Raw genomic sequence first — 121,896 nt, 5'->3', positions numbered from 1 at the left:
TAGGAAATGAGATGGGCTGAAGGGATTCTTGGCCGGCACGGGCCAGTTGGGCCGAAGGGCCTGTTTCCTTGTGGTACGACTCTGATAATGCGTCTCGGCTGCCCAGCATACCGGGTTGATCAATGCCCTCGCACACTTTACCGTAATTCATTCCCGTGTTTTGAGCGGCTTCAATGCCGTCTCCTTTAACAACCTGTACCGCACCAGTGATTGGTTGTCAGCCTGTCAATCACGTTTGTTTGGATTCCGCCTCTTGAGGCCTGCGCCACGTAAAGCCTGGTGCTTGCGTAGCAGGGAGCCGGTCTGTGTGCTCAGCGCCGAGGGTGGGAGCGGTTGCCCGGGGCTGACGCCGACCTGGTCATGTCTGCCGGACTCAGCGAGCAGCAGAAGCAGCGGATTGAGGAGAACCGGCAGAAGGCGCTGGCCCGCCGGGCCGAGAGACTGGCCCTGGCTGCGGCTCCCGGTCCCAGCCCCAGCCCCCCTCGGCCCGTTGCCCCTGCGCAGCGAGATGTGTGCGCGTCCCGGGGGGAGGCCACCGTCAGGCCCGAGCCCCAGCATCACGCCGCAGCAGTCGCGGCCACCGTCACCCCGGGCAGCGGGCGGGAGCGACTGTCCGTGGCCCCGGGTGTCCTCAGCGGCAGGTGTGTGAGGCACGACCCGCGGCGCTTCCGAGTGGAGGTTGGCTTCAATCCCGCGCTGCTGGCCGTCTTCAAGAGCATCCCGAGCAGACATTACGGTGAGAAGAGTGGATGAGATGGGAGGGGTGGGGATGGAAGGGAAGAGGTGAGGTGGGGAGGGGATGAGGAGTGAGGTGTGGATGGGAGGGGTGGGGAGGGGATGGGTAGGGATGGGTAGGGATGGGAGGGTGCGAGGTGGGATGGATATGGAGGGTATGGGAGGGGTGAGGGGGAACGGATGGCAGGGGAGGGTTAGGGATGGAAGGGTATGAGGTGGGGATGTTATGGGAGGGGAGGGGATTGGAGGGGTGGGGTTGGATTGGAATGGGAGGGGAGATGCCAGCCCAGCCCAGCGTATTAGGGGTGGTGATGATGAAGGGCCCAGGGTCCAGTGGTGGCGGGGGTTGATGGGGGACCCAGGATTTGTAACTGCCATTATCACAACCTTAGCCTTTCCACGCTGTACCTGCTACTCTCTGTGTAAACAAACCTTACCTCTGTCATTGCCCCCCACACCCCAAACTTTTCTCCAGTCACCTTAAAGTTCTGCCCACTTGTATTAGCCATTTCTACCCTGGGGAAAAGTCATCTCTGGCTATTTTCTCAATCATATTGTATACCTCTGTCAAGTTATCCCTCATCCTCCTTGGCTCTAAAGAGAAAAGCTCTAGCTCACTTAACATTTCCTAATAAGAGATGTTCTCTAATTCAGGCAGCGTCCTCGTAAATCTGCTCTGCGCCCTCTCTAAAGCTCCCACATCCTTCTTGTAGTGAGGCTACCAGAACAATATTGTGTGTGGCCTAACCAGAGTTTTATAGAGCTGCAACATTACCTCACGGCTCTTGAACTCAGTCCATTGACTAATGAAGGCCAACACATCATACACCTTCTCAACCATTGTATCAACTTGCTTGGAGCTTTGAAGAATCTGTTCCTGTGTTTGTTCACACTGCTGAGAATCTTGCCATTAATCTTGTACTGTGCCTTCAGGTGTTGATGGAGGATTGTGGGGGATGATGATAGAGGGAGGGAAAGGTTCATGGTATTGTGTGGGGTGACAGAGGAGGGGGGTGGGGTTAGGATTAGTATTGTGAGCGATTGGAGGGAGATTCAACAACGGGTCCACACTTACAATTTAAAAAAAACTGCAGTTACTGGAAATATTCAGTGGTTCTGGCAGCACTTGTAGGAAAAGGCACCCAAATTGAATGACACATAGTAGTCTAACAGATAGATTTGAGGAGAGGATTTTATTACGGTGCTATGAAACTAGAAGAGCATACTTGTTGTGAAAGGAAGGATCACATGACTAAAATTGGGAAGGCAGGCTGGTGTATTAGTTGGATTCTGTTGTGATTAAGTGCCCCAACATATGGGAAGGGTAAAGTATCTCACCTTATGACTGATTGGGAATGTGATGCAACCATTTCTTGGACTCAAGGGCCAATGGTCACTGATCATTATCCATCGACAATCTCCAGCAGTTTTGGTTTTGCCTTCTATTTCTAGTATTACCTTCAAGCCTGGGTTTCGGGTGCAGGTATTGCTATGCTTCACAAGGCAATGGAAGGTTGATAGTATCCACAATAACATCAGTTTTTGCTTTGATTTCAGATGTAGCCAGCAAGATGTGGAACTTCAGCATGGATGATTATGACAACTTGAGTGAGTAATGGGACTTACTGGGATTGTATAGTGTTGGGGAAGGGGGGGGAGATATTCAACACATTGCTGACTCTGACAGTGATACTTGTTCCCAGAGCGGGGTTATTTGTGGCCAAGTTTGTCACCCTCACAGAAAGTATCAGCTCCCTCAGCAAAGTCATTGATTATTGCAGTGCTATTTCTTAAACATCCTGTTTGTTTCCAAAGATTTCCCTTCAGTCTGCGTGCCTGCTCTTGCTCACCCTATCCAGTGTAGTGTAGTTTCTGAGGACATTCACCCATGCAGAGGGACATTGAGCTACAGATGTCTGTATCTGGAAGGGAAAACTGAACAAACATCTGGAAGAACTTGGCAGGTCAAGCTCCTGATTCAGACTAGTTTGTTGTTTGCACCAGTATCCCCGATCATTTAGCCTCCAAATTGCTGTCAGTTCAATCATAAAGCATTAAAACATTATACCACAGAAAAATGCCCTTCGGCCCATCTAGAACCATTAATCTGCGTAGTCCCATTGCCCTGCACCCATGTCTTAGCCCTCAATACCCTCTTATCCATGTACCTATCCACATTTCTCTTAAATTAAATCAAACCCGCATCCACCACTTGCGCTGGCTGTTCGTTCCACACTCTCACCACCCTCTGAGTGAAGAAGTTTCCCAAATGTTTGAGATTTGGATTATGAGAACACTCAGTCCTCTTTTATTGTCATTTAGAAATGCATACATACATTAAGAAATGATACAATGTTTCTCCGGAGTGATATCACAGAAAACAAGACAGACCAAAGACTAACACTGACAAAACCACATAATTATAACATATAGTTACAGCAGTGCAAAGCAATACCATAATTTGATAAAGAACAGACCATAGGCACAGTTTAAAAAAAAAGTCTCAAAGTCCCGAGTCAATCGACTCCCGAGTCCCCGATAGCAGGCGGCAAAAGGGAGAAACTCCCTGCCATAAACCTTCAGGCACCATCAACTTGCCGATACCTTGGGAGCAGCCGACCCTGGTCCATCCATCCGAAAACTCCGAGCTTCTGACTAGCCCCTCCGATACAGCCTCCCGAGCGCCATCCTCTGCCGAGCGCCTTCGACCTCTCCCCGGCCGCTGAAACATGCAAAGCCGAGGATTTCGGGGCCTTCTGCTCCAGAGATTCCGGTTACCACACAGAAGCAGCGGTAGCAAAGCAGTCATTTCAGAAGTTTTCCAGATGTTCTGCTGTGCTCTCATGTCTGTCTCCATCAAATCAGGATTGTGCACGGTCCCCTACTTGACAAATAACAGATATTCATCACCGAAGTGGCCGCGTGCGCTGTCGTTTCTTCCTCTGAAATTGGAAGTTTCTAATGATAGGGACTCTTCGGGTGATAATTTCGGAAAACTCAATTTACTTAAAAAGTCATGCATAAAATTAGAATCATGAGGAAAATCAGAGTGGTATAAAGAGGTATAGAATTCTTGAAAGACTTGATTTATCCCAGCATGATCCACTGTGAAAGTATCATCCTGTTTACGAATCTTAATAATTTGACGTTTAACCGAATCAAATTTCAAATGGTTAGCCAGTAATTTACCCGATTTATCACTATGAATATAAAAATCACTCCTAGTTCTCATTAATTGATTTTCGATCGAGGATGTTAATAATAAGCTATGTTCCAATTGGAGTTCAACTCTATGTTTGTACAGCTCCTTACTGGGAGAAATAGCATATTTTTTATCGACTTCTTTAATTTTATCAACCAACAAAAGTATTTCATTGTTAACACGTTTTTTCAAACCAGCCGAATAGGAAATGATCTGACCACGGATGTAAACTTTAAAGGCATCCCAAACAGTTCCACTGGAAACTTCGTCCGTAGTATTAGTTGAAAAAAAGAAATCGATCTGCTCCTTTATAAATTTGACAAAATCTTGATCTTGAAGCAAAATAGGGTTAAATCGCCATTGTCGGCTAGTACAGGAGATGTCCATTAACTTGATGGAAAGTTTCAGTGGAGCATGATCTGAAATAACAATACTGTCATAATTACAATCAAGTACATCTGGAATCAAACGGGAGTCAATCAAAAAATAATCAATTCGGGAAAAAGAACGGTGAACATGTGAAAAAAAGGAGAATTCCTTGTCATTTGGATGTAGAAATCTCCAAATTTCTAAAATCCCAGAATCCAACATGAAAGAATTAATAATAGTAGCCGACTTGTTCAGTAAAGCCGGACTAGCTATGGATCTGTCCAACATGGGATTCAGACATAAATTAAAATCACCACCCATTATCAACATATACTCGTTTAAGTTAGGAAAGGAAGTGAATAATTGTTTAAAATTTCAGGGTAATCCACATTTGGAGCATAAACATTCACCATAGCGACCTTTTTATTAAAAAGTACCCCAGTAATTAACAAAAATCTGCCATTAGGATCCGAAATAATGTCTTGATGAATAAATATAATTGAAGGATCAATAAAAATTGAAACTCCTTTAATTTTGGCTTGAGGATTTGAGTGGTATTGTTCATCTTTCCAAAACTTAAAGAAGCGTTGATTATCCTCTTTCCTTACATGAGTCTCTTGTGCAAAAATAATATGAGCATTCAGTCTTTGGAACACTTTGAAAACCTTTTTCCGTTTTATAGGATGGTTTAAACCATTTGTGCTCCAAGAAACAAAATTAATAGTATGAGCCATAATTAAGAGTTAACCCTTTGGTAAGAAGAGGGTTAACCACAATGTGAACTCATAAAACCGGAAAAGGAATACATGATTAGAGAGGAACCAGAAATCTCGACACTGCGGACATCTTGGTAGTTCTGAAACAGCCCAATAGAAAAAATTTTAAAAAAAGACTGACCCACCCCCCCATCCCCAAGAAACCCCGAACTAAGCCAGAAATGGCTGAAGGAAGCTCTAACTAAAACTAATTCTAACCCCATTTCTGCAGGGGGCAACTCCAAAAATATATGTTAGATAAAAGATCTCCCAGAAACTAATGCATGTAAAAAATAACCAATATAATAATTAATCTACATAATAAAAATTAGTAAAATATATAAATTAAAAAAGCAGTCAGTACATATAATTAGTTATAAACGAATAAATAAAAAATCACTTCTAAAATGAAAGAAGGATTATGGGAAGAAGAAGCATACAAACATGGCGTCCCAAAAAAGAAACAAAGGAGGTTAAGCAAAAAGAAAGACAAGTCGCCATTTTGATTATGCAAAAACCAAAAGTAGGAAACATATAACTAAAAATGATCGTCGAATCATATCATAAATAATAACGAAAAAGGAAAAGTTAAAACAAAAGGTTAACTAAAAAAAACTGATGTTAATTTACAGAAGATAAATAATCTATACAAGTTATAGAGTAACAACTATAGTAGTAAATAAAGAACAAAAATCTTAGACTTAAAATAAACCCTCATCGCGCGATAATAAGAGGTTCATTTTATAAAGAAAACACCAGAAGAAAAAAGAATTGGTGCTGGAAGCACCCGACACAGATTAAGAGAAGGTATCTGTATCAGAAGGGAACTTATCATCCAAAAAGCTTCGGGCAGCAGTCGTAGAATGGAAAACACGACGATTTCCATCGGGAAGAGAGATTCTGAGACGTGCAGGATACAATAGTGCCGGTTTGAGATTTTTTTGATAGCATTCCGACATTAGAGGTTTAAAAGTCAGTCGTTCCTTCATCACTTCAGGAATATTCTTGAACTATCCTGAAGGAATGCTGGCGATACTTGATCATCCCTTGTCGATGAGCAACCTGGAGAAGTTGTTCTTTAACATTGACATAATGGAAATGAAGAATAACTGGTCTAGGTTTAGAAGCAATTGCTGCCGACTTTGTCCACGGTATACGATGGGCGCGGTCGAGTAATGGAGGATCATTGGGAAAAACTGAACCGAACGAATCCTTTAAAAGTTGAGCAAAGAATATTGCAGGATCTCCAGCCTCAACATCCTCGGGTAAACCGATTAAACATGAGTTTTGTCTTCTCGATCGATTCTCGAGATCAATAACTTTGGATTTAAGTTGTTGAAGTTGTTTAGTAGTCGAAGCTAGATTCTTCTCTAAGATCTCGACTTTTGTGTCCGTCTTCTGAGATTTAGTATTCAGTTCAGAAATTTTGGCATCATGTTTCTGAACATCAGAATCCAGGGATTTCAAAGAGTCCGTGATTGATTTTAAATCTTCATTGAGGCTTTGGCGATGTTGTTCAAATTGAGCCGATAAGCTATCAGATAACTTTATCCGCTGCTGCTCAAACATTTCCTCCATAACTTCGTAAGTTAATTCCGTTTGTTTAGAATCACCTTTCTTCTTTGCTCCATTCCCATCAGCGTCTTTCCCATTTTTGGTTCTAGATCTCGTACTCATTTCTCTAAACTCGAGATTTGCAGTTGACGAAAGGAAATCAATTAATCAGTAAATCAAGAAGATAAAATAAATCTTCTGGTGTACTTAAAGTTGATTAGATCAAGGAGATCAAAGGTTGAAAAGAATAACGGGGATGGAGCGAAGCCAAAGAAGCGACCTCACTCCATGAGCGCTCCCTGCAGACTCTACTTCTATTTGACATCTCAAAATACATCGTCTTACACTTGTCAGAACTAAATTCCATCGGCCAACATTCCATCATTTTCCATCTGATCTATAACATGTTGTAGCCTTCGACAACATTCGTTGCTATCCATAATACTACAATCTTCATGTCATCTGCAAACGTATGAATCACGTCTCCTAAACTCACAAACAACTAACGTCCCAGCTTGGATCTCTATGTTAATATATAATTTACCCCATACAAAGCTATACTGACTATCCCGAATCAGTCCCTGCCTATCCAAATGTACATCAAATCTGATCCCTTAGGAGTTTCTCCAGTAATTTATCTCCCACGATGTAAGGCTCGCAGGTCTGTTATCTGGATGTTGAAGGTTCAGTTGATGTTAGGAGGGCTGTGGAGAATATTTTGAGGCTTGGGAAGTTTTGAGGAGTTGGTTAGGCTCCAGATATGAGTCTTAGTGAAAGATCTTGGCCTAAACCATTGACTATTTATTCCTGTCCAAAGGTGCCTGACCTGTTGAGTTCCTCCAGCATTTTGTGTATGTTACTCCAGATATGGGAACACTTTTTCTTCTTCTGCTTCTTCTGGACTTCAGGAGAACTGTGTCGCCTCTCTACCGATTAATACTCAACAACTCTGAAACTGAAGAAAAGTTTCTCAGTACCTATATCCCCATAATTTGAATATCACTCTTATTGGCTCCATGAAAAACAAACCTAGTCTGCCTTGGGTTTTGACCCTCGTTTCTCATTCCATAGATACTGCCAAACCTATTAACTGTTTCCCACATTTTCTGTTTTGATTCCAGCCTTTCTTGTCCCCCCTCCTACTTCAGTCTGTCTGACATTAATGTATTCCAGCCTTTCCTGTCCCTCCTCTTACTTCACTCAGTCTGACATTAATGTATTTTTCTCTTACCATAACACAACTATTTCTGCAGGAGGTTCAAGTGGTAGGGAAGCCATCAGAGAGGATTCTTAGGGGTGGTGTTTATGAGCATACAGACAAACTTGGCCTAATTTGGGACAGATAGCATGGCTTTGTGCAGTACAGACCAGGCCATGTCTTACCAACTTGACTGAGGTTTTCGAGAAGATTACAAAGGGGATCAATTAAGGTAGAGCTGTGGATGTTGTCTAAGTGAATTTTAGTAAGACTTTTGACAGGTAGGCTTATCCAGAAGGTTAAGATGCATAAGACCCACAGTGATAGGCCAAACAGTTCAGGATTGACTACAGGTGGAAATTGGAGGTCCATGAGACAGACCTCATTAGGGGATCAAAGGTGGAGAGAGTCAGCAACTTTAAAGTTTAAGTTCTTGAAAGATAAATAAATCCTTTCAAGAGTTTTATACTTCACTATACCAATCAGAATTTCCCGATGATCTTACTATAATGCACAAATTTTTAAGGAAATTGAATTTTCCAAAATTATCATTTGATGAACATTTCATATTAGAAACTCCCATTACTGAAGATGAAATTAAAAATGCTATCTTTTTGATGAATTCAGGTAAAGCACCTGGTCCGGACGGTTTCACAGTAGAATTTTTCAATTCCTTTTCTAATATTCTCTCACCTTGGCTATATAGAATTTTTAAGGATGCATTATCTATAGGTAAATTACCACAGTCCTTTTATGGTGCTTCTTAAGAAAAATAAAGATCCCACTGAATGTGCATCATATAGGCCTATATCTTTGTTGAATGTAGATTCCAAGGTTTTTTCTAAAATATTAGCGACCAGATTGGAAAAAGTATTGCCTCAAATTATTTCTGTTGATCAGATGGGATTTATTAAAAATCATTATTTTTTTAATACTGTATTAGGAGATTAATGAATATTGTTTATACTCCTTCATCTAGAACTCCAGAATGTGCCATTTCACTAGATGCTGAGAAAGTGTTTGACAGGGTTGAATGGACATATTTAGTGGGCTTGAAAAATTTAATTTTAGTCCGACATTTATATCTTGGATTAAATTAGTATACCTTACCTCTTCGGCATCGGTATTTACCAATAATCAAAGATCTCCCTTTTTTCAGTTGTTTTGCTACACCAGGCAAGGTTGTCCTCTTAGTCCATTGCTATTTGATATTGTTTTAGAACCTTTGGCCATTGCTATTCGTGAATCAACTAATATATTTGGTGTTACCCGTGGGAATGAAACACATAAATTATCACTATATGCTGATGATTTATTGCTATATATTTCTAACCCCGAAAAATCTATTCCAGCACTACTATCCTTGCTTGATAAGTTCAGTAAATTTTTGGGCTATAAATTGAAATTTAATAAGAGTGAACTCTTCCCTTTAAATATGCAGGTTCCAATTTATAGATGTTCACCATTCAGACTGGTTAATGATTATTTTACTTGTCTGGGTATTTAAAATTACTAAGAAACGTAAGGATTTATTCAAGCATAATTTTTTTTACCTTTAATTGATAAAATTAATCAAATTTTTATTAAATGGTCCCCATTGTTTCTATCAATGCTTGGTCGAATTAACGCTATTAAGATGATTCTCCTACCAAAATTTTTATACTTATTTCAAGCATTACCAATTTTTATTTCTAATTCCTTTTTTGATACTTCAGATTCTAAAATCTCTTCATATATATGGCAGAACAAAAATCCTAGATTAAGTTAAAAAAAATACTTGCATAAGTCTAAAAAGGGTGGTGGTTTGATTATACCAAATCTTAGATTTTATTATTGGGCAATTAATATCCGATATTTAATATTTTGGACGCAAGATTTGGATATAACTTTATGTCCACAATGGGTAAACCTGGAATGTAAATCTATACAAGGATTTTCTTTGACTTCTTTACCATTTGTTATTTCTAAATTAAATAGACAAATGGTTAATCTAATAATTAAATATACACTACAAATATAGTTTCAATTTCGTAAATTTTTTGGCTTGACCCAATTTGTTTTATTAAGCCCTATTACGTCTAATTTTTTCTTTCAACCTTCTATTATAGATCAAGCTTTTTCAGTATGGAAAATGAAGGGTATATTAAGCTTTTGTGATTTATTTTTGGATAACTGTTTCATGTCTTTTGAACAGTTATCTAATAAATATAATTTGCCTAGATCTCACTTTTTCAGATATTTACAAATTAGAAACTTTTTAAATATTAATTTACCCACATTTCCAACTTCACATCCAGTTGATATAACGGAAAAAATTCCAAGTTTAAATCCTTTTCAGAAGGGTTTAATAGCATTCATTTATGATTTGATTATGAAAATAAATTCAGGTATATCTGATAAAATCAAGGTTGAATGGGAAAGAGAACTCCACATGTCCTCTTTATGTGCTAAACATACATTGATACAATTTAAGATGATGCATAGGGCACATATGTCTAAAGACAAATTAGCTCATTTCTATTCACATATAAGCCCAATTTGTGATAGATGCCATTCTGAAGTTGCTTCCTTGACTCGTATGTTTTGGTCTTGCCCTTTCTTGCATAAATATTGGAAAGATATCTTTGATATTATTTCAAAAACAACAGGAATTCTGCAGATGCTGGAAATTCAAGCAACACACATCAAAGTTGCTGGTGAACGCAGCAGGCCAGGCAGCATCTATAGGAAGAAGCGCAGTCGACGTTTCAGGCCGAGACCCTTCGTCAGGACTAACGTTAGTCCTGACGAAGGGTCTCGGCCTGAAATGTCGACTGCGCTTCTTCCTATAGATGCTGCCTGGCCTGCTGCATTCACCAGCAACTTTGATTTGATATTATTTCTATTGTTTTGCATATTAATTTACAACCACACCCTGTTACTGCGATTTTTGGGTTACCGATGATAGAAGATAGTTACCTACCCCCTTCAGCCTGTCGGATGATTGCTTTTTTAACAATAATGGCTAGAAAATGTATCTTATTGAACTGGAAAGAAGTCAATCCCCCTACTACATTTCAATGGTTTTCTCAAACTATATCTTGTTTGAATTTAGAGAAAATTAGAAGTGGCACCTCCAACCCTTCGATTAAATTTGAAGAAACTTGGAGACCATTTATACAACATTTCCAGATGATGTAGTTTGACCTTTTCGAATCCTTTTTTTTAAAACTCAAATACACGGATACAGGAGTGGAGTTAACGACATTAATGATTCTATCCAATGTAATATGTTAGCCTGTCTTTTTTTTTAGTTTTATTTAGTTTAGGTTAATTTTTCTTTTCTAATTTGGGGTTTTTGGATTTTTTCTCATTTATCCCTCTATCATGTTCAAAATTATATTTAGAGTTTGGGAAACTTTATACATCTATTATTACCAGTAATGTCAATTATTAATAATGTAATCCCAATCTCTGTTCATTAATATTGCTATGTTTATAATTTTGAAAATTAATAAAAAGATTGGAAAAGGAACAAAGTTCAAAGTACCTATAATATATCACCATATACAATGCTGAGATTCAGTTACTTGCAGGCATACACAGTAAATCGAAGAAACACAATGGAATCAGTGAAAGACTGCATCCAACAGGATGGACAAATAACCAATGTGCAAAAGACAACACTGAAAATACCAAAAAAAAACACCAATAAATGTCAAGAAGATGAGATGAAGAGTCCTTGAAAGTGAGTCCATAGGTTGTGGGAACAGTTCAGGATGTGGCAAATGGTTCAAGATCCTAATGGTTGAGGGGTAATAACTGTTCCTGAACCTGGTGGTGTCAGTCCTTAGGCTCCAGTACCACCTTCCAGTTGGCATCAGGGAGAAGAAAGCATGCCTAGGGTAGTGCAGGGTCCCTGATGATGGATGCTGCTTTCCTGTGATAGCGCATGCCATGAGATGTGCTCAGTAGTGGGGAGAGTTTTACCCGTGATGGACTGGGCTGTATTCACTACTTTTTGCAGGATCTTCCATTCAAGGCCATGATGCAACCAGTAAATGTACTTTCCACCGCACTTCTATAGAAGTTTGTCAAAGTTTTAGCTGTCATAATTAATTTTTGCAAAATTCTATGAAGGTAAAGGTGCTGCCCTGGTTTCTTCATAATTGCACTTGTGTGCTGGGCCCAAGACACATTCACTGACATGATAACCAGAAATTTAAAGTTGCTGACTCTCTCCACCTCTGATCCCCTGATGAGGACTGGCTCGTGGGCCTCTGGTTTCCTCCTCCTGAAGTCAATAATCAGCTCCTTGGTCCTGCTGACATTGAGTGAGGGGTTGTTGTTGTGGTACTACTCAGCCAGATTTTCAACCTCCCTCCTATATGCTGAGTCCTCGGTGTTATTGCTTCAGAGGATCTGTCGTGTGTGTGTGTGTTATATAGAGCAGCACCTCTACTTTCTTGGAAGTTTGCAAGATTCAGCATGTTTTCTCAAATTTTGCGTGGCTCTGGAGGTGGGTGGATTCGTGGTCGGTGCTGCTGCCTGATGTGTCGTGGGAGTACACGGAAGAGCAGCGAACCGGCTGCTGGCTGTGTGCCCAGAGACTCGAGTTCTCTGGGCACAGAGTTTGGAAAAGGCGACGCAATAGACTTTTAACACCATAAATCAGCAAGTTGCTGATTTATGTCTCCCCTCTCGCTGTGAAATGGGGACACCTCTTTCTCGCTTATAGGGACGCAGAGAGCCTGTGGTACGTTGAATTATTGGGTGAACGAGTAGTCTTTGGGATACTGCAAGTCTGTGTCTTTATTGATGCATTGCTGCACGCTTGAGTGCTCAGTGGAGGGTGCAGATGTTTTTTTTGGTGGTGGAGGGGAGTCATCGCTTTGCTGTTGCTTGTGCGTGGGAGGGGGAGTGGGGGGAGGCTTTGGGGTTCTAACATTTAACTGTCATTCATTCTTTGGGGCACTCTGTTTTTGTGGATGTTTGCAAAGAAAACGAATTTCAGGATGTATATTGCATACATTTCTCTGACATTAAATGTACCTGTTGAATCATATGGAAGATGTTCAGTGGAGAATAGTTTGACTGGTTGCATCACAGCCTGTATGGAAACACAAATGCCCTTGAACAGAGGATACTGCAAAAAGTAGTGAGTACAGCCCAGTCCATCACAGATCATTTAGCTTCCATCATTTAGCACGTCTATACAGAGTGTTGCTGCAGGAAAGCAGCATCTATCATCAAGGACTTGCACTGTTCAGACCATGTTCTCTTCTCTATGTTGCCATCAGGGGCCTCAGGACCCACACCACCAGGAACAGTTAATACCCCTCAACCATCAGCTTCTGAACCAGAGGGGATAACTTCACTCAACTTCACTTCGCACATCTATGGACTCACTTTCAGGGTTATTCATCTTACGTTCTCAATATTTATCATTATTCTTTTTGTATTTGCACAATTTCTTGCCTTTTGCACATTGGTTGTTTGTCCATCTTGTGTGTGGTTTCTCATTGATTCTATGGTGCTTCTTTGTATTTTCTGTGAATGCCCACAGGAAAATGAATCTCAGGGTTCTATATGGTGATGTAAATGTGCTTTACTTTCAACTTTGAAATTTGGATTTGGCTTGCCCATAGAGAACAGAGGGCAGTGGTCGATGGGATATCCTGGCTGGAGATCCATTAGCAGTGGTGTTCTGCAGGCACTCTTGCTGTCTGCAATAGATAGAAATGAGCTGCATGAAAATGTGAGTGGGTTAGTAGTTGCAGATGATACAATGATTAGTGGCATTGTGAACAGTGTGAAAGTTATCAATAGATACATAGATCAGTTGCAGGCATGGACACAACTGATTAGAGGGCGTTTGCTATAACAAGCAAATGGTCAAACTTGGGTTGTTTTCTATGGAGTAGTATAGGTGAGGGGAGACCTGATATAAGTTAATAAAATTATGAGAAGCTCAGATAGGATAGCCAGCCAGCATCTTTCTCTTGGGTTTGAAATGTCAAATACTCGAGGGCATGAATTTAAGGTGAAGGGGGACAGTTCAAATCAGGTGTTCAGGGCAAATTTTGTTTTACACAGAGGTGTGTGCCTGTAGTGCGCTGCCTGGGCTGGTGGAGGCAGATCTGATTAAGAAACACATGATTAGACAGAGAATGGAGCGGTGTGGGCCATGTGCCGGCAGATGGGATTAGGTGTTGTTAGCTTAATTAGTTCAGCACAGCATTGTGGGCAGAATGGCCTGTTCCTTTGCTGGTTTATGTTCTGTGAAAAGAGTCTAGTAAAGTGAAAACTGAAGAAAAGTTTGAAGTGCATGTTGCTTTCGAATAGGGGAACTGTGTTGTCCCCTCTCTTGTCAGAGTACAGAACTTGGCCAGTTTCAGTAGGGAGGTCGTGAAGAGATGATGAGCTGGGGAGACCTGTGATGGTGGAACATGTTGTGACCTTTATAATGACCATCAATTCTTGTGTCTTTGTTGCAGTGGGCCTGGTAAAGCACATTCCAACGGTTGTGTTGAAACCATTAGATGGAGTGCTAGAAACGGATGGTGTCACCAGTGATACACCGAAAGCCAGGAGGCGGCGCAGTGTGTCACTTACCGTAAGCAAACTGGTGACAGCAGGAAAGAACTGGAAAAAGCCTGCTGCGGGGATACAGGGGCGATTCATCCTCATCTCCAGGTCCCGCTGTGAGGTCGAGGTTGCTTATCATGCAGAGGTGCTGAATGTCTTCAAACAGATGAATTCCAGGAATTATGGTGAGTAATGCCATCTTTTAGTTTCTCCCCTCGCCAATGACACCCATTCTTACTCCCCAGGCCGTGCCACGCGATTACTTCTCTAATTCCCTTCCCCTTTTTCCCCACAACTATCTCAGCCGTCTTAGGGGCAGTTTTGGTGAGCACCAAACTCCAGTAAAGAGCATTGGGTAAGGCTTTAATTCCTTTCGCTAGATGGGACTGATGATAAAGGGGATAGGAGTCAGTCAGAGTTCCTGTGGGATGTGGGAGATCAGGGGCATTTCCCGTCATTTTCGCTGGGCTGGTGTGCAGGAAATGCGTTCAGTTATAGCTCTTGGTGACCATACAGAGCAGTTGGAGCTTGGGTTGGATTTGCTACGGAGCACCTGCAATGCAGAAAATGTCGGTGCTTTCAGTGAGTTAGTCGCACCACAGACACAGGAAGGAAGAGCAGTAAGTATGGGCAGGCAATTCATGAGTCCCCTGTGGCCCCCTCTCAAACGGGTATAGCATGTTGGATACTGTCAGGGGAACAGTCTCACAGTCAAAATGGCAGTGGCTGGTAAGGTTGTAGTACCACGGCTGGCTTTGATGCACAGCGGAGGATGGAGGAGCATAGACAAGCATTAGTGGTGGGAGATTTGTCAGTAAAGGGAAGAGACAGGTACTTCTGCAGACTCTGGAATGATTCAGAATCAGATTTAATGTCTCTGGCATGTGTCATAAAATTTGTTGTTTTGCAGCAGCAGTGTATAGGAATGCATAATAGGATAGAAAATAAATGACGGCAAGAAATTAAAAGAAATAGTGAGGTAGTGTTCATTTGTCCATTCACAAATCTGACGGCGGAGGGGAAGAAGCTGTTCCTGAAACATTGTGTGTGTGTGTTTTCAAGCTCCTGTACCCCCTTGATTGTAGTAATAAGGAGAGAGCATGTCTAGTGTCACACACAAAGTGCTGGGGGAACTCAATGGGCCAGGCAACATTTATGGAAAAAAGTACAGTCGATGTCCTGCCGAAGGGTCTCAGCCTGAAACATCGACTGTACTGTTTTCCATTGATGCTGCCTGGCCTGCTGAGTTACCCTAGCATTTTGTGTGTGTTGCCTAGATTTCCAGCGTCTGCAGAATTTCTCTTGTTTGTGATATCCAGTGTCATGTGGATCCTTAATGAATGATGCCACCTTTTTGAGGCATCACCTTTTGAAGGTGTCCTGAATGCAGGAGAGGCTAGTGCCCATGATGGAGCTGGCTGAGTTTACAACTTTCTGAAGTCTTTTTCCCATTCTGTGCAGTGGCCTAGTGGTGATTCAGCCAGTTCGAGTGTTCTCCACGGTACATCTGTAGAAATTTGCAAGCGTCTTTGGTGGCATACTAAGTCTCCTCAAGCTCCTAATGAAATACAGCTACTGTCATGCCTTCTTTGTAATTGCATCAATATGTTAAGCCCAAAATAGACCTTCAGATATGTTGACACCCAGGAACTTGAAACGACTCGCCCTTTCCACTGCTGATCCCTTGAGAACTGATGTGTGTGTTCCTTCATCTTTCCCCTCCTGAAGTCCACAATCAATTCCTTGGTCTTACTGACCTTGAATGCAAGATTGTTGTTGCAACAGCACTCAACCAGCTGATCCATCTGACTCCTTTATACCTTCTCGTCAGCATCTGAAATTCTGCCACCAGTAGTTCTCATCTCTAGTGCCAGTGTCAGGAATGTCTCCGTCAGGGTACTGAACTTTCAGGAAGGTGGAGAGGTGATCAACGGGAGTTGTAGTACAGATTGATACAAGGAGGGATGAGGTCCTGGAGTAGGGGAGGTTGAGGTGCTGACATCGAAGTATACAGTGGAATGTGTTTGCATCAAATTAAATCTGTGAAGGTTGTGCGGGGTAGTCCGTAAATGTCACTGTGCTTCTGCTGCCAACGTAAAATACACACACCAGAGTCCTGGTGGAGGGTTTCGGCCCAAAACATCGACTCTTTCTTCATTTCCATAGGTGCTGTCTGATCTGCTAAGTTCCTCCAGTTTCCACAGAATCTCTTCTGTTTATGATAAGGACACAACTGTTCATTTTAGATTAGTTTATTTTTAATCTTCCTTTCTCTCTGCATTGTCGTGGTCCTGAAGGTTATTCTTAAGCTCATTCTGAATTGGGCTGATATCAATCAATTTTATTGGATTGTAGATATGAAAACGAGAAGGTGGAGTTTCCTCCTGGAGGATTACAGAGTGCTGGGTGAGTACCACATGTAGACCTGTATTCCACTTTACCCATCCTTGCATCTCTAATACCTCCTCCCTTCCCTAGGGTCCCCTCCCTTCCCCTCCTTGATGTCCATTGTATTCTTCTCAGCTAATCCCCTGTACCTTGTAGATAGTGAAGAGGACAATGGATGAGGTGCTTGTCAGAACATGGAGTATCTGAGTTGTGGATGTGAATGCCCAGCCGGGGTGCTGATAGTTCTTCAGCAAGTTCACACAGTTGTAAAGCATAGAAATAAGCTCTTCCACCCACCAAATCTTTCCATTTGCAATGCCTATCCCATTTGTCTGCATTAATTCCATATCCCTCTATGCTTTGCTGATGCAAGTACCTGTCCAGCTGCTACTTAAATGTTGTTACTGTTCCAGATTCCATGGCTGCCTCTGGCAGCTCATTCCAGATAAAAGCTAGTTTTAAACCTCTTCCCTCTTACTTTAAACCAATGCCCTCTGGCCTTGGGCATCCCTACCATGGGAAATGGACTCTGGCTGTATCTCTTTCTATGTCTCTCAGAATTTTTATTTGCCTTGAGCACATCGTCTGGATTTCAACATTCTAGAGAAATTTGGACGTGTACATGGATGGGAGGAGGTTGGAGGGCTGTGGTCCAGATGCAGGTCAATGGGACTAAGCAGATGAATAGTTCAGCACGGATTAGATGGGTGAAAGAGCCTGTTTCTGTGTATGGCTCTATGACTCTCGCCCTCCTTCGCTATAGAGCACATTCCCAACCTGGAGTCCACAGACCCCCTGCTTAATGGTGTTGATCTATGGCATAAATAAGGTTGAGGACCAGTCCTATCCAATCCAGTTAACGTCCTTCTGAATCTCGTCTCATTTGCTTCAGTTCAATCGTATCCTTCCTGTAATGTGGTGACCAGAACTGCACACAGTTCTGCAAGCCTAACCAACACTCTGCACAACTGTCACATGAAGTCCCAACTCTTACACTCATTGCTTTGGCTAACGAAGGCAAGCATGCCTTACAGTCTCCTCACCACCCTAACTAATATTTTCAGGGAAAATATTAGACAGGCGAAGTTCAAGTACTTGTACTTTGCTCTGTTCACAATACTCTCCAGGGTCCAGTCATCCGCTGTGTACTGGCGTGTGACATGTATCCGCTCAGTGACCACTTGATCAGGTACCGGAGTGGAATCTGTTGAGGTCTTCTGCTGCTGTAGCCCATCCACTTCAAGGTTTGATGTCGAGTGTGTTCAGACATGCTCTTCTGCACACCACTGTTGTAACGTGTGGTTATTAGACTTGCTGTCACCTTCCTGTCAGCTTGAACCAATCTCCTCTGACCTTATTAACAAGGCATTTTTGCCCACAGAACTGCTGCTTATTGAATGTTTTTATTTTTTGCACCATCCTCTGTAAACTCTAGAGACTGCTGAGCGTGAAAATCCCAGGAGATCAGCAGTTTCTGAGACACTCAAACTACCCTGTTTGACACCAACAATCACTTCACAGTCAAAGTCTCTTGGATAACTCTCTAATTTCTGGCATTTGGTCTGAACAATATCTGATCCTGTTGACCGTGTCTGCATGCTTTTATGCATTGAGTTGCTGCCGGATGACTGGCTGCTTAGATATTTATATTAACAAGCAGGTGTACCTAATAAAGAGGCCACTGAGGGTGTGAGTGAAAATGTAGGGGGGTGGATGAGCGAGCCTGCGGATGACACCGAGACTGGTGGAGTTGCAGATAGTGGAAAGGACTATCAAAGAATACAGTGGGTTATAAAATAGCTTCGAATGTGGGCAGAGAATGGAAGATAGAGCTTAATCTGGGCAAGTGTGAGGAGTTGTACTTTTGGGAGGTCAAATGAAAGGGGAAAGTATACAGTTAAAGGCAGACCTATTAATATCATGAGGTCCAGTCCATAGTTCACTGAAAGAGACTACCCAAGTGGATAAAGTGGGAAAGGTTACGTATGGCTTGCTTGCCTTCATTGAGGTTGAGTACAGGAGTAAGGAAGTCCTGCTGCAGCTATAGAAAGCTTTAGTAAGACTGCACTCGGAGTATTGCATGTGGTTCTGTTCATCCCGTAGTAGGAAGGATGTGTAGATTGAAAAGGGTGCAGAAGAGGTTTGCCTGGATTAGAGAATATGAGTTATAAGGAAAGGATGGACAAACTTGGGTTTCTTTCCCTAGAATGACAGCAGCAGAGGGGAGACATGATAGAGGTGTTTTTTTTTAACATTTTGAGAGGCAATAGTTAGGGTAGACAGTCAGAATCTTTTCCCCAGGGTAGAAATGTCAAACACCAGAGAATATGCTTTTAAGGTTAGTGTGGAGAGGTGGGGGGGGGGCAGTGTTTAAAGGTGCTGTGAGGGGCACACTATTTATACACAGAGTGGTAGGTGCTCTGGAATAGGTTACCCTGAGTAATGGTGGAATCAGGAGTCTGATGGAGTTTAAGAGGCTTTCAGGTAGATTTATGACTGAAGGGAATGGAGGGATATGGACCAATCACAGGATGAGGACATAACCTCCTAAATTTTATACTCCATGGCCTAATGATAGAGGCCAGTAAACCAAAATGTGCCTTCACCTTTCTGTCACCTGAAACATCACTTCCAGGGAACCACGTCTACCATCTCTCAAAACAAAACTCATAAAAGCCTCTTGGTCAGCTCCAAGGATAGGAAACCTCAGAGGGACATGGGCTGAACGTAGGCAAATTGAAATGGCTTAGATGGGAATCTTTGGTGCGGTCTGTTTGGCTGAAAGTCCTGTATCCATGTTGTATAACTCTTGGAACTCTGCACAACAGGAAATGTTATCGATATTGTGCATAAAATAGCTCGTTTTACTAACTAACTAAATGTAATTAAAGTACAAGTAGTTAATGTAATTTAATGTAGTTTATGTATGTTGGTTTAATTAAATGTTAATGTAATAACTACATAACTAGTATGTAGTTTTTCTAGCAATTACAGCAGTGGCTACACTTCATCTTGTCTTTTGTATGTGAAGTAACAAACAATCTGCTAGAGGAGCTCAGTGGGGCTTGAGCATCATCTGTGTGTGGGGGAGAGGAATTGTTGATGTTTCAGGTTGAAACCATGCATCATTTCTTCCCCCCTCAGATGTTCCTCGACCCAAGTGAGTTCTACCAGCAGATTGTTGCTCCAGATTCTGTGCCGCAGTTTACCATGTGAAGTGCTTTGAAATGTCCAGAGGTTCTGAAACGTTCTGCTTTATTAATTCAGCACAACTAGATGGACCAAAGGGCCTATTTCTGTGTTGTAGTGCACTGTGATTCTTTGACTGTGTGCATCTGAATGTTTTCTTGACAGTTTGCTTTGCTTTCCAGTTGAGGAACTGTCGAAGATCTCCACTGTGCAGGTGGAGCCTCTGCCCCGTGGCATTCTGGAGGTATTCTTGACCCAGTTTGAAAAGACCTGCCCAGAGCCTTCGTCCATCCCAGAGGCTGATCTCTCTCATGTCGATTCCAAATTGGTTCAGAGCCTAATGCCTTTCCAGAGGGATGGAGTGAAGTAGGTCTTAATCTTCAGTTGATGTGGATTCAGTCAAAGGGAAGCAATAGACAGGATCTGAGTGGGATGGGTGGGATGAGTGATTGAGTAAAAATTAATCTTCAGTAGACCCTTGAAAAAGGATGAAGGAGGGGAAAGGGGAGGTAAAGTGTTCCTGGGAGAATAACCTACTGGGTGACAGTGCAGCTGTGGGAAGAAAAGCCATTGCTAGTGATTCTTTAACTGACCCTGACCCCAGATGGTGGTTGGAATGTGGAATACACTGAATCTCCAATACACAGGATGCTGTGGAATTGCTGTAAATATGGGTACTTATTTATTTCTTTACAGTGCTGTGCAAAAGTCTTGGGCACGGATATATAGCTAGCGTTTCCTAAGACTTTTGCACAGTACTGATCAACTAAATGTTAAGCAAAAACTTAAGACTCACAGGTATTGATGTTTCAAGGGCAGGCAGTATCTATGACAAAAAGTACATTTTACATTTTAAGCTGACACTTAAAGGGTTTTGGCCCAAATTTACAATGACAAATTTACTAACTTGGAATCTGGGAGAAAACTGGAGCACCTGGAGGAAACCCACATGGTTATGGGGAGAACGTACAAACTCCTTACAGAATTGAACTCTGAACTCTGGCACCCCGAGCTGTAATTGTGTCACACTAACTGCTACGCTACTGTTGTACGTTAGTGTAGATAGGGTCTGTTTCTACGCCTTGTGATGACTCTGACCCTAGAAGATGGTTAGAATGTGGAATTCACTGCTTGAGATACTTTAATCTCCAACACAGTGAGTGCAGTGGACCTTGTTGGAGTCGATTGGGTCTGTTTCTACACTCTGACTCTGACCCCAGAGGGTGTTTGGATTGTGGAATTCACTGCTTGAGTTACCTTAATCACCACCACGCAGAATGCTGCAGGTTATGATGGTGTGATGGGGCCTTTTTCTGTACCGTGTGACTCTGAGTCTTTGTCCATTTGAGTCCTGACTCAGGGAGAGTGTCAGAAGCCGGGGTGGCTGTTGCCAGTCAGAAAGCCAAACGGGTTCATCCATAGTCTTACGGTCTTGTATGTGGTTATCTTCTCATAATTCCACGGGCTTTCCTGGCATTTTGTGTTTGGTCCTTTATGTCTTGACAGTTTTGCGATTTCTCGAGAGGGTCGTTTGCTGCTCGCTGATGACATGGGGCTTGGAAAAACCCTGCAGGCGATCTGCATTGCTGCAGTTTATCGTAAAGAGTGGCCAGTGCTTGTGGTGGCTCCATCTTCAGTACGATTCACCTGGGCACAGGTACGTGCCATTCTTCAGGCATTTCACCACTCCACATGTCACTTTTCCTTAAAATTAGTCCAAGGCTCACAATATGATGTCTCAGAGAGTGAGAAGGGAAAAGAATCAACAAAAATCTAGTCTGTGCTGAACTGTTACTCCGGGTAGTCCCATCAATCCACAGCTGCTTCATATCCCTCCATACCTCTCCCAACTATGTTCTTATCCAATTTTCTCTAAATGTTGAATTCAAACATGCATCCACCACTTCTGCTTATTCTACACTCTCACCATCCTCTGAGTGATGAAGTTCCCCATGTTCCCCTTAAACGTTTCAGCTTTCATCTTTAACCTGTGACCTCTAGACCTTAAGACATAGGAGCAGAATTAAGCCATTTGGCCCATCGAGTCTGCTCTGCCATTTCATCATGGCTGATTTATTATCCCTCTCAACCCCATTCTTCTGCCTTCTCCCTATAACTTTTAAAGCACTGACTAATCAAGAACCTATCACCTCCGCTTTAAATATACCCAGTGACCTGGCCTCCACAGCCGTCTGTGGCAATGAATTCCACAGATTCACCACCAATTGGCTAAATAAATTCCTGCTCAATTATGTTCTTAATGGACACCCCTCTACTCTGAGGCCATGCCCTCTAGTCCTAGACTCACCCACTATAGGAGGCATCCTCTCCGCATCCTTTCTATCTATGCCTTTCAAAGTTTGATGGGTTTCAGTGAGATTCCCCCTCATTCTTCTAAACTCCAGCGAGTACAAGCCCAGAGCCATCAAACACTCTTCATATGTTAATCCTTTTTTCCCCAGAATCATTCTTGTGAACCTCCTCCTGGACCCTCTCCAATGCCAGCATGTATTTTCTTAGATAAAGGGCCCTAAACTCCTCACAGTATCTGTGTGGTCTGACCAATGTCTTATACATAAAGCCTCAGCATTGCATCCTTGCTTTTATATTCTAGTCCTCTCAAAATAAATGCTAACATTGCATTTGCCTTCCTTACCACCAATTCAACCTGCAAGTTAACCTTTAGGGAATCCTACATGAAAGCTCCCAAGTCCCTTTACACCTCTGATATTTGTATTTTCTCCCCATTCAGAAAATAATCTGTCTTTATTCCTTCTACCAAAATGCATGACCATACACTTCCCTACTCTGTATTCTATCTGCCACTTCTTTGCCCATGCCCCCAATCTGTTTAAGTCCTTCTGCAGATTCCCTGCTTCACCAACATTACCTTCCCCTCCACCTATCTTTGTATCAGATCCTTTCTCCCTGTGGCTATAAGACTCTACAATTCCTCCTCCTCAAGTATATAAGTATATGGTTTCATTGCACATCTGTATTTTGCACTATTACTTTTTAATGCACATTTTGTATTTTTTGTACCTCAATGTTTTGTATCATTTTGTATCTTAAGGTATATATTTCTGACTGAGCAACCTTGCAATAATGATTTCCTTCGGGATAAATGAAGTTTTCTTATCATCCATAAACTTGGCCACAAATCCATCAATTCTGTCATCCAAATCATTGATATATAACATAAAAACAAGCAATCCCAACACTGACCCCTGTGAAACACCACTCATCACTGGCAGCCAACCAGAAAAAACCTCCTTTATTCCCAGTCTTTTGCCCCCTGCCAGTGAGCCATGCTAGTATTTTTCCTGTAATCCCACGGGCTCTTTTCATAAGTAGCCACATATGCTACAGGGCACCCAGCTGGTGTTGGGTCAGGCGCAGCACCTGGCATTTGGTCAAAGGCCTTCTGAAAATCCAAGTAAACAATGTTCACTGACTCTGCTTTGACTATCTTGTCTCTTCTTTCCTCGGGGAATTTCAGCAGGTTTGCATTGCAAGATTGAAGGAAACCATGTTGGCTTTGGTCTGTTTAATCATGTGCCTTCAAGTACCCCGAAACCTCATCCTTAATAATTGGCTCTAACATCTTCCAAACCACTGTAGTCAGGCTAACTGCCCTATAATTTCCTTTCTTCTTTCTATCTATCTATCTATCTACCTCCCTCCCTCAAACTCAATGAAAAAACAGCCCGCTTGCACTTACCTATTTGTACCCCTCACATCTATACCGCCTTTATCGAATCTGCCCTCATACTCTTACGCTGCAGGGAATAAAGTCATAACCCATTCAATCTTTTCCCTTAACTCATGTACTCAATCCCCTGCAATATCCTCGTAAATTTTCTCTGTAGTCTTCCAATCTTGTTGATATCCTTGCTGTAGGTGGGTGACCGCACACAATGCTCTAAATTTGGCCCCACCATTGCCTTGTACAACATCCCAACTCCTGCATTCAATACTGATTTATGAAGGCCAATGTGACAAAAGCTTTCTTTAAGACCCCATCTGCTTGTGATGCCACGTTCAAGGAATTATGGATCAGTATTCCCAGATACCTCTTCTACTGCGCTCCTCAGTGACCTATGCTGGTTTGTCCTTCCAAAGTGCAGCACATCACACTTGTCTGCATTAAATTCCATCTGCCATTTTCAACCCATTTTTCTACGTGGTCCAGATCCTGCTTTGAGCTGTGATAGTCCTCCTCGCTGTCCACTACATCCCCAATCTTGTCTTGTGATTTGCAGGGGATTCCTGGGTATGTCATCTTGTAGCAGTGGATCCCTGAGGTCAGGGCTCTGGGCTTGTTGGTGTGTGAATGCCTTGCTGCGGACTGAATTTTGGGTTAATATCGTGTTCATGTTGAAGGCTGCAAGTATCTGATCCAAGTGCAGTATGTGGACTGGGTGATGAGCATTATTATCATTTGGTAGGCTTTCAGCCATTGGCTGCCCTCCGTGGATGCTGACACCATCAACGTGGTGATGACAGGCAAAGATGGCCTCTCCTCTTCCAACATCAACATCATCAGCCATGACCTGCTCGCCAAATTCAGCAAGCAGCTGAAGGAGAGACAGTTTCAGGTCATCATTGTGGTAGGTGCATTTAGTTGTTCTCCACTATTTACTCTGGTATCGGGTCAGGCACGGCACCTGGCATGTGTTCTGTGCAAACTGGAGACTCGTCCTGACCCTGAATCTCGCAACATCTACTGTGAGAATTGTGGAGTACACAATCTCGCCAATGTTGGCATAGTGTGATCCTACACAGTAAATTCCCTACAGTGTGATTCATGTAGGAGGAGGTCACTCAGCACATCTTGTTTTCACTGGTGCTGGTATCTCTTGAGTATGTCTCAATGCATTAGCTAAAGTAAGAGCTCTCCAATTAGTCTCTGTCATAAGAGCTTAAATATACCAGAAGCAAGAGTGGATCATTTGGATATTCCAATCTGCTCCACTATTCAGCTGTCTTCTACTTTAGCACCACTTTCCTGCACAAATCTATGCCCTGATTCCTTTAGTGTGTATGTTGCAACAACTGGATAGTGGTTGAAAAGTCAATGAGGTTCTAACAATAATGAAGAAATAGCTAGATGGATGTTTGAATTGTCAGACCATAGAAGACTACAGGATTTGATGGCCCACTGTGTCTGTGGTAACCAAAGGTCCTGTTTCTGTGCTGTGTGATTCTGATTCTAAGTCTTTCTCTTTTCTCAGATTTCCAATATGCAGGTTTTGATTTTCATTTCATATGCAGACCACGTTAAATTTACTGAGGCTGTGTCCCAACTTGCTGCTTCTGAAGAAGGAGCAATATTCCTTATTGAAATAACCCAACTTTACAAAATTTGAGGGTTAGCCCTTTTCTTTCCTACTATCTGTCTTGCGCGAAGAATCTGCAGTTTGAATTTGACTGATTTTCTGTCTGAGCACCACACACAATACTGGAGGAACTCAGCAGATCGGACAGCATCTATGGAAACAAATAAAGAGTTAACATTTCAGGCCAGGACCCTTCTTCAGGTCATGATTTTCTATTTTGTCTTTTAGGATGAGTCTCATTTTCTGAAGAACATGAAGACTGCACGATGCAAAGCTGCCCTTCCTCTTCTCCAGGTATTTTCCCAACCTTCCCATCCACTGGGAACTGATTCCCTTCTCCAAAGATCCCTGGCTTTCCCATTTGATCTTGTCGAGCCTTCCACCACTACTACTACTACGTCCCCTCCCTATGTCTTGTCCATACTGCATCAACTGCTGCCTCTGGGCTATAAATGTGCAGGAGCAATGTGTGATTAAGTGCCTTGCTCAAGGACACAACATGCTGCCTCAGCTGAGGCTCGAACTCACAACCTTCAGATCACTAGTCCAACGCCTTAACCACTTGGCCATGTAGTTGTGATCATTAATGGGGTTTGTTTAAATTTGTTTTATATTTAAAATTACAAATAAATGATGCACTGTTGATGTTGCGGTGGGCTTTTGCATTGAGGATAGCTGCTTCTGTATGAGCCTTGGACTTCATGAGACACAGGTGGTGAGAAGTTGAAACAAACCTCCGAGGTTTCAGCTTCCCAATATAACCTCCATCTCCCGAGGTTGTAAGGGGAAAGGGAATCTATTGTTAATAAAATCAGATGAGATTTATCAGTATTGGGTTTTAACCTCACTTTGCAACTTAAAAGTCTAATGTGTATCAACATGCAGCTCCAGACCAGACAGTACTCACTAAGCTTTGTTTGTATATCAGCCAGGTGTTCAGTGGAGACCTTTTTCTTTTCTATGTAGTGGTGCCATTTACTACTTCAAGGTGCAGAGTGTGTGTTTTAAATAATAACACTCTCCAGGCCTCTTTGTGCTCATACACATTCACTGAGGGCAGGGGAAACGAGGCTTTGTTCAGTTCATCTGACTGAACACGAGACCCAAGTCCTTGATCTGTTTTAGAGCTATGCAGGATGGAAATGGGCTCTCTGACGCAGTGGATACGCTCTGACCACCAAGCTCCATTTTATTCCCTCAGTGAGAATGTTGGAAGAATAAAGATTGGGATTAAAGTAGGAGTAGTATAAATAAAGCTGGTTAACAGAGGGCATGGAGACAGGGAGCCTGTCTCCATGCTGTACCATCTGAGTCACGTTCCCATCAGATTAACCTAAATGTGCTATGCATGAGGCTGTTTACAGCATCCAGTTAACTTGTGTTTGGGATGTGGAAAGAAACCAGAGCACTCCGCACTGTATGAGCAGAGTGCGCTGTCAAAGGGAGAATGTGCAAAGTCTTCACAGCCAGTATTGGGATCAGGGTCAAACCCAGATCTCAGGAGGTGTGAGGCAGGAGATCTGTGAGCTGCACCACTGTGCCGCCCCTCGTTCCCTTTAACTTCCCTCGCGTCCTTCGCACAGGAGCGTTGCTTCCTGTACATTCCCATTGATATCTTTACTTCTCTTTCACAGGCTGCAAGGAGGCTGGTGCTGTTGTCTGGGACACCAGCACTGTCGAGACCCGCGGAGCTGTACAGCCAAGTCACTGCCATCCGTCCCTCCCTCTTCCCCAGCTTCCACCAATACGGAATGCGTTACTGTGCCGCCAAGCAGGTGAGGGAGAGGTTGGATCAGTTTGTGATAATAAAAGAAACAAGATGTCTGTGTGGCTGCCCTAGACTTCCATTCAGTAAGATGATGGCTGATCTTCCCTGTACTGAAACCATAATCCTGTAATTCCCTTAAAATCAGCCATCTTCTGACTCAGTCATTTCTTCTCAGTGAAAGGTCACTGCTTATTGGGAGACTGTAGATTCCAGATGCTACAGCCAGGGGCAACATTACCCCTGTATCAATTATCTTTCAGTTTCTTATTTAGAGATACAGCAGGGTAACAGGCCCTTTTGGCTGCGTCACCTAATTGCATCTATGTCTTTGGAAAATGGAATCTCCTTAACATTACATGACTAAAATGTAGCTTCTCCACCTAGTGATCTAGAAAATCATCTCTCATACACTTTGTGAATTTATCCGCCATACCATACCTGCTCATTCCCTTTGCCCAGTCTACGTTCAGATTAAAGCCTCCCATGGTTAACATATTGCATTTGCTGTGTGCTTTCTAATTTACACAATACTCTGCATCTGCAGTGATCAGATACCTTCATATAACTCCCACTATGTTTTTCATATGCTATTTCTTAACCCCACCCAAACTGGTTCTGTTACCTGATTTTTGAACTGAGACTTTTTGATGTTTATCCTCCTGTTTCACATCAAAGTGTCCTGCTTCTTCCATTTTGCATCTTATGAATCCTGAAATACTTAATTTCACCTGCAAATCTGTTGGGGTAGTCTACTGTATCTGGCGCTCCAGATGCGGCCTGTTCTACACTGGTGAGACCCAATGTAAATTGGGGGACCGCTTTTTCAAGCATCTCTGCTCCATCCGCAAAAAGCGGAATTTCTGAGTGACCAACTATTTTAATTCCAGTCCCCATTCCCTATCAGATTCCTTCTTCTCAAGCTCTTTACTTTTTCCCTTCACCTATCACCTTCTAATTTGTTCTCCTCCTCCTCCCCCACCCCCACCTTTTATTCTGGCATATTCCCCCTTCCTTTCCAGTCCTGATAAAGGGTCTCAGCCCAAAATGTCACCTGTGTGTCTTTTTTACCTGTATAGATATTGCCTGACTTGCGGAGTTCCTCCAGCATTCTGTGTGTGTGCGCTCTGGATTTCCAGGACCTGCAGAATCTCTTGTGTTTAATTCCCTATGTTGGTCAGTTTGCAGCCAAGTCTCTGCAGTGGCTATTAAATCAGATGCATTTACTTTGATTTGTGTGACCAATTCACCATTTTGCAGATGCAGGTAACCTTAAATTTGCCCTTTGACTTTTTTCCTCTGCACATCCACTCTTTGGAGTTGTACTCGCCTCCCCCTCATTCAACCACAAACCATATCTTCGTCTGTCCCTGCATTTCCCATATTTTCACTTAACATCCCTCCCTTCTCATCAGCACCCTATCATCACCCAGCTACAGCCCTCCCCTCCCCTACCCAATGAGACTCTGCCTCATTCTCTTTCTCCTTTGATTGACAGTTACCATGGGGATGGGACTACTCTGGATCATCTAATCTGCTCGAACTACGACTCCTCCTGCTGGAATCAATGATGGTGAGACGGCTGAAGTCTGATGTTCTGACACAGTTGCCTGCCAAGCGACGAAAGGTGGTACTTGTGGAGCCTGAGGGTTTGAGTGCCAGAGCCAGGGCGGCACTGGAGGCAGCTGCAAACGAGGTGGCCAGAGGCCACAAGACGGTAGGTCTTGTTTGGTTCGATAGCAGTACGCAGTTCCTGATGGCCATAAAAGGTCAGCTTCTTGCAACTGTCATAGAGCACTGAAACAGGCCCTTCTGCCAACTCGTCTGTGCTGACCAAGATTCCCACCTAAGCTAGTCCCATTTATCCAAGTGTGGCCCATATTTCTCGAAACCCTTCCTATCAATGTACTGCTCCAAGTGTCCGTCATATATTGTTATTACACTTGCCTCAGCCACTTCCTCTGGAACAAACTGCCATACACATGTGGAATAAGTTGCCCCTTGGGTCTCTTTTTCTCTTTTCTCTTATCACCTTAAACCTATGCCTTCTAATTCTTGATATACCCCAAGACCGACACAGCTGGTAACAATGTAGTGTATTCAGAAACCTAGCAATCATTTTGTGAACGGTGTGATCTTATTGACAACTGAACAATGGTTAATTAGTTTTGGTTGACCCTGAACTCCTGACCTTCAGCCGAGTGTAGTCAGCAGATGATGTTGTGCTGGACCTTTTGAACTTGGGGTCTGCAGCTCCTTCAAGGGGATTTGGAAAGCATCATGAAAGTCTCCCTGTCTGTGTATTCCACTGCCTGAGCTAATGAGTTTGTAATGGATAGTAGGCACATGTTCTGTCCCTTGCCTGGGGTTACAGGGCCAGACTTTCTGCCTGGGGGAGAAAAAGCTTCACTGTAGATTGTGGCAAGTGAGACTCGCACATCTCCCCCCCCCCCCCCATTCTAACCAGTTTTTCCAGGAGTACCATTGAGAGGACCTGACCAGCTGCATCACCGTCTGGTAGAGGAATTGTAAGGCATTTGACCATAAGGTCCCACAAAGGATTGCAAGGACAGCTGAGAGGATCACCTGGATCTCTATTGCACCCTTCCAAGATATTTATCAGGAGCGCTGCGTATGCAGGGTCCTTAGCATTGTCAGTGATCCATCCCATCCATTTAACAAACACTTTGAACCCACCCCCCACCCCGCACCGTCAGGCAGGAAATACCAGAGAATTAGGTCAAGGACTGTTAAAACAGGAAACAGCTTCTTCCCCCAGGCTATGAGACTACTGAACTCCCTGCCTTCACCCAGGTCTTTTTACTTTATAATTTAAATGCATTTTGTTAATTTATTTCTGGTAATATTACTTTAAATGCTATGTGTATGTGTTGTATGTACTGTGTTTTGCACCCTCTTGCGGAGTAACAATGTTTTGTTTGGTGGTATGCGGTTAAATGGCAATTTAAACTCAAATGTGGAATTAGCTCAGATTACAGTGCAATGTTAGTGGACACACATGGAAAAGAATTTGGTGTTTATTCCTCTTTTTTTATTTTAAAACAGAAACGTGAGCAAAAGGAAGCGATGCTGCTTTTCTATAATCGCACAGGAGAAGCTAAAGTTCGATCCATTGTGTGAGTAAGCGAGTATCCATTTATTAACCTCCTCCCTTGCCTGTGACCTAACTCTATATACCATTGTTTTTTCCTGATCACTGTTAAAGGTGGTTTGTGATGTGGAGACATTGCTTATGGTAATACCCTTTTGCATCTGCTGGCCTTGGCATATTCACCACAAGAGCATGAATAGAACTAGGAATAACCCAAGTGACCCTTCTGCTGCCTCAGCATCCGCAGCTTTTGAGTGGAGGGTGTTTAAAATTCACTGCCCTGAGACACATTCCTGCTGTTGTATGCTGGGGCAGCAGGCTGAGGGTAGCAGACACCAACAGAATCAACAAACTCATTCGTAAGGCCAGTGATGTTGTGGGGATGGAACTGGACTCTCTGACGGTGGTGTCTGAAAAGAGGATGCTGTCTAAGTTGCATGCCATCTTGGACAATGTCTCCCATCCACTACATAATGTACTGGGTGGGCACAGGAGTACATTCAGCCAGAGACTCATTCCACCGAGATGCAACACAGAGCGTCATAGGAAGTCATTCCTGCCTGTGGCCATCAAACTTTACAACTCCTCCCTTGGAGGGTCAGACACCCTGAGCCAATAGGCTGGTCCTGGACTTATTTCCTGGCATAATTTACATATTACTATTTAATTATTTATGGTTTTATTACTATTTAATTATTTATGGTGCAACTGTAACCAAAACCAATTTCCCTCGGGATCAATAAAGTATGACTACGACTATGACTATCCCAGTTTGAAGTGGCCAACAGTTTATTCTGTGTCTCTGCCCTTGGGTTCTAAAGTTCCACAACCAACCTCCACGTTTGAAAGTTCCTTCTCTGAATTATGAAGGTGTCCTTGTTATCTTCCTCAGAATACTGTCTGTCTCGAGGAGAGGCACGGTGGCATGGCTAAAGCTCAGAAACTGGGATTTGATCCTGATGATCTGTGACTGTATGGGTTGCTTCCCATCACTCCACCCAACCCCCTATGCTTCCTTTCTCTTCCCAGAGACATGCAGGTTGAAAGATTAATTGGCCATTGTAAATTGCTGCCATTATACTGGTGAGTGGTAAAATCAGAGGGAGGTGACTGGGGGAAGTTGATGGAATGTTCGAGTGGTGACCACTGGTGTTCCATAGAAATTTGTTCTGGGACACCTACTTTGTCATTTTTATAAATAATTTGGAGGAGGAAGTGGAAGGATGGGTCAGTAAGTTTGCCGATTACATGAAGGCTAATGTTTTTGTGAGTAATGTTGAAGGTTGCAACAGGACATTGACAGGATACAGAACTGGACTGAGAAGTGGCAGATGGAGTTCAATTTGGAAAATTGTCAAGTGATTTACTTTAGAAGGTGAAACTTGTAAGTAGAATACAGGGTTAATGACAGGATTCTTGGCAGTGTGGAGGAACAGCAAGATCTTAGGATCTTCAAAAGTGCCGCGCAATTTGATAAGGTGGTTAAGAAGGTATGTGTGTTGGAGATTGAATTCAAGAGCTGTGAGGTAATGTTGCAGCTCTATAAAACTTTGGTTAGACAACACTTAGAGTATTATGTTCAGTTCTGGTCACCTCATTATAGGGACGATACGAAGGCTTTAGAGAGGGTGCAGATGGGATTTACCAGGATGCTGTCTGGATTAGAGAGCATGTCTTATAAGGACAAGTTGAGCAAGCTGGGGCTTTTCTCTCTGGAGCGAAGGAGGATGAGAGCTGACTTGGAAGCATATAGATAGAGTGGATTGCTAGAGACATTTTCCCAGGGCAGCAATGGCTAAAACTAGGGAACATCCATTTAATGTGATTGGAGGAAAGTGCAGAGGTGATGTCAGAGATAGCTTCTTTACACAGAGTTTTGTGGGTGCCTGAAGTGTACTGCTGGGTTTGGTGGTCAATGTTCATACATTAGAGATGTTTTAGAGACACAGAGATAGGCACATGGATGAAGGAAAGGTAAAAGGTTCTGGGCTGTGTAGGAGGGAAGGGTTTGATTGACTGTGGAGTAGGTTAAAAGATTAACACAATGTTGTGGGCCAAAGGGCCTGTACTGTTCTGTGTCCTCATAGGTTACAGGGAAAACTAATGGGAAATGGGATTGCTCTGTGAGCCAGCACATGATGGATAGGCTGAATGGTGTCTTATCCCACAAGGAAATGTGAAATATATGAAATCATTCATCATCAGAAGGTGGTGGCTGAAGACATTGTAGCGACATTAGTGGTGATCCTCTGGGACTCACAGATATAACGTGTCTTTTTAAAAAGGGAAGGAGACAAAAGATGGGAAATGGTGGACTGGCTCACCTCACCTCAGTGGTTAGAATCCATTATCAAAGATGAAATTCTGGAGAACCTGAAAGTACATGATAAAATTGGATGAAGTCAGCCTGGTTTCATAAGGGGAAATCTTGCCTAACAAACCTATTAGAATTATTTGAGGAGGAAACAAGCAGACAAGACGAGGAGAATGTTGGATATGTACTTGGATTTTCAGAAGGCTTTTGATAAGTTGCTGTACATGAGGCTGCTAAATAAGACGGGCTCATGGTGGTACAGGAGCAATACTAGCATGGGTAGAAGACTGGCTGACTGGCAGAGGGTAGAGAGAAGTCAGCTAAAGGTATACTTTTGAGAATGGCTGCCTGTGACTAGTGGTGCTCAGTCTGTAACTTGTCAATTTATATATGAATGATTTTAGATGAAAGAACTGATGGTATTGTGGCCAGGTTTGCAGATGGGACCAAGATAGGTGGAGGGGCAGGTAGCGCTGTAGAGGCATGGAGTCTATGGAAAGGCCTAGAAAGTCTACAGAAAGTTTTCCAAACTTTTAGTTTGGAAGAATGGACAAAGAACTGGTAGATGAAATACAGTGCAGCAAAGTGTATGGTTGTGCACTTTGGCAGGAAGAATAAGGGTTTAGGATATTTTCTAAATGGGAAGATAATTCAAAAATCAGAGGTTGCCTTTATTAGTTGAGTCACTAAATCCAAGAGTTAGGTAGGTATGTTACAGCTTTATAAAAAGCTCGTTAGACTGCATCTGGAGTATTGCATATGGTTCTGATTGTCCTATTGTGGGAAGGATGTAGAGTCTTTGGAGTTTCCAGCACCCCTTGTTTATAAGACAAGAGTGTTCTTGTTCATTGCAAGGGGACTTGAATACCAAAGTAGGGAGATTACACTTTATTGACAGAGGTGTTGGTGAAACAATGTCTGGAGAACAAGTTTGCCTTTATTTAAGGAGTGGTGTTAAGTGTTGGAAGTAATGGAAAGAAAATATCTAGAAGTGGCAAGTTGTCTTGTGAACAAAGATTTGACAGTGTCAGCATGAATTGGACCGTAGACCATAAGACGTAGAAGCAGAATTAGGCCATTCGGCCCACCGAGTCTTCTCCATCAATCTATCATGGCTGATTCATTATCATTCTCAATCCCATTCTCCCACGAACATCGAATCTGCTGTAGTTTTAGAAGAGTGAGAGTGGAATTGATTGAAACTTGATCCTGAAGGGTCTTCACAAGCTGGATGCAGTGAGGATGGTTCCTCTTGTGGGATGATCTAGTACAGGGGTCACCCATTTTCCCCCAGGGAAATGCCACTTAGACCAGGTCTCTGGCACTAAGCGTGGGTGCTTGATGCAGAAAGGAAAGGGGGAGAATAGGGAAGCGATAGTGATAGGGGAGCCAGTAGTCAGATATGAATGGGACACCCAGATGGTATGTTGCCTCCCAGGTGCCAGGGTCAGGGATGTCTGGGATCATTTCCACTTTATGATGTTTTGACTGTCATTGAATTGTGGCTGAAGGATGGTTGTATTTGGGAGCTGAATGTCCAAGGTTATGTATTGTATCGGAGGGATAGGAAGGTATGCAGAGGGGGTGGTGTGCCTCTGCTGGTAAAAAATGACATCAAATCGTTACAAAGATGTGACATAGGATCGGAAGATGATGAATCCTTGTGGATTGAGTTAAGAAACTGCAAGGGTAAAAGGACCCTGATGGCAGTTATATACAGACTTCCAAACAGTAGCTGGGATGTGGACTACAGATTACAATGGGGAAATAGAAAAGTTGTGTCAAGCGGGCAATATTATGATAGTCATGGGAGATTTTAACATGCAGGTAGATTGGGAAAATCAGGTTGGTAATGGATTACAAGGGAGTGAATTTGTTGAATGCCTACGAGATAGATACTTGTACCTATTAGGGGATCAGCTATACTGGTCTGGGTGTTATGTAAAGAACCAGAGGCAATTGGGGAGCTTAAGGTAAGACAGTGATCACAATATGATTGAGTTCAACTTGAAATTTGATAGAGAGAAAGTAAAATCTGATATAGCAGTATTTTAGTGGAGTAAAGGAAATTAAAGTGGTATGAGAGAGGAGTTAGGCAAAGTAAATTGGAAGGAGTTGCTGGCAGGGGTATTAGTACAGCATCAATGGCTTGAGTTTCTGGGAAAAGTGAGGATGGTGCAGGATAGATGTAATCCAAAAAAAAAGATATACTCAAAGGTCTGACAAGGGAAGTCGAAGCTAATGTAAAAGCAAAAGAAAGGGCATACAACAAAGCAAAAATTAGTGCCAAGGTGGAGGATTGGGAAGTTTTTAAAAACCTACGGAAAGCAACTACAAGAACCCTTAGTAAGGAAAAGATAAAATATGAAAACAAGCTAGCAAATAGTTTCAAGGTGGATAGAAAAGGCTGGGTTTTTAAAAAAAGTAAGATGAGAGTGGATATAGGACCGCTAAAAAATGAGGTCAGAGAAATAATAACAGGAAACATGGAGATGCCAGTTGGACTAAGTGAGTATTTCAAAGGTAACTAATGTCAGAGAAATGTATACAATATACAATCTGAAATTCTCTTCCATCAGTCTTCATTGTGGAAGACACTAGCAATGTGCCAGGTGTTGAAGGGTGTGAGGGAAGAGAAGTGAGTGCAGTTACTATAACAAGGGAGAAGGGGCTCAAAAAGCTGAAAGACCTAAAGGTGCACAAGTCACCAAGACCAGATGAACTGCACCCTAGGGTTCTGAAAGAGGTAGCGGTAGAGATTGTAAGGCATTAGTAATGATCTTCCAAGAATCATTGGACTCTGGCATGGTTCCAGAGGACTGGAAAATTGCAAATCTCACTTCACTCTTTAAGAAAGGAGAGGGGCAACAGAAAGAAAATTGCAACCCCAAGTTCATAGTTCCACCTACCTTGAGTAGCCTTTCATCCTTTAGCTTATCAAATATTGGTTTACCTCTGCCGAAGACACAACCTTCTCAGAACAATTTTGATCTAACCCCCTTAAGGTAACCTTTTAACTTGAATAGTAAGCTGAGTGTAAAACGAACTCTCATTAAGTGAAGTTACCTGATTCCTTACACTGGCCAGTGTTGCTGCTCTCCTAATATGATTTCAGTCTGACCTAAAACCTCTATTCCCAATCAGTATGTCTGCCTGATAAACTTTTCAATCTGGTGAGGAGTTGTAATAAATCCACTCCTGAAAAGAAACTGAAATTACTTGGAAACACACAAAATGCTGGAGGAACTCAGCAGGTCAGGCAGCATCTATGGAGGGAAATGAACAGTTGATATCCGGGTGACTGGTTTCAGCCAGATATGTAGACTGTTCATTTCCTTCGTAGGTGCTGCCTGATCTGCTGAGCTGCTCTAACATTTTGTGTATGTGTTAATGATGATTTCCAACATCTACAGAATATCTTGTCTATGAAATTACTGGATGACTCTTTTACAGAGATTATGTGTGTGATTTACTCGAGAGTGGTCGGGAGAAGTTCTTGGTGTTCGGACATCATCGTCTGGTTCTGGATGCATTGTGTACAGCTCTGGAAGTAAAGGTAAAGTCATAGAGTCAATTGATCACATGGGTGTAATTGGGCGGTGCAGGTTTGTTGGGCCAGAAGGACCTGTTGTACTATATCTCTAAATAATTATTTTTTAAGAGGTGTTCTAAACCATGAGTTTTGAATGAGAAAACAATATCTGGTAGTAAGAGGTTTTCTAACAAAATCTGGATTAGCATAAAAGGCGAGAGGTTTAGACTTTTATTTTAAGTTGCAAACTGTTGTTAGGAATGCAGTGCCTGAAGTCTGGAGAAGAATTGACGGGTCAAATGGCATAATTCTGCTCCTATGCCTTGTGGTCGAAGTGCAGTGGAAGGAGATGCGGTCGTTGTTGTGAAAAGTGAATTGGAATTTGAGCAAGGGGGGCCTGAATACAAACTGGGAGTATGATAATTGAATTTCCAGCATCTGCAGAATTCCTGTTGTTTGAGTATGATAATTGGATGGATTTCTTATAGAAACAATGCCGACATAAGGATGAAGTGCTATTTACAGAGCTATGGAGTTACAGAAGGTGGCCATTCTGCCCCTAAAGTCAATGCTTGGTCCTGCCAAAGAATCTGATCATTTGCATTCTCTCTTAAATACTAGGTAGACCTTTCCCTCACGAAAGCTTTGACTAATTGTTCCCATCAACCTTGCTGTTGGTAAGTTCACATCATAACACATTGATTTAAAGACCATAAGACATAGGAGCAGAATTAGGAAATTCTGCACGTCAAGTCCGCTGTGCCATTTCATCGTGGCTGATTTTATTCTTCCTCAACCCCATTCCCGTGCCTCTTCCCTGTTTCCCTTAATCCCCTTACCGATCAAGAAACTATCAATCGCTGCCTTACGTACACCCAATGACCTTTCCTCCGCAGCCTTTGGGAACGTCGAGGCCTTCCCTGGCAATGAATTCCACAGATTCAACACTTGCCTGAAGAATTTTCCCCTTATCTCAGTTCTAAAGAAACGTCCCTTTAGTCTGAGGCTGTGCCCATGGATCCTAGTCTTTCTATTAATGGAAACATCACTTCATACCTACTCTATACAGGGCTTTCAGTATTCAGTAGGCTTCAATGAGATTCCATTTTCCACTCTTTCCCCCCTCCCTGCCCCCGTTCTTCTGAACTCCAACATATACAGGGCCAGAGATATCAAACTTTTCCTTATAAAAAGAAATTATCATATCTTAGACTGAATCCTTTCCATTATTTGAATCTGTGAAGTGGCCTTTCACCCACTTTGGTAGCAACATACATTAACTTTTGCCTTTCAAAAATGTTAAAAGACTTGCTTCTATAACCAGCTAATAAAGAACATCTTTGTTTTGGGAACAACTGGGACCCCAGCACCAATTCCTACATCATGAGACACAGCCTCCCAACCAAAAATTAACTTACTTGTTTTGGCTATTTTATCTTCAGAAATCGGTCGTCTGTCCACCCAGTACCTTCCACCATATACCACATTCAGTAACTGCTTTATTAGCTATATCTGTATACCTGCTTGATAATGCAAATATCTAATCAGACAATCATGTAGCAGCAGTTCAATGCATAAAAACATGCAGATATCGTCAAGAGGTTCAGTTATTGTTCAGACCAAACAACAGGATGAAGAAAAAATGTGTTCTAAGTGACTCTGACCATGGAATGATTGTTGGTGCCAAACGGGGTTGTTTGAGTGTCTCAAAAACTGCTGATCTCTGGGAATTTTCACACACAACAGCCACTAGCGTTTACAGAGAATGGTTAAGAAAAACATCCAGTGGGCAGTAGTTATGTGGTGAAAGCACTTTGTTAATGAGAGAGGTGAGAGGAGAATGGCCAGGCTGGCTCAAACTGACTGGAAGGTGACAGTAACTCAAATAACCAGGAGTTACAACAGCGGTTTGCTGAACAGCATCTCTGAACACACACATCGAACCTTGAAGTGGATAGGCTACAGCAGCAGAAGATCATGAACATACTCAGTGGCCACTTTATTAGATACAGGAGGTACCTAATAAAGTGGCCACTGATGTATGTTCTTTGTTCAGTAAGGTGCCAATCTATTTTATCCAAGCTCTACAAGGTTTTATAAACCTTTAGAAAGTCAGCCTCAGACCCAGCCTATGCAATTTCTCCTTGTCAAATGTCGTCTTTAATATCCAAATACAAAACAAAACCTAGTTAATTCTTTATCTATCAGGATAGTTCTTTATCTATCCTGCTGGTTACAATGTCAAAACAAAAAAAAACTTAACAGATCTGTTAAACATGATTTCCTTTCCATAGATCCACGTTGATCTTCCCAATCCTACTGTTATTTTGAAGACTATACCTTGATAATAGTCCTGCATTTACCCACTCTTTCTGCTTAAACAGTAACACAAGATTGGCAAAACAAAAATAATTAAATGTTTGCAATTTATCTTGGATTCTTTCATAGCACAGAAACAGGCCTTTTGGCTCAGTGTCCATGCCCACCAAGTTGCCCATGTTCAGCCCGTACCTCCCTAAATCTTTCCTGTCTGTACATCTGCCCAAGTGCATTTCAAACAGTATAACTGTACTCTACCACTTCCTCTGACAGCTTGTTCCACATACCCACCACCCTCTGAATATTATTCCCTCCCCAGTCCCCCATATATCTTTCCCTTTTCATCCTAATTCTGTGCACTGTAGTTTTAGACCCCGCTGCCATAGGAAAAAGACTATGAAATTAATCTTATCTATGTCCTACATCATTTTATAAACCACAATAAGTTCACCCCTCAGTCTTGTAAAATCTAGGGAAAAAGGCCCCAGTCTACCCAGCTTCTCCTTATAACTTGGGTCCTCAGACCACGTAACATCCTTTTGAATATGACCTGCACCCTTGTAGCTAGAGCTACACACAATACACCAAGTGTAGTCTCACTAATCTACAGTTGCAACATGACGTTACAACTCCGTATCTTAAGCGATGAAGCCAAGATGCCAAATGCCTTCTTCACCAAGCTGTCTGCCTGTGTTGCCAATTTCCAGTATCACTGTATTTGTACCCCTAGTTTTCTTTGTTCTACAAAGCTTTCCAGGGCCCTCTCATTTACTGTGCAAGTCCTGCTATGGTTTTTTTTTTTAAAAATGCATCTTTCCATTTGCCCAAGTTAAATTACATCTGTCAACTTCGACCCACTTTCCCAATTGATCTAGATCAGGAGTTCCCAACCTGGGGTCCACGGACCTCCTGGTTAATGGCCCCATGGCATGAAAAGAAAGATTGGGAACGTCTAATCTCGATCCTTTTGTAATCTTAGATAACATTCTTCGTTATCCCCTATAGTAGCAGTTCTGCTGTCATCGGCATACTTACTAATCCTGGCAACTACAATCTCGTCCACTTTGTTGACATAAATGATGAGCAACAGGGGACCCAGCACCAATCCTGTGCCACACCACTGGACATAGTCTATAAAAGTTGTAATCTGAAAAACAACTGTCCATTAGCACCCTCAGACTCGTTACGCCAGGAGTCAGATTTGTATCTATTTAGATCCCACATGATCTCACTGTCAAGCAGTCTGTCATATGAGGCCTTAAAGGCCTTGCTGAAGTCTACCACCCTGCAGCCCTGATTTCCCATGCACAAAGCCATGCAAACTATTGGTGATCCACCCTTGCCTTTGCAGATGCATATAGATCCTGTCCCTCAGAATCTCCTGTTATAATTTTCCCACTACTGATGTTAGGCTTGCTAGCTATAGTTCTCTTTAAAATAAAGGCACTGAATGGAGCCGCCCTCCACTTTCCAGTACCTCACCAGTGCCGCACAATGATACAAGTATCTCTACCAGGGTTGAGCATCTTTCCCCGGCTTCCCTTTTTTCTGGGTTCCACCTCAGTGGAGCCTTGTTGGACGATCCCTCTGAAATATTGTCTTTGTGCTTGAGTCTTACTCTCGTCGGTTCCCTGGAATTCTGCTGCCAATTCTTCCCTCTGCTGATTGTACACGTGGTCTCTTTAAGCTTTGCTGTGGTCCCTATTCCAGCACAGCTCTCACTGTTCTGAACGTGCACCTTGTCCTGTCCGCTGGGTTCTTGGTCAAGCTGCTGCTCCACTCTGTTTTTCAGCTGCTCACAGGGCTGACTTTTACACTCTCACTCCACCCTTGCTCTGTCCTGAACAGTATAAATCCAAGCTTTAACAACAAACTTTGGTTTATCCATAGGGGATTGCGTTTATCCGCATTGATGGCTCCACCTCTTCATCTGATCGCCAGTCCCTGTGCGACCACTTCCAGTCTTCTCAGACACGCTGTATCGCCGTGCTGTCCATCACAGCCGCCAACATGGGCCTGACTCTCTCATCTGCTGACCTGGTTGTCATCACAGAGCTTTTCTGGAACCCTGGTGTAAGTGAAAGTGTAGGCTCAGTGTAAGGCCAGTGTAGCCCCAGTAGCAGATGTTCCTCAAGTCATTGTATTTTCCCACATCCAGCTGAGGATAATATGCAAGTCCTATTGGTTATCAAATGAATTATATTTTGGTGGAAGAATGTGAAGCCGTTTGACATGTTGGCATTCTAGCCAGGTATTACAGGCCCATGTCTCTGAAAGGATCTGGCAAGTGTGGATTGGGACAGGCTGGTTTCTAGCAAAGGTGCCGTTCGTAAGTGCGAGGCCTTCAAAAGTGAAATTTTGACAGTAAAGAACTTGTATGTGCCTGTCAGAATAAAAGGTAAAGATAACAAGTTTGGGAAACCTTGGTTTTCAAGAGATACTGAGGCCCCATTTAAGAAAAAAGGCGGTTAATAGCAGGAATAGACAAGTAGAAACAAATGAGGTACTTATGGAGTATAAGAAATGCAAGAGATTATTCAGGATTAAAAGAAGGTATGAGGTTACCCTAGCAGACAAGATGAAGGAGAATCCTAAGGGGTTTTACAGGATTGCAAGGGACAAGATTGGTCCTCTGGAAGATCAGAATGGTAATCTATGCATGGATCTTAAACGGATTTTTTGCGTCGGTATTTACTCAGTAGTCAGACACAGAATCTATAGAAATGAGGCAAAGCAGCAGTGAGGTCATGAATCCTATACGGATCACAGGAGGAGGAGGTGTTTGCTGCTTGAGGCAAATTAGTGTGGATAAGGTGTTCCCCTGGAACCTTTGGGAGGCAAGTGCAGAAATTGCAGGGGCCCTTCCAGAGATACTTAAACCATCCTTGGCAGCAGGTGAGGTACTGGAGGTTTGTAGGATAGCTGATGTTGTTCTGTTCTTTCAGAAAGGTTCTACGAATAAGCCAGGAAATTATTGGCTAGTGAGCCTGACATCAGTAGAGGGAAAGTTATTGGAAGGTATTCTAAGGGTCAGAATATGTGTATTTGCATAGACATGGACTGATTAGCAATAGTCAGCATGGCTTTGTACGTGGTAGGTTGTGTCGGACCAATCTTGTACAGATTTTTAAGGATGTTACCAAGAAAGTTTATGAAGGCAAGGCAGTGGATGTTGTGTACACGGACTTGCACAAGGCCTTTGACAAGGTACAGCATTGGGGGGGAGGAGGTTTGTCAGGCAGGTTCAGTCACTTGGCATTCAAGATGAGGTAGTAAATTGAGTTAGGCATTGGCTTTGTGGGAGAAGCCAGAGAGTGGTAGTGGATGATTTCCTCTTGGACTGGAGGCCTGTGACTAGTGGAGTTCCACATGGATCGGTGCTGGGTCCATTCTGGTTTGTCATCCGTATCAATATCTGGATGATAATGTGGTTAACTGGATCAGCAAATTTGCGGGTGACACCAAGATTGGGGGCGTAGTGGACAGCGAGGAAGACTATCAGAGCTTGCAGTGGGATCTTGACCAGCTAGAAAAATGGGCTAAAAAATGTCAGATGGAATTTAATGCAGACAAGTGTGAGGTGTTGCACTTTGGTAGATGAACAAGGTTAGGTCTTGCCCAGTGAATGGTGGGGCACTGAGGAATGCGGTTTAAAAAAAAGCGATCCAGGAATACAAGTCCATAATTCATTGAAAGTGGTGGCACATGTAGTAATAATAATAAATACTTTATTGATCCCGAGTGGGAAATCCTTTCGTCACAGCAGCAATATTTAAAAACACACTTGGCAATGTGCAGACTTAAATAATAATAATGGATAAGGTTGTAAAGAAAGCTTTTGGCACACTGGCCTTCATAAATCAAAGTATTGAGTACAGGAGATGGGATGTTATGTTGAAGTTGTACAAGGTGTTGGTGAGGCCTAATTTGGACTACTGTGTGCACTTCTGGTCACCTACCTACAAGAAAGATGTCAATAAGGTTGAAAGAGTATAGAGAAATTTTATAGGTATGTTGCCAGGACTGAAGGACCTGAGGTACAGTATAAGGAAAGATTGAGTAGGTTAGGACTTTATTCCTTGTAATGTAGAGGACTGAGGGGAGCTAGACAAAATTATGACGGTAAAGGTAGGATAAATGAAAGCAAATGCTTTCCATTGAGGTTGGGTGGGACTATAACAGAGGTCGTGGTTTAAAGAAGGTGAAATGCTTAAGGGGAACATGACAGGGACCTTCTTCACTCAGAGGGTCATGAGAGTGTGGAATGAGCTGCCAGTGCAAGTGGTGCTTGCAAGCTCGATTTCAACGTTTGAAAGAAGTTTGGATAGGTATGTAAATAGATGGGAGGGGTATGGAGGGTTATGGTCCAGGTGCAGGGCAATGACACTAAGCAGTTTAAATGGTTTGGCACAGATTAGAAGGGCCTACTTCTGTAACGTACTTCTCTATGACTCTTAAGTGGGTTTTGATCCCCTGATGAGCAGAGATGATGAGCACTGTCTGAATGTGCTGAGACTTGAATATACCTGCTGTTAACCTGGGTTGAGCTTGTGCTGATGAGCAGGGCAGTCTCTGCCTTCAGGCACAGGAGTTTGGGACTAACTTCATTCTCTTTTCCTGGCTTCAGACCCTCTTTCAGGCAGAAGACAGAGTGCACCGCATCGGGCAAACAAGGTGTGTGGATATTCACTACCTGGTGGCCAGAGGCACTGCAGACGATTACCTCTGGTGAGTGCTTTGGTCAGCTGTACCTAAGTATAGCCCATACTGAGAAACGGTGATCTCTCCCCAGCATTAATTCCATGCTTGTTTTCAGCTCAATCTGGCTTTCTCCATTTCCCAGATTCTTCCTGAGGTTCAGGGCTCCGGGTAGGTTTCTCTCCTAAACTCACATCAACTTAGCCCCACCTTGGGCTGGGGAACAGAGGGGAGCTCATCGGGTTTTCAGAGGGGAATGTGAGTAAGAGGCAGGCTCGCATAGCTGGAATTTGAAAGCATGAGAGGGAATTATTAAAACCCATAAGATCCAGACGGGTTTTGACAGAATAGAACATTTGCTTTATTCTTCCAAATTCTAGTGGGTTATCAAAATTACATGGGGACATTCAAGTTCATTTAGGTGACATTCACGTATAAGACAGCTAAATAAGACAGTGTTCCTCCAGGGCCGGGGTGCAAAACTCAGTGTGTACTCACAACACGGACTGTATTCTGCAGTTATTCTGTCACAAATTAAAAATCATCTCGATCAGCTGGGTAGATAGGCAGAGGTTTGACAAGTGGCCAACTGACTTTGGGTAGTGTTGTAGAACAGAGGGGCCTGCAAGTACAGGACATGTACACTTTGCTAAAAGCAGTGTCATGGGTAGACAGGGTGATTTTTTTTTAAAAAAAAGGCATTTGACATACTGGCTGCCTTTAGTCAGGGCTTTGAGCTTTGGAGTTGGTACGTAATGACCACATTAGAGTGCTTTGTATTGGTTTGATTGCCCTGTTATAGAGAAGATATCACTAAACTGGAAAGAGTGCAGAGAAAATTTACAAGGTCCCTATTGTTGAATTGCCAGTCCTGTGTGAGCAACAACATTACATTCCCAGGTGCTGATCAACACTAAAATCTTCTGCTGTAATTTAGTCAGATTCTTCGTTTTAACTTATCATCTTTCTTCCTCTAGAACAGGGTTCCCAACCTGGAGCCCATGGACCCCTTGCTTAATATTATTGGTCCATAACATGAAGAAGGTTGGGAACCCCTGTTCTTGAAGATTGAGCTATCTAGGTCTTTGCACTAATTTTCTCACACTCTGGTCTTGTGTCTTGAGCTTCAGTGCTAAGTATTTAAGCCCTTCCTTTTTTTTCCTTAATTGGTGTTCTGCCCCTAATTTACTAGTCTTGAGCACCAGTGCATTGCTGGTAGTTTTCATTAATATTCTATGTACAGTTGTCTGTTTGTTTCAGATATATCACACCTTCAGCAAATTATCGCAGTCAGCATCAGCTTTGACATAACTGACCATCAACCCTTAAAACTTGAAATCACTATATTATTAGAGTGAACATGTTGTAGTTCCTTTAACCATCTTTAAAACACTTCCATAACCTTAGTGATATTAGAATACTAACAATATTAGAATATTAATGATACCAGCAATATTAGAATACTAATGATATGATAATATTAATGACATTAGTGATATTAGAATACTAAGTTTTCAAAGAAACATAGCACTGTCTTGAAGTGCGTTGTTTGGTTGGGGTGGGCCCAGGGTGTCATTATAGAGATCGTTTCAGTGTTTGTTTTAATTACTGTCGGATCATTTTGTTACCAGTGTAATTCTCACCTTTCCAATATCTGCACAGGCCCATGATTCAGGAGAAGCTAAAGGTCCTTGGAGAAGCTGGACTATCAGGAAACAATTTTTCGGAGTTTGAAACCACTGATTATTTTCACCAGGTAAATGACATCAGGGTTACCGGAGATGTTCTGCATGCCAGAGGATCAGTGCTAGGATGAACTTCTGACACTTTTTATATTAATGATCTTGATGACAAAAATAGGTACGTGTGCAGAAGACCTGTGGAAGTCGCCACAGAATACAGATAGATTATGCTGCAGCTGCTCCCACTGCATATGCAAAACAAACAGTTTACTTTTCCAGAAAGTAACCTGCTTAGAAATTTAAAAAATGAAGAAAATTGAAGTATTCTTTCCACATTTGCAATGAACTGAAGTCTCTGACGCTAGGTTCATCTGGACAATTTCATATCCTACATTATTCTTTCTCCACTTGCAGGATCTTTGCCCATTCTGTGATCAATAACATCCAGGTCATTAACATAAAGTGTAAAAATTTGATCCCAGCACTAATCCCCTGGGAATCAATTTGTTACGTTATAGAGTCATAGAATACTACAGTGCAGAAACAGTCACTTCTGCACATCTAGTCTGGGTTAAACAATTCTGCCTAGTTCCATCGACCTGCATCTGGACCATATCCCTTCCTTCTATCAAACGTACATCCACCATGTCATGCTGACGGTTTCCTGTTAACCAAGTCGGCTTTCTATTCATGCCAGTAAGCAATTCCTAAACCAAGGAGTCATAGAATAACATCACATAGAAACAGGCCCTTTGCCCAGCTGGTCCATGCTGATGATAGCATCCTCACTGTTAGTCCCAGTTGCTTGCAATCAGTCCATAACCCTCCAAGCCCCTCCCTTCCATATACCAATCCAAATGGCTCTTAAACTCTTTTGATTCTTGATTGGTCAGGGCATGAGGGGATACGGGGAGAAGGCAGGAGATTGGGGCTGAGAGGAAAATTGGATCAGCCATGATGAAATGGCAGAGCAGACTCAATGGGCCAAATGGCCTAATTCTGCTCCGATATCTTATGGTCTTAAATGTTCTAATTGTACCCACCTCGACCACTTCCACTGGAAGCTCATTCCAAGTAATTGTGCTGCATTCACTACACTCTGGATAAAGAATTTGCCTCTCAAGTCTCTTAAATCTCATCCCTGTTATGTGGTGGGAGATTTCAGAGATAGTGACCACAACTCTCTTACCTTGGAGAGGGATGGGAGCTCGCAGTATGGGAAAGTATATAATTGAAGGAGAGGGGATTATGCTATTGGGCAGGAACTTGGGAGTATAAGTTGGAAATTGATGTACACATGGAGTTGCACGACAGTAATGTGGAAATTGTTTAGGGAGCACTTGCTGGGGGTTCCGGATGAGATTGTTCCATTGACACAGGGAAAGGATGGTAGGGTGAAGGAATCATGGTTGATAAGAGATGGTGGAACATCTTATCAAAAAAAAAAGAAAGCTGTTACTTAAGGTTTAGGAAGCAAGGATCGAATGAGACTCTAGAGAGTTAGAAGGTATCCTCATTCTTCTAAACTCCAGCGAATACAGTCCCAGAGGAAACACTCCTCCTATGTGAATCCTTTCATCCCTGGAATCATTCTTGAGAACTCCTCTGGATCCTCTCCAGCACATCTTTTTGTAGATAAGGGGCCCAAAACTGTTTGTAATACTCCCAAGTGCAATCTGACCAATGTCCTATAAAGCCTCAGCATTACATCCTTCCTTTTATCTTTTATCTTGCTTTTGTTAACTCAAAGTTAACGTTGACATTGTATTTGCCTTCCTCACCACCAAATTAACCTGCAAGTTAACCTTTAGGGAATCCTGCGTGAGGACTCCCAAATCCCTTTACACCTCCTGATTTTTGAATTCTCTCCCCTTTTAGAAAATAGTCTACACCTTTATACGTTTTACCGAAGTCCATGACCATAAACTTGTCTACATTTGTTCCCTCTACCACTTCTTTGCCCATTCTTCCAATCTGTCTAAGTACTTATGCAGGCTCCCTGCTTCCTACTACCTGCCTCCCCACTTATCTTTGTATCATACTCAAACTTGGCCACAAAGCCATCAATTCTGTCATCCAAATCAGTGACACTTAACATGAAGAAAAGCAGTCTCAACACCAACCCCTGTGGAACACCAGTAGTCACCAGCAGCCAACTAGGAAAGGCTACCTTTATTCCCACTCTTTGCTAATCTTCTGTCAGAAGCTGAAGAATGAACTTGGGAGAGCTAGAGGGGGCATGAGAAGTCCTTAGTGAGTAGGAATAAGAATACCCCCAACAATTAGAGTGAGGATAGGACAAATCTGATAGTAGATGAAATATGCCTGGAGTCGGAGGAGTTGGAGGACCTAGTCATAGTCATACTTTATTGATCCCGGGGGAAATTGGTTTTTGTCACAGTTGCACGTTAAATAATAAATAGTAATAAAACCATAAATAGTTAAATAGTAATACGTAAAGTATTTATGCAGGAAATAAGTCCAGGACCAGCCTATTGGCTCAGGGTGTCTGACCCTCCCAAGGGAGGAGTTGTAAAATTTGATGGCCACAGGCAGGAATGACTTCCTGTGACGCTCTGTGTTGCATCTCGGTGAAATGAGTCTCTGGCTGAATGTACTCCTGTGCCCAACCAGTACATTATGTAGTGGATGGGAGACATTGTCCAAGATGGCATGCAACTTAGACAGCATCCTCTTTTCAGACACCACCGTCAGAGAGTCCAGTTCCATCTCCACAACATCACTGGCCGTACGAATGAGTTTGTTGATTCTGTTGGTGTCTGCTACCCTCAGCCTGCTGCCCCAGCACACAACAGCAAACATGATCGCACTGGCCACCACAGACTCGTAGAACATCCTCAGCATCGTCCGGCAGATGTTAAAGGACCTCAGTCTCCTCAGGAAATAGAAGCGGCTCTGACCCTTCTTGTAGACAGCCTCAGTATTCTTTGACCAGTCCAGTTTATTGAATATTTGGCTTCAGTATTCACCAGTGAAAGGGAACTTGAGTTTGTGATAAAACAGGTGAAGGAGAATGTACTGGAACTTTAGAAAAAACATTCAGATAGATAAGCTTCTGGGGCCAGTCAAAATGTACCCCAGCAACACACAGAATGCTGGAGGAACTCAGCAGGCCAGGCAGCACCTATTGCGGGGAGGGGGGAAGCAAGCAGTCAACATTTTGAGCTAAGACCCTTTATCAGCACTGGGGGGGAAAAGATGAGAAGCAGGAAGGTGGGGAGAGGCGAGGAAGAAGTACAAGTTAGTAGGTGATAGGTGAAGCTGGGAGAGGGGGAGGGGTGAAGTAGAGAGCTGGGAAGTTGATAGGTGAGAGAGAGAAAGGGCTGGAGAAGGGGGAATCTGATAGTAGAGGACAGAAGGCCATGGAAGAAAGGGAAGAGAGGAGTACCAGAGGGAGGTGATGGACAGATAAGAGGGTGAGGTGAGAGAGGGAAATGGGAATGGTGAAGGGAGGGTCAATTTCCTGAAGTTGGAGAAATCGATGTTCATGCCATCACTTCAGAGGCTACCCGGATAGAACATAAGGTGAGTGTGGCCTCATCGTGGCAGTAGAAGAGGCCATGGACTGACAAGTTGGAATGGGAATTAAAATTAAAATGGGTGGCCGCTGGAAGATCCCACTTTTTCTGGCGGACGGAGTGTAGGTGCTCAGCGAAGCGGTCTCCCTTAGATGTCGGGTCTCACCGATTATATAGGCGGCACCAGATAAGGGAGCTGTCCCTGTGGACAGCAGAAATTGTTGGGGGGGGGGGAGGGAAAAGATGTGTTTAGTGCTAGGATCCCATTGGAGATGGTGGAAGTTACGGAGAATTATTTGCTGGACACAGAGGCTACTGGAGTGGTAGGTGAGGACAAGATGAACCCTGTCCCTGGTGGGATGGCAGGAGGATGGGGTGAGAGCAGACGTGTGCAAGATGGAAGAGATGCGGTTGAGGGCTTGTTGATGGTGGAGAAAGGGAAGCCCCTTTCTTTGAAGAAGGAGGACATCACTTTAGTTCTGGGATGAAAAGCTTCATCCTGAGAACAGATGCGGCAGAGATGGAGGAATTGAGAGAAAGGAGTGACATTTTTACAAGTGACAGTGGGAAGAGGTATAGTCCAGGTAGCTGTAAGAATCAGTGAGCTTATGAAAAATATCAGTAGATAAACTGCCTCCAGAGATATACCCCAGGTTACTATGGGAATCGAGGAAAGAGAATGCTGCACCTTTGGTGATAATCTTTGCATCCTCACTGGGCACAGGAGTAATACCAGATGATTGGAGGTTGTCAAACGTTATTACTTTGTTCAAGAAAGGGAGTAGGGATAATCCTGGGAATTATAAACCAGTGAGCCAGTGAGTCTTTCTTCAGTGGTGGGCAAATTATTGGAGAGGATTCTTAGACACAGGATTTCTGAGCATTTGGAGAAGCACACTCTGGTTAAGGATTATCAGTGTGGCTTTATGACGGGCAGGTTCTACCTCATGAGCCTGATTGAATTCTTTGAGAATGTGACAAAGCACCTTGATGAAGGTCGAGCAGTGGATGTGTGTATGTATTTTAGTAAAGCGTTTTATAACGTTCCCCTGGTAGGCTCATTCAGATGTAGTTCAACCCTGAAAAGAGTGAAGTGATTCATTTTGGAAGGTCAAATTTACAGGCAAAACATAGGGTTAATGGCAGGATTCTTGGCAGTGTGGAGGAGCAAAGGGAGCTTGGTCTATGTAATAGATCCCTCAAAGTTGTTGCACAAGTTGTTAGGGTGTTTAAGAAGGCAGATGGTGTGTTAGCCTTCGTTAGTCAGGGGGTTGAGTTTAAGACGCATGAGGTAATGCTGCAGCTCTACAAAACTCATTGGATTTCACTTCAGATATTATGTTCAGATCTGGTTGCCTTGTCGTAGGAAGGATGGAGAAGCTTTAGAGAAGGTGAAGAGGAGATTTACCAGGATGCTTTTCTCTTTGGAGCAAAGGAGGATGAGAGGTGACTTGATAAAGATGTACAAAATGACAAGAGACATGATCGAGTGGATAGCCAGAGATATTTTCCCAGGGTGGAAATGGATAATACAAGGGAGCATAATTTTAAACTGATTGGAGGAAAGTATAGGGGGGATGTCAGAGGTGATTTCTTTAAAAAGAGTGGTGGGTGTGTGGAAATCCCTGCTAGGGGTGGTGGTTGAAGCAAATTCACTAACAGCATTTAAGAAACTCCTAGGTAGGCACATGGAGATTAAAAAATGGAGGGCTATGTTGGAGGGAAGGGTTAGATTGATCTTAAATTAGGGCATTAAGTATTTTAACTTTTAACCTACTGAGTTTAGATTTTTGGTCTTGGATCCTTTCTTCTCTTCCTCAAACTGAATATAATAATCAGTAAACACAAGGAAATCTGCAGATGCTGGAAATCCAAGAAACACACATAAAAATTGCTGGTGAACACAGCAGGCCAGGCAGCATCTCTAGGAAGAGGTACAGTCGACATTTCGTGCCAAGACCCTTCATCAGGACTAACTGAAAGAAAAGATAGTAAGAGATTTGAAAGTGGGAGATAATCAGTCATATTTTTGTCAAAGCTTAGGGATGTCCTTATAAAGAAGTCATGAACTTGACCTGGAACTCTGCAGTGAGATAGAATTGGGACAGTTCCGGATGGTGCTGCTTTTTTTTTATTGAAACAATTATCTCTGCCCTTCTCATCTGGGCTAGCTTTGCCATCCACATGTAGATTAATATCCTTCCAATTGTTGCTGAAAGTGGATTGGATCAGTTTTTCTCTATTTTTAACCAGGATTATATATTTGTGCAGGGTCAGAAACAAACAAAGCTGATGGACTTCTTCCAGCTGAATTTGGTTGATTCTGAAGAGGCCAGTGACGAAGCTCTTCTCCTTGAAGCTGCCGACCTGTGTATCGACACTGTCGAGCAAACTGATCAAGCAGAGACTCCTGTTAAGAAGAAAAAAATTGATGAATATTTTGGGAAGTAGTGGAAAAAGCTTGTATTAAGTGATTGGTCTTTAATTCAGCTTGCATTGTGTGTAAGCGCTGTTCTGCTCTGCGCCCATGCACTCCCTCTACTGATTGCACAACTTGTAAATAAATGACTGAACTGGAGCAATGGGTTGTTGGAGTGAAATTGGTCTTGAGCAGGGTCATCGAACTGAAATTTGCAGCAGGCCTCTGAGTTGCATCTCTTCGGTCTTTTAAAAAAAACAATAATGCTGAGACCTAGAATATGTTTCATTGTCTTAATGATCAGTGGAATGTTTAATGCAGAATGAGGTTTCAATTATAATAAAACTATTTTTAATAAAGTCTGGAAGTTTTTTGTTTTGAGTGAAATTTAAGGGGTTTTAGGAGTTTTTGTTTTAATAATTGCTCTGTTAATGAGTACATAATCATTATTTGATCCCTTGTGGTATTTTGCTCAGTAGAGAGCAAAATACCACATAAGAGAGGGACTGGAAGACTGGATGCTTTTGTTGTTATTCAGCAGGGGTGTTGGTGCATGGCCAAGTGGTTAAGGCGTCAGTCTAGTGATCTGAAGGTCGCTAGTTCGAGCCTCAGCTGAGGCAGTGTGTTGTGTCCTTGAGCAAGGCACTTAACCACACATTGCTCTGCGACGACACCGGTGCCAAGCTGTATCGGCCCTAGTGCCCTTCCCTTGGATAACATTGGTGGCATGGAGAGGGGAGACTTGCAGCATAGGTAACTGCCCGTCTTCCATACAACCTTGCCCAGGCCTGCGCCCTGGAAGCCTTCCAAGGTGCAAATCCATAGTCTCACGAGACTAACGGATACCTATATATTCAACAGGGCTACATGGACAAGCCAGGGCCCTATAGGCTGGTGAGCCTAATGTTTGAGGGGTAGTGACTGTTCCTGAACCTGGTGGTGTGAGTCCTGAGGCTCCTGTACCTTCTTGATGACAGCAGCAAGAAGAGAGTATGTCCTGGATGGTGGGGGTACCTGATGATGGATGCTGCCTTCCCGTGACTGTGTTTAATATAGATATGCTCAGTGGTTAGGAGGGCTGGACTGGGCCAAATCCACTACTTTTTGTAGGACTTTCTGTTCAAGGGCTGTGATGCAGCCAGTCAATTTGATTTCCACTATACATCTATATAGGTTTGTCAAACATTTTTGATGTCATACCAATTCTCTGCAAACTCCTAGGGAAGTAGAGGTGCTGCTGTGCTTTCTTTGTAAATGCACGTGTGGGCTGGGCCCAGGCCAGGTCTCCCAAAATAATAACACCTAGAAATTTAAAGTTGCTGACCCTTTCCACCTCTGATCTTCTTGAGTATTGACTCATGGACATTTGGTTTCTTTCTCCTGAAGTCTGTAATAATCTCATTGGTCTTACTGACGTTGAGTAAGAGGTTGTTCTTATGTCTCCCTCCTATATGCCAATTCATCAATACTTTGATATGCCCTATGACAGTGATGTCATCAACAAACTTGAATATGGCATTGGAGCTGTGCTTAGCCACACAGTTGTAAGTGTAGAGCAGGGGGATAAGCACACAGTCTTGTGGAGTACCTGTGCTGATGGAGATTGTGGAGGAGATGTTGTTGCCAATCCAAACTGACTGGGGTCTGCAAGTGAGGAAATCCAGGATCCAATTCCACAAAGAGGTATTGAGGCCAAGATTTTGGAGCTTACTGAATAGTTTTGAGGGGATGGTGGTATTGAATGCTGAGATGTAGTTGATGAGGAACATCCTGATGTATAGATATCCTGCTGTCCAGATATTGCAGAGACGAGTGCAGAGCCAGTGCAATGGCATCTGCTGTAGACCTGTGGCTCCAGGAGGCAAATTAGAGTGGATTCAAGTCACTACTCAGTCAGGCGTTGATATGTTTCATCACCAACCTCTCAAAGCACTTCACCTCTATGGATGTAAGTGCTATGGGCAACATCATTGAGGCAGGTCACCATGCTCTTCTTGGGCACCAGAATAATTGAAGCCTGCTTGAAGCAGGTGGGTACCACACACTGCTAAAGTGAGAGATTAAATACCTCAGTGACCACTCCAGACAGGATCAGCACAGGCCTTCAGTAGTTGGCCAGGTACCCTATCCGGGCCGGAAGCTTTTCATGGTTTCACCCTCCTAAAGGCAGCTCACACCTCGGCTTCAGAGACTGAGATCATAGGATCATTGGGGGCTGTGAGAGGTTGTGATGGTTCCTCCATGTTTTGCTGGTCAAAGAGAGCATGGAAGGCATTGAGTTCTTCTGGAAGTGAAGCCTAGTTGTCTCCTATATCACGATTTAACTTTTTAAGAGGTGATAGTATTCAAGCCCTGCCACAGCTGCTGAGCATCCCTCGTTGATTCAGTTTTGCTGTGGAATTGCCACTTTGTCCATGACATGGCTTTCCAGAGATCGTACCTGGACCTCTTGGTCATTAGAATTGAATGCCTCTGATCTGGCTCTCAGCAGATTTTGGATCTCATGGTTCATTTGGGGCTTCTGATAGGAGAAGACTCTGAATGATTTAGTGGAGACACAATCAAAGGATATACCTTGTATCAAAAGGACAGGCAGGAAGGCACAGACGGTGGTGTGACTCTGTTGGTAAGAGATGGAATTACATCTTTAGAAAGAGGTGACATAGGGTCAGAGAATGTTGAATCTTTGTGGAGTTAAGAAACGACAAAGGTGGAAAGAAAACATTTTTGGAATCATATGTAGGCCTACAAATGGTAGCCAAGATGTGGGGTTGAGATTGCAAAGGGAGCTGGAAAAGACATGTAATAAGGATAATGTCACAATTGCAATGGGGAACCAATATGCAAAGGGATTGGGAAAATCAGGTTGGTGTCGAATCACAAGAGAGGGAATTTGTTGAATACCTACAAGATAGCTTTTTAGAACAGTTTGTGCTTGAGCCTACTCAGGGAAAGGCTATCTTAGATTGGGTGTTGTGTAATAACCGAGATCTTATTAGGGAGCTTAATGTAAAGGAACCCTTAAGAGGCAGTGATTTTAATATGATTGAATTCATATTGCAATTCGAGAGGAAGAAGCATAAGTCACATATATAAGTATCACATACTGAAGGGAATTACAGAGGCATGAGAGAGAGGAGCTTGCCCAGGTGGATTGGAGGAGGATACTGATGAGGATGACGGCAGAGCAGAGATGGCTGAAGTTTCTGGGAATAGTTCATAACGCACAGGATAGATATGTCCCACAGAAGAAGTTGTTCTCAAATGGCAGGTGTAGGCAACAAGGGAAATTAAGGACTACATAATAGCCAAGGTAAGGGCATATAAGGTAGCAAAAGTGAGTGGGAAGTTGGATGATTGGGAAGCTTTTAAAATCCAACAAAAAGTAATTCAAAAAAAGCTATAAGAAGGAAATGATGAAATATGAGGGCAAACTAGCCAATAATATAAAGCAGGGTACCAGAAGTTTTTCAGTTATATAAAAAGTAAAAGGGAGGTGAGGGTTGTTATTGGCCCACTGAAAAATGATGCTGGTGAGGTAGTAATGGGGGATAAAAAATGGCAGATAAACTTAATGGGTACTTTGCATCAGTCTTCACTGTGGAAGACACGAGCAGTGTGCCAGAGGTCCGTGAGTGTCAGGGAGCAGGAGTGAGTGCCATTGCTATTACAAAGGAAAAGGTACTAGGCAAATTCAAAGGTCTTACGGTGGATGAGTAACCTGGACCAGATGGACTACATCCCAGAGTCCTGAGAGAAGTTGCTGAAGAGATGAAGATTGCATTGGTCATGATCTTTCAAGAATCACTTGATTCTGGCGTGGTCCCGGAGGACTGGGAGGTTGCAAATGTCACTCCACTCTTTAAGAAGGGAAGAAGGCAAAAGAAAGGAAATATAGACCAAACACAAGGAAATCTGCAGATGCTGGAAGTCCAAACCACACACACAAAAAATGCTGGTGAATGCAGCAGGTCAGGCAGCATCTATAGGAAGAGGTACTGTCGACATTTCGGGCTGAGACCTTTCATCAGGACTAACTGAAAGAAGAGATAGTAAGAGATCTGAAATGATAGGAGAAGACAGGAGGGGGAGGGATGGAGCTAAGAGCTGGCAAGTTGGTTGGCAAAAGGGATACTAGGCTGGAGAAGGGAGAGGATCATGGGATGGGAGGCCTAGGGAGAAAGAAAGGGGGAAGGGAGCCCAGAGAATGGGCAGGGAGTTATAGTGAGAGAGACAGAGGGAGAAAAAAGAGAGAGAGAGAAAGGGGAGGGTGGGGGGGGGGGAGATAAATAAATAAATAAGGAATGGGGTCCAAAGGGGAGGTGGGGCATTAACGGAAGTTAGAGAAGTCAATGTTCATGCCATCAGGTTGGAGGCTACCCAGACGGAATATAAGGTGTTGTTCCTCCAACCCGAGTGTGGCTTCACCTTGACAATAGAGGAGGTCGCGGATAGACATATCAGAATGGGAATGGGATGTGGAATTAAACCGTGTGGCCACTGGGGATCCTGCTTTCTCTGTCCATCATTCTTCAGCATAGAAGTGGAAGGGTGAACAAAATGATTGTTACTCCGGATCCGATGCAGCATTAAAAAACACAATGGATATAAAAACACATTAAATATGAATATAAAAGCAACTGTATAAAACACAATGTACAAGTAACTGCATGTGGCCCTATACATACGGATAAGATTAGCTTATATACTGTACATAGACTGATAGTATGTGCATTAAGTAGCACTAAAAATGTCTCTGACAGGAAATGATAGTGACAAAGGGACTTGGCAAGAGGAACTCTTCTGGAGAGTAAAGGGCACGTGAAAACCGTAGGGCAGTGATTGTAGGTACGAGGTGTGGAGTGCAGTATAAAGTGGCAGGGCATGGAGGCATTTTTTTCCTTTCATTATTGCTGATTCGGTCTTGTTGCCCATTGTAGAGTGCAGGCAGGATGGCAGATATGGCAGAGGAATGCTCCTCCCGTAGGATGGGGGAATTCATGGGACCTGATAGTCTTCCTGATGACTACATCAGTGGGAAATGCAGCCAGCTCCAGCTCACGAAAGATAGCATTAAGGAGCTGGAGCTGGAGTTGAATGAACTTAAGATTATCCGGGAGGCAGAGCAATTGATAGATACAACTTTTGATAAGTGGTTATACCCAGAGTGCAGAACTTGGGTAGTATATGGGTGAACACCGAGAGAGGGAAGTCAGGGCAGGGTTCCCCTGTGGTCATTTCCCTCAGCAACAGGTACTGTATACCCCTTTGGATACTTCTGAGGAGGATGACCTATCTGGGAAAAGCAGCAGCAGCCAGACCAATAGCACTGTGGTCAGCTCTGAGCCTCAGAAGAGAAGGGTGAAGTCAGGCAGAGCAATGGTCATGGGATTCGATAGCTAGGGGGATAGATAGGAGATTCTGCAGCAGCAAAAGAGATGCTAGGATAGTGTGTTGCCTGTTGGGTGCTAGGGTCCAGAATATTCTTGAAGGGGAGGGTGAGTAACCGGAGGATGTGGTACATGTTAGTACCAATGACATAGGCAGGAGAGGGGTAGAGGTCCTGCGCAGTAAGTTTTGGGAGTTAGGAAGGAAACTGCAGGACCTCCAAGGTGGTAACCTCTGGGTTACTCCAAGTGCCATGAGCTAAGGAAGGTCAGAACAGGAAGATAGTGCAGATGAATGAGTGGCTGAGGAGATGGTTCAGGGGACAGCGTTTCAAGTTCGTGGATCATTGGACCCTTTTCTGAGGAAGGGGTGACCTCTACAGGTGGGACAGGTTACACCTGAACTAGAGGGGAACCAATATCCTGGGAGGGAGGTTTGCTAATCCTGTTGGAGGTAGTTTAAACTAGATATGCTGTGGGGTGGGAACCGAAGTGAAGAGGCAGAGGATGGGGGTTTAACGCATAAGTAGAGACAGCTTGGAGGGAGTTTATGAGGAAGGATAAGCAGATGATAGAGCAAAGATGCACTCAGCCAGATGGTTTGAGGTGTTTCTATTTTAATGTCTATTTTAATCATAAGCAAAGCGGATGAACTTGGAGTGTGGATCAATATGTGGAACAATGATGTTGTGGCTGTTGCAGAGATTTAGATGTCTCAGGGGTAGGAATGGGTGCTGAGTGTGCCGGGCTTTAGATGTTTTAAGAAGGACAGGGAGGGAGGCAACAGAGGTGGGGGTGTGACATTGCTAATCAGGGATCGTATCATGGCTGCAGAAAAGGAGGAAGTCATGGAGGGATTGTCTACTGAGTCATTGTGGGTGAAAGTCAGAACAGGAAGGGGCAATAACTCTACTGGGTGTTTTTTGTAGATCCACCCAATAGCAATAGAGGAGCAGATAGGGAGGCAGATTCTGGAATGGTGCAATAATAACAGGATTGTTGTGGTGGGTGATTTTAACTTTCCTAATATTGACTGGCATCTCCTTAGAACAAGAGGTTTAGATGGAGTGGAGTTTGTTAGGTGTGTTCAGGAAGGTTTCCTGACGCAATATATAGAAAAGCCAACTAAAGAAGAGGCTGTACTTGATCTGGTATTGGGAAATGAACCTGGTCAGGTGTCAGATATCTCGGTGGAAGAGCAATTTGGAGGTAATGATCACAACTCTACCTCCTTTACCATAGCTGGAGAGGGATAGGAGCAGACAATTTGGGAAAACATTTAATTGGGGTAGGGGAAAACATGCTGCTAATAGGCAGGAACTTGGGAACATAAATTGGAAGCAGCAGGGAACATTTGCATGGCATTCTGCATAGGTATGTTCCATTGCGACAAGGAAAGGATGGTAGGGTAAATGAACAATGGTGTAGAACTGATGTAGAAAATCTGGTTGAGAAGAAAAGCTTACAAAAGGTTCAAGAAACTAAGTACTGTTAGAGCTCCAGAAAAGTACAAGGGTGCCAGGAAGGAGCTCAAGAATGAAAATAGCAGAGCTAGAAGGGGACATTTTAAGGCCTTGGCGAGCAGATTCAGGAAAACCCCAAGGCATTCTCCATGAAGAGCAAGAGGATGAGCCGTGTGAGAATAGGATCAATCTGGTGCAATAGTGCATGGAGCCGAAGGAGGTAGCGGAGGTACTTAATGAATACTCTGCTTCAGTATTCACCAGTGAGAAGGACCTTGGCAATTGTGGGGATGATTGAAATGCTTGAGCATATAGAGATTAAGAAAAAGGTTGTGCTGCAGTTTATGAAATGTATTTAGTTAGATAAGTCACCAGGTCCAGACGAGATATACCTCAGGCTACTGTAGGAAGTAAGTGAGTAGTTTGCTGAGCCTCTGGCAATGATCTTTGCATCATCAATAGGGAAGGGTGAAGTACCGGAGGTTTGGAGGGTTGCAAACATTGTTCCCCTGTTCAGGAAAGGAAGTAAGGATAACCCAGGAAATTATAGACCAGTGAGTCTGACTTCAATGGTGGCAAGTTGTTGTAGGAGATCCTGAGAGGCAGGATTTATGAGCATTTGGAGAAACATAATCTGATTAGGGATAGTCAGCATGGCTTTATCGAGGGCAGATCATGCCTTACAATCCTGATTGAATTCTTTGAGGATGTACAAAACACATTGATGAAGGTAGAGCAGTGGATGTAGTGTATATGGATTTCAGTAAGGCATTTGATAAGGTTTCCCATGCAAGGCTTATTCAGAAAGTAAGGAGGCATGGGATCCAAAGAGACCTTGCTTTGTGGGTCCAGAATTGGCTTGCCCACAGAAGGCAAAGGGTGGTTGTAGATGATTCATATTCTGCATGCAGGACGGTGACCAGTGGTGTGCCTCGGGGAATCTGTTCTGCAAATCTGCCTCTTTATAAGTTTTATAAATGACCTGGATGAGGAAGTAGAAGGGTGGGTTAGTAAGTTTGCTGATGACACAAAAGTTGGGGGTGTTGTGGATAGTCTGCAGGGTGGTCAGAGGTTATAGCATGACATTAATAGGATGCAAAACTGGGCAGTGGTGTGAAGTGGTTAATTTCAATAGGTCAAATTCGAAGACAAATTACAATATTAATGGTAAGACTCCTGGCAGTGTGGAGGATCAACAAGATCTTAAGGTCCATGTCGATAGGACAGTCAAAGCTGCTGCGTAGGTTGACAGTATTGTTAAGGTGTATAGGCCTTTCCATCAACAGTAGGATTGAGTTCAAGACCCGTGAGCTATGTAAGTCCTTAGTTAGACCCCACTTGGAGTACTGTGTTCAGTTCTGGTCACCTCACTACAGGAAGGATGTGGATACTATAGAGAGAGTGCAGAGGATATTTAGAAAGGTGTTGCCTTGATTGGAGAGCATGCCTTATGAGATATAGGCTGAGTGAATCTGGCCTTTTCTCCTTGGACCAACAGAGGATGAGAGGTGACCTGATAGAGGTGTATAAAATGTTGAGAGGCATTGGTCATATGGATAGCCAGGGCTGAAATGCTAACATGAGGGGGTATAGCTTTAAGGTGCTTGGAAGTAGATACAGAGGTCAGGGGTAGGTTTTTCACAGAGAATGGTGGGTGCGTGGAATGCACTGCCAGCGAAGGTGGTGGAGGTGGATACAATTGGGTCTTTTAAGACACTCTTATATAGATACGTGGAGCATAGAGGGCTACGCTGTAGTAAAATTCCAAGTTGTTTCTAGAGTCGGCACAACATTGTGGGCCGAAGGGTCTGTAATACGCTGTAGATTTCTGTGTTTCTATGGGGGAATGAAGGGTGCTGAGGGGCTGCGGAGAGGAGCGGTTGATTTGGAGGTCGTGGTGGGTTAATGGACTGACTCTTTATGCTCTGGCTGGGTCAAACCTAACTTCTCTCCTTTCCCAAACACGAGAAAATCTGCAGATGCTGGAAATCCAGAGCAACACAGACAAAATGCTGGAGGTACTCAGCAGGCCAGGCTGCATCTATAGACAAGAGTATAGTGGACGTTTCGGGCCGAGACCCTTCATCAGGACTGAGTTCGTGCGTGTTGCTTCTCCCCTCTCCCCCCTCAGTCTGTACCAGGTACCACTGCGAACTTACGGGAGCGGGCAATGAAGGGAACAAACAGGCGAGAAGGTCACGGTCTTTGCCCCAGCTCCCCCTCTCCCGGACTGGTTGCCAAGCTTCTAGACCCCCAGACCGTCCGCCAGCCCCGGGCCCAATCCCCCCGGGTGCTTGCCGGTCCGGATCACCACGGACCCACGGCTGCTCCTTGCAAACCGGACCGCGAACACCCCCACCCTCGGACTGACCACCCGGTCATTTTCGCTTCCCAGTTGCCCCCGGACCCTCGGCGGTCGGAATCTCTCGTTGTTGCGCCCGAGAGGTGACGCCACATCCGCCGGCTGACTGTCATATTGCGCGTGCGCGAAGGGGCTGGCCCTCTGCTGGATCTGGGACGATGGTGAGCGGCCGCGGCCGGGACCGAGGGGGGAGGGAAGCGGGAATCCGCCGCCATCCGCCCCGTTCAGGCCCGCACCGGGTCTGGGGGGAGCGCCCATCTGCCGCCATCGGCACCGGGGTCTGGATACGTGAGCGGGAAGCCGCGAAACCTCTCCGGGACTCCGGGGTCCTGCTCCTCCTCGTCTGTGGTGGCACCGGGTTCGGCGCAGATCCGTGCGGTGGCCGAGTGTTGTGAGCGGAGAGAGGCCGGGGTGGGGGTACTGAGGGGTGAGGTCTGGGTGGGAGGGGGAACTGAGGGGAGACACCGGGGAGCCGGTTCGAGAACCGTGGGCAGAGAGGGAGACCAAGGCCGGTGGAGAACCGGGAAGTGGGCCGGCATTGCTGGGGTAGATCGGGGCTTGAACCAGGGGTGAGCTCGGGTAGAGAGGGTGCTGTATGGGGAGACTATGGCGGTTGTAATTAGGGTCACGACCGTGCAAACTGGGGTACCAGGCCCCGGTAGGTTGGGGAGTGGGTGGCCTAAGGGGAGGGGTGCGGAGTGGGGAAAGGGGATGGAGGGTGGGTTAGAACTCGAGGTCCTGGATGGGACAGGGGGTACAGGGTAGTGATATCTGGGAGAACAGGCCGCACTCTGGGGCAGTGGCAAATGGTGAGAGGAGGTTGGGGAGCGTGCTTGAGGATCTGGTTCTGAAGCTGGGGTCTGCAGGTTTCAGCAATGGTGCCTCCGCCTGTGGAGTTGATACTGTATCTGGGGATCCAGTGGGAATCCGAAATGTGGTGCTGTGTGGTCTGGTGGAAGCGGGCAGAGATGGGGCATCTGGGTGGAAGGAGGGAGCATGGAGCCGGACTGACCACTTACTCTTTTCCAGGCGAAACGCACAAAGAAGGTTGGGATCGTGGGCAAGTATGGCACCCGGTACGGAGCATCTCTCCGCAAAATGGTGAAAAAGATCGAGATCAGCCAACACGCCAAGTACACCTGCTCCTTCTGTGGGAAGGTGAGTCGTAGCACGATCGAGGGGGCTGGCATTGAAGAGGACCCCTTGCTATCTTACCTGCTTCCTTACAGTACATTCAGCTGGCTAAGTCCACAGGGCCTGACTGAGGATGTCCTCAGGCTTAGCTGGAGTGGTGGCAGACCTCTGTGGAGATGGGTGCTTTATTGTTGGGCATTGGTGAAGTTTCTGAATTAGAAGGTAGTTAATATTTAAAAAGGCTAATCAATGAGTGATGGGACAGTTACTGGAGGGATAGGACCTATCAGCCTTTGCATAGACGGTCTGGTTTAACCTAGACGAGCCTTTTAAATGTCCTAATGTGTCTACTTCTATCACATTCCTTGGTAGCATGTTCCAGGCACCCAGCATTCTGTTTAAAGAGAACTATCTTTGACATCTTCACCAAACTTTACTCCACTCACTTAATGGCCATCTTCTGCTACTCATCATTGCCACGCTGGAAAAGGGTACGGGCTATCTATGCCTCTCACGTTATTTAACATCTTGGGGTTGAGGTTGCGGCTCCTTTTTGTGGGGGGGGGTCATGGGTATGGTTTTGGGGACAGGGATTGGAGTTAGGGGTCAGGTGTGGAGAAAATTAGAGGACAGGACAGAGTCTTGAGTCTCTGCTCTGCGTTGAAGGCCAGCAGCGTGGGCCTGGAACATCCGCGAGCTGGGGAATTGGGCCGGCAGGCCCGCATGGGTGAAGGCTCATAGCACCCCTTACTCCACCCAGTGTCGGGAGTTGTTGACGGGTCCCATGCGGTCGGGAGGAACGAGATCTGATGAGCAAGTGGAGTTCGCGGCCTGGTGTTCCATGATCAGCAGGTCCTGGAGTCAATATTGAGGATCAAATCAGGAGTTCTAAGTCTAGGCCTGTTGGCTGGAGTCCCAGGTCTGTGAATTTCTGCAAGTCCACTGGGGACATTGAAGGCCCAAAGTCTGCAAGTCTGAATCCAGGTCCTTGGGAGGCAGAAGATGGCCTGTGGTAGCGTTCGAGGACTGTTGGTTTGCGTGGGTGGGACGAATGGGGCTTGTTTTGCCGCTGGTGTTTTGTTGTGTTCTGTTTTGGTGCCGGAAGGTGTGGCACCACTTGTGGGATGCCCCCAGCTCCTCCTCGGCTGTGTTGGTCATTAATGAAAGTGATGCATTTCACTGTGTTTCGATGTACACGTGATAATTCCTGAAGCTGCCTCTCATCCTCCTTCACTGCAACTAGAAAAGCCCCAGCTCACACATTGGGTAATTAAGTAATTGGCAGTAGCTAATGAAAAGTTAGTGAAGTGAGTGGCCATTGTGGGAGCAGTCATTGTTGCAGTGGGCTGGTGTTGGACTGGGGAGCTGAGGCTTTGGCTCAAAGCTTCAGTGAGAAGGGGTGGGGGCTACTGTTACTTTATTGCACAGGTAAGAGCAGTGGGTATTTTACAGGTATAGTACAGAACAGGTCCTTCTGGCCCCAGCAACCCACCTAACCATAGGACAATTTACAGTGACCAATTAACCCTCTAAATGATCCATCTTTGGGCTCTGGGAGGAAACCCATACACACACAAGGAAGAATGTAGAAACTTGCTTACAGAGGATGCCAGATTTGAACTCCGAAGTTCAACGCCCCCAGCTTTAATGGTGTCACCCCGAATGCTCTGCTACCAGAATTGACAGCTGGGGCGGTGGCGTGCTCCTCTTCCAGGCTGCGGTAAGTCAGGGAGAGCTCCATTGTTCCTGATTACACCGGTGAGAAGTGCGTCTGGCTGCAGTCCCTTGCAGATTGTTAGAGAGCTGGATGAGGGGTTGATTGACGGGTGATACAGGGGGACATTCACCCCAAAGTGGAGGATGGGTGACTGTCAGGAGAGACCAAGGGAATAATTAATCAGTGCAGAGTATCCCTGTGGCCATCCCCCTGCATAACAAGTACATTGTTTTGGATAGTGTTATGGGGGGAGGGGGTAGGAACGGTGTATCAGGGGAAAGCCCTGGCAGTAATGTCTCAGCCACTAAGTCTGGATCTGTGGAAGGTGAGCAGGGGTGATTGGGGATTACCTGGTTAGGGCAACAGACGAAGTTCTGTGGACGCGAATGAGATTCCTGAATGGCATGTTGCCACCCAGGTGCCAGGGTTAGGGAATCTTGGATTGAGTTCACCGCATTCTTAAGGGGAAGAGTGAGCAGTCGGAGGTTATGCGGGTATGCATCGCTTAACGTCCATGATACGTTCTGTGAAATCAGACATTGTGCGAACACCATATTGTATACTTAGCAAACCTATATGGAGTACTGTAGTGTACCTGTATTGACTAAATCCATGTCATTAGCAATTTCTCCATATCCGATATAGGTCTGTCTTGCATTTTCATGAGCCTTGTAGTTTTCAGTGAAGCCGATCCTTTAACAGCTTCGAGAACTTTTTCTTTGATTTTCAGGATGGTCATGATTGTTGAGTGCGACATGCCTAAATCCTGAGCAATAGCATTCACTGGTTTTCCACTTTCATATTGTTTAATAACCTTTTGTTTCACTTCCAAATCAATACTTTTCCTTTGCTTCTTGCTGCTGCTATTACTAGGAGCGGTTTTGCTGTTGCACTTTATGGTAATATTTTCGAAAGAGAATTAAACAGAGAGATAACGTTACTACACTCAAGAGACGCGCAATACACGAGGTTGGTTATGTCCGCTGCATCACGTTCTCCGATCGGGACTACGTACGTATATGCGATCGGACGTTGTGTGAATGGACGTTAAGCAGCGCACACCTGTAGTCTACTTTGGTAAACATGATATAGGCAGGAAGGATGATGAGGTCCTACAAAGTGAGTTCAGGGGTTTGGGTGCTCCACTTCTACCACCCTCCCTATCACTTTTGAAACATTTAGGCACTAGAACATCAACCTGCTGGTGCAACAGTCAAGTCTCTCAGTCATAATTCCATGTACTGATTCAAGCTCTATGTTCATCACCATTCATCTGCTCATGTTCATCTGCTGTCTTTTTAAAGTCAAAAATGTTTTGACCCTTCCAACTGACTGTTTATGCCCTCTCTATTCATCTTCACAGTCTCACTGCACATTACATCTTAGGAGGAGTCAGCATAACTTTGTCCATGGGAAATCGTTTTGATGAATCTGGGCGTTCTTTGAAGAGGTAGCCAAAAGGGTAGATGATAGGATGACTCTGGAGAGTGTTGGTAGCCTTTGACAAGAGATCCCACTAGGCAGGAAGGCTGGTCTGGAAGGTTAGGTTCTCTACAAGGGAGCTAGGGAGTATACGTGCATTGTTGTTGAAGTCACGGGTAGACTGGGTGGCACACTGACCTTCAGGACATCAAAGATGGGAGTTGGGACATATTGTAGTTAATTAGGTTGTTGGTGAGGCTGCCCTTAACACTGTGCAGTTGCAGAAACAGCTAGAATGCAGAAGAGATTTACAAGGATGTTAACCAGGATTGGGTTATAGGGAGAGGTTGGCTAGCATTGGTCTTTATTCCTTGGAACATAGAAGAACGAGTGGCAGTGTTGAGAGAAATGTTATGATTGGTGGATAATTGTAAGGTCTTCACCAGGGTGGGGGAGTTCAATACCAGAGGACATAGATTGAGGGTGAGGGGAAAGATTTAAAAGGGACAGAGATAATGAGCGCCAGAGGAAGTGGTTGAGGTAGGTACAATACTGTCATTGAATAGGTAAGTGGAAGGCAGAGTTTGAAGGGATGTGGGCCAGAGAGCCTGTTTCCTTGCTGTATTTGTCTGTTGCTTGCTCTGAACAAGTTGTTCAGCCCAAAGTACTGTCAGTCCATTTCCCCCACAGTCAATCCACGGCTTAGGGATTGTCCAAAGTCTACCATGGGTCTGCTCTTGGTATCCGTGGAAATTTCTGGAGCTGCTGATCCTAGTTGTACCGTACAAGGATTGTGTGAGTTTCACTGGTAGTAACTCCTGAATCTCTCCTTCCCACAGACCAAGATGAAGAGGAGAGCTGTTGGAATCTGGCATTGTGGGTCCTGCATGAAGACAGTAGCTGGAGGAGCCTGGGCCTACAAGTAAGTACTGAGCTGATGGGTGAAAGATACCTGTATCTGTAGATGACCTGGGAGCATCGTACATGTTCACATTAATCTAGAATGAATTGCACACACTTTTATCTCCTAATCTGCAGTTTGGAAAATTTGTAAGATCTGATTTATTGCATGTTCTGATAGTGAACCCCCTCTCAACTGCAGCCTACCATTGAGTCCACAGGGAACATTGTGACAGTGTGGAAATTTGAGGCATAAGGCTATTCAAATGCCTGGGCATATATACATTAGGAAATCTGTCCCATAATAATGCAGTGAGCCTGTTGATAGATGAGTGAGAGGAGTCGTTACTTTGGAGAGTGTGGGTAAAACGTGACATACATTGCTGTGAGGTCATTCACATTGACAAGAGTAAAGAAATGGTCTAACTCGGAAAACATTTGTGTACTGAGGGACGTGTTGTTTCATGGGATTTAGAAAGTAAATATTCGGCTCTGTAAAGCACTCATAGGGCAGCGGTAATTGCAAGTTGGTTCCAGTGAGGAACTCTTGCTGAAGTTGTGCAGAGTTTTGGTGAGATCTTGTTGGTCTTCAGAACTGGAATTGCTACTGTTCATGAGGCTGCTTCCACCACTGTGGCAGTTGGTAAATTCCAAATCATGAACACAGTAAAACAACAAATCTTTGCATAAACCTGCACCTTCTGAGTTGTGTTCCTTAACTAAAATTAAAGTTAACAATCTAAAGCTGAAGGTGAGAGGAAGGCGTTTAAAGGCGATCTGAGGGATAAATGCTTCACATACAGGGTAGTTGGTATCTGGGATGAAATGCTAAAAGAGATTTTGGAGGAATCTGGGCAGATACTGGAATGTGCAAGACTGGTTAATACTGGCAAGTGGGGTGGGTACTGATAAATGTGTAGCAATGGGCTGGAGCTGTAGTAACCCTTTCACTACCTGATTATGTTCCTTCTGTTAACACAAACCAGTCATTATCTACTGCATCTTTCTCAACTGTACTGCCTCTTGTGCTTCAGGGTTATCTCCAGATTCTCCAGTCCAATCCTATAGCTGAAACTATTCGCAGGCCCTTTCTGGGAGGGAAGCTTCATGCTCAGTCTTCAGTTAATGAGGATTGGATGCCATGTACCAGTTGTGTCTGAACATTGCTTTTGTACTGTTTCTCTGTGCCAAGATAGACAGCCATGTGTACTCTGCCACTTTTCAGTTCTTGGCACATTTCGATCATATTGTCTCTTGTTGTTCCAACCTTAATCTGCTGGTTATCCGTCCATTTTGTCAGCTGCTTGATGCAATTGATTACTACCTCATTTACAAATGTGGGATATTCTGCTGATTTTGAACTTTTACCCTTGAAGGATGCAGTGGAACAGAGGGATCTAGGAATAATGGTGCATAGTTCCCTGAAGGTGGAATCTCATGTGGATAGGATGGTGAAGAAAGCTTTTGGTATGCTGGCCTTTATAAATCAGAGCATTGAGTATAGGAGTTGGGATGTAATGTTGAAATTGTACAAGGCATTGGTGAGGCCAAATTTGGAGTATTGTGTACAGTTTTGGTCACCGAATTATAGGAAAGATGTCAACAAAGTTGAGAGAGTACAGAGAAGATTTACTAGAATGTTACCTGGGTTTCATCTCCTAAGTTACAGAGAAAGGTTGAACAAGTTGGGTCTTCATTCTTTGGAGCGTAGAAGGTCGAGGGAGGACTTGATAGGGGTATTTAAAATTATGAGGGGGATAGATAGAGTTGACGTGGATAGGCTTTTTCCATTGAGAGTGGGGGAGATTCAAACAAGAGGACATGAGTTGAGAGTTAAAGGGCAAAAGTTTAGGGGTAACATGAGGGGGAACTTCTTTACTCAGACAGTGGTAGCTGTGTGGAACGAGCTTCCAGCAGAAGTGGTTGAGGCAGGTTCGACGTTGTTGTTTAAAGTTAAATTGGATGGATATATGGACAGGAAGGAATGGAGGGTTATGGGGTGAATGCAGGTCGGGGGGACTAGGTGAGAGTAAGAGTTCGGCACGGACTAGAAGGGCCGAGATGGCCTGTTTCCGTGCTGTAATTGTTATATGGTTATATACCATTTATGTATTAGATTCCTAGAGGTATTCGACACTGAAATAGACCCCTTAGCCTAGCAAGGTGCCTCCCTGAGTAGTCCCTTTTGGCCCATATCCCTCGCAACCCGAGTTCAAAGTATATTTATTACCAAAGAATGCACACAGCCTTCTTGCGGGCAGCCACAAATCAAAGAAACACAGTAGAACCCATTTTTAAAAAAACACACACAACAAAGACTGCCAATCACCAACATGTGTCAGAAAAGAACAAATTGTGCAAACAATGAAAAGTAAATAAATAACACAACAGACCATTAACTGAGTCCCTGAATGCAAGTGCTGATGCTTGCAGGCCACAGCTTAAATCATTTCAGTTCAACCTGGCCTGTTGAAATGTATTTCAAAGATTCGAATTGTACCGATCCTACTGCTTTCTCTGGCAGCTTGTTCCATTTACCCTATGTGGGAAAACTTTGCCTCTCTGAGCCTTAGTAAAATGCTTTAACTATACACCTTATCTAAGCCTCTCATGACTTTGTAAAGTTATCCCTCAGTTCTATACCATCATTCCTGAGGGAAGATATCCAGTCTGTGCATGTAGCTCAAGCCTTCCAGTCCCAGTAACATCCCTGGGAATCTTTTCTGGCTTAATGACATCCTTTCCTACTGAATGATCATCAGAACTGCTTGTGGTTTAATCTTTTATAGTGTATTTTCACTGACATGTGAAGTGAAATTTGTTGATTTGTGGCAGAGACATAAACCCAGCTGATACTGAACCACTGAGTCTCCTGCACCTGTACTGGCTGCCAGACTTGCACACAAGTGGTCCAACTGTGGTCTAAATAGTGTTGTACAAAGCTGAAGAAAGGCCTCCTTTTTCTTGTATTCTATGTAAGACAAATATCCTAAGGCCTTCATCACCCTACCTGCCTGATAGGATCTCTCTATTCTGTATTTCTGCTCACTGGAGCTGATTGTTTACCTCCCCCAGTTGCCAAAATAAATTTGGTACGAAGCCTTGCCTATACCTGTCCAGCATGCATCAGCTGGGTCGTAGTTCATCTGTCCCAGTCACACGGAACTGAATTTTGTTCCTTCCAGACCAATCTTTGAGCCACACATTCACTTCTTTGGTCTTAATTATCCTGTGAAAATATGCACACTGCAGATAATAAACCAGAGATTTGCAGTTTGATTTTGTGTCATGTTCTGTTTTTAATCTGGATCCCAGGTGCACATGCTCCTGACACAACTTTACTCATCTTTCCAATGTCTTTGCTGCCACATAGAACTTTGCCCTCCCACTCCAGTCTTAAGGAGATGGCATTCACCCTGGCACTGCTTTGGGGGCTCATGGCTGCAGAGTGAACATCCCTGACGTGTGCTTGTATTTTCACGATTCCTCTTCACTCCCACTGTGTGAATGGTTCTACTTGGAACAGTCTGTGTACTCCTCCCTTTGCGCACTGCCAGCGCTTCACCTTTTGAACCAGCAGAGATCGCATAACCCATCTTGCTTTCGAATCAGTTCAACGTGGATTTACTGGATTTATTCTTGCAGAGTAGACTAGGTGGTCTTATGATGTTGTAAGCAGATTCGACTTGGAGGTGCTGTAGTTTCTCTGTAGCTGTTCCACTTTATTCTGCATTGTTATTGCTTGAGCTGGTATTCTACCCCAGTGCACTGTGTAATGATCAGGTCTGTATGAGCAATACGCAAGACAAGCTTTTCACTGTACCTCAGTACATGTAACCATAATGCACCCGTTCCAGTTCCTTCCTGGTCACAGGAATGAGTAATTTAGTTGGTTGATTGACTGCTGCGAGTTGTCCCTGCTGTGTAGAATCTGTAGGATGTGTGTCGGGGGCAGGGGGGGGAGGTGTATACAGATTGGGGTTGATATGGATTTAGCGTAACTGGGTGGTAACAACTCAAGTCGTGCAGCAGTCCTTTGTAGGATACAGCAGCACAAAGACCATGTGGCCACTGCACTCGAGCAGGAATGTGGTTGCACTGGAAAGGGTGCAGAAATAGATTGTCTAAGATGTTGCCTGGGATGCTGTGTTTTAGTAACAATTAGAATGGATAGGCTAGGTTTCCGTGTAGAGAAGGCTGAAGGAATCATGGTAGAAGTATATAAAACTGAGTGGCGTAAGCACAGTATAAAATGGGCTTTGGTTATCCCAAGTAATACACAAAATGTTAGAGGAACTCAGCAGGCCAAGCAGCATCTATGGAAAAGAGTAGAGTCGATGTTTTGGTAGTCCTGCTGAGTTCCTCCAGTATTTTGTGTGTGTTACTTGAATTTGTAGCAACTGCAGATTCTCTCTTGTTTGTCTGTGGCTAACCTTTTATCCCATTTATTTGCCTGCATTCGTGTCTTGTCCATTTGAATGCTTCTAACCATAATGGTTCATGTGATTCAACCAGTTTGTCTGATGTGTTTCAGTTCTTAACCATTCTCTCTTCAAAAAACTTTCTTTAACACCTTTAAATAACCTTCCACCCTCTCTTATTTCATGTCACCACTCAGTCTCCTTCACTGCAGGGAAAACAAGCCTGAGCCCAACCAATCCAGTCTCTCCAGAACTAAAGGCAACATCCTGGTGAGCTGCCTCTGCACTCACTGGTAGCACCTCATCCTTCTGATAGTGTAGTGGCCAGCATTGGATTCTTAGTGGCCTATCCTGTGGTGGATGTGGGTAGGGTTACCAGGACATTGGGTATACTTAAAGCCGGGGTTGATTGGTTCTTGATGAGTAAAGATGTCAACTGGGTGAAGACAGGAGAATGGGGTGTAAAGGTATAATTAATCAGCCATGATGGAATAGCAGAAGAGACATGATGGGCTGAATGGTGTAATTCTGCTCCTATAGCATATGGGTTATGGGTTTTTAATTGCGACATATTATTTGACTTTTACATTTTATGCCCTGAAGACAAGTAAGTCACATATATTCATCTCACATCTACCCAGGAACTATGGACTTGAACCTGTAGCTTTCTCTGTTCATCTGCATTTCTTAATATTTATTGTATATGTCCTACCTGGATTTAACTTCCCAAAATGTATCAACTACATTGTAGGGATAACATTGTTGGAAATGGACATATGGATATATGGAATGCTCTGCCCCAGAAGGCTGTGGAGGCAAAGTCTCTGGATGCTTTCAAGAAAGAGAGGGATAGAGCTCTTAAAGATAGTGGAATCAAAGGTTATGGGGATAAGGCAGGAACTGGGTACTGATTGTGGATGATCAGCCATGATCACAGTGAATGGCAGTGCTGGCTCGAAGGGCCGAATGGCCTACTCTTGCACCTGTTGTCTATTTTTGACTATTACAGGAATCCAAGAATATGGGGATGATGCCTGAAACTGAGACTGGTGGTGCAGAGTTGGGGGGTGGGGACAGCAAATTCTCTTATTACAACTTTTATTCACCTTGAATGTCAATTATTGGGATAGCGGAATTGATGGCTTTGTGGCCAAATTTGCAGACAATACAAAGATAAGGTGGAGGGTAAAAAGTGGCAGATGGACTATAGTGTAAGTGTACGGTCATGCACTTTGGTAGAAGGAATAAGGGTCTAGAATATTTTCTAAATGAGAAAATTCAAAAATCACAGGTACAAAGGAACTTGAGGTGGAATCAATTGTAAGGGAGGCAAATGCAGTGTTGGCATTTATCTTGAGAGGATTAGAATACAAGAGTAATGCTGAGGCTTTATAAGGCTCTAGGAGTGTTGTGAGTAGTTTTAAGCCCCTTATCTGAGAAAAGATATACAGACATTGGAGGGGCCCAGAGGTGGTTTTGTCAGAATGATTCTGGGAATGAAGGGGTTAACACGAGGAGTGTTTAGTGGCTCTGTGTCCATACTTGAAACCTATCGAATATTGAAAGGTCTAGATGGAGTGGATGTGGAGAGGGTGTTTCCTATAGTGAGTGAGTCTAGGACTAAAGGCACAGCCTCAGAACAGAGGAACATCCATTTGGAACAGAGGTGCTGAAGAAATTCTTTAGCCAGGAGGTAGTGAATTTGTGGAATTCATTGCCACTGCTGTCTGGAGGCCAAGCCACTGGGTATATTTATTTAAAGTGGAGGTTGATAGGTTCTTGATTTGTCAGGGTGTCAAAGGTACGGGAGCAGGCAGAAAAATGGGGTTGAGAAGGACGCTAATACCAAGTGTGGTATCGAGGAGCCTTGGTAAAACTGACCTATTTGGCATTAAGGGGCAAACTGTCCAGTGGTAGGAGTCTGATCTCACGGAGGGAGGTGTTGGAGGTTAAACATCCCAGCACATCGCTGCAGAAGGCTCTAAGGGCAGTGAGCTGGGCTCAGTCATCCTCAGCTGCATCATCTTCCATCACAGGTCAGAGGAGGCATTATGTAGTTCCATTTGTAACTCAGCAAGTGAAGTGCCCATTTACCCCCACAAGTCCTGGACTATATTCAGAGGTAGTTTGATAAATGATGGGTAACACTGATGCTATAAATCTAACCATCTGACTTGTGAGGTACAAGTCAGTGTGTTGGATCACTTCACTTAGCTGAGTGAAGTTAATCCATGTACTCGACGTCTGCCACTTCTTAACCACCATGGCTGTAGAAGGTAATGCACTTGGTGCTGGGCAATGAGATTACTGTGGATGCTTGGTAATTGGTTTGGGCACTTCGGACAATTGGAGAGGCCAAATAGGCTCTCACACTAATTAGGCAACTCCCTAGGAAAAGCTCCCTTATATTAAAGTGACAAGTTCTTCTGTATTCGCCATGAACAACAGGTGTGACCTGGTTTTATTAACTTCAGCAAAGGATGTATATAAAAATTGGTAGGATGTTCCTGCTGCAAGTTGTAGGACATGGGAATGTACTCTTTGGTCCACTGTTTGTCCATCTACACTAACAGCAAGAGGTGAGGAAGTCTTCCTTTGCTGTCAGCTTTGGAATATATGCATACAGCTCAGAGTGGTGGCTGATGGGGGGGGGTGGGGGTTGGGATTGATAGGTTTCCGTCCCTCTAATTATGTCTTTTTCTTTCCCCAGCACGACTTCAGCTGTCACTGTGAAGTCCGCCATTCGTCGCCTCCGGGAGCTGAAGGACCAGTAAATGTCAGCCACTGGGAGTGTCTAACTTTCAGCTGTTTGTACACCAGCAATCTAGCTAATAAAAGGCTAATCTAGCTAATAACCCATTGCATCTTATCTTTTTTTTTAAAAAGTGTCAGTTTTAATAGACAAAACAGGATCCTTGCTTGCCTGTTAAATATGAGGTGCAGGGTGTCTGAAGAGATTGCACTCTGCTGCTTGTTAGAGCTAAATGTGAGATGTTGACTCAAATGCAGTTTTGGAGCAGGGAGTTATAAAAGACTTTCTATTTCACTAGTAGGTTTCCCACCCATCACCTTAGATCTATGTCCTCCTACCAATGTGAATTATTCCCTATGGGTGCTCTAATTTTGAAGACTTGCTTGAAATTTCCTCAATCTCCTGCCAAAGACCCCAACTTTGTGCGTGAAATTATCACATTGAAACCACTGTGGTAAATAGTCTCTGTGCCCCCCTCACTTCCCAAAGATTTCTGCTTGCCTTCAATCCCCCACTCTCCTCCCCCCTCCCCAGAAGCAAACATGGTCTTGTTTCTTTTGCATTGAGAAAGGAAATTCGGAGCCGTGCTATTTGTTTACAAACACATTTTTTACTACGTTTAAGTAGAAAAATGCTTCTTGTATATTGACAGAGCAGATTATGTTCAGTATTAAGCAGGTAGAAGCTGGGTTCTAACCAGTTTACCTGTATTGCCTAGTTGATTAGATAAATAAATACATTTAACTTAATGACTGGGTTCTAATGTAAACTGTGTTCCAGGGCCTGAACTTTATTTGTTAAAATGGGTGTCTCACTGTTCCGGCCAGTTCCAGCATCATCTTTTCAATATCTCACAAGAAATCTTACCAGTGACCATCATACAGATCTCTAATTCACCTTCCCCTGCCCCAACAGAGAGGGAAAGACAAAGTGCTTAAGGTGTACCTACCTATCCCTTGCCTCGATGTAAACACAACTGCACACAAAATAATGGTTCAAAGTGCCACTGAAAACAGAATTTCACAAAAACATTGAAATAAAACCTTTAAACTGGGGTGATGAAACTCAATCCTGGCCAGAGGAGATCCAAAGAGGGGCTCACGCATCAGAATCACAGATGAGACTAGATCCTAGCCACAGCACTACAGCACAGAAACAGGCCCCTTGGCCTATGCCAAGTCTTATCTACCAGCACATGGTAAGTTAGGATCTACCAAGGGACTCTTCACATTCCTAGGATCCAGATTTCAGGTTCCCTCATTCCTGGAATTTAGAATTCCTAATCCCTTTGCTGACTCCCGATTGCTGCCTGGGCCCCTGAATGCCTGCTTCCAGCCCCTATTTTCTGATCCCCGTCTCCTACCACAGAATTCTCAATGTCCATCCTAGGTCCTGAATTCACAATCCCTGTCTCCTGCCAATTCTCAAGCTCCCACACTAGATCCTAAATTACCAGTGCTCTGAAATGTGAGTCCCAACCCAAACCTGTGTTAATGATCACTATCCTGGTCCCAGGTTTAGGGAGGGATCCAAGCAAACCCCCAACATTTATGCTAGAAAACATTTACAAGTCTTACCCTAAAGACCCATCAAGTGTATGCTAGAAACCATAGCCGACAGGAATCAGAGCAGTAGATTCTCCTTTAACTCCTGGAGAAATGAGTCCATAACCAGCCTTTGGTTGTGGAACCACAGAAGGATCACAGGCCAGGGACTAGGCTTAGGCTGGTTCAAGTTGCCACAATGGCCAAAGTAGTCAATGAACTGCAAACACCCCGGTCCTTCACAACCTTTTGAATTTGCTCTGCTCCTGGAGAACAATGGGGTAAACAAACCTACACACTGAAGAGGGATCCAGACTCCAAGATGCCAGGGTCACAGGGATTGGGGTTGGAAGCTGAGGGGCCAGAGGTGCACTGATGCCACACAGGGGCAACAGCATTGGTACATTACAGAAAGGCTTGGGGGGGGGGTGTCCCCAATGTGCAGTGACTGAGGTCCAGGGCCAAACATGGGGGCACTGGGTTTCCCAGTGCAGAAGGGGACTAATGTACCAGCATAGAGAGACAGTGGGGTTCCAGCACGGACAGGGTGAGAGACTTGCCACAAACTGACAGACTGAAGCCACAGAGGTAAGTGCCACAAGGAGGGGGAGCAGGGACTGTTAGGAAGTAGTACCACATGCTGGGAGGACTGGGGCCACAGTCTGAGGGATCACTGGACCAGTGCCACAGAGCAGGGGAAGGAGAGCACAGTTGGGGGCTGGTACCACATGCTGAGGACCAAGGTTGGTCTCTCTCACTGATCCAGTCTGTGGACTTGCGCTGACACTAGCTCTCCTCCTGCGCCTCAGGTGCTGTGCCCTGCAAAGTATCCGGTTCCCTGAGCTGCTGAGTGAGACCAAGCTCCGTGTCCATCTGCTCCAGCTCCCCCTGATCGAGCAGCTCAAAATCATCCCCCTCCTGCGGAGGTTCCACGTCACCCAGTCCCAGCTCCGATGGTGTCTGGAAGTTCTGATCTATCTCTGCAGGGAGGAAGCCCAAGCTTTCTGTGTGGTTGTCTGTCAGAGGGCTGGAAAGAAGGGAGGATAGTGTGTTCCGAACCACGGTGGTGATTGCAGAGGCTACCAGCTCCTCGCTGAAACTCTGTAGGGATGAGCTGAGAGCTTGGTCAGTCTTTGCTTGATTACTTGCAGCCTCATTCCCATTAAAATGCGAGTTTACAAAGTGCAGAGGGGAGGTCAGGGTCTCGGTGAAGAACCGAGAGTCTCGAGTGCCGTCGTCAGTCTGGGAGGTGAGACGGGGCACGATGTGGGACGGGCTCCCGTCAGTTGACAGCTCTTCCACGGAGGGAAATTCCGGCAGGTCCCTGGCAAAAGCTTCCTCGGGTTCACTATGCACACTCTGCCGCTCCAGATCTGAAAGCACAGGATCATAATCAGAGCCATTCGGGTGCCTAATGATAGCAAAGGAGACCATTCTGCCCAGGAGCTGTTAATGCCCATCTCACTCTGGGCCCAGAACCCTGCAAACTTGTTCTTATTTCGAGATTTACTAGTGGGGGAAGGCAAGGTGTATGGTGAATGCTGCTAAATGGTCGAGCAGGAGAGCTTTTCAAAAGGCAAGGAAATAAATTCTGTCGGGTAGGGTTGTAAGGGCATAGAAAAACGAATGGGATGAATGGGACAACTGGAGAGCTCAGTGAGAGAACTGTGCTGGGCAGTGCAAGATTTCTATACCCCAACTTTGAATATTTGCCTTACCTTCAGACACATCTGAAAGTTGTGGAGTTGTTCCTCGAGACACTGTGAATCCTCCACTCTCCAGAATTGAAGCTTCCTCATCTGATAACTCTGAGTCTGTGATTGCAAAGGCCAAAGCCGTTGTCCTGACATCTACCTGTTGAGATCAAAACACTTGTAATAAACAAGTCCATCAAAATAACCCTTGACACTGCCTTCACAAACACTGATACTCTCACCCACATCACAATCACCATCTCCCAACTCTTCCAATAATATAATCCTGGTCCAACGTCCCAATCCACCCTCCAGTTATTGACCACATGATCTCCCAATGACAACTCATTCCGACCCTGACTCATTTCCTCCAAATCTTTTAATTTAAGTCCTCATCCACCAACCTATGATCCAATCACTCAGCTGCTAACACACATCTGAATTCTCAATCTCCCCAATCCCATGGACTGACTTCTGAAATTTGTCACTTCCACAGTTCCCTCCTAATCCATGACTTCATACCACCCAAGACATAATTTGGTTGATGGAATTGATGGCTTTGTTGCAAAGTTTGCAGACGATATGAGGATAAGTAGAAGTTTGAGGAAATAGCGAGGTACAGAAGGACTTAGATTAGGAGAACGGGCAACGAAATGGCAGATGGACTACAATGTCAGGAAGTGTATGGTCATGCAGTTTCGTTTGACTACTGAGGCACAAAGGGACTTGGGAGTCCTTGGGTATGATTCCCTAAAGGTCAAGTTGCAGGTTGAGTCTGTGGTGAGGAAGGCAAATGTGATATTAGCATTAATTCAAGAAGAGTAGAATATAAAAGCAAGGAAGTAATGTTGAGACTTTATAAAGCACTAGTGAGGCCTCACTTGGGAGTATTGCGAGCAATTTTGGGCTCCTTAGAAAGGATGTGCTGAAACTGGAGAGGGTTCAAAGGAGGTTCATGAAAATAATTCCAGGATTGAGTGGCTTGTCAAATGAAGGGCATTTGACAACTCTGGACCTGTATTCACTGGAATTCAGAAAAATGAGGGGACACCTCACTGAAACCTATTGAATGGTGAAAGGTTTCCTGTGGTGGGAGAGTCTAAGACCAGAGGACACAGCCTCAGAAAAGAGGGACGTGCTTTTAGAACAGTGATGAAGAGGAATTTCTTTAGCCAGAAAAACACAGAAACATAGAAAACCCAGAGCACAATACAGGCCCTTCGGACCACAAAGCTGTGCCAAACATGTCCTTACATTAGAAATTACCTAGGATTACCCATGGCCCTCTATGTTTCTGAGCTCCATATACCTGTTCAGGAGTCTCTTAAAAGACCCTATCATATACGCTTCTACCGTCGCCAGCAGCTCATTCCACGCACTCAGACTCTCTGCGTAAAAAAACTTACCCCTGACATCTCCTCTGTACCTACTTCCAAGTACCTTAAAACTGTTCCCTCTTGTGCTAGCCATTGCAGCCCTGGGAAAAAGCCTCTGACTATCCACACGATCAATGCCTTTCATCATCTTATCAGGTCACCTCTCATCCTCCGTTGATCCAAGGAAAAAAGGCCGAGTTCACTCAACCTATTCTCATAACGCATGCTCCCCAATCCAGGCAACATCCTTGTAAATCTTCTCTGCACCCTTTCTATGGTTTCCATATCCTTCCAATAGTGAGGCAACCAGAACTGGGCACAATACTCCAAGTGGGGTCTGACCAGGGTCCTATATAGCTGCAACATTACCTCTTGACTCCTGAACTCAATCCCAGGATTGATGAAGGCCAATGCACCATATGCTTTCTTAACCACAGAGTTAACCTGCACAGCAGCTTTGAGTGTCCTATGGACTCAGACCCCTCTGATCCTCCACACTGCCAAGAGTCTTACCATTACTATATTCTGCCATCATATTTAACCTTCCAAAATGAACCACCTCACAGTTATCTGGGTTGAACTCCATCTGTCACTTCTCAGCCCAGTTTTGCATCTTATCAATGTCCTACTGTAACCTCTGACAGCCCTCCACACTATCCACAACACCTCCTACCTTTGTGTCATCAGCAAATTTACTAATCCATTCCTTCACTTCTTCATCCAGGTCACTTATAAAAATTACAAAGAGTAGAGGTCTCAGAACAGATCCCTGAGGCACTGGTGACTGACCTCCATGCAGAACACGACCCTTCTACAACCACTCTCTGCCCTCTCTGGGCAAGCCAGTTCTGGATCCACAAAGCAATGTCCCCTTGGATCCCATGCCTCCTTACTTTCTCAATAAGCTTTGCATGGGTTACCTTGTCAAATACCTTGCTGAAATCCATATACACTACATCTACTGATCTACCTTCATCAATGTGTTTAGTCACAACCTCAAAAAATTTAATCAGGCTCGTAAGGCATGATCTGCCTTTGACAAAGCCATGCTGTCTATTTCTAATCATATTATGCCTCTCCAAATGTTCAGAAATCCTGCCTCTCAGGATCTTCTCCATCAGCTTACCAACTACTGAAGTAAGACTCACTGGTCTATAATTTCCTGGGCTATCTCTACTCCCTTTCTTGAATAATGGAACCCTCCAATCCTCCAGAACCTCCCCCATCCCCATTGATAATGCAAAGATCATCACCAGAGGCTCAGCAATCTCCTCCCTTGCCTCCCACAGTAGCCTGGGGTACATCTCATCGCTCCCAATGACTTATCCAACTTGATGCTTTCCAAAAGCTCCAGCACAAGCTCCAGCACATCCTCTTTCTTAATATCTACATGCTCAAGCTTTTCAGTCCACTGTAAGTCATCCCTACAATCGCCAAGATCCTTCTCTGTAGTGAATACTGAAGCAAAATACTCATTAAGTACCTCTGCTATCTCCTCCAGTTCCATACACGTTTTTCGACTGTCACACTTGATTGGTCCTATTCTCTCACATCTTATCCTCTTGCTCTTCACATACTTGTAGAATGTCTTGGGGTTTTCCTTAATCCTGTCCGCCAAGGCCTTCTCATAACCCATTCTGGCTCTCCTAATTTCTTTCTTAAGCTCCTTCCTGCTAGTATAATCTTCTAGATCTCTATCATTACCTAGTTTTTTTGAACCTTTCGTAAGCTCTTTTCTTCTTGACTAGATTTACAACAGTCTTTGTATACCACGGTTCCTGTACCTTACCATCCTTTCCCTGTCTCAATGGAATGTAACTATGCAGAACTCCACGCAAATATCCCCTGAACATTTGCCATATTTCTTCCATACATTTCCCTGAGAATATCTGTTCCCAATTTACGCTTTCAAGATCATGCCTGATAACCTCATATTTCCCCTTACTCCAACTAAACGCTTTCCTAACTTGTCTGTTCTTATCCCTCTCCAATGCTAATGTAAAGGAGGTAGAATTGTGATCACCATCTCCAAAATGCTCTCCCACTGAGAGATCTGACCCCTGACCAGGTTCATTTCCCAATACTAGATTAAATACAGCCTCTCCTCTTGTAGGCTTATCTACATATTGTGTCAAGAAACCTTCTTGTACACACCTAAAAAACTCCACCCCATCTAAACCCCTCAGTCTAGGGACATGCCAATTGATATTTGGAAAATTAAAATCTCCCACCACTACAACCCTGTTATTATTACACCCTTCCAGAATCTGTCTCCCTATCTGCTCCTCGATGTCCCTGTTACTATTGGGTGGTCTATAAAAAACACCCAGTAGAGTTATTGACCCCTTCCTGTTCTTAACTTCCACGCACAGAGTCTCCATAGACAACCCCTCCATGACTTCCTCCTTTTCTGCAGCTGTGACACTATCGCTGATCAACAGTGCCACTCCCCCACCTCTTTTGCCTCCCTCCCTGTCCTTCCTGAAACATCTAAAGCCTGGCACTCGAAGTAACCATTCCTGCCCCTGAGCCATCCAAGCCTCTGTAACAGCCACAACATCATAGCTCCAAGTACTGATCCACGCTCTAAGATCATCCGCTTTGTTCACGATACTCCCTTGCATTAAAATAGACACATCCCAAACCATTGGTCTGAGTGTGTCCCTTCTCTGTCACCTGCCTATCCTCTCTCTCGCACTGTCTCCAAGCTTTCTCTATTTGTGAGCCAACCGCCTCTTCAGATGGTTCCCAGCCCCAGCAATCCTAGCTTAAACTCTCTCCAATAGCCTTCGCAAACCTCTCTGCCAGGATATTGGTCCCCACGGGATTACAAGTCACTCCTGCCCCAAAAGAGGTCCCAATGACACGGAAATCTGAATTCCTGCCCCCTGCTCCAATCCCTCAGCCACGCATTTATCCTCCATCTCACTCTATTCCTATACTCACTGTCACATGCACAGGCAGCAACCCTGCGATTACTACCTTTGTGGTCCTGCTTCTCAACTTCCTTCCTAACTCCCTGTAGTCTGCTTTCAGGACCTCCTCCCTTTTCCTGCCAATATGCACCACGACCTCTGGCTGTTCTCCTTCCCACTTCAGGATATCGTGGACGTGATCAGAAACATCCCGGACCCTGGCACCTGGGAGTCAAGCTACCATCCGTGCTTCTTTCCTGTGTCCACTGAATCGTCTGTCTGATCCCCTAACTATAGAGTCCCCTATCACTGCTGCCATCCTCTTCCTTTCCCCACCCTTCTGAGCCACAGGGCCAGACCCTGTGCCAGAGGTGCGGCAACTGTTGGTGAATCCGTGGAGGCCAAGTCCCTATATATATTTAAGGTAGAGGTTGATAGATTCTTGATTAGTCAGGGCATGCAGGGATATGGGGAGAACAGAGGAGATTGGGGCTAAGAGGAAAATTGGATCAGCCATGATGAATTGACAGAGCACTCTCAACGGGCCAAATGACCTAATTCTGCTCCTAAATCTTACGGCCTTAAGATTTCACTGATACCTAAATTTTTTCACATAGTAATCCTGATACCAGACTCACAATACTAAATATTCCTTTTGTGGCATCTGTCATGTTCTGATCTCAAACTCACTGCACAACCTAACAAATTGCTGACCCAAACACCTACCTTTGAAACTCACAACATAGTCTTTCAGCTTCTTCCATACTAACATGAGTCCTGAGGCATCTCCTTCCTCTGAACTCCCCAGTGCCCAACAACCTCTACTGTCACCCTAGTTCCATGCTCCAAACTTCTGACCTCCTCAATCATTCCACCTCTGAGCCTCGAACTTCCAATTCTCCAAAACACTTTCCTACACAAAACCAGCACTGACCTCCACAGCCCATGCTTCCAAAGCTGATCAGAGTTACAATGGCTGTCTCTGGAACAGAACCAAAAGAGATTGTGACTTTGTTAACAGAGGTGCAGGATGTAGGTTCCATAGCAAGCCATCTCCAGCACCCTTGATCCATTCAGACTACAGCACAGTGCTCAGCAATGGGATCACACAGGTGCAGATTTAGTCTGATGTGAGTAGAATTTGGGGCAACCTGGAGTGACATGATTGTGACGATGAATGATTGGACATAGATGTTTAGACTCAATTTGAAGGGTGGGTTAGAAAGTGGTACAGATGACACGAAGATTGGTTAAGTTGTGGGAAGTGTAGAAGGTTGCGGTAGGTTACAACGGGAAACTGACAGGATACAGAGCTGGGCTGAAAAGTGGCAGATGGAATTCAATCCAGAAAAGTGTGAAGTGATTTTCTGGAAGGTCAAAGGTGAAGGTAGAATGCAGAGTTAATTTCAGGATTCTTAGCAGGTTGGAGGAACAAAGGGATCTTGAAGTCCAAGTCCATAGATCCCTCACAGATGCTTTACAAGTTAATAGGGTAGTTAAGAAGGTGTATAGTGTTTTAGCCTCCATTAGTCAGGGACTGAATTCAAAATCTGTGAGGTAATGTTGCAGTTCTATAGAACTCTGGTTAGACCGCTCTCGGAGTATTGTGTTCAGTTCTGGTCACCTCATTATGGAAAGGATGTGGAAGCTTTAGACAGGGTGCAGAGGAGACTTATGACAATAAGTTCAACAAGCTCGGGCTTTTCTCTTTGGCATGAAGGTGACTTGCTAGAGGAATACAACACGATAAAAGGCATAGATCGAGTGGACAGCTGGAGACCTTTTCCCAGAGCTGAATTGGCTAATTCAAGGGGGCATAATTTCAAGGTGATTGGAGGAAAAAGTATGGGGGGGGGGGTGGAGATGTCAGAGGTAGGTTTTGTCCGCAGAGAGTGGTGGGTGCATGGAACACCCATGGTGGGAGAGGCAGATGCATTAGGGGCATTTAAGAGACTGTTAGATAGGCATATGGATGATTAAGAAAATGGAGGACTATGCGACAGAGGAAGGTTAGATTGATCTTTGAGTAGATTAAAAGGTTGACGTATCAGCCAAAGGGCCTGTACTAAGTTGTAATGTTCCATGTTATGTGGAACTTTGCAAAAAAACCCAGCGTACTATAATTATCTTCATTTCCACCTTCAGTAACTTTCCAAGAAATGTACTGTTTATTGCACAAAACATCCCTAACAAATCTACACTAACTATCCACAATGAACCTGTGCCTGTCTAAATGCTGGCCTAGACGTGACCAAGAAAGCACATCAACGAAATGTGGCATTAAACTTTACCCCCAGTTTTTATCCATGAAAGCATCCTATTTACACAGGTGTTGCCAGGACTTGCGAACATGAACTAAAGGGTTAAGTTGAAAAGGATAGGACTTCATCGTGTAGGAGATTGAGGAAGATCTCATGCAGGTGTACAAAATAATGAGGGCTACAGATAGGGGAAATGTAAGCAGGCTTTGAGCTTGGGTGAGACTAGAACTAGAGGTCATAGAGTAAGGGTGAAAGATGAAATACTTAAGGGGAACCTGAGAGGAATCTTCTTCACTCAGAGGGTGCTGAGAGTGTGGAATGAGCTGCCAGTGACAGTGAAGGATGTGGGTTCAATTGGAGCATTATTACATGGATGGAAGGGGTATGGAGGGCTTTGGTCCAGGTGCAGGTTGATGGGACTATGCAGAATAACAGTTCAGCATAGGCTAGATGGGCCGAAGGGCCTGTTTCTGTGCTGTATTGTATTGCACTCTATGACTCTACCTGGATGCACGGCTGCTTGGTATGGCTCTGCCCATGACTGCAAAAAAAATTTCAGAGACTTGTAGACACAGCTCAGCACATCACAGAAACGAGCCTCCCCTCCAGCACTCTGCCTACACGCCTCTGTACACCTCAGTAAAGCAGTGGGGACAACTTCACTTACTGCATCACTGAACTGTTCCCGCAACTTATGGGCTAACTTTCAAGGACTCTTCATCTCATGCTTTCGATATTTATATATTTTTTCTATTCTGTATTTGCAGTTTGTGGTATTTTGCACATTGGTTGTTTGTCCTGTTGGGTGTGCTGTTTCATTGATTCTATTATGGTTCAAGGATTTACTGAGTATGCCCACAAGAAAACAAATTGCTGGGTTGCGTATGGTGGCATACATGTACTTCTGATAATAAATTTACTTTGAACTTAGACCCCACCCACTCTGGAAATTCTCTCTTCTCTCATCAGGCAGAAAATACAAACCCGAAAGCACAGATCTCCAGACTCACGGACAGATAATTTTCCCCAGTACAATAGGTGGAATCTTTATCTCACAATCTACCTCAGGAGAGGTTGGACATACTTGAAGTGTTTCCACTGGAATGGCAGAGGCTGAGGGGAGATCTGATTGAGGTATACATTTTGCATGCATGGCCTCCACTGTGGGCACTAACCACCCCACCAAGAACATCTTCAAAGGGTGATACCTCAAGAAAGCAGCATCCATCATTAGGGACTCTCACAATCCAGGACATCCCCTCTTCTCATTACTACCGTCAAGAAGGTACAGGAGCCTGAAAACCACACCCAATGTTGAAGAACAGCTTCTTCCCCTCCACCATCAGATTTCTGAACCATCCATAAACACTACCTTACTGTTTTGCTCTCTTTTTGCAACACATATACTTTTAAAATATTTCTTATTGTAACAGTATTTTTTTAATGTATTGCACTGTACTACTGCTGCAATGTGCTGCCTGGGGTGCAGATACAATAGAGGTGCTCAAGGGATTCTTAGGCACATGAACATACACAAAATGGAAGGATATGAGCATTGTGTCGGCAGAAAGGATCAGTTTAGAGGGCATTTATTTGAATACCAGTTTAATTAATTTGGCACAACAGTGCTGGTGAAAGGCCTGTTCCCATGTTGTACTATTCCATGTCACCACACAAGGCACACTTTCCAATGCACCTTCTTTTCAACAATTTACAGACCACTGATATACGAGCCAGCACATCTGATCATGGTTTTCCCCTCTGTATTCCAGTAATGCTGCAGCAGCACTGTTCACTCTTCACCCTTAACCCATGACCTCTGGTTGTCAGTGGAAGCCTGCTTGCATTTACCCTATCTATACCCCTCATAATTTTGTATACCTCTGTCAAATCTCCCCTCTATCTTCTAGGTTCTAAAGAATAGTCCTAACCTATTCAATCTTTCCTTATAACTTAGGTCCGGCAACATCCTTGCAAATTTTCTCTGCACTCTTAACTTTGTTTGCATCTTTCCTGTGGGTAGGTGACCGAAACTGCATGCCAGCATTCCAAATTAGGTTTCACCAATGTCTTAAGCAACTTCATAATACCCCATCTTCTGTACTCAATACATTGATTTATGTGCCAAAACCATTCTTTATGACTCTATCTACCTGTGACACCACTTTCAATGAATTATGGACCTGTATTCCTGGATCCTTTTGTTCTACTCAGTGCCCTACCGTTCACTGAGTAAGACCTCCCCTGCTTGGTCCTGCCAAAGCTCAAAACCTCACACTTGTCTGCATTGAATTCCATCTGCCATTTTTCAGCCCATTTTTCCAGCTGATGCAGATCCTTCTGCAGGCCTTGCTGTCCACTACACCCCCAATCTTGGCATCATCTGCAAATTTGCTGATCCAGTAAACCACATCATCATCTATATCAACGATCTGGATGATGAACAACAAAGGACCCAGCACCAATCTTTGTAGCACACCACTATCACAAGCCTCCAGTAAGAGAGACAATCCTCTGCTACTACTCTCTGGCTTCTCCCACAAAGCCAATGTCTAATCCAATTTACTATCTCATCCTGAACCTTCTTGACTAGCCTCCCATGTGGGACCTTGTCAAATGCCCTACTAAAGTCCATGTATACAATATCCACTGCCTTGCCTTCATCCACTTTCCTTGCAACTTCCTCGAAAAACTCTTCAAGATTGGTTAGACGTGAACTACTACACATGAAGCCATGCTGACTACTGTTGTCTGTCCATGTCTATCCAAATACTTATATAGCCTGTCCATTAGAATACATTCTAATAACTTTCCCACAACTGATGTCAGACTAAATGGCCTATAATTTCCTGGTTTCTGTTCACTGCCTTTTTCAAACAACAGAAAAACATTGGCCATCATCCAATCCTCTGCTACCTCTCCTGTCACTAAGGATGTTTTAGATATCTCTGCTAGGGTCCCAGCAATTTATACACGCGTCCCATAGGGTCCGAGGGAACACCTTGTCAGGCCCTGGAGATGCAAAGAATGCATTTCAAATCTAATGTATTATTACATGCAGAGGAACATAGAACACTATAACACAGTACAAGTCCTTTGACCCACAATTTTGTGCTAACCCTTTAACCAACTCTAAGATCAATCTGACCCTTCCCTCCCACATAACCCTCCATTTTTTTCTTTTAATCATCCATGTGCCTATCTAAGAGTTTCATAAATGCCTCTAATGTATCTGCCTCTACCACCACCCTGGCAGTTCACTCCACAAATCACCACTGTGTTTAAAAAAAAACTTAACTCTGACAACCTCCTTTACTTTCCTCCAATCATCTTACCATTATGCCCCCTTGTACTGGCCATTTCCACCTTGGAAAATGTCTTGGGTAACCACTTGATCATACCTCTTTTCATTATATACACCTCTATCCAGTTCCCTTTCATCCTTCTTCGCTCTCTAATCCAGGCAGCATCCTGGTAAATCTCCTCTGCATCCTCTAGCACTTCCACATCCTTCCTATAACAAGGTGACCAGAACTGAACACAGTACTCCTAGTGTGGTCTCACCAGTTTTAAAGAGCTCCAACATTACTCATGGTTCTTGAACTCAATTCCCTGACTAATGAAGGCGACACACCTTACACCTTCTTACCAACCCTATCAACTTGTTTATGGGTGGAGCTGAGAAAGAAAGGAGTGGACACCTTGTTCTGATGGTACAATACGCCACATAATAGTCAATGGTCAATGGGAATTAGAGGAACCGATTATGAAGGAAGATTGCAGAAAGGGCTGATATAGTATTGGATTTTAACTTTCCTAACGTAGACTGGGAGTGGAGCAAGGGGCAGGAGAAGTGACCAAGGGTCAGTACGAGAGCACTTTGGAACCAGTGGCCACAGTTCTACTAGTTTCAGATCTCATCCACAGTTAAAGTTCTAAATTGGGGTAAGGCAGATTTTGACGGTATTAGACAGGAATTTCCAAAATTTGATGAGGGTAGTTTGTTTGCATGCATAAGTATAGAAGTACATAAAATGTTGCGAGGCTACATTGAGAATACTGTGTTCAGTTTTGGTCATCCTGCTATAGGAAAGATGCATTAAGCTGCAAAGAGTGCAGAGGAGATTTTGAGGATGTTACCAGGACTTGAAGGACTAAGGTATGGAGTGAGGTTGATTAATGAGACTGTCTTCAAGTGTAGGAAAATGAGGGTTGATCCTACAGAGGTGTTATAAAATCATGAGGGCACAAATAGGGTCAATATACACAGGGCTGGGGAATCAAGAACATGAGGGCACAGGTTTAAGGAGAGATATTTAATAAGGAACTGAGGGGCGACATTTGTCAGTGTATGGTATGAACTGTCAGAGGAAGTGATTAAGGCAAGAACATTAAGACACCTGGACAGGTATAAGGGTAAGAAAGTTTGAGGAACATGGACCAAATGGAGGTAGATAGGATTAAAAGGGTATCTGGGTTAGCATGGACTAACTGGGCTAAAGGGGCTCGTTCCTTGTTGTATGACTAAATACTGATTTAATACTCCTGCATCTCTCTAAAGCTTCCTGCACTGATTTGCTGTTCTTTCATGTCCAGTATTCATTATTACCCTCCTTTCTCCTTGATGATCTACAAAATATTTGTAGATATTTGTAAATATTTGTACAAAAGATTTCACCATTTTGTCTGTTCCTCAGTTTAATTTTGAGGCTAACCTTAAACTTCCTAATTATTTTTTTCCTTTCTAATCTCTTATCATGCTCTCCTTTGCTGCATTTAATACAAACCTCCTTCCTGCCCTCGGATGTTCCCTGCTTTCGGAACATATTTCCCCCATACTGCTGAACAACATTAAATGTGTCCCTTATCATCTTTTGCCAGCGCGGTAGCTTATATTCCCAACCTCTCTACACCAAACAAGCTTTCATTAAACTTGTATCTTTCTGTTATCTTTATATTTTAGTCATTACTGTATATACATTTGCCTACTTCGGGTAGATGGAGCTCGTCAGTCTGGGAAGGCAGTCCACCTAAGAGAGGGAAAACTCTGATTTCAAACCTCCACTGCCTTGCGGCCATACCCACTCATGGGAAAGGCTTCGGGAGTAAACCCTGAGGACAAATCCGGAGCTGGAGTCTCTAAGGCAGTCCGACGTTGTCTTCAACCTCGTTCTGGCAACTCCTGCAACGACACCGGTGCCAAGCTGTATCGGCCCTTGCCCTTCCCTTGGACAACATCGGTGTCGTGAAGAGGGGAGACTAGCTGCATGGGCAACTGCCGGTCTTCCATACAACCTTGCCCAGGCCTGCGCTCTGGAGAACATTTCCAGGCGCAGATCCATGGTCTCGCGAGACTAACGAATGCCACCATTTGCCTACTTTTATCTGCTCTGGTTCAGTAAATGCTTTGTTCTTTTGCCTCCCTGAAGTAGGAACTTTACTCAAGGTGGATCTGTCTAGGCCAGTGGAAACATAGAATAATCACAGGAACAGGCCCCTCAGTCTGTGCTGAACACTATGCTGAATTAACTGTGTGTAAAAACTTTCCCTCCTCACCTGAAATACAAGCCTTCCAACACTTCACATTTCCCATCTGGGTAAAATACTCTAACCATCTGCTCCAACAATACCTCCCATTATTTTATAGGTCTCTCCTCAGCCTCCAATATTCAAAAAAAAAAAATCCTCATGGTTGTCCAACCTCTCCTTATTGCTCATACCATTTAATCCAGGCAACATCCTGGTGAATGTCTCCTGCACTCTCTCCAAAGCTCACACATCCTTCCTGTAATGAAGCCAGTAAGAATTGCACACAATACTGCACATTTTATACAGTCAGTTCATCTATTTAGTGGGACAGTGGTCAAAGGTAGTATATGTTTAGCTTGGTGAACCATCCTGAGCATTTGTTATGATAGGAACATGCTTGAAATTGAAGATTTGACTACTGATGACCTTCACTGACAGACAGACTTTGGTCCACACTTCTTTCAGGAGCACTTGATAAATGCTTGCATTAAAACTTCAAGGCCACTTGATTTCCCCATTTACATTTTCTGCTCTGTGTATCCCCGGGACGTAACAAGTCACCGGCAGGTCAGTGTTCAAACCCCACCCCCCCGGTGCCTGTGACATAGGTGTTCCTAGAAGCTCAGTGCTCAAACGCCACTCCTGGGTGCCTGGAACGTCAGTGTTCAAAAGCCACCCTAGGTGCCTCTGGGCGCTGATTGGAACACTCTATCATTATGTGGGAAAGCTGTGGCATCAGATCCTCATGCAGACATCCACATCTATCTGGTCAATATTGAGGCTAGTCTCGTTAAGTTCCTGGTAAATGCAGAGTCCAAGGCGACCATGAAAAATGCCATGAGGAAGTAGTTAAGTTCTCTTTAACAGATTTGTGTGTTGGGAATGTTACCTGTTTTAAGTCTGAGATCCTGTCAAATACAGGCAATGAACCGCCTTAATGCACAAGTAAAAAAAGCTCAGTTCCATTTGCAATTACCTGTGAATATTCCCATTTCTGGAATAGAGACAGAAAAATGCTGAAGACACTCAGTATCTTTATCTTTCGTAGTCAAGGCACTGAACATAAACGTCCGGAATTCGAGATGGAGCTGTATAAACTTCGGTTAATCCACACTTGGGAGTATTGTGTCCAGGTCTGATCACAAGGCAGGCAGAGAGAAACAGTTCATACAGGCCAACGTCTTTTCATTTGAACTGGTAAAAGTGCGTGGACTTTGCACATGCGTTTCTTCAAGGTGCTCTAGCTTCCTCCCGCATCCCAAAAATGCCCAGGTTAGTTAGCTGACCACCGCAATTGACCCTTATGTAGGTGAATGGTAGAATCTAGGAGTTGTCTTCGTCAGTGACGGATTAATGCAGGGTTAGTGTAGCTAGGTAGTGGATGGTCAGCACAGTCACGGTGGGCTGATTCTGGATGCTCAAGTTCTGACTGGAAATCTCAACGGGGAGGAGGGCAATGCTGAAGCAGTCATGGTTGACCAGGCCTAGCACACCATCCTGAGAAACTACAGCAGTGGTATCCTCTCTCATGATCACCGACCTTCATCAGTGCCAACCATATTCTCTAAAGTCCGACACGGTCTCGTACAGCGCACAACTTCCTCCTCAATTGCAACAGAGAAGCACAGCACAGGTACAGACACCTTGGCCCACCGTACCATGGTGTGTTGACCATATGCTCATCTAACCCCACCAGCCTTCACACAATCCACATCATCCCCCCCAATTCACCATCTCTGCCCCTTCGTGTATTTGTCTAAATGCCCCTTAAATGTTACTTCACCACTTCCCCTTGCTCTTAAAAAAGACTTGCCTTACACACTTCCTTTAAATCTCGCCCCCAACCTTAAACTCATTCCCTTCAGTATTTGATATTTACAAACTGGGGGAAAAGACCCTGCACCCCTCAGATTTTTATACTTACTCAGCTTCTGCTGCTCCAGGGGAAGTAACCAGCCCTCTCCTTACATCTAATACAAGTCAAGAAGCTCAACACCCCATCAGTCTCTGTCCAACACCAGTGCAGAGTGGCAGCAGTTTATACTGTCTACAGAACACACGGCAGCACCATCTAAACCCGCCACTTCTACCAGCTGGAAAGGTAAAGGATCACCAGAACCAGAGGGTTCAGACCACACAACCCTGATTGTGAAATATCACAATACCTTCACTGTAATGGGGTTAAATCCTGGAACTCCCTCCCAATCAGCACTGGGGGTAGATCCACACGTAAGGTACTACTGCAGTTCTAGAAGGCAGCTCACCACCAACTTCAAGGGCAATTATAGAGTCAGGGTCACCATAACAGGCCTTTCAGCCCAACTGATGAATGCTGATTTAGGATGGGCTCAGCCTATGGAGCACAAATCTCTTGAATAAATTCAAAACAAGCAATAGCTTGGTGAATCTCTCTGCACCCTCTTTCAACCCTCCACGTACTTCCTATAGTGTGGGGACAGGAACTGCTCGCAATACTCGAAACATGGCCTAAGCAAACTCTTATGTATTTGTAACAGGATTTGCCAACTTTATAGTAAATGCCCTGATCAATGAAGGCAAGCGTGCTGTATGCCTTCCATACCACCCTATCCACTTGTGTGCTACGGACTTAAAGTGCCTTGAAAAAGTATTCAGCCCCCACAACTATTTTCATGTTTTACTGTCTCATTTTCTAAATTTAAGATATATTGAAGTAGGGTTTTTTGAGCAAAAGACATTGTGCATCATGTCAAATCAAAAGAAAAATTCCAAAACCTGTCAACAATTTACTAAAAGTTTAAAAAAAAACAAAATTGTGAGACTGAAAAAATATTAATCCCCTTTGTAATTACTATACTAACTTTCCTCAGGTGCTGTATATCACCATAACAGCTCACCCAATTTGTTAATGTAGAAAATTGGAGGATCACCTCTTTTCAATGAATTCATAAGAATAAATTCTCCTTCTCTTTGTAAGGTCCTGCAGTATGGTAGATTTTCAACAGACCAAACCAAAATGAAGACAAAAGAACATTCAAGACAAGTCGGGGAAATGATAATAGAGAAACACAAATCTGGGGAAGGGTACAAGACCATCTCAAAAGCAGTGCAGACCATCATGAAAAAGAGGAAAAAATATGAAGCCCCAGCGACACTGCCTAGGTCAGGCCACCCCTCTTAACTTAGTCGCTGGAGAAGAATGGCACTTGTAAGAGAGGCTGCTGTGACGCCATCAGTCACTCTGAGTGATCTGCAGATAAGTCAGTGGCTTCAACTGGAGGTAAGGTTCACGGCTTTACAAGTTGCAAGGCCTTGCACAAAGAGGGGTATTTATGGAAGAAGCCCTGGCTAAAAAAAAAGCATATCCTTGCCTGTTAAGACTTTGCAAAGTGTCATTTAGAAGACACTATAATGTGGAAGAAGATCTTGTGGTCAGCTGAGACTAAAGTAGAACTTTTTGGCCTCAACATTAAGCAGTACGTGTGGCATAAATCTAATACTGTGCATCAGCCAGGTAACACCATACCTACTGTAAAGTATGGTGGAGGTAGCATCATGCTATGGGGATGCTTTTCAACAGCAGGGACTAGAAATCTGGTCAGGATTGATGGGAAGGTGAATGCTGCTAGATACAGAGAGATCCTGGATTAAACCTGCTTGCCCCTGCCAGAAAGGTTAAGCTGGGGAGGAAGTTCATCTTTCAGCAGGATAGCAACCCAAAGCACACTGCCACAGCAACCATGGAGTGGCTTCAAATGAAGAAAATTGATGTCCCTGAATGGCCTAGTCAGAATCCTGACCTTAACCCAATCGAACATCTCTGGCAAGACCTCAAGATTGTTGTCCACTGCCGCTCCCCGACTAATCTGGCACAGCTTGAGCAATTTTGCAAGGAGGAATCAGTAAATCTTGCTCCATCACATTGAGACTTATCCCGACTACTGCCTGTAATAGCTGTAAGCAAAGAGGAACGAATATTTTTGAGCTGCTGATATTTAAGTTTTTTAATTTTTCGTTTTTCATGTTTTTAATTTTCCCTGTTTTTGGGCTCCATTGTGGGGAAAAAACGGGAGTATGTGATTCACAAATAAAAATTATCAATTAAATTCAACAAAATCCCTGATTGTAATACTCATTTACGTGAACAAAGGAGTGGGAGCTGAATATTTTTACAAGGTACTGTATCCCCCAAAATCCCTCAGTACGTCGATACTCCTGGCATTTACCGTAAGCTTTCACCTCACATTTGACCTCCCAAAATGCATCACCTTGTGCGCCTGGATTGAAGTTCAGTCATGTCCAACTGATCCATAGTCTTTTGACAACCTTTCTCACAATCCAAAACTTCATTTTTTGTGTCATCTGCAAAATTACTAATCCACCCATCTACATTTTTATCCAAATCATTAATAAATACTACAAACAGGGCTCTCAGCACCAATCCTTGTGGAACACCACTGATTAAAAAAACCATCCCTCCACCACTACCCTCTGTCTTCTGTCACCAAATCAACTTTGTATTCAACTTAACGAGCCACCTTGGAACCCATGAGATTAAATCTGGCCAAGTGCACCAGGGGGGATTTTCCCAGCACTTGAACATGAGGACAAATCATTTACATCATCTCTGGAATTTAGCTGTGGTCCTCATGGAACTAACACTGAGCAGGATACTGGTTAGCTGGTGCCACGATGTAACACCAGTGACATCTTCCATCGTTTGAGAAATGACTGAGAGTAGACTGACGCAATAGGATCTGCTCTGCTGATCCATTTGCAGGAAGAACTGGGTAATGTTGCACAATGGGAAAGTTCCATTGTTGGAGCTAATATGGAATTGCTACACTACGGACAGGGCTGATGCTGGAGTCCTAACAGTCAGCATTACACTTGAAATGTCGCGAAAGCTCACAGCCCCTACTCCATCAATCAGTCTCATTCTTTGACAGCATGGGTTAAGGTCAGAAGTAAATCCAGTGGCCTAAGACTGGCTTTATACCGTGGAGGGGATGTTCTTCACATTCGTGTTGGGCTATATCACTGTGGAAAACAAGAGATGTTCTTCACACTCATGTCCGGCTCCGTCACTGTGGAAAACAGAGACAATCTTGACACTCATGTCACGTTCCATCGCTGTAGAAAACAGAGACATTCTTGATTCACATTGGGCTCTATTGCTGTGGAAAAGACACATTCTTAATACATGCTGGGTTCCATCGCTGTGGAAGGTAGAGATGATCTTGGAGCTTTCTCCCTAGATTAGCTGTTTAATTGTCCACCATTCACTGGATGTTGTAGAGTTTTGGCCTAGATTGTTAACAGAAAATTATTGGACCTCAACCACTTGGTACGGGTTTTCATTGCACCCCTCCAACTCAACTTCTTGGTTCGTTCACATTTCAACGCAGCCACCACTATTGCTTTTCAAACTGAATTCTATGGATTACTCCCTCACCCCAAATCTGTGGAACCTTCTCACCAAACACAGAAGTTCGACACTAGTACACACAACGCACTAAATGCTCCTGAAGTTTAGCTGCCTGCAGCTCTCATCAATTTCCCATTCAATCTAATACCCATCGCTTTCTTGTGGAAACTGACCAAACTTGTTGAAATTTAGAAACGATTCTAGTGGTCACGGGTTAATTCTACTTGTTATTGAGGGTGCTGTACGGATAATCCGTGCAAATAAATAGCAGTGTGAGTGACGGAGACCCTGTGAACATCCACAAAAGAGCCGCAGTTAAAGGAACAGTGTGGCTAGCCCAGTACCTTAGAATTAAAGCAGGAAAGTTCGGCCTCGCTCTCACTCTCCGTCTCCGCTGTTGGCTCGTCGCAGCTCTCTGGTTTCACCAGTTTCTCTGAAAAGCACAAACCACAATCTGCAACAAAGTCCTTAGGGAACGGTAAACAGCACTGGAATCTTAGGAAGGGAAGAGCAGAAAGTGGTTCGGTGGGGAAGTGGGAGAGCAAGGGTAGGAAAAGTGGGACAATATATAATTTAAAAAATCAGAAACTAAAGGTTAGCACAGGATGAGAAGGAAAAGTGGGAAAGAAAGGCAATTATAAATATAGGCTAATTGATCACAGATAATTTCCCCTGGTATTGGGGAGGGGGAGCACGAGTGCAAAAATCAGGGGAGCTGTCAGGCGCCAGAGTTACGTGGAGGAATGACAGCGGGAATGCTCCCAGGGACAGAATGGACTCATTGGGCTGAACTGTCTCCCTACCTATCAAAAATAAAGAGAAATCCATACAAAATGCTGGAGGAACTCAGCAGACCTGGCAGCATCCGAGAGGAATAGGAGTTGGGATGCAATGTTGAAATTGTATAAGGCATTGGTAAGGCCAAATTTGGAGTATTGTGTACAGTTCTGGTCACCGAATTATGGGAAAGATGTCAATAAAATTGAGAGAGTACAGAAGAGGTTTACTAAAATGTTGCCTGGGTTTCATCTCCTAAGTTACAGAGAAACGTTGAACAAGTTAGGTCTTTATTCTTTGGAGCGGAGAAGGTTGAGAGGGGACTTGATAGAGGTGTTTAAAATTATGAGGGGGATTGATAGAGTTGACGTGGATAGGCTTTTTCCATTGGGAGTGGGGGAGATTCAAACAAGAGGACATGAGTTGAGAGTTAAAGGGCAAAAGTTTAAGGGTAACATGAGGGGGAACTTCTTTACTCAAAGAGTGGTAGCTGTGTGGAACGAGCTTCCAGCAGAAGTGGTTGAGGCAGGTTCGATGTTGTCCTTTAAAGTTAAATTGGATGGATATATGGACAGGAAGGGAATGGAGGGTTCTGGACTGAGTGCAGGTCGGTGGGACTAGATGAGAGTAGGAGATCCGCACGGACTAGAAACATAGAAACCTAGAAAATAGGTGCAGGAGTAGGCCATTCGGCCCTTTGAGCCTGCACCGCCATTCAGTATGATCATGGCTGATCATCCAACTCAGAATCCTGTACCAGCCTTCCCTCCATACCCCCTGATCCCTTTAGCCACAAGGGCCATATCTAACTCCCTCTTAAATATAGCCAATGAACTGGCCTCAACTGTTTCCTGTGGCAGAGAATTCCACAGATTCACCACTCTCTGTGTGAAGAAGTTTTTCCTAATCTCGGTCCTAAAAGGTTTCCCCTTTATCCTCAAACTGTGACCCCTTGTTCTGGACTTCCCCAACATCAGGAACAATCTTTCTGCATCTAGCCTGTCCAATCCCTTTAGGATTTTATACATTTCAATCAGATCCCCCCTCAACCTTCTAAATTCCAACGAGTATAAGCCTAGTTCATCCAGTCTTCCATCATGTGAAAGTCCTGCCATCCCAGGAATCAATCTGGTGAACCTTCTTTGTACTCCCTCTATGGCAAGGATGTCTTTCCTCAGATTAGGGGACTAAAACTGCACACAATACTCCAGGTGTAGTCTCAACAAGGCCTTGTACAACTGCAGTAGTACCTCCCTGCTCCTGTACTCGAATCCTCTCGCTATAAATGCCAGCATACCATTCGCCTTTTTCACCGCCTGCTGTACCTGCATGCCCACTTTCAATGACTGGTGTATAATGACACCCAGGTCTCGTTGCACCTCCACCTTTTCCTAATCGGCCATCATTCAGATAATAATCTGTTTTCCTGTTTTTGCCACCAAAGTGGATAACTTCACATTTATCCACATTAAATTGCATCTGCCATGAATTTGCCCACTCACCTAACCTATCCAAGTCACCCTGCATCCTCTTAGCATCCTCCTCACAGCTAACACTGCCGCCCAGCTTTGTGTCATCCGCAAACTTGGAGATGCTGCATTTAATTCCCTCATCCAAGTCATTAATATATATTGTAAACAACTGGGGTCCCAGCACTGAGCCTTGCGGTACCCCACTGGTCACTGCCTGCCATTCTGAAAAGGTCCCGTTTATTCCCACTCTTTGCTTCCTGTCTGCCAACCAATTCTCTATCCACATCAATACCTTACCCCCAAAACCGTGTGCTTTAAGTTTGCACACTAATCTCCTGTGTGGGACCTTGTCAAAAGCCTTTTGAAAATCCAAATATACCACATCCACTGGTTCTCCCCTATCCACTCTACTAGATACATCCTCAAAAAATTCTATGAGATTCGTCAGACATGATTTTCCTTTCACAAATCCATGCTGACTTTGTCCGATGATTTCACCGCTTTCCAAATGTGCTGTTATCACATCTTTGATAACTGACTCTAGCATTTTCCCCACCACCGATGTTAGGCTAACCGGTCTATAATTTCCTGGTTTCTCTCTCCCTCCTTTTTTGAAAAGTGGGGTTACATTAGCCACCCTCCAATCCTCAGGAACTAGTCCAGAATCTAAAGAGTTTTGAAAAATTATCACTAATGCATCCACTATTTCTTGGGCTACTTCCTTAAGCACTCTGGGATGCAGACCATCTGGCCCTGGGGATTTATCTGCCTTTAATTCCTTCAATTTACCTAACACCACTTCCCTACTAACATGTATTTCTCCCAGTTCCTCCATCTCACTGGACCCTCTGTCCCCTACTATTTCCGGAAGATTATTTATGTCCTTAGTGAAGACAGAACCAAAGTAATTATTCAATTGATCTGCCATGCTCCCTATAATCAATTCACCTGTTTCTGTCTGTAGGGGACCTACATTTGTCTTAACCAATCTTTTTCTTTTCAGCTTTTACAGTCAGTTTTTATGTTCCCTGCCAGTTTTCTCTCAATCTTTTTTCCCCTTCGTAATTAAGCCCTTTGTCCTCCTCTGCTGAACTCTGAATTTCTCCCAGTCCTCAGGTGAGCCACTTTTTCTGGCTAATTTGTATGCTTCTTCTTTGGAATTGATACTATCCCGAATTTCCCTTGTCAGCTAAGGGTGCACTACCTTCCTTGATTTATTCTTTTGCCAAACTGGGATGAACAATTGTTGTAGTTCATCCATGCGATCTTTAAATGCTTGCCATTGCATATCCACCGTCAACCCTTTAAGTGTCATTTGCCAGTCTATCTTAGCTAATTCATGTCTCATACCTTCAAAGTTACCCTTCTTTAAGTTCAGAACCTTTGTTTCTGAATTAACTATGTCACTCTCCATCATAATGAAGAATTCCACCATATTATGGTCACTCTTACCCAAGGGGCCTCTCACGACAAGATTGCTAACCCTTCCTCATTGCTCAATACCCAGTCTAGAATAGCCTGCTCTCTGGTTGGTTCCTCGACATGTTGGTTCAAAAAACCATCCCGCATACATTCCAAGAAATCCTCTTCCTCAGCACCCTTACCAATTTGGTTCACCCAATCTACATGTAGATTGAAGTCACCCATTATAACTGCTGTTCCTTTATTGCACACATTTCTAATTTCCTGTTTAATACCATCCCCAACCTCACTACTACTGTTAGGTGGCCTGTACACAACTCCCACCAGCATTTTCTGCCCCTTAGTGTTATGCAGCTCTACCCATATCGATTCCACATCCTCCCGGCTTATGTCCTTCCTTTCTATTGCGTTAATCTCCTCTCTAACCAGCAACGCCACCCCACCTCCTTTTCTTTCATGTCTATCCCTCCTGAATATTGAATATCCCTGAATGTTGAGCTCCCATCCTTGGTCACCCTGGAGCCATGTCTCTGTGATCCCAACTATATCATATTCATTAATAACCATCTGCACTTTTAATTCATCCACCTTGTTACGAATGCTCCTTGCATTGACACACAAAGCCTTCAGGCGCGCTTTTACAACTCTCTTAGCCCTTATACAATTATGTTGAAAAGTGGCCCTTTTTGATGCTTGCCCTGGATTTGTCGGCCTGCCACTTTTACTTTTCTCCTTACTACTTTTTGCTTCTACCCTCATTTTACACCCCTCTGTCTCTCTGCACTGGTTCCCATCCCCCTGTTGTGAACTAACCTCCTCTCGCCTAGCCTCTTTAATTTGATTCCCACCCCCCAACCATTCTAGTTTAAAGTCACCTCAGTAGCCCTTGCTAATCTCCCTGCCAGGATATTGGTCCCCCTAGGATTCAAGTGTAACCCCTCCTTTTTGTACAGGTCACGCCTGCGCCAAAAGAAGTCCCAATGATCCAAAAACTTGAATCCCTGCCCCCTGCTCCAATCCCTCAGCCACGCATTTATCCTCCACCTCATTGCATTCCTACTCTCACTGTCACGCCAAGAAGGGCCAAGATGGCCTGTTTCTGTGCTGTAATTGTTATATGGTTATATGAATAAAGATTTGACGTTGAGGCTGAGACCCTTCATCAGGATTAGAGAGGGAGGAGGCAGAAACCGCAATAAGGTAGCGGGGTGTGGGGAAGGAGTACAAGCTAGGAGATAGTAAGACCAGGTGAAGGGGAAGGTGGGTGTGTGAGGGAGGGGAGGATGAAGTGAGAAGGTGGGAGGTTATAGGTAGAAAAGATAAAAGGCTAAAGGAGGAAATGTGGCTGGAGAGGAGAGTGGATGTGGGAGAAAGAGGAAGAGGAAGGGCACCATTGGCAAAGATTTAAAATCATGGAATGTTAATGGGTCAAAAAGTACAACAGCATAGAAACAGACCTTTCAGTCCGTCTAGTCCATGCTGACCTAATCCCGTCTACTTACGTTTGGACCGTGGCTCTCCACATCCCTCCCATTAATGTTCTTATCCACACTTCTCTTAAATGTTGCTATCAAACCCACATCTGCCACTTCCACTGGCAGCTCATTCCACACACTCACATCACCCTCTGAGTGAACAAGTTCCCCATCAGGTTCCTCTTAAATATTTCACCTTTCACCCTTAACCTACAACCTCTAATTCTTGTCTCACCCAATCAGAGGAGCAAAGGCCTGCATGCGTTCAGCCTGTCGGCCAACATGAAAATTGCTTACAGTAATCCACAGGGAGTAAAGGCACCAGTCAGGAAAAGGTGAACTTGGTTATACAAGATACAAGATTACCAGCTAAATACTGTGAATTATATCATAAACAGAAAAGAGGCAAATAGAAGAGGGCTGGAGAAAATGCAAATTGTTAACAGAGCTACAGACCAGTACCAGTCCCATAAACAAATCATGGAATAGGCTATTATACAGGTTAAGCTCAGCTCCAGTTCAGCTGACTGTCCCCACAACAGCTTTCATAAATAGCACACCATATTGTCTGATCACAGCCATGACCTGCATCCTCAGTTCTAGACTCACCCTCCACTGAGAAAAAAAAACTTTATTTGTTGTAATTATGCCCTCAATTCTGCAAACCTCTAAATGACTCAGGTTCATTTTTCACTGTTTGTTTCGGTGCACATGTGTCATTTGCATTAACAACCAACAACCTAACGATGTGCTGGGGGAGCCCACAAGTGTTGGCACATATCCTGCTGCTGGCACAGCATGCCCGTCATGCTTGGCTACACAACAGAGTACACAACAAGTCCCATTGCTCCCTGCCACCTACCCACGCACATACACAGTCCTCCAACCCCAAGGCAGGCAATCTTCAGCTGCCAGTGGACTTGGGGATTTACAGACATTGGCCTTTGACTTCCCCAGTGAACGCGAGAATCTCACAGACCCAGGCTTCCAGACTTCTGATGGACCTTCAGGTTTCAATCTTTGGTATTGACCCCAGGGCTCACTGATGATGACAAATGAGGATCTCGAATCTCGGTCTCACCGATTCACATACCGAGGGGGTAACCAGCCCCTGCGCCTCCTTCCCAGCTGAACTCCACAGACAACTGACTGACCCAGGGGTGGGAGGGAAGCACCAGCCCTCGCCCTAATGGTCTGCCGGGTCAATATCTAACCATGGATGTTCCACGTATACAATGCTGGCTTTTGAACACAGAGCAGGAGACTAGACTCTATCCTGAACTCTAAATCCCCATATACCTGTCCCAAACCCTAACTTGACCCCTAATTCCCTCCTTTGTCCCCAAATCATCCCTACAACCTGAAAAGCAACCAAGTCTGAGCCACGAACTCAGAGACTGTAGCTCAGTGCCATCTTGACCAGATGCAATGCAAAAAAAACCCTCAGCCTCCTATATTCCAGTGAGAATAAACCCAGTGTATTCAATCTTTCCTTTTAACTGAAGCCATCTATTCCTGGCAATGTGCTGGCGAATCTCTTCTGTACTCTGTCACATTCTCCTTACAGTGTGGCGATCAGAGCAATACACAGAAGTCCAGTCTGACCAAACTGCAACACAATGTCCAATTTTTATATTCAGTGTCTCGGCCTTTGAAAGCAAACTGACCAGATGCCTTTCTCACTGCCCTATGCGTGCGAGTGAGGAAACTTAACAACCTGCACCTTCTGCACATGGACACACTTAAAGATCATGCCATTAATAGTGTACTGTCTCTTTACATTTGATCTGCTGGAGTGCAACACTTCACATTTAGCTGGATAAACTCCATCTGCCTTTTCTCCACTCATTCTGCAACTGATCTATATCCTGCCTCACAGTCCACTACACCACCAATATGTGTATTGTCTGCAATCTCCTAACCCATCCACCCACACTTTCATCCAGGGAATTCTATACACCGAGTGGCCACCTTATTAGGTGCCTTCTGTACCTAATACAGAGGCCATTGAAGGTACATTTGTGGTCTTCTGCAGTTGAAGCCAATCCAGACTTCAAGGTTCAATGTCTTGTTCAGAAGAGCTCTCTTGCACACCACTGTTGTAATGTGGTTATTTGAGTTACTGTGGCCTTCCAGTAAGCTTGAACCAGTCTGGCTATTCTCCTCTGACCTCTCATTAACAAAAACAACAGGAATTCTGCAGATGCTGGAAATTCAAGCAACACACATCAAAGTTGCTGGTGAACGCAGCAGGCCAGGCAGCATCTATAGGAAGAGGCGCAGTCGACGTTTCAGGCCGAGACCCTTCGTCAGGACTAACTGAAGGAAGAGTGAGTAAGGGATTTGAAAGCTGGAGGGGGAGGGGGAGATGCAAAATGATAGAAGACAGGAGGGGGAGGGATAGAGCCGAGAGCTGGACAGGTGATAGGCAAAAGGGGATACGAGAGGATCATGGGACAGGAGGTCCGGGAAGAAAGACGGGGGGGGGGGTGACCCAGAGGATGGGCAAGAGGTATATTCAGAGGGACAGAGGGAGAAAAAGGAGAGTGAGAGAAAGAATGTGTGCATAAGAATGAGTAACAGCTGAGGTACGAGGGGGAGGTGGGGCCTAGCGGAAGTTAGAGAAGTCAATGTTCATGCCATCAGGTTGGAGGCTACCCAGACGGAATATAAGGTGTTGTTCCTCCAACCTGAGTGTGGCTTCATCTTTACAGTAGAGGAGGCCGTGGATAGACATGTCAGAATGGGAATGGGATGTGGAATTAAAATGTGTGGCCACTGGGAGATCCTGCTTTCTCTGGCGGACAGAGTGTAGATGTTCAGCAAAGCGGTCTCCCAGTCTGCGTCGGGTCTCACCAATATATAAAAGGCCACATCGGGAGCACCGGATGCAGTATATCACCCCAGTCGACTCACAGGTGAAGTGATGCCTCACCTGGAAGGACTGTTTGGGGCCCTGAATGGTGGTAAGGGAGGAAGTGTAAGGGCATGTGTAGCACTTGTTCCGCTTACACGGATAAGTGCCAGGAGGGAGATCAGTGGGGAGGGATGGGGGGGACGAATGGACAAGGGAGTTGTGTAGGGAGCGATCCCTGCGGAATGCAGAGGGGGGGGAGGGAAAGATGTGCTTAGTGGTGGGATCCCGTTGGAGGTGGCGGAAGTTATGGAGAATAATATGTTGGACCCGGAGGCTGGTGGGGTGGTAGGTGAGGACCAGGGGAACCCTATTCCTAGTGGGGTGGTGGGAGGATGGAGTGAGAGCAGATGTACGTGAAATGGGGGAGATGCGTTTAAGAGCAGAGTTGATAGTGGAGGAAGGGAAGCCCCTTTCTTTAAAAAATGAAGACATCTCCCTCGTCCTAGAATGAAAAGCCTCATCCTGAGAGCAGATGCGGCGGAGACGGAGGAATTGCGAGAAGGGGATGGCATTTTTGCAAGAGACAGGGTGAGAAGAGGAATAGTCCAGATAGCTGTGAGAGTCAGTAGGCTTATAGTAGACATCAGTGGATAAGCTGTCTCCAGAGACAGAGACAGAAAGATCTAGAAAGGGGAGGGAGGTGTCGGAAATGGACCAGGTAAACTTGAGGGCAGGGTGAAAGTTGGAGGCAAAGTTAATAAAGTCAACGAGTTCTGCATGCGTGCAGGAAGCAGCGCCAATGCAGTCGTCGATGTAGCGAAGGAAAAGTGGGGGACAGATACCAGAATAGGCACGGAACATAGATTGTTACCCAGCTGTTACTCATTTTTATGCACACATTCTTTCTCTCACTCTCCTTTTTCTCCCTCTGTCCCTCTGAATATACCTCTTGCCCATCCTCTGGGTCACCCCCCCCCGCCTGTCTTTCTTCCCGGACCTCCTGTCCCATGATCCTCTCATATCCCTTTTGCCTATCACCTGTCCAGCTCTCGGCTCTATCCCTCCCCCTCCTGTCTTCTCCTATCATTTTGCATCTCCCCCTCCCCTTCCAGCTTTCAAATCCTTTACTCACTCTTCCTTCAGTTAGTCCTGACGAAGGGTCTCGGCCTGAAACGTCGACTGCGCCTCTTCCTATAGATGCTGCCTGGCCTGCTGCGTTCACCAGCAACTTTGATGTGTGTTGCTCCCATTAACAAGCCGTTTTTGATCACAGAACAGCCACTCAGTGAATGTTTTTTTGTGTACCATTTTTTATCAATTCAGTTGTGCGTGAAAATCCCAGATCAGCAGCTTCTGCGATTCTCAAATTACCCTGTCTGGCACCAACAATCATTTCATGGTCAAAGTCATTAGATCACATTCCTTCCCCATTTGATGTTTGGTCTGAACAACAACTGAACCTCTTGACCATGTCCGCATGCTTTTATTCATTGAGGTGCTGCTACATGACTGTCTGATCAGATATTTGCAGCAACAAGCAGGTGTACAGGTGTACCTAATAAAGTGCCCACTGAGTGTGTATCACAAACAGCAGTGGTTCTAGTACGTGAAACCGTGGATCACCACCAGTCACATACTTCTATCCAGGTTAATTACCATCGACCACCACTGTGAACAAGCCCAATCCTGAATCTAAACAGACAAGTTATCATGCAAATTAACCTTCTGGATGACAGCCCACCCATAAAGGAACTTATCAAACACCTTACTAAAATCCGTCTGTTACCTCGAAATAGTCAATCAGGTTAGTAGTAGATTTTGCTAAACCTAATGAATACACCAGCATTGGTTTTTAATCCTGATTTCCACCACTTTACTTCTCTAACACCTTTAATCACATCAAATTTGTCAAATACATCTCTACTTCTGTCTTCAAGATTTCTAGCATGTGCAGAATGTCTTGAATTTATGATCTTCGAAACTCACATCGATACAAACCTGGGTAGGTATTAACCCCTTCAGCCCTCATCAGTATGGTCAATGCTTATTAAGCCTTTCAGCCCATCAACAGGGTCAGTGCTAACCCCAGATTATCCCCTGATTAACCCCTTCAGCTCTGATCATTCAGGTCAATGTGGTCCACCTATAACATCAGTCTTTGCTAGTTTCTGACACACAAAGCGGGTCTGACCACAGATTTCCAATGCTGGAACATCACATCCAGCCCCTCCCACTCCCCCCCCCCAGATAAAGGCGGCGATTTGCCCCAGCCCCACCTCCCACCCCTGTAGCCTGATAGGAGTCAGCTCCAGAGACATGACTTACTCTTCCTGTCCCTCTGCCGGTGCTCAGTGCTGCCTTTCATGCTGTAATCCAGCTTCATCAGCAATGGCTCCAAACCTGTGTACATCTTCTGGATGAGCTCGTGATAAACCACCAGAGGCCACAGCAGCAGGCTCAGTACTGTAACACGTAACAAAGGACCAGTGACCAACATTATAAAGACTCCCAAGCACTCCAGCCTCTGTACCTCACCTGTGTGGTCCCTGCCCTGCAGTGATCGACAGGACAATGTATGTTAGTCTGTTCCTAAGCAATGCTGTCCCTGCCCTTTTTTTTTTAAACAAATTCTTTATTACAAATGTCGGTGCTATACAATATGTACAAAACCAGTGACTAACACATTTACTACACTACAAACAGACCCAATACATGTTAAACCAATACATTTCCATCCTCATCAATGATGGCATTTACACCCCGCGGAGCCCAACGGTCCCGGAACACCTCTACGGTCGCCGTGGACTGTGCGTATTCCTTTTCAATGTTCACCCGGGCACGAACATACCCCTAAACATAGCCAGGCAGTCCGCCTGGGGAGAACCTCCTGGCACCCTTTTCCAGGAGCCACGGATGGCAATTTTCACCAGCCCCGGGAACAAGTTGACAAGGACATCCTCATCCCTCTTGTCCCCCCTCCTTACTGGATGACCATATATGAATACGGTGGGACTGAAATGCAACCAGAAGGCGAGAAGCAGCCCACGCAAATACGCGAAAAGGGGCTGCAGCCTCACACACTCCACGTACATATGGTACACGGTCTCCTCCAGCCCGCAGAAATGACACGCGGCTGGGAGATCCGTGTACAGACTAAAGAACTTATTGCAGGGCACCGCTTTATGCAGCACCCTCCAGCCGAGATCCCCAAGGTGCATGGGAAGGACTCCCTTGTAAAGGGACTTCCATTGGGGATCCCCCTCACCTCCAGGTGGAAAGACCGACCGCCATGGCGTGTCGGGACGGTGGACAAAGGCTAGGAAGTGGAGGGTGTGGAGCAGCAGCCCATAAAGGTACCTCCTACCTGCATCCCTGAATGGGATTGTGGGTGTCGATGAAAGACAGCTCAAGTTGTGTGGATTCGTCTCTCGGGTAAGGCTGCGGGGCCTGGGCCCGACGAGCAGCTCAGCTTGAGTCGATCCACACACCTGAGCCGCACCGACATCCGTTGAGGTAGGGCAAGGGTCGGCCAGGACCCCGCCCTCTGCCAGAGGAGGGGATTCCCGGCCTGAGGCAACCATGTTCTAGACTCTCAGTAGGTCCTGATAGAAGCCGGGCAGCCTCTGCAAAGCAGCACGGCTGACGCCCGCCGGTGGTAGCTGCATATCTTCGTGAAGGCAGCAGCCCCTCCGGAGGAAGAAAGTCGCCAACACGTGCCACCTGGGAGGGTGCTCGGCGTACAGGAATCTTTGCAGAGTCCTGAGGCGGAGTGCCGCCAGTCCTGTGCGTACACACACCAGCGACTGTCCGCCCTCTCCTTCTGGGAGACTCAGAACCGCTGCAGAGACCCAGTGCTTCCTGTTTCCCCAGAAGAAGTCCACTAGCTTCCTCTGCATTCCCGCGACAAAAGGGGCAGGGGAGGGCCAAGGTGACCATCCGGTACCACAACATGGAGGCCACCAGCTGGTTTATGACTACCACCCTGCCTCGATAGGAAAGCACCCTGAGAAGGCCTGACCAGCGCCCTAGCCGGCCCATGACCTTTGTCTCCAGGTCCTGCCAGTTCGCCAGCCAGGTCTCCCCAGAAGGACTCAGGTAGACTCCCAGATAGAGAAGGCATCTGGTGCTCCACTCAAAAGCTCTCATCTCCTCCGGCAGGGAGTCCACCTGCCACTGGCCTACTAAGAGTCTGGAACATTTCGCCCAGTTGATCCTCGCGGAGGATGCCACCGAGAAAACGTCTTGGCACTCGTGCATCCTCCGCAGGTCACAGGGGTCTGTCATCATGAGGAGTACATCATCGGCGTAGGCCGAGAGGACGACCTCCATGTCCGGTTCGCGCAGAACCAGACCTGTCAGCCTTTTCCGAAGGCGGCTGAGGAATGGCTCGACACAGATCGCATACAGTTGACCGGACATGGGGCACCCTTGACGCACTCCTCTTCGGAAGTGGATAGGTCCTGTCAATGATCCGTTAATCTTAACTAGGCACTCTGCAGCAGAGTACAGGAGCTGAACTCGGGCCACAAAGTGTGGTCCGAGCCCAAAAGCCTGCAGGGTGCCCAGCAGGAAACTGTGGTCCACCCGGTCAAACGCCTTCTCCTGGTCAAAAGAAAGAAACGCTGCCGGGGTCCCAGTCTCCTGGAGTAGGTGGATCAGGTCCCGTACTAGGTGGACACTGTCCTGGATGGAGCGGCCTGGGACTGTGTAAGATTAGTCAGGATGAACCACCTGTCCAATTACCGAACCCAGACGGTTGGCCGTTGCCCGGGCGAAGATCTTGTAGTCCGCGCACAAGAGGGAGACCGGCCGCCAGTTCTTTAGCAGGCGGAGGTCTCCCTTCTTGGGCAGTAGGACCACAACAGCTCTTCGCCATGAGAGGGGCATTTCTCTGGTGGCTAGGCTCTCCCCTAGGACAAGGCTGTAATCATCCCCCAGGACATCCCAAAAAGCCTGATAAAACTCAACACTCAGTCCATCCAAACCAGGGGACTTGCCCCTCCGGAGTTGCTGAAGGGCAGTGGACAGCTCCTACCGAGTCAGGGGGGCATCCAGACGCACTGCGTCCTCTGGGCTGACCTTAGGCAAATCCTTCCAGACCTCACGACACGCCTCCGCATTTGACAGATCAGGTGAGAATAAGGACCGATAGAATGAACGGACTTTGTTGTTAATTCCATCAGGGTCCGTGATGGAGGAGCCATTGGCAGCCAGCAGCTCCACTAGCTGCTTTTAAACTCCCCGCCACCTCTCCAACGAGTAGAAGAAGGGTGAGCCACGGTCCAAATCCTGCAGCATTTGGATCCGTGACCTCACGTACGCACCTCGGGACTGCTGAAGCTGCAGGTTCCTTAGTGCGTCCTTCTTCTCCTGGTATTCCTGCCATAGCTGCTGGTCTCTAGCGGTCGGACCGAGGCGGGACTCCAGGTCAAGCAACGCTCTCTCAAGCCGCTCAACCTCAGAGCCCCGCCTCTTTGTCGACCCCCTAGTATACCCCCGACATAAAAACCGGATGTGGGCTTTGCCCACATCTCACCATAGCCGTAGGGAGCAGAACTCTCTCCGCCTTTCCTTCCAGGAGACCCAGAACGCTCGGAACGAATCCCGGAATCGGCTGTCCTCCAGCAGCCGTTTGTTAAAATGCCAATACCCGGATCCCACCCGAGGGTGTAGTGGAATAAACTCCATCCACACAAGGTGATTATCCGAGCACGACACTGGCCGCATGGAGGACGCCGACACATGGGAGACGTAGGCCCGAGAGATGTACATGCGGTCTATCCTGGAACCTCCTTCTCTAGACCTTCTCGAGAAGGTGCTAGAGTTGGGGTGAAGATTCCGCCAGCTGTCCACCAAGTCAAAGGAGCCGACTAGCTCCTTTAACTTATTTGGTGATGCTGGGTCGCGTTGGAGGCCCGATCGGTCCTCCGCCTCGAGGGTGCAATTGAAATCTCCCCCGAGGATGACGCAGTCCCCAGGATCGATGGAGCTCAGCAGGGTGGACAGCTGGCAGAATAGGCGCGTCTGCATCACACCGCGCCTGGGAGCATACACATTGATAAAATGCAATGGTACGCCATCCAGGCGCACAACCAGGTGGAGCAGACGGCCGGGGACAACGTCTTGGACTCTTTCAATTACTGGCTGGAAGGTCGGGGCCAACAGGATCGCCACCCTGCTAGAAATGGAGCTGAGGTGGCTCATGTAGACCCCGCCCTGCCAAGCAGACTCGTCCCCAGGGATGGTATGGGTTTCCTGCAGGAAACTCACCGTATACCACCCATCCCTGAGGACTGGGAAATTGTTATGTCTGCGAAGAGGACCCCTGCTGCCGTTTACATTGAGACTAGCTATGGTAAGCTTCATGGCGGGAGCACACTAGGCCTCAGCAGCTGTGCCCATTCCGGTGAGAGCGGAGGCGCCCTCCACCACACTGTCCCGAAAGAAAGCAAGGATATTTTTTGCCTTGCGGGCTCGAGCGGTACCAGCGACACCCTGTGACCCACCATCCCCCGTTGGAGCGAGGCTGCTTCTCCCTCTGATGTCCCTCATCTAGGAAATATTTTAGTTGCCGTCTGTCGTTCCCCGACACCGCATTCCTCTTCCCCTTTCCCTTCCGTCTGAGGATGACTCGCAGGGACCTCACCAGCCTCGGCACGCTGGGCCAGCGAAGCGAGGCTAGTTGAGGCCAGTGCTTGGCACCCTCAGAGGTGAGAATGAAATGCTTAATTTCCTCTACAGGTATCAATGGGGACTTCTCAGGAGGGGTGAGGATGTCCATTGTTTCACTATCGAAGGAGTCCCCCTCCAACCCGTCACTGCAGACAGAATCCCCATCGGCCTCCCCGCATGTTCCAATAGATGGCTGCGCCTGTGACCCACACCGCGCAGCGGGCACCTCGCTCTTACCTGCCCGCTCCACCGTCGCATCAGCCTCATCCACATTTGCGACAGTGGAGGGACAATCCCCAGGGACTCCCTGCAAGTCATTTATTGCTGGGGTCGACGTGCATAGAATATCGTATAGAGGGGAACCCGGCACCTTTGGTCCAAGGGATTTACAAGCAGCCTGGTGCTGAGAGTGAGAGAGCTTTGTCTCGTCTCCTCTCACACTATTCGGTACACTGGCCTCCAGAGAGGTGCTGACTTGTAGGTCCTGGGTGGAGGCCTCCAGGGCTGCCTCATTTGTGCAAACAGGCCTATCACAAGCTTTTTACACAACCACACCATCTACCCCAGGACTGGTGGCGACATCTGGGGACTCAGGTTTAGAACCAACCCCTACCCGGATTCCCACCCCTTCCTGGGACTCCCCCGCATCTACATCCCCTGCCCTCTTGCGGAAACGTTCCCTTCTCCTCTTCACGCCGGAGGAGCACACAGGTGCAGGCTTCACCGATGGGGCGGCGCTTTCTGTTTCCATCGCCCCGTCTGCTTGCGCACCTCCCCGAGCCCCACGCTCCACTTCAGGCGAAATGGGCGTGAGCTCTGCGGCCTCAGAGGTCGACTTCTTAGGGTGTTTGGATTTCTTCTTTGCTTTCTTACTCCGCACAGACTCCACCCCATCCCCCACCTGAACCACACGGAGAGGAGCAGGGACCGACCCAACCGTAGGAGTAGGGACAGGGGTAGGGGCAGGGTGAGGGGCCGGGGCAGGATCAGGGGCGGGGGCAGGGTCAGATGCAGGCGCAGGAGTAGGATCGGGGCAGAGGTAGCTGGGGCACTGGTGCCCGAAGTGGGCTCCCTCGGGTTCCGGGTGGTAGGACAGTCCCTCCGAAAGTGTCCCACCTCCCTGCACGCATGGCACCGTGGGCGCTCGGAGCTCCAGTACACCTGATAATCTACACCCCCATGCCGGACAGTAAACCGGCCCTCAACGTCATCCTCCCTTTCCAGCTGCATGAATACCTGACGCCGGAAAGAGATTACGGTGCGGAGGGTGCGTCTCTTAAATTTGTGTCGGATGGCAGTGATCGCCGACCTTACTTGCCCTAAACGGGCCAGTGGGGGAAGCAGATCCTCATTTGGAATGAAAGGCTTAACATGCCCAAGCACGATACGTTGCGTGGGGGCCGTCACCAGCTCCATAGGTAAAAAGATGTTGTCTACCGTGACTCCCCTGCTTAGGGCCGGGTGCACTAGCTCTTCATTCGCCAGATAGAACACCGCCTTTCCGAACTCCTTTTCGGTGGCCAGAATACCACCTCTCCCCACAAGGTCCTCTATTGCTTCCGCACACTTTTCTAGTGTCATTCCAGGGCGCAAAATACAATGCACCCCACGTTCCACCTTCACCGACCGAAACAGGGCGTTGTCCGAGGCCGGGGAGGCAGCCGCCCTTGCGTAACTCCCCGAAGGCCCGCGACTCCCTGGAGACTGGTACGGCATGCTGGCGCTCTTTCCAGTCCGAGAATCTTACAGCGGTGTCGGTCAGAAGTCCGGGAGCGAGTCGAATAACTGGCTGGGAAAGTTTGCAGTTGACAGTTCCTCGCTGGCTCGGCGCCAGGAAAGGCTACGTCGGACTTGCAGAGACCCAGGCCGGGAGAGGTCGAAACGTCCTTCCAGATGCTCCAGCTCCGACACCGGACGAAAATCAGGAAAATAATGGAGGAGGAACGTTACCCCGATGTCAATGGGGGGAACGATGGCGTTTGCCTCCGGTTTTGGAGCGAACCGGCTTCCTGGCGAGTTGCCAGCGGCCGCAGCTGGGAGCTATGCAGTTAGCAGCCGCCAACAAACTCAGTCCAAACCGGCGGTAAAACTCCACACCGAGCTTCCACACCAACGCCGTCACTCACTCAGTTGTCCAAGAGACATTTAGAGCCACCTCCAAAGTATTCCACTGTATCCAGTAGTTTTCCTTCGATTTCTCCCAGCTCAGTCAGCACAGCTCCTCTCTGTGTCTGACCCCGGGAGTGTGAGAGTTACTGGACGATGTGTGACCCCGGGAGTGAGTGACAGGACAATGTAGAGTGTGTTATAATATCATGTTGTCCCTGCTCAGAGGGTGATTTACCATACAATGTAGAGGGAGGGTTATTTTTATGTAACACGTTCTGTTCTGCTCTTTGGGGGGGGCGTATATGATTCTAACACTGGGGTCTCTGTTAGAGAAGATGCCAGCTACTCACACTAACGTATAATCCCAAAACCTCTAAATGGGACGGCTGGAGAGCCTGCTGCTTCCCTGTTACTCTATCTTTGCTGCTACTCTGTGGCTATTTTGACCTAGTGTTAACCCCCAGCTTTGCCAGACTAACTCTATAATTTGACATTCCCTTAGGATAAATATACTCACTGAAGATGTAGGATATCATGATTCCAGGGATATAATGTCCAATCACAGCCAATGCTGAAGAGCCCATGCACATCTTCAGACAGAACTAAAAATAAAATGGGCACAGTTCAGTCATGACAGACTCCAAGTCTTCAAATAAGGTCAAATTAAACAACAGGTATCTGTTCAGAATAAAACCCACCACTGGGAGTTACAGTCAGCAATACACTGCAATCCTCCTCATTTGCTATTTCTGTAATCCTGCCATCACTGTCACACTCACTCCAGTCTCTCTCACTGTTCCTTTGACTCGTCTATCACAGTAAGTCAGACTTGGTCTGTCCACACACACAAACATTTGCACGTGCAGGAAGATGCGTGACCACACACACACACACAATTACTCTTGGTACTTGACGCACCTTGCCTGGGTTCTGTGTCTTGTACTCCAGCACCTCTCTCAGGTAGAGTTTGAAAGCCAGCCAGCTCTCGGCGAGGTAGTGGCAAAGGTCAGGCAGTCTGAGGAGCCGAGGTCTGCTGGGGTTTCCATCACTGGATGTAAAGAATAACCAAAAGATTCATCTGCAGTAGTTCAGGCAGGGGTTGGGTGACCGAGTACGGGACGAGAGCGAGTGACACATGGCAGTTTATGCCATTGCAGGAGGCAGGGAGCAGACATTGTCCCTCCATTAGTGAGATGCCAGGACTACCAGACCAGTCCCATCTGGCACTGATCAGTAATGTCCTGTCGTCTCCAGGACATATAACAGCACAGTACAGGCTCCCAAACCGCAGTGCTGTGCTGTGTAAACTTATTCCACAATTAATCTAACCCTTCCCTCTTACATTGCCTATAACCCTCCACATTTCCCTTTCATGTGTCTATCCAAGAACTTCTTCAATGCCCTAAAGCAACAGCCTCTACCATCACCTCTTGCAGTGCATTCCAGATACCCACCCCACACTGTGTACTGAAAAAATAACCTTTCCTTCACTGGCCTTAAACAGCAATGTCCTCTAGTATTGGCCATTCTGCCCTGGGATAAAGACACTGGCTGCCCACTTTAAAGATTACAGCCACAGCTCGCTCTGTCTATCCTTACAAGACGTGCTCGCTAATCCAGGCAGCATCCTGGTAAATCTCCATTTACACCCTCTATAGAGCTTCCACATCCTGCCTATAATGAGGCAAACTGATCCGAACACAATATTCCAAGGGTGGTCTAATCAGGGTTTGACAGAGCTGCAACATTACGTCATACCTTCTTAACACCCCCATCAGCCTCCACAGAAACTCTGAAGCAGATATTGCTCTGCTCTTCCACAATGCTTAAAAACCTTGGTAATAACCTTGTGCTCTGCTTTCAAGAGATGATGGAGGGCCCAAAAATCTCTTCCTTCACTTCCCGTAGTAACCTGGGGTGTATCGCATCCAACCCAGGAGACTTATCCTTGAATATGACCTTTGTGAAGCTCAGGCACACAGCAGTGAAATTAAATCCTCACAACCTGTTATTTAGTTGATGCTCTTTCTACAGAGACCCAGAGACCCAACACACACATTAACTTTGAACTCTCAGTTTAGCAGAGATGGGTCTGCATTGGTCAGTGTAGGTGGCAGCAAAATGGCCACTTCCATGTTCTACATAGAAACATAGAAAATAGGTGCAGGAGTAGGCCATTCGGCCCTTCGAGCCTGCACCGCCATTTTTTATGATCATGGCTGATCATCCAACTCAGAACTCTGCATCAGCCTTCCCTCCATACCCCCTGATTCTGTGACACTATTTAGCCCACAGAATCCAGGCCAGAACAAACCAGTCAGGATAGCCAGGTTTGATCACAGAAACCCCTTTTCTCCCCCCAACGCTGCCTCTTGGTCTCTGATTATTTCAGCCAGGAGATGATTTCCCTTTCATGTTAAATACTATTCTAATTTGAACATATCCTCTTCACTTCGTGTCTCAGCTTACTGTACTTGCCTGATTCTTGCTTGAAGAATTCAACTGATTAGACAATGAACACTCCCTTCCTATTTTATTATTCACCAACTTCCTCATTACTTCAGCAGCCCTAATTCATCTTCCCTGTCTGAGAAACCCCAGCCCAGTTCACCCACCTTCCCCGTCTGTGGAACCCCAGCCCCGTTTCCCACCTTCCCCATCTGTGGAACCCCAGCCCGGTTCTCCCACCTTCCCCGTCTGTGGAACCCCAGCCCGGTTCTCCCACCTTCCCCATCTGAGAAACCCCAGCCCCGTTTCCCACCTTCCCCGTCTGAGAAACCCCAGCCCCATTTCCCACCTTCCCCGTCTGTGGAACCCCAGCCCAGTTTCCCACCTTCCCCGTCTGTGGAACCCCAGCCCCGTTTCCCACCTTCCCCATCTGTGGAACCCCAGCCCGGTTCTCCCACCTTCCTTGCCTGAGAAACCCCAGCCCGGTTCTCCCACCTTCCCAGTCTGTGGAACCCCAGCCCGGTTCTCCCACCTTCCCCATCTGTGGAACCCCAGCCCGGTTCTCCCACCTTCCCCGTCTGTGGAACCCCAGCCCCGTTCTCCCACCTTCCCCGTCTGTGGAACCCCAGCCCGGTTCTCCCACCTTCCTTGCCTGAGAAACCCCAGCCCGGTTCTCCCACCTTCCCAGTCTGTGGAACCCCAGCCCGGTTCTCCCACCTTCCCCATCTGTGGAACCCCAGCCCGGTTCTCCCACCTTCCCCATCTGTGGAACCCCAGCCCGGTTCTCCCACCTTCCCCATCTGTGGAACCCCAGCCCGGTTCTCCCACCTTCCCCATCTGAGAAACCCCAGCTCGGTTCTCCCACCTTCCCCATCTGACAAACCCCAGCCCCGTTTCCCACCTTCCCCATCTGTGGAACCCCAGCCCAGTTCTCCCAACTTCCCCGTCTGTGGAACCCCAGCCCGGTTCTCCCACCTTCCCCGTCTGTGGAACCCCAGCCCGGTTCTCCCACCTTCCCCATCTGTGGAACCCCAGCCCGGTTCTCCCACCTTCCCCGTCTGTGGAACCCCAGCCCCGTTTCCCACCTTCCCCATCTGTGGAACCCCAGCCCAGTTCTCCCAACTTCCCCGTCTGTGGAACCCCAGCCCGGTTCTCCCACCTTCCCCGTCTGTGGAACCCCAGCCCGGTTCTCCCACCTTCCCCATCTGTGGAACCCCAGCCCGGTTCTCCCACCTTCCCCGTCTGTGGAACCCCAGCCCCGTTTCCCACCTTCCCCATCTGTGGAACCCCAGCCCCGTCTGTGGAACCCCAGCACGGTTCTCCCACCTTCCCCATCTGTGGAACCCCAGCCCGGTTCTCCCACCTTCCCCATCTGTGGAACCCCAGCCCGGTTCTCCCACCTTCCCCATCTGAGAAACCCCAGCTCGGTTCTCCCACCTTCCCCATCTGACAAACCCCAGCCCCGTTTCCCACCTTCCCCATCTGTGGAACCCCAGCCCAGTTCTCCCACCTTCCCCGTCTGTGGAACCCCAGCCCGGTTCTCCCACCTTCCCTGTCTGTGGAACCCCAGCCCGGTTCTCCCACCTTCCCCGTCTGTGGAACCCCAGCCCGGTTCTCCCACCTTCCCTGTCTGATAAACCACAGTCCCGTTTCCCACCTTCCCTGTCTGTGGAACCCCAGCCCGGTTCTCCCACCTTCCATGTCTGAGAAACCCCAGCTCGGTTCTCCCACCTTCCCTGTCTGAGAAACCCCAGCTTGGTTCTCCCACCTTCCCCGTCTGTGGAACCCCAGTCCGGTTCTCCCACCTTCCCAGTCTGTGGAACCCCAGCCCGGTTCTCCCACCTTCCCCGTCTGTGGAACCCCAGGCCGGTTCTCCCACCATCCCTGTCTGAGAAACCCCAGCTCGGTTTTTCCAACTTCCCCATCTGACAAACCCCAGCCCCGTTCCCCACCTTCCCAGTCTGAGAAACCCCAGCCCGGTTCTCCCACCTTCCCCGTCTGTGGAATCCCAGCCTGATTCTCCCACCTTCCCCATCTGTGGAACCCCAGCCCGGTTCTCCCACCTTCCCCGTCTGTGGAACCCCAGCCCGGTTCTCCCACCTTCCCCATCTGAGAAACCCCAGCCCCGTTTCCCACCTTCCCCGTCTGAGAAACCCCAGCCCCATTTCCCACCTTCCCCGTCTGTGGAACCCCAGCCCAGTTTCCCACCTTCCCCGTCTGTGGAACCCCAGCCCCGTTTCCCACCTTCCCCATCTGTGGAACCCCAGCCCAGTTCTCCCACCTTCCTTGCCTGAGAAACCCCAGCCCGGTTCTCCCACCTTCCCAGTCTGTGGAACCCCAGCCCGGTTCTCCCACCTTCCCCATCTGTGGAACCCCAGCCCGGTTCTCCCACCTTCCCCGTCTGTGGAACCCCAGCCCGGTTCTCCCACCTTCCTTGCCTGAGAAACCCCAGCCCGGTTCTCCCACCTTCCCAGTCTGTGGAACCCCAGCCCGGTTCTCCCACCTTCCCCATCTGTGGAACCCCAGCCCGGTTCTCCCACCTTCCCCATCTGTGGAACCCCAGCCCGGTTCTCCCACCTTCCCCATCTGAGAAACCCCAGCTCGGTTCTCCCACCTTCCCCATCTGACAAACCCCAGCCCCGTTTCCCACCTTCCCCATCTGTGGAACCCCAGCCCAGTTCTCCCACCTTCCCCGTCTGTGGAACCCCAGCCCAGTTCTCCCACCTTCCCCGTCTGTGGAACCCCAGCCCGGTTCTCCCACCTTCCCCATCTGTGGAACCCCAGCCCGGTTCTCCCACCTTCCCCGTCTGTGGAACCCCAGCCCCGTTTCCCACCTTCCCCATCTGTGGAACCCCAGCCCCGTCTGTGGAACCCCAGCCCGGTTCTCCCACCTTCCCCATCTGTGGAACCCCAGCCCGGTTCTCCCACCTTCCCCATCTGTGGAACCCCAGCCCGGTTCTCCCACCTTCCCCATCTGAGAAACCCCAGCTCGGTTCTCCCACCTTCCCCATCTGACAAACCCCAGCCCCGTTTCCCACCTTCCCCATCTGTGGAACCCCAGCCCAGTTCTCCCACCTTCCCCGTCTGTGGAACCCCAGCCCGGTTCTCCCACCTTCCCTGTCTGTGGAACCCCAGCCCGGTTCTCCCACCTTCCCCGACTGTGGAACCCCAGCCCGGTTCTCCCACCTTCCCTGTCTGATAAACCACAGTCCCGTTTCCCACCTTCCCTGTCTGTGGAACCCCAGCCCGGTTCTCCCACCTTCCATGTCTGAGAAACCCCAGCTCGGTTCTCCCACCTTCCCTGTCTGAGAAACCCCAGCTTGGTTCTCCCACCTTCCCCGTCTGTGGAACCCCAGTCCGGTTCTCCCACCTTCCCAGTCTGTGGAACCCCAGCCCGGTTCTCCCACCTTCCCCGTCTGTGGAACCCCAGGCCGGTTCTCCCACCTTCCCTGTCTGAGAAACCCCAGCTCGGTTTTTCCAACTTCCCCATCTGACAAACCCCAGCCCCGTTCCCCACCTTCCCAGTCTGAGAAACCCCAGCCCGGTTCTCCCACCTTCCCCGTCTGTGGAATCCCAGCCTGATTCTCCCACCTTCCCCATCTGTGGAACCCCAGCCCGGTTCTCCCACCTTCCCCGTCTGTGGAACCCCAGCCCGGTTTTCCCACCTTCCCCATCTGAGAAACCCCAGCCCCGTTTCCCACCTTCCCCGTCTGAGAAACCCCAGCCCCATTTCCCACCTTCCCCGTCTGTGGAACCCCAGCCCAGTTTCCCACCTTCCCCGTCTGTGGAACCCCAGCCCCGTTTCCCACCTTCCCCGTCTGTGGAACCCCAGCCCGGTTCTCCCACCTTCCCCGTCTGTGGAACCCCAGGCCAGTTCTCCCACCTTCCCTGTCTGAGAAACCCCAGCTCGGTTTTTCCAACTTCCCCATCTGACAAACCCCAGCCCCGTTCCCCACCTTCCCAGTCTGAGAAACCCCAGCCCGGTTCTCCCACCTTCCCCGTCTGTGGAACCCCAGCCCGGTTCTCCCACCTTCCCCGTCTGTGGAACCCCAGGCCAGTTCTCCCACCTTCCCTGTCTGAGAAACCCCAGCTCGGTTTTTCCAACTTCCCCATCTGACAAACCCCAGCCCCGTTCCCCACCTTCCCAGTCTGAGAAACCCCAGCCCGGTTCTCCCACCTTCCCCGTCTGTGGAACCCCAGCCTGATTCTCCCACCTTCTCCGTCAGTGGAACCCCAGCCCGGTTCTCCCACCTTCCAAAGCAAACTGCTGGAGGAACTCAGCAAGCCAAGCAGCATCTGTGGAGGTAAATGAATGTTCTTTGTTCTGCATGGAGATCCTGCATTATGTCTCAATCTGAAATATCAACTATCCCTTCATCGTTACAGAGCCACTAAGTTCCTCCAGGAGTTTGTTTTCTGTATCTCCATCTGAAACACCACCAGATTGGTAACCTAATATCCCCTCATAGCTCTTCTGATTTCATCCTATTTCATCTGGCTTGATTGCTCTCATTCCATTAAAACAAGTCCTCTTGCCAGTTTTCAGCTTTCCTTGCCTGCCTCCATTGATAACTGAATCCTACAATATCCATCTCTCTCAGCCAGATGTTTCACCTGGCCAACCCTGGTCCCCATGATCAAATCCTGTTTAGGTGGGCCAAGATCACACAGGTCAAAGGAGCTCTCCTAAACACACTTCAGGATTCTTCTTTGTCCTTTAACATTGTCCCAATCAATATTCGGGTAATTAAAATCTCCCAATATCTCCTCACTTTGATTCTTGCACATTTAAAAGGCCCTATAAGTTTGCTCTTCTGTCTTTGGAAACCTACAAGATTCCATCATACCTCTTAATTCTAAACTTTAACCCAACAGATTCTATCCTTTCTTTTCAAAATTAAAACATCTTCCTTAATCAGGAATGGATAGAGTGGACATCCAACAACTCTTTCCCCCAGTGGAATGGCTAATACCAGAGGGAAATAATTTAAAGTGATTGAAGGAAAGTATCGAAGGAATGTTAAGGGTAGGTTATTTATATATTTTTTTAGACACAGAGAGCGATGGGTGTGTGGAATGCACTGCCAAGAGTGGTGGTAGTGGCAGATAAGATTTTGATTATGAATATTTAAGCCACTTTTCGATAATAACATGGATGGAAGAAAAAAATGGAGAGCTGTGTAGGAGGGAAGGGTTGGACTGATCTCGGAGTAGGTTAAAGGTCAGCACAACATCGTACTGTACTGTCTGATGTTCTATGTTAGTACTCCCACCCCATATTCACTTTAGCCTTTCCTGGGGCTACACCACCTGGAAGACTTTCCTACATAAGATCAGGTCTCCATCAACCTGGAGAAGATACAGCAGTTAGTGTAGTGGGAAATGTACCTCCCATCTTCATCCACTGGGTGTTGCACTGTAGGGAAAGAAAGAAAAATCAATCAGCTTCTTGAAAGCAGTGACTGACTCCTAGCACACAGATTACAATGCTGGAATGAGAGAGCACAAGTGCACTCACTGTTCAAAAGTAAACTTATTATCAAACTATGTATCTGTCACCATATACCACACAGATTCATTTTCTTGCAGGCATTCACAGTAGAACATATAAATAGAATCAATGAAAAACTACACACAAGCAAAGACCGACAAATAACCAATGTGCTAAATAAAATTTGTGTAAATACAATACATAAACAAATAAACACTGAGAACACAAGTCCTTGAAAATGAGTCCATAGGTTGTGGAATCAGTTCAGAGTTGGGGTGAGTGAAGTTATCCACGCTGGTTCAGGAATCTGATGGTTGAAAGATAACAACTGTTCCTGAAACCGGTGGTGGGTCCCCTGAGGCTCCAGTGCCTTCCTCCTGCTGGCAGCAGCCAGGAGAGAGCACGGCCTGGATGGTGGGGGTCCTTGATGATGGATGGTGCTTTCTTGTGGCAGTGGTCCTTGTAGGTGGGCAGAGGGAAGGCAACACTGCCTGAGCAGAGGGAGGCTGCTGAGGGCAGTTTGGGTAAGAAAGGAGGTGACAGGGCTGAAAGAGGATATCAGGACTAAAGAGGTGATAGTGTGTTGGAACCAAGGTTCAAAAGGGTGATGAAAAGTAACAGAGGTACAACTAGCTTACAGCAGGATTCAGAGCACAGATAGACTTACCCATGATGTGGTCCCACAGACTGCTCTTCCAATGATCCAGCAGCACAATTCCCAGCAATGACAAACTGATCAGGAAGACAGGGCGGAGTGAAGTGGAGGAGAACAACCTGTTGAGAAACGCTGTGTTCAGTACTGATCACACAAAGAAATGAAGAACTCCTCACTATCACCCAAACCAGGTAACAACTTCACCTCCACAATCACAACTTCCCTCCACACCACTCCCCGGCTCAACTCTTCCAAGTCCTCACCCTTCCTCAACTTCTCCCATAGAATTGGGGAGGGGGGTATTAATAATCATGGAATTTCATAACACAGAATAAGCTCAAGATCAAAACTTTGAAGGATCTCTCCACTAATTCTGCTTCTTCCCCCTATCCAGCTGCATCATGGCTTGGCATGACAACCGCTCTGCATGTGACCGCAAAAAAAAAACTCAGAGCGAGGACACAGTTGGCACAACACAGCAACCCACCTCCTCTTCGTGAACTCCGTCTACACTTCTCACCGCATGAGTAAAGCAGACTCCAACCCACCCCAGACTTTCTTCTCCCTCCTCCCATCAGGCAGAAGATAGAAAAGCCTGAAAGCTCAAGGAGAGATTCTACCCTGCTGTTCCCTAGTACAATAAGATGGACTCTTGGCTTCACAATGTACGCAAGATGAGCCTTTCACCGTTTCTCGGTACCAATTCCAATTGGGAACAATGAGGAAATACAAAATCCCTAAGTCTCACTGTTACATCATGAAGCACATTAAAGGAGTATAGTCCAATATGATCTGTCTATAATAAATTTGTGCAAAGACTGACTAAAACAGAACAATCAGGATAGATTCCTGAAAAGCACTGGTAAGGCTCGGGTGGAGATCTGGTTGCTACATCAAGGGTCAACACAGGCTCTTTCCACAATATAAATTGACTATAAAAGGCAGGTGTACAATGCCTTTAAAACATTAGAAGATTTCAGCTATAATAGACTGGGTTTATGGACGGGCATAAATGGCAGCTTAACGTTCCTGGTTACTGAGAATACAGATAACGTACAAACAGGAGCTTTCACTCCGCACGCCAGCTCTATTGAAAAATAGGTTGCAAACGATTAACGCGGAGGGGGTACCGTCGGTTTACCGCGGCATCTTCACCGGACATCGCCCGGGTTAATCCAAGTATTGTATGTATAACGGGGAACAGTACTGACGGCGCGGGCTGATTGTCGCCGGTACCGGGTCACAGCCGGCGGGGAGACGAGAGGGGTGGAGTGGGCTGGTGGTTTCCGTCGCTGAGGAAGGGCTGTGTGGGGCGGGGCGGGGGTTACATAGATTGAGAGAGGCTGTATGGAGCGAGAGGTCACCGCCGATGAGGGGCTGGTGGGTGGGTGAGTGGCTGGCTGCAGGAGGGGGTCTCAGCAGGTGGGGTTAGGTGTGCTGGGAAGGGTGGGGGGGCCGGCCGGTGGAGAGGTTGTGTGGTAGGGGGTGGGGAGAGGGTCTGTATGCGGTGGTGGGGCGGCCTGGGACAGCAGGGTCTGCGTGAGGAGGGGCGGGCTGGGACAGGAGGGGCTCCATAGGGAGAGGCGGGCTGGGGCAGGAGGGGCTGTATGCGGTGGTGGGCCGGGCTGGGACAGGAGGGTCGGGCTGGGACAGGAGGGGCTGTATGCGGTGGTGGGGCGGGCTGGAACAGCAGGGTCTGCGTGGAGAGAGGCGGGCTGGGACAGGAGGGGCTATATGCGGTGGTGGGTCGGGCTGGGACAGGAGGGGTTGTATGCGGTCGTTGGGAAAGGTGAACCGGTACTTTACCAGAAAACTCCGCTCAGGCCGAGCAACATGAGGACGCTGTGCGCCGGCCGCTCCCACACCAAGAGGCTCTGCAACAGCAGCAGCCCGGGCTCGCACTGAGCCAGCAACCGGCCAAGCCGGGCCTCGGTCCGCTGCAGATCGCCGCTGTCCTCGGATCCCGGAACCGCCTCTCCCCCAGGGCCCTGACTCGATTCCGGCGTCGCCTCGCCCTCGCGGATAGGGACGGGGCTCGGGGCCGCCGTCTCTACCCTGGGAACCGGGATCTGAGCCGGTGCCGCCTCTCCCCCGGGGCCCGGCCACTCGCCCTCAGCCGTCGCCATCTTTTGTTGTTGTTGTTGTTGATGATGCGTCACTAACCGGAACGTTCGTCATAAAGAGGGATGGTACTTCCGCAATCGTAACCAGGAAGTGAGAACTTAGAACAATACAGCATTGTGTAGAATGTTTAACCTGCTGCAAGAGTAATCTAACCCTTCTCTCCGACATGACTTTCATCCATGTGCCTATCTAAGAGACCTTTAAACGTATCTAGTGTATCTGCCTCTGCCACCTCCCCTGGTAGCATATCCCATACTCTCACCACTCTGTGAAAACCCTACCTCTGTCATTCTTCTCCACCCCCCATACTTTCCGCCAATTAGCTTAAAATTATCCCCTTTCGTATTAGCCATTTCTGCCCTGGTAAAAGGTCTCTGGCTGTTCACCCAATCTATGCCTCATACCATCTTGCATACCTCCATCAAGTTGCCTCTCATCCTCCTCCACTCCAAAGAGAAAAGCCCTAGATGCTCAAAGTGTCTTCATGCCCCCTAGTCCAGGCAGCATCCTATTAAATCTCGTCTCACCCTCTCTAAAGCTTCCAATCTTTCTTATAATGAGGTGCCCAGAACTGAACACAATATTCCAAATGTGGTCTAATCAGGTTTTTATGGAGCTGTAACATTACCTTGGGGCTCTTGAACCCAATTCTCTGACTAACAAAAGCCAACACACCATACACCTTCTTAACCACCCTATCAATTGTAAAGGGATCTATGAACTTGGACCCCAAGATCACACTATTCTTCCACACTGATAGGAATTCTGCCATGAACCCTGTACTCTATTTTCAAATTCGATCTTCCAAAGTGTATAACTTCATACTTGTCCAGCTTAAACTCTACCTGCCACTTCTCAGCTCAGTGCTCTATCCCATCAATGCCCCAGTGTAACCTATGACAACCTTCTACAGGATCTAAATATTTATTATTATTTTAAAAAGAGAGCGGAGACTTTTGCGCCTTTCGGCGGGCTTCAGTCATCACAAGCAGTGTCTTGTTTTGAGGTGAGCCAGTGCGAGATTTAAAAAGCGAGCAGGGCCTTTCAGGACTTTTCAGTGCATTTCAGTCATAACTATTTTTTTGGGCAATTGGCAAAGGCCAATAAAAATAAGTTAGGTTTAAGCAGAGTGGCTACTGTCTGAGTGCACCAGTATTAGAGTGGAAGGTTTGAGGCTTTAGCTCAGGAGGCTTAAGTAAGTTTCTGGCAAGTTTCTTTCTTGGTCTGTTAGTGCAGCGAGAATGAGTCCAGGGTCAGTGGTGTGTTCCTTTAGATTATGAGGACACTCAGTCCTCATTTATTGTCATTTAGAAACGCATGCATTAAAAAATGATACAACATTCCTCCAGAATGATATCACAAGAAAAACACAGGACAAACCAAGACTAAAACTTACAAAACCACATAATTATAACATATAGTTACAATAGTGCA

General features: G+C 45.7%; 3 protein-coding genes across 3 annotated transcripts; 2 read left to right on the top strand and 1 right to left on the bottom strand.

Annotated features, from left to right (window-relative positions):
- The first annotated feature begins 245 nt into the window (after positions 1-245).
- Positions 246-51,030, top strand: smarcal1 (SWI/SNF related, matrix associated, actin dependent regulator of chromatin, subfamily a-like 1). Its single transcript, XM_063051490.1, has 16 exons — positions 246-736; positions 2,293-2,343; positions 14,290-14,565; positions 16,736-16,786; positions 20,140-20,323; positions 21,464-21,614; positions 24,406-24,567; positions 25,525-25,590; positions 26,931-27,071; positions 28,560-28,778; positions 30,128-30,198; positions 35,941-36,043; positions 40,229-40,411; positions 42,966-43,066; positions 44,699-44,792; positions 50,529-51,030. The coding sequence occupies exons 1-16, from the start codon at positions 361-363 to the stop codon at positions 50,706-50,708; spliced, it is 2,409 nt and encodes an 802-aa protein (XP_062907560.1). The 5' UTR covers positions 246-360; the 3' UTR covers positions 50,709-51,030.
- An 8,900-nt stretch (positions 51,031-59,930) lies between these two features.
- rpl37a (ribosomal protein L37a) lies at positions 59,931-72,337 on the top strand. The gene is made up of 4 exons (XM_063051489.1): positions 59,931-60,049; positions 60,918-61,046; positions 65,001-65,083; positions 72,193-72,337. Exons 1-4 carry the CDS (start codon positions 60,047-60,049, stop codon positions 72,254-72,256), a joined length of 279 nt encoding a protein of 92 aa, XP_062907559.1. The 5' UTR covers positions 59,931-60,046; the 3' UTR covers positions 72,257-72,337.
- A 488-nt stretch (positions 72,338-72,825) lies between these two features.
- retreg2 (reticulophagy regulator family member 2) lies at positions 72,826-120,505 on the bottom strand. Its single transcript, XM_063051488.1, has 9 exons — positions 120,145-120,505; positions 118,351-118,457; positions 117,581-117,608; positions 110,663-110,792; positions 110,262-110,346; positions 103,289-103,426; positions 93,305-93,393; positions 75,497-75,632; positions 72,826-75,151 (listed from the first exon to the last, which is right to left on the bottom strand). The coding sequence occupies exons 1-9, from the start codon at positions 120,462-120,464 to the stop codon at positions 74,565-74,567; spliced, it is 1,620 nt and encodes a 539-aa protein (XP_062907558.1). The 5' UTR covers positions 120,465-120,505; the 3' UTR covers positions 72,826-74,564.
- Between the last annotated feature and the right edge of the window lie 1,391 nt (positions 120,506-121,896).

This window comes from Mobula hypostoma, chromosome 6 (genome assembly GCF_963921235.1).
Source record: "Mobula hypostoma chromosome 6, sMobHyp1.1, whole genome shotgun sequence".
NCBI lineage: Eukaryota > Metazoa > Chordata > Chondrichthyes > Myliobatiformes > Myliobatidae > Mobula > Mobula hypostoma.
Note: the sequence above shows the minus strand (reverse complement) of the source record. Positions and strands in the feature narration are given on the sequence as shown.

What these genes read in the sequence shown, in the direction of transcription:
- retreg2 (XM_063051488.1), bottom strand. Translation starts at nt 120,464, where the DNA reads ATGGCGACGGCTGAGGGCGAGTGGCCGGGCCCCGGGGGAGAGGCGGCA. An exon ending in CATGATATCCTACATCTTCA is followed by an intron (nt 103,427 to 110,261) that starts GTGAGTATATTT and finishes TACGTGTTACAG; the next exon opens with TACTGAGCCTGCTGCTGTGG. An exon ending in TTTCCTGCTTTAATTCTAAG is followed by an intron (nt 75,633 to 93,304) that starts GTACTGGGCTAG and finishes TGATCTCAACAG; the next exon opens with GTAGATGTCAGGACAACGGC.
- smarcal1 (XM_063051490.1), top strand. Translation starts at nt 361, where the DNA reads ATGTCTGCCGGACTCAGCGAGCAGCAGAAGCAGCGGATTGAGGAGAAC. An exon ending in GATGAATTCCAGGAATTATG is followed by an intron (nt 14,566 to 16,735) that starts GTGAGTAATGCC and finishes ATTGGATTGTAG; the next exon opens with ATATGAAAACGAGAAGGTGG. An exon ending in AGCTTTTCTGGAACCCTGGT is followed by an intron (nt 40,412 to 42,965) that starts GTAAGTGAAAGT and finishes TCCTGGCTTCAG; the next exon opens with ACCCTCTTTCAGGCAGAAGA.
- rpl37a (XM_063051489.1), top strand. An exon ending in CCTGCTCCTTCTGTGGGAAG is followed by an intron (nt 61,047 to 65,000) that starts GTGAGTCGTAGC and finishes TCCTTCCCACAG; the next exon opens with ACCAAGATGAAGAGGAGAGC. An exon ending in GGAGGAGCCTGGGCCTACAA is followed by an intron (nt 65,084 to 72,192) that starts GTAAGTACTGAG and finishes TTCTTTCCCCAG; the next exon opens with CACGACTTCAGCTGTCACTG.